This window comes from Thermobia domestica, chromosome 1 (genome assembly GCF_964235325.1).
Source record: "Thermobia domestica chromosome 1, izTheDome1.hap1.1, whole genome shotgun sequence".
Taxonomy (NCBI): Eukaryota; Metazoa; Arthropoda; class Insecta; order Zygentoma; family Lepismatidae; genus Thermobia; species Thermobia domestica.
In genome coordinates this window covers 5,315,192-5,459,370 of record NC_137454.1, presented here as the reverse complement: position 1 = coordinate 5,459,370, position 144,179 = coordinate 5,315,192, and the positions used below count along the sequence as shown (strand labels likewise).

Sequence of the window (144,179 nt, the reverse complement as noted above, 5' to 3'; positions counted from 1 at the left end):
TCGAATCGTAAGTTCTCAGTGCTGCCAACAGTGTCACATTTCCCGTTAGTCCAACTTGTCTCGTGTCTTGAGGGAAATATTTAAAAGGCACAGAGTTTAGAAAGTAAATTATATTTTATTTTTTCGTATGAAGAAGTTAAAAATCAAGAGCAAATATACTTTTTTAATTTTCTAATATGTTTAATGATAGCATAAAAAACCTAAAGTTAATTCTGGCGATATCCATTTGCTCTCCTACGTAGGAATGAAAGGGACTGATATCAAAATTATAAAACGGACCCACATTAAGGTGAAATCCACAATTTGGGGGCTCATTTAGTTAGAGTGGCACTCCAGATGCTATGTAAGTTAAGCCCCCATTAGCACCCTGAGGAGTATTTGAAATTGTGACACGTGGAAGTAATTGTAAATGGCCAATGTTAATGTTGAATCAATATCTTTCGGGCTCCCCAAGTTCATTGGGAGCAAAACTTTAATCGATGGATATCGATCGCAACTACGATCTGGGTTATAATTTCATCACCTGTCCTTTATCTCTGCTCTTCTCCCTTTATCTCAAAACTCTTCCACCTGATCACCCCGACCATTTTGTCGCTTCTGCCTATTCTTCCGATCATCTTCCCCATCATGTTTCACCCACATTTACTGTACTGTAAATCCATTATACTAACAGGGCTTCACATGTCTTCATCACTGTCCAGAGTAGCCCCTGGACAAGAAGATAACCAGCATTCGTCTTTTTAACAAATTGTTTGTGTTTGTCCTGTGAAGTGCACCTCACCATCATCTTTTCCTGCCCTTATGATTATGATCACAAGATCATAATGTCTGATGGATACTATAATAAAATGAAATAAAGTTGAAATATAATAAAGCGTTACTTAAATAAATGATGTTCCAGTTCTCCTACATCCCATAGACCAGCTCAAATCTCCTTACTACCCCAATACTTTCAGCACTCACCCCGGATAGAGAGCGTAACCTTCGCAAGGGAGCTAGCCTTCGGCTAGCAATTAAAAAAAATTGGTGTTATATAGAACTGGCCACCTGGAATCTCTAACTAAGTAAAAAAAAAATAGGGTATCCGTAATTGGCGGAGAAAAATAATCTAGTCACTTAGGCATTCCGTCCCCATTGGTTTATTTTAGTCGCGATCTACGTATATACCGTTGGATTACTTGCCTCTTTGAGACTGAGGAAACAACCGTCGAATTATATTTAATACATCCACGGAGGTTAACGCACAAAATTGATAATATCTGTTGACGACCTTGCTATTTGACTTGGCTAAACGATTTATTAAGTTACTCTCCTCTTCGGAGGGTAGCTTATATTTTTGATATATCATTTTCACTTACCATCCCTGCTCCTATGATGGCTACGTCCAACCCAGTCATCTCGAAAAAGAAGACTAAGATACCCACAAAGAAGGTAAGCAGATCTCAATACCGACCTGAGGACTTTCTTGTCCCGCTGGGGCGGCCCACCACCTCCGGCGCTACTGCCGAGCCACGACCATCTTCAACTAACTTGTCAGTGCCTGACGTTCCATCCCTTGCTCCACCGCAGGACGACAATGCTATGGACTTTACCCTGGTTACTACACCCAAGCGACGTCGCTCGTCCTTGGAGTCCACACTGAGCCAACAATATTCATCAGACTTCCCTGCTTTACCAATGAACAACAGATTTGAGCCTCTCTCTACTCTCACAGCTGATGGATCTCCTGTGATAGAGCCAAGACCCAAACCCACCAAGAGGTTAAACCACCACCTATTTACATTTACGGCATCCAAAACACTTACAACTTTACCAAAAGTCTTTGCAAGACCCTCAGAGAATCGCCTCAGGTTCGGCATAACAAAGAACGTATCCTACTTCAGGTATCTTCTAGGGACGATTTCACAACTATAAAAAAACTACTGCGAACAGACGAAAACTGAATACGCTACTGGCATCGCCAAAAGTGACCGACCCGTAAAGGTTGTCGTTTGCAAATTACCCATCGATACCGACGTCGCTGATCTTCAGTCTGCACTATTCACTTTAGTCTTTAAACCGCTCACGATTCATCAAATGACTCGTCGGGGCCCCACTGGTGGAGATAGAGTCCTCATGCCACTTTCTCTCATCTCCCTTGAGAAAACTCCAAATATATAGAAGATCTACAACATATCAGGATTGCTTCATTATAAAGTTACATTTGAGCCGTATGGGCCGCCGAGTGTTCTGCAGTGTTACCGCTGCCAACGTCTTGGTCATTCACAAGACACTTGCAAAGCTCAACCTAAGTGTGTCAAGTGTGGGCAAAGTCATTTTACGAAAGCTTGCGCCAAACCAGATGCATCCACGCCAGCAACCTTTGCAATCTGCAGAGGGGACCACCCAGCCAATTATTGCGGCTGTCCCGTCTTTCGCTCCTACTCAGATGCTCTCAAGAAATCAACTCCTTCTGGCCGCAGCTCCGGTCCTACTGTATCTACTTCACTGGACATGTAAATATTTCAGTGTCAGTGACGATAAATCAAAATATAAATGTCTTACGACATATTTCTTTTCTTTTTAAAATTCGTAGAGAGTAAAATCCAATAAATTATTAATAGTATTAAAGAGTGTAATTTTACATTTCCTTTCATAGTGAATGAAGGATGCTAAAGTTTTAAAACGTATGCAATCTAAAGTAGTATGTCACAAGGTAAGGTATTTTTAAGCAGTGAGCAGCAAACATTTACTTTCGTCTCCCACAACTCATCTGGTGTTAACCACACATGTCTGTCCCACCTTGTATTCTTTTACAGGTATTGAGCAGTATATCTTTGAGCTGACGCAACAGCGACGGTGGGCACACGGCATATGCCTCTGGTATGAGTAACACCCGAATTCTTGGACCGTGGGAGTGGGATTATTTGTTAATTGCCAGTTCCTTATTGAATTTATTAGTCTTTTATAAATGAATGATGTTTGAAAGAAGAATCCAAAAGAGATCCAAGGTTCGGATCCCGATGACATTATAAGTTGTTCTTCTCGAGCTGGCCCAAGCAAGTATCGAATCCGCTTACCATTATATCTGGCTTTCCGTCACAGGAACAGAGATAATGAAATAACCCAATAACATTATATCTGGCTAAGCCCTTCACAGGAACGGAACCCAAACTCCCATTATAGCTGTTATCGAAACAAGGACCTTATGCACTATAGGAGAGCGCTTTACCCCCAACAATTAATTAAGGGAAGATGTCACACTAAATCCTTGTAACATACTGGTTCTTGTTTGCTGAAACTCGGTCACAAAGAAAATAGAAGTTATAAAAAAGACCTATAATGAAACTAGAAAGACATGTGGATGTGTTAGTTTGCATCATAGTTGTTCGCGCTAGCTACGGTTAATAGGGTTCGTGCTTTCTTTCTACTTTCAACGACGTTTAAGCTAGCTACATTAATGGGTCTTTCTCGGGCTGAGACTTGGCAACTACAATGGGGCTTATGTTCGCTTGATATCGCGCTCAAACATGGAGCTGGAACTCTTATAAGCGTCAGTCCCAGACTCACGAGCTTCCAGAATTTGTGAGTTTCGATAACCAGAATTGTACAAAATCAATTTTCATGTAACATTCAATGATTGTGGTAATGGTTATTCAGCATAAGATACCGTCGAACTTCGAAGAAAAATAAGATTTAAGAAAAAAAGAAGAAACAATTTTAGAAGTATAGTAATAAAGTAATTTCATTTGCTTGTTTTCGTGTTATTTGATTATATAATTGTGGTAGTGGCGTACGTAAAGGAGCCTTGACTAATACATTAAATTATATATACAAACACTGCAGTTACGTGAACTTGGGTGCTTAAACACATCCTTCATGAACTTTGCTACTTCATTAAATTGTGCAGGTTTATTTCACAGAGCAACTATTTTTTAACATCCATGAGAAATATGTTTGTACTATAACCCAATTACCCTCACCCAATTATCAACTTCGTTTGTCTTATTGAGTGAGTAGATTTTGAGTTTAATGTGCCTTTCAGCAGTGAGGCTATATGAGACATGGACCTACTGACTAACGTGGAATCCGAACCACATGAACTATCACCGGGAATCGAACCCTGGTCTTCCACGCTGAAGGCGCGTACGCTAACCGATTAACCACATATGAGTCCCCCTGTTTTATTGTTTTTGGCTACGGGTCTACCTAATACTGAATTGATAGTAAGTGAGAAAAAAATATAATAAAATTAAACTTCCTCTCGTAAGCAGAGTTTAAAATGTGTTACAATTTGTTTATTGAAAAAGTAAATTTGAGTTTCAGTATACATAGATTGAAACTGATTTGCGACTAATTGTATTACAAAGTTGGTCTATTGGTAATTTCACTTGACAACATACCTGTATGGCTCATTCTTGCATTAGTCAATTACTTTTTTCCGGAAAAAATGTTAATATCCATTATATGTATTGTTATAGTAGTGAGTAAACCAAATTTATAAGGGAGATTACTTTCATTTTCTTTACATTGATACAATATTTTCATTTGTGATAATATCTCATGGTATACAATGTTATACATGACAATTCTCACTCGAATGTTTGCTTTGCGGAAATAGTATTAAAGTAAGTGTGCTTTCATAAATTCCCATAAATGAGAACATATCAATATATATTTATTCTGAATAAACCAATGATAAAAGAGTTTAGGTTAACTTTGTTGGAATAATTGTATGGAACAAACATTATCCTCAAACTGTGTTATATAAATGCAATCGTATTTCTAATGGAAAGTAAAAGTTTGATTATGTCACAACTTACGTTTTGGCCAGTTATTCATAGAATATATACGAGTGCATGAGAATTGCATGGGATTCAAAGAGAATGGTGAACTTTTTTTTCATCTATCATCTCGTTCTTCTAAAGTTAAATACTGTACGGATAATACAAGTTTTTGATCTTATCACGAAGGAAGAACGTAATATTTATGTCTATATGGTCCCAGGTTTGATTCCCGTTTTGAGAATACAAAATTGTAATTTCACAATTTTTCATTTTGATGAATTATTCGTATCCTTTAGACTAAAGAGCATAACCGGCGAGCGTTCAACTAAAATCATTAATTTCATATGTAGTAGTTTACGTCACGTGAGATTAGAGTTATATTTACTAGATACTAGAGTTGGATCTAGGTGAATTCGGTAAACTTTATATAATAATTAGGATACAGGTTGTAAGTATTCAGGTCCAAAAATAATCAAGTTTTACTGGTAGAATTGAATTACTTCAAAAGAAAAATTTCTAATTGCTAACAAGTCAATTTTGACGAGAAAGGCATGTGACAACTGCATAGTGTGTAGCCTTATCAATTATTGCTAAAGCTGACAATCAATGGAAATAGTAGTTTATACTTCTGAACCAACTCTGTATCTAATCTGCCTTCACTCTGTCCAGTTTCATAATTCTAATGGCTGTCAAAGCAATTCCTTCGGCAAGGATATCTAACAAATGTATACATTTCTAATATAATAACACGTTGGCTCAGAGGTAGAACGCTCACAGATAGTGCGAGAGGCCCATGTTTCGATCCCCAGCAAGGCATGTTTGTGCTGGACAACACTGTGTCCGTGGTTTCATCGGGGTTCTCCCCTTTCCACCAACATTCTGAGTTTAACAATTATATAATAGCCATTCATTTTCATGCCCCTTTGCCTGCCTATGATGTTGCAGAAAGAGACTTTCACATTTTAGTAATCCAGCCCTTGAAAGATTCCAGATTTCTCACTCTGTTTGATACTTTTGCTAATATTGAAGTATTAAGCCAAATTGAAATCTCAAATAATGCCATGACTTGAAATTAAACAATAATTTACATTTTACAGCACCCTGTTTTCCGTGTAGAAAATACACGGGGCCTGATCAGGAACATTAGGGCCCTCGATTGGAAAAAAAAGGAGGCTCCACCAAAACTTTTATGATGGGCCCTCTCCCAACGTGTTCAAAAGAGTCCATCAGTTATATAGAAGTGACTCATGGTATGTTTTTTTTAAAACTTTTATGGTAAAAATCATTTCAGTAAGTTTAAACATTTTTGAGGTCCCCGTTGTCGCTGTCAATCAGAGCCGTAGCTACAGATTTCGGCGCCCGAGACGAAGTTGAATTTGGCCCTCCCCTGCCCTACACTCACTTCACCAAGTTTTTTTAAATATACATATATTATTATGTGTTGTTTGAGATTGTTGTTATATTTGTATACACTTTCTTTCGTGAAATCGTATTTGAGATCACTTCTCTACTCTCCACCCAGTATGTCAAAGTTGGTTCTGAGTCCAACTCCCTTTAAGCCTCAGTATCGAGACGTCTTAGACTTTACTGGTTCGAAGGTGATGAGAAAGTGCACTAAACGTCTCAACAATGGGGGGGGAGACTCGTATTTCAGAGGTAGAGCTTGTACTGGAAATCGAAACCCAGGTAACATATGAAGACTGTGAACTGAATCCAGATTGGTAGGGATAGTGTGACTAAATTAAAGAGACCATTTCCATCGTTACGTTTTATTTATAAGAATAGAAAAAAAAGAAAAAAAATGAAAATACAAAGAATTTTACAATTCTGTTACTTGAAATTACAACTTTAGATTATCACTACATAACATGTATGGGCACAACCCCTTCATTACCAAACGGGTGCTAGAAGGTTTTTATGCTAAGCCGCGATTTATTGAAAATAGTAAGTTTGATAATTCGTACTTGCAACTTGCATTGGCCCAAAGGAGAAGTGATAATTTTCGAAGTGGAAACTTGGTCTCATTTTTTTTAAGTAGAACTTTATATTGATTCCTAACAAGTCTCAAGCTGCTTGTCCCATATCGGGGGAAACTTAGAAAAATAATCACATACCTGATCTTATAGCAAGCGTCCGGAACGAAGATCCAAGAACACTAGACGAATGCTGGAAACGATCAACAACTTAAGCTCGGCGAAAAGCCTCACGTATAAAGCGACTTCGTCCCACGCATTTCTGCTAGTTCTGACGTCGCTCGAGAGCTACGCCACGAGCCTTGACGAGCTTGGAGAAGCTTCTTCACGCGCATGCCTAATAGTGGCCAAGACTTCTAGTTTTTCTATGATTTTCCCCCATCACGCCGGGGCTGAAGTATATATTTTATATTTACTAATACATTTTTATTTCACGCATAGCTCCAAATACATAATGTTTTTATGTACTTATCGCTTGCGTGGTGTTAACTAAATTTACAGCCGCGACCCGGCGCTATGATTTAGATAAATCAAAGCCAGGGTCATACCACTATTACGTGCGTGTGGGTTGGTGTCAATGAGGCATCAGATTGCTAATACAATCAAAGCCTCACCTGACTCCGTTCTCCCTTTCTCTCTTTCTCTGTAACACACACAATTAGAAAAGCGCGGGCGTCTCGCCCCATAATTTGAGTCCGGCTTAGGACTTCGAAGCTTAACTGTGTAACAGTTATCCGCCGACCTCAGAGAAAAAAAATTAAAGAATGTCGAAAGTTATTTTCCTAATAACTATATCCAAATACGGAAACGGTTGTCCAAGGCAAGTTGCTGGGATTTAAAGGGCTAATACAGAACGGTCCTTACTTAAGGCGCTAAGGAACCAAAAGAAAAGAATTACCGAGAATCTGGAGATATGAACGAATGAATTAAATTGTAAGCGGAGAGAGCGGAATTGTAAGATTTCATGTCTTTTGACTATACTACGTTCGAATTCTACAATAGTTTCATTAACAAAGTAGTAGATTAGAGAACCATGTTTAGTATTACTTTCAGTAGAATAGGTACATAGTATATACGAAGCTCTATGATTTGAAATTTATAAAAATGAAACCTTACAATCATGGAATCCTTCTAGCTTATAATTGCTAAGAGGTTTCGTGTGAAATTATAATAGTAGATTTTTTTAAACCAATTACTAACCATAGTATTAAGCATTACTTTGAAACAATTACGAGTGCAACTTTTAGTATCATAAAGAAAATTAAGATTTTGTGAATAAACTGATTTGCTAAGTACAATCACATCTACTGGCAATTGGTGAGTGAAAAATAGTACATAATATAATTACAAATACGTGTAACCAATGTGCTTTGTGTAGATAGTCATACGTGTTAAATGTGATTGTCTCAGGCTAATAACATGATTCAGCTAAGAATTAAAAAGGTCAAAATTAAGTACACCCACGAAATAGCGTGAAGCGCTTTAAAGTTTGCCTGGGCTGAACAACAAAATTACAAGAGCAATTTTCCTTATCTATAGTATAAACCAAATGGGAAACACATAAATGATATAGAATAGTACACTCGACCGTTTTTTGCCTTATTTCTTAAAACCTTGCAGGGTTGTGCCTTACAATTAGTGAACAAATTTCATTATGTTGTTTCAATATGCCATTTATAGTTAGTAAAGCATAGGCGATACTCTACTTTCCTATAAAACAAGAATCAAGTGAATGTTGAATATTTATGGCATATAAGAAAAAATATAACTTGAAAAGTATTTGAGTACAATGTTATACAAGAATCGATTGCATGCTAAGTGCTTAAAGCGTGTATGTAATATAACTTGAATGTGGTATTGTATGTTGAATAAAGAGCAAGTAACGATTAAGAAACAATGCTTACTAAAGTTTTGAATTCGTCTATAAACCTTTGATATTAAAATTAAATCTACCATTATTGGCTATTCTATCAATAAGTATCTTACTATCAATTGCAATAAGTGTAATATATTACAATCTTACTGCATAACTCTGTTCTATACTAGTGATCAAAGTATATTATTTTTTAATTATTACACCTTGATTTGTTTTTTTCTCATCCTGTGTGGTATGCATCATGCCAGACACATTAACATTTACGTATACTGGCAATATACAGACATTACAAACTGATTAGCGCACTTCAGCGCACCTAGAGATTAAATACAAACAAATATGGATTTCTTTTCCATGAGAGGTTCTGTCAGCAAGAGGGAGACTTAATAATTGAAGAACTGACACTATGGTTAGTGTGTTAGCTTATGCCCTAATGGCCTACGGTAATAACGGATACAACTTCTAATGGTCAGGGGTTCAGTTACATTAACCATACTAGAGTACATGTTTTTTTTAAAGGGGCTGTACAAGGAAACGCTATAAAGTTTCTTCGTAATTAGGGGGGATGTTTGGGGGTCTATAGGTTAGTATTGTTAGTATTCTTATTATTATTAGTATTAGAAGTAGTATTTGCATTTTATGATATTTCTCTAAATACAAAACGAAGTGGAGAAGGAAATCTACGACGTACTGTTACAGGGATCGTGTTCCACCATGTTGGTGGTTCCTGTTGTTTTTATAGGTTAGATTTTTAACCACAAAAGTTAACCACAACAAAAGCTATGGTTGAGCTAGAGGATTTTACTTCTTCTAATATACAGGTGTCACAAGAATTACGGTGTTTAACGTAGTGGAATGAGAATGTGGAGATACGATCACCATGCTCGCATATAGGCTCCTTCAATTGTCTGAAACGAACTTGTGCTTTCACTTGACCAAATAATAGGAATATGAATTACATATCATGCAACAAATTGCAATGGTTTTGGTACATTATTATTGCGGTTATTACATTGAAATTGAGTTATTCCGGGTAACGTTTCAAAGTCCCTTTGACGTTTGCTGTTTGGTTATTATTACAATCTTCTTATGATTTTTCACAACGCTGATTTGAAAGAGTTTTTATTCCTTTTGCTTTGAGTATTATCACTTGTCCAAATTTTGTGTTTGTACTGGTACGAGAAGAGTTTTTCACCTGTAAGCAATGAACTGATGTAGGTAAATGGGAGTCTGTCTGTAGATAAAAGAGATTTCCTTGTCACTGCATAAGTTTATAAATTTTGTTGCACAGACAAAGTTCTGTATCCGGATGGAGGTTCAGATTTTAGATAACTGTTGTCCACTATCAAAAAGTGGTGGATCGAACAATAAAAATAATCGATTTCCATATCGTCCCTCTGGATCAGCCCTGGATGGGGCCGACAAGCTGTGATTTGGATCCTTGGGTATCTCTACATAATAGGACTGTGGGGCCTTACTCTAGGCATCACACTGGGAAGGTAATGGATAGAGATCTGCAATCAAAGAGACTATTAGACTACATTATCGTTAATACTTTACATAATAACCTTGGCTGCTGCGGAGTACTTGTTTATCTTAACCGTATCTTTCTCGTAATTGTTCATTATTAACGCTCAGCATAGGCATTACTTATATTATGTGTCGAGAATTAGGTCATGGGAGCATGATAAGAAAATGTTGACTTAATTCGGAAACTTATATATATATATATATATATTTATTTTAATGGGGCTGACCACACATCAGTTTAGGAAAGGTATAGTGATCGATGGAACTTACGAAGGTTACCAATAATGAAGCTATCTGAAAGTGAGAGTCGAATAAGGAAAATGTTTTTATCCAGATGTCCTGAGTGTGCTGTCCACACATCGTCAGTGTCTAGGTATAGATACCTGTTTAAATAATATATGTGATTGTATTAATATCATAATGGCATTAAGAAGCAATTTTGTACCATGAACAAATTTAAACAGGAAGCCTGGAAATAGTGTATGTGCGCTGACCGGATAAAAGATTTGTTGAAGGGGTGCACCAATAACCACAACTACATTTGATTTAAATTTTTAACCCTTTTTAGCTATTTTTGCAACGTAAACTGCAACTGGGGCCTTACCAACTCTATTAGCCTTACCAACTCGATATGATCATAACTTTAACTTCGACTAAAGATAGAAGAATTCAGAATTTTGTGGCATCGAAATATTAATGGTTATTAAGAAATTCGAAGAAAAGTATAAAGCTACTGGGCCTGGGAGGCCCCGGTTGCCCGGATAAGGGTTAAGTTTTTAAATGTTTTTATACATCTTTATGAATATCTTTGTTCAGTGAATCGTTTTCCTTCAACCTTCATAAAATCGACAAAATTACTGCAAAACTGAGCTTTGTTTTAAGAATCAAAAGGACACAAGGCAGAGGGAAGTTTCGGGAAATGTTGCTTTTTAACTGCTAGGTTCTAGGTCCTAAATCCGGCAATATATATATGTAATAAAGTGTTTGTATCTGTATGTTTGTGTTTGCCTTCTGTCTGTGTGCGGCCTGGGGAAAAGACAAATGGACCGAGAGCTACCATATTTGGATCCAGGTTAAAACAAAGCGTGTTTTTTCATTTCGAAACCGGGGGTTCTCAGTGGGGCGTTCACCGAACATGTAAAACTAGTAGAAAATGACAGCTATTAGTATCAAATTAACAGTTTCCGCGGTTACTAAGACCAATGGTGACACTTCCATTACCGATGACTTTCAAATTCAGCTACCATTGCATGTCGCCTGGAGGTCGCCATGGGGGATACCCAGACATGTTAAAATCATTCAAAATGACCCATATTAGTGACAAATAAATAGTTTAGTTAATGGTTCTATTATATATAAACAGTAATTAACTTTAATGTCATACCAATGGAAACTCATCTAAGTTGTCGGATATGCATTCAAACAAAATAGATCCTTTTTAAGAAATGTATAGTTGTCTTTCGGTGTTCAGTTTGTTTACATATATATTTTATCTGCCCTTTGTGAAGAATGGGCATAACAGCTAGTATATAATAAAGTGCCTTTTTATGTATGTGTGTGTTCCAACATAATTTTGATACGGCTAGAACAAAACTATTGATATTAGTATCGGATGCATAGTTTCGGTGTCGGTTAGGTAAATAGTTTCATTTTGAATTGCACTTAAGTCCTATTAAGCTCCTATTAACACCCATGCTAGGTACGTAGGAACGTAAAAAGTATGACTCGACTGACATTAGTGTTGAATTGTAAGGTTTCCAGCGTTCCACATTTAATTGCTAGTAGTTGTAATGATATTAAGACGAAATTTATGCACAGGGCTTTTAATAACCCTTAGCCGTCCTAGGAGAAATGGCAGAGGGTGATATCAAAATGATAAAACAATATTGATATTAGTTTCGAATCCATTATGGGGGTCACTTAGACAAAGAAAGGCACACCGTATGTCATGTAAGTTAAGTCTGCATTAGAACCCTGAAGGTGTGTGTGATATTTTGACATGTAAAAGTAATTGAAAATGACCAATGTTAGTGTCAAATCCATAGCTTTCAGGTTCCCAAGTTTTCAAATTTAATGGTAGTAGTTCTGATGATTTTTACGTTTAAGTTCAACTTCCAGTAGGAGTAAGATTCTCTAGCTCATCTACTAAGGAGACTCAAAGGGAGTAACATATAAAATGATTCAAAACGACTGATAATAGTGTATAGTCCATAGTCTCGCTACTAGCAAGATATACAACAATACTTCTGTTGTCATTTAACCATTTATCCATGTCACCTTGATTTTAAATTAACAGAGGCAGCATCGAAAGCTTTCCTCGCATAGTTCTAAATATTTTCATTTATATATATAAGTGTATATTCCAGCGTAACTCCCGAATATCTTAAGCAAATTTTACCGAACATAGTATATATATTACTATCAATTGAAAAAAAAAGTATTGCCGTAGTAAGATACACCAAGAGACGGACTAATTTAAAACTAATGTTCAATGACTGATCGTAGTGTGTTATCCACAGTTTCCTTGGGTCCTTGGAATTAATAGTGATGTACGCAATGACATTTATATCCAAATTCATCCCCATCTTCACAGGATGAGAAGCAGGGGGATCTGAAAAATAAAATATATGTCTAATTACTGAAATAGTTGTCAAATTTATAGCTTCCGGTGTCGGGAAAGAGTTTCTGATAACTTTGAAAGTTACTGGATACTTTGTATCCATTTCAAAATGTGTTGTTGAATCACATAATTACCCACCGTGAAAAGAAATGACCATCTCAGCTAGTAAATGTATGGAATCAACCTTCGCAATCAGAATATGTAGATGTATGTTTGGCCTTTCTAGCGAAGTGAAACATATTAAAATTAGAGATGGAGTAATATGTGGGTCAAATTTGTGACTGGGTCAGTTGATCGTTGGTCAACAGGAGGTGACCCACTCTAAATCATCACTAGATGTGAGTCACACTGATCCACCGACACATTACGACCCAACGAACCATTCTGCTCAGTGCATTGCAGAGAGGATCTTCTGAACATTGCTAAGTTTGTCTATGTTTTCCTTTAAAACACCTTTATTTTTCTTATTTTCATTTGTATCTAATGACAAAGGAAGTTCGGGTAATTTTGGATTTTTAGATTTGCAATTGTAATAATAGAAATTTTATTTATTTTTCTTTTGAGATGCAGCCTGAAAGTTCCAGAGAGGAGCTAACTATTGCAAAAAAATGTTACACTACAAGTATAACATCTTTAATCATGGAAGAAGATGGTATGAAACATGGGTCAGAGTTGATGATGATGGGTTTTTTTAGGGCATCGGAGTTGGTCACAATGGTTCATAGTGGTTTCTAATGGTCAGTGTGTGTCACGATGGATCAATAGGTCACATTGGGTGGTGGCTTATTGTGGGTCACGATGGTTCGTGTGTCAGTGTGCTATAAATAACGACGTCTGGTGGGTCATTGTGTAGTGCATCAAGTTCTCATTGACCCACTCCATCTCTGATTAACATTATACTAAAGAGAAGCGGTTCAGTGTTTTGAACGAGTCCGTGATTTTGCTCTAATTTTGCACATATATAGTACCCCGCCAGAAAGCAATAAAGCCGAAACTGTTCACGGTATCACTCCATAGAATTCCAGATACAGGAATTTGTCTGATTGACTAAATTAAGATCTCAATAATTAAATATAGTATTATTGTACTTTTATCTTAAATTAATTTATAATGGTGTTATTAGTATATTGGAGAGAATGATTAAAGGAATGCGGCGAAGTCGGAAGAGTGAGCAGCTAGAGAACATATGCTCGAAGGTTGGCGCCTAAATGAGAGCACTTTTTTGTGTGTGTTTCTTTAGTGTTTCGTAGACTCACCTGAACATAAACAAATCTCACTTATAGGCAATTTAACATATTTTTGGGAAGTAATTTTTGTGGTTCGTTGGGGTATCATACCATCTCTGTCGCTGGTGGTAACATTTTCATAATTGAACTTTGGCCACTGCGGATCGTTGCTGAGAGACCACCAATTTTTAACGAGAGGTCAATAGTTTACCATCTGTGTTCCACCGACGCTTATAGCTTGGGATAGTAAACGATGTCCTTGCCTTCTAGAGTTCACGGCTACCGGCGTCAACTAGCTTTTAGCATTCCGATACAAACTGTCTATCGTTCATGTTTATACATGGAGTTGTTATAATAATAATAATAATAATAATAATAGTAATAATAATAATAAAATAACTTGTAGCAGTAGTAGTCTCATTGATAATATAATAATTGTCTATGTATTGTCTACGTAGTACTACACACAGGAATTCGGTCGTTTTTGTTCGATTCAACCCTATTTCGAGTCGAGATTGAGGTATTTTTTCGGAGCTGTTCCTAGCCCATTCTCCGTAAAACGACGATAGCATATATGATTTTGAAAGATAACCATACTCTTGAAAGGACACTTCTTGAGCGATCAAAACATCACTATCTGCCTCGTAAATAAAGTCTCTCAACAGGAGAAGTAAATCGTTTAAGTTAATGGTGGCAAAACAAAAACTATACATAAACAAAAACCGAACGAAGCGAAACGGTAAACACTGGATAGTTGGCTCAAATAGAGACCACAAAATAACGATGAAGGTAATTATAAGTCGTCCCCAACGGAGGTAACAACTTTCAACTTTTTCAAAGTAGCCCGGGTTCCCCACCTAAACATTGGGCAACATCTAAACTGCGATCTCCTTTAGAATTTTTTGAAACAACATTTGCCTTTAGTTTGGAAAGCTTTAGTTTTCTCACACAAGCTACTCGTGTTGAATTTTCGTCGCACAACGATCAAAAAATCACTTGAAAAAGAAAAAAATATGCAGATACAAAACACTAAGAAAAAATTAATATCACACAAGGATATTAATACAATGCACAAACTAATTTCGTGGCGTCTTTTGTTAAAACACAAACGGTCAGCGAGCGAGAGAGGATCTTACTAGCACGAAGTCTCGCGAACATATAGGTTAACGCAAGAACTCTTGTGGACATGCTTCTAGCGATGTATAACGAACGTGCTCTCAAGACAATGACATTCATATGCACTACAAACGCTTTTTTTTTTATTTTGACTTCTATTGTAGTATTCAGGCGAGAATTATGTTCCAAGTCTTAACTTTTAGCATTCTTTTACATAGGGAAAGGTTATTATACTTATCTAAATGTTCTTTTATGATGGAGAGCTAAAAGAAGAAACAAGAATGTGCTGGCATTAATACAAGGTTTCAAAATATTGCATTATTCAGTATTTCATTCATTTTTTTCCTACGCTTGGTAACAAGTATTATTATACTTAAAAGAAGATAAACACACCTGCAAAATGTTTGTCGACTGAGAAGGTTCCCATAAACTTGGTTTACCTGTTTACGAAGATGCCTGAAGTTGGACATTATTACCTCAAAACAGCAATAAAGAGTGCGATGAAGCTTTATGAGGCAAGGTTTACATTCGGGTAATATTATTTTTTCTCAGATCTCTACGTGACACCGATGCTGCGCCGGAGGGTCACAAGTGTTCGGCGGAGGTGATTTGTTTCGAAAAATATCCGTTTTTTCCTGATTTCTTCAGTTCAGTTAAATGATACGGACATGTGAGTGCTACCGTTGGAAAGGGCTTATTATACTAAAGAAACTAACGTATTTTTTTAACATTTTCCCGCCATTTGTTTTCGATGTACAATATTGAAATTTTGACAATTATTTACATAATATCGTATTTTTTTTTTAAGAAAAAAACATTCAAATTCCTACCTCAACCGAGATCTGGGCAAGAGGAGCAAAACTTTGGTAGGATTCTAAAGAAAAGTTCTGAATTATTTCTATTTTTCCGGTTCAGGTATATGATACGGACATATGAATTTTCCCGTTAGAGAGAGGTTCTTATACCAAAGAAAGCGGCGTTCGAACCATGATTCTATGTCAAGCGAAAATCGCGCATTACATTTTTGAGATATTTTTAAACATATATGAAAAATGAGCTACCTTCAGACTTTCAAAAATTTCTCCCAACCTCAGTTTAAAGGATTCAAGAATGAATTTTTTCACACTTATTATATATGTAACAACATTTATTTTTTAAAAAAAAAAATAAAATCCCTACGTGAACCTAGGCCCAAGCCAGAGGGAATAAGAACTTCGAAAACAGTTCTTTTTTAAATCTCCTTGTTTCTTCCGATTTTCTCGTTAATGTTGAACAATATGGACAAGCCTATTGTGACGTTGGAAAGTTTGGTGTATCCTCAAAGGAACAAGGTATGAACCGCGTGTGGATAAATAGTGAAAGTCTAAAATTTACCTCAACAAGTGAAAATCCTAAACGGGTTAAAAAATTTGTATATTTTTGTCACTCTTATGTAACTTAGAAATACGGATGCCGATAATCAGTAATATAAGCTTTATTTTGAATACCGGTTAGAATTATATTTTTTATTGAAAACCTGAACTCTTTACAATACGTTTTGTCATTATTGTATATTTTAGTTACCTTTAACAAAAAGTAAGACTCTGAATAGGCTCATCCGTACAAGTTCGTAGTATTGGTGTTGGATTACATAAATTGATTAATGTTTAAATAATTATGTACGGACATAGCGTTTTTATTGAAATAGGAAAAGGTGGAGAGTAGTTAAAAAAACGGCATGTCCTGAAATGCGTAATAATATTAAATTAACATTTTTGAACTGGCAAGAATTAACTCTACCTCTGATACTATGAGCTCTTCAGAGACCTACACTTCATACAATGCATTTTCCAATTGGAAATACATTTTAGAAAGATGTTACATATATAATGTACTAAGATTAAACGTACTAATGATCTGTATCTTTTGGCACTATAACTGCAAGTATTGAATAATACATAAAATATAACTCTTCTTATTACACATTCCAAAAGAGTTATGAAACAGGAAATTGTATAGAGATTGGCATAATTTCTTGAATTGATATGACAAGGTTCAACCACCAGTAAAAGAATATTTCCCCATGACTGTTCTAATTCCATTTCATCGGGTAAAGGTAGTTTTGAATTTGTAAAACGCCTGGAGAGATGAAACGAACTTACACGTAACTTTTCTCGGCAGAAACAGCAGTTGGTTGCACTGAGTCAGGTCTTCAGGCAAAGAACATTTTGACTAGATGACTCACCAACCACGTTTCCATTGTGGAATGACTCTTTTGGTTCGGAGCATGTTGTCCATTGAACACCATATATTATTCTCAATATTGCTGTGCATGTAATGTATTATTCCGTTACATATTGTATGCTGAAAGAAATAAAAATACCGAGCATGCGTGAATCAGAAAATCCTTTAAGGTAAAAGAAAATATCAACTTTAGAACAACTATCACATCAGACTTCACCTCAGTGTCACGTCAGGCACAGTGGACCTAGTATGCTTAGGAGTGTGGAAACCTCGCGTAGAGACTTCTGACACAAGTGGCACCGATCGCTTGGCCAAGTTCGAAGTCCTTGAGTTCCACGGAGCGCCCCATTCTCCTTAATCACAGTGTCTAATAACTAGAGAGGTCACTGATAATTAATACATGGCAGTAGGTGGAAGCACAATGCACCTATTATGAAAAACATATGTTTTGGGGGTGTCCGACCATAATTATTACTTGGTCTTTATTAAAAACCGTTTATGCAAATTTAAACCTGCAAATGCAATTATCAATTATATATATATATATATATATATATATATATATATATATATATATGTAGAAGAAGCAAACCGAAAATAATGTCTTTAGTTACCATTCAAGTTCACATCTGCAAAGAAAATTTCATGATCCAAATACTCACATTCAAATGCTCTTTTCAGTAATACAATTAATTTCTTATTTTGTGATCTATTATTTAATCATAATAATATAAATTAAGTAGAACGGTCATGGTAAGATTCCTTTGTTTCAAGATATACAAAATAATAGGATTTCAACCCAAAATCTAGAACATAAATTAGTAATGTGAGAACTTATTTTTATACTTAACAAATGATAAGAAAAATACAGAGGTTTGACGTTCCGGTGTTTGTATTGTAAATCTAATTGTTACCCATAATACAAAATATTTAAGTTTAATACTAAGCGTAAAAATTATTGAGTATATGTATCAAAACGCAAAATAAATCATTAATGATTAGTAGCAGAATTTTTAAGAGAAAACATGCGTATAACAATATTTAAAATATTCCTATATTTAAACATTATACTACTAATGATTCCCCAGGTAAGTTACTTAAAGTTTCTATTCTCCACCATCATTAATCTTTTATTTTCCAGAATATTTGAACTCATAATTTACGTTTTATGAAACTTAACGACTATTTATTGTATTAAATATAGTCTTACTTACAAATGCGATTTTTTTCTTTCCAATTTTGTATTTCATATGGATTCTAGAAAGTGCATGATTATTTTGCATCCAATTGATGATTTCCATTTTATAAATGTTAATGAATATACCGAGTTTACATCATACACACACACAAGACACATATAATCACACACATGCAAGGAAAAGCGATATGATAGCAATTTTAATAAAGAATTTAGACAAAGTAGCATTTCTTTTTGCAAAATGTTGGGAGCATATTGGAGGAAAGTGTTAACATTTAGTGCGCATGCTGAAAAAGAAACTAAAGAGCGTTGAAGGCAGAATGTTATGTATAATTCTGTAGATAGATGGAGTACGTATTATGTATTAGTTGACAGTAGGTAATTTAAGCAAGGTGTAAGAAGTTTTCGTGAAGATTATAGTTTGATGGATATAAAAGTAGCAATTAGATTTTAATGTAACAATAGGTTAAGCCTGAGAAAGTAATAAAACAATACTTTGATGAATGTAGAGTTATATAAAAATACAGGTAGAATTTCTTTAGGCTAAACAAAAAGTATGTTAAGAGTGGAAAATATGTATAAATAAAAAAAACGACTTTTTCTTTATATTTCACAGTACTCTGTCGGAGTATTGTACATAAATAAAACAAAGTGACGCATCGTTCCTCACGCATAAAAGATACGTTTGCATGCAATATAGGGTGCTCCGTAAGTAGGTATACAGTCCCGTACAGATCAGCTCACTGCATTTGATATCATTTCATATTGTTACTAATCAGGTAGACTTAGTTTCTTTATTATTTGTTCTTAAAGCCTTTCAAATTACCCCTTAAGCTCCGAGCAGTAGAAACAAATAAACCCATAAAGTACAATAGTGTAGCTTGTCAATTCTGGTGTGTATACTTACGTCCGAGGCACCCTGTATTTGAGTATCATACCTCCTTACGATACTCATTTTCTAGAGTAATTTTAAAAATACATACAATTATCGAATTTCACAATTAATTAAAAACAAATTGTCCACCTACAAGACACCCCAAGTGGCGTTATAAAACCCATAGTCAGATTTTGCTAATGTCCTCTTAATTTATCAATTGATTTCTTGCTACAAAGTCAATGAATCCGGTACAAACCTTGACTATTTTTGAAAATTTATTGGCATGTTATCTTACTTATAGTTTCGAGAAAGCCTTAAGCCTGCAAGGCCGTCGAGAGTGTCATTATCAATCTCAACAATACCAAAAACAGTAGACTCGATAGAATATTAAAAGTTCCTTATTATTTTTCGAGTGACCTCTTCCTATCTGCACCCTCAGTGCTGCTAGGGATGCACTCTTGACTAAACTTGAGCGTAAATACCATTAGCATTGTGACATACTAGCATGGCAATCAACAAAACGAAAATTATTTGACTACATTCCTTCTACATTCATTCCGTTTGTATCCTACAGTAAATCAAGGTTGTCCTTGTCCTCATTTTTCAGATGCAGCAACTCATACCCATGTATGCATCATGACGCTCTTATTATTTAAAAAAAACTTTATATCACAACAGTTGAGTCTATAATTATCAAGGGCTTGCCCCTGCCCGAAGATATATAACATCATTTATAATTTTTTTTCAAAGATCTAGCCTTCTTATTTTAAACATCTATTTTAGATCTATTATAGTCTGTCTTGTCCTAAACACGCGGCATCAAACAACATGAAAGCACTTGTCGTCCAAGAAGACTGTTAGAAGATCTTTCTCAAAGTTGGCGACACTTTACTTCTTTCCTGATTGTTCAGGTGAGATACTTCGATGTCATTGTGGTTCCTTGGTATTCGTAGTAACGCCGTGCACGCAAGTATCATTTGCTGTATTGGCTCTATATAAGAAGTCACTGAACATGCGGTATTACCTGACCAGGATATTAGTGCGGTTTTTCGTGGAGGGCGCTAGTGTAGTGTTTACATCAGTTTCTAGGTGAGCGCGGTGGGACAGGGGAACGGAGAGCGTCACTCTGCAGTGTATCCAACGATTTTCAAAAGTTGCAGTTTACATGTTATAAGTAGCCTAATCTGTTTCGCTTAATAAAGAACTCCATAAATTATATAGTTGTTATTGAATGCAATAATGGTTATTCCTGCAGTAATGCAGATGTATTGTGGATAATGGCATATGCATGGAAATTAACAATTTAAGAACAAGATCGCATACAAGTGAGTTTTTACCGTGTATTAAGCAGATTATATAAAAAATTGATTACGTTTTATTTGATTTCATTATAAAACAGTAGAAACCTGTAAAACTCAGTAATAAGATGTAATGACTAGAATATTAATTATGGGTTGGTAGCTTAGATACTTGCGCAATATCTTGTAACTGTAAGTTTAAATCAAGTTAAGGCCCGCGGTGCTTGTGTTTGTTTTAATGTAGGTCTATCGATTGACAACTAAATTATTTTCTTGAGTTGTAGCCAAGAAATAATTCCGATACGTTTCCACTCGAGAACTGTGGAAGTTCTCTCCGTTGGTCTATTGGCTAGCGCATGTGTCTTTGTTGTACGTGGTTCTGTGAGAGCCCAACAATTAATTTTACAATGTTTCACTTTCATTAATCATCTGTCTCCTCTAGCATAAAGAGCATAATCATGCGACGTTAAACTAAAGAAATTTCATTTCATTGTTTCGATTAATGTGAACCCTTTGGGGGAAAAGAAAGTGAAGAAGAAATTTTCCTTAATTTTTTAAAGGGCTACGGGATTGGATAGCTTGTCTTTCGGGATTGCCTTGTAAAACCTGATTACAATGTATCTTTCTTTTAGGATTATAATCGTAATCCAGCCTTTTGGTAAATGTGAAATAAAAGCATCGATAAAACATCAGCGTATGGGTAATGTAAGCACAAATATCATTGGTTCAATAATGAATAAATTCACAACTTTTATTTATGAGTATAGAAATTCCCTTTGAACTCCCTCTGAATTTCTTTCAGACCCTAGGTCTCTTGCGACAAAGAATTAATTCTATTATCTGTTTTCATACACAATATAATTTTGAAACTTGGGAGCCTAGTGTTGTCTTTGTGTCTGTAATACGTAATCATTTGTCGATTGACTTCAGAAGACTGAGTTTAGCCCGTAAGCATAAGTTGCATATAGTTCAAACATATCAGATGTACTGACTTGTTTAACAATCCTGTATGCACATATGAAATTCAAAGACAAAGGTAATCAATCGTCTTTAAACAGCTGTATTTTTGTTTCAAGTGAAAGTACTAAAATGTGCTACGTAGATTTCCGGCCAATTGTTTCATCGCCGGTATCTTTGAGCAATGAGATAGCAGTGGAAGACAAACTTCGTTTTTCTAACTTGATATTTTGAAAAACTTACGCAAGTGGTTTTGTTACTTAAATACATATCTATTCACTCTAATCAATTTCAAAAGTACCATTAACTTTATAATAACATAATGAATGTAAGAATTACCCTGAAAATGTATTTTGTATTTCTTTTTTAATATGAAATTCATTTTTTTCTGAATTTCACGAGCTATAAGAAATCAATTGTCAGGCTCCCCACTTTAAATTTTAATCGCTTCCCTACCGCCTCATTGTAACATTGGGTTTATTTCTTTTAAATATTTTTTTTTCAAAATATGGTAGAAATATAGGATTTTTAAGTTACCAAACCATGCTAAATAATGACAGGTTAGATATCAGAGAAAGTTATCTTTATCTACCTTCTTAATTAGGAGCGGATCCAATTCTCCTTCGGAGGCGGTTAGATTATCAGTTTCTCTCTCACCAGTCTTTTGCAGCACATCCGAAAATGATCTCAATGCAAATTTGTTACTGAAGGCACTGTCAATCGATCGATCACATGGTCCAAATTGGTAGCAATTTCGAAGACGCCTTATCTGAAAACTACACAATAGAACTTGCTTTAAACAATGAAAGCGCAGTTTCCAAAGTATAACTTTGATTCTCAAAGATGAACTTCGAGGTTTCGTTAACAGATGAATTAGGAATTCCTTACACTCCAATGCTACGAAGTTCTCAGTGTTCCTTTGTACAACACTGAGGTTAGTTTATTCGCAAGTTATTGTCATATTAATATGGAGGGTGTATGTATTTTTTTTTTGCAGTCCTTTGAAATGTTCTGAAAATAACTTCCATAACTTTTGAAATTGTGTTTGTCTTAACTTGAACATATGCGTGAAGTGGTTTATTATGAACAGGGTAAAAACAACTGTGATAGATTAATTACAAGTGATCCGGTTAGAAACACTGTTGTTTGTATTTTAGTTCCAAAATCGGCCGCCCGCACTCGTTCGCTGGTGGACTAATACCATCATATTAAAGTGTTGGACTCCAGTTCCTGTTCATGCTCATTAATGATCAAAGTTGTGTTCTCGCTGTGATCTTCCTTACTCTTTCCGACATCCTCTCTTCCTTTCAATCATAAAGCAGATCCAACACAAAATGTGAATCCAACAGCATACACTATTCATTCTATTAACTTTTGCATAGCACAATTTTCTATACCCTGTAAATGTTTACTTCAGTTCTGGAAGTGGATAAACATGCAGGTAGGTCATCATCTTCCTCACTGCATACATTCACTCAACAAAAAATAAAATTTTCCAACCAGTCTGATCTAACTTGATATAATCTGAATATACTCTGTGTACACAATGTTTAACGTCTGACACAGTGTTAACACGAGCTTATATATAGCAAAAAAGGTAATGTACTTTCAAATTTGACAATATATATCCTCCATAGCTCTTGTGCTTGAATTTTAATAAGCTCAAATACATCGTTGATATAAATCGCTCTATTCTTCATTTCGCGGACGTGATTATTGCTTATCATTTCCCAATTCTTCTATCGTGTTTACGGGAAGAGTTATCGTTTCTTATAGCAATGTAACATTTCAGTTAGCAACAGAGTGTCACACTGAATATAAAAACGAAATGTGCTCCCTCATGTAATTGTTATTCTTGCTGAATAATAATATAAATCTACAGCCGAACTCTAAAATGAATACCATCAGAGAATGTTGGTTAATTTAGTTGTGGAAGGAAATACGAGAATACAGCCACACAAAATCGCATTTTCCTAGAATATCTAAAATTATTAGTTACTTTCAAATCTCCAAAACATCCATTAGTTTGTTTGTATACTCATCATTCCGTTTTCACATTTATTACTTCAACAGCGGTATAATTAAGAGAAAATAACAAACAAAGGCACCATTTTAACAATGTAACCGCAATATAACTCCTGAAATGTTAACTGGAATAAGCGACAAAAACACAAATATTATTGCGTTATTTTTTTAGAAGTATATATAAATGTTTAAACTTACTTTGTGCATAAACTTTTTCAGTGTATATTGTTTTCTAACTAAAAAAGTACACATCAGGATTATAGCTCGCAAGTACTTGACGAAAGTACAAAATGAAATAAAAATAATTATACATATGTTTTTAAGAACTTTTGAAAATTACAAAACAATTATGAAGAGATTCAAATTAAATAAAATATAGAACTTCCACTTTTTTCTTTAAAACATTGCCAGAAGAGTGTCATTATTTGATTTCAAAACTGTCAGATGTAGCAATCTTATAAGCGCATTAATCTCTACACTGTATATTTCTCGGTAGTTTGATTTTTATGATAGATCAGTCAAGACATTTCTTACTGATGCGAGCTTCTCATTAGTGGTCACAATTGCGTCATCTTTTGTATGATCAAATATCAAATCCCAGACGTTTTTCATCAGGATTATTTCCAATCCTGGCGTAATTAGTGAATCCTGGCAACCCTCCCTTAACCATGTTATGCGCCTGCATTTCAGCAAAACTGTTTCCCGTCTGCTCTTTTGTGCACCATGGATATGGTGGGCTATCCTTGTTCTTTCCCAATCGACAATAACATACTCAGTAAGGTTACTACAGAGTATCAAATATACAATCCGAAACGGAGTATCGGATAGTACAAATTTTGAACCTGAAGAGATACATAAATAAAGCTTATGCTAAAACGAAACTTCGTTCATGCGTATAACTTTAAACTAGAAAGGAATGACTGATGTACACTAGCAATCACACAGTGTTGCCAGATGTAACCGAAGGTGTAAATCATTTATTTTTTTTGTAAAATATGTAAATTGACTTATACGTATGGATGTTTTGCCGTTAATTTTCAATGTGGAGTAGTTTAGAAACTAAGGAGCAGAATAAAAATCATTTCCACTCATAACTCATCAGATGAGACCTCTGTAAGGGACAACTAGGAAACTCGTGGTTTTCATAAACTAACACTAAGAACACTATTAACACTGCTGAAGATTCAGTGCGTCGAAAGGTGTGTTAAGGACCTGTTTACATTATGCAAATTCTGAAAACAATCAAAACGAAACTGAAATTATAATGATAAAACTTTTACTTAAATGCACACGGTAACACTGCTACTATCACAAAAGAGTTATCAGCTCTACAGTTATGCTGGAAGTGGATCGGTTTGATTCTAGCACTGCCTCACACATTTCACCATATGGTCAGCATATTTACGAAGAGCTTAAGTGTTAATCTTCTCAATGGCACTGCGAATGTTCGTTTCCAAGTCTCGTATGGTTCCCGAAATGTTCTTGAATACATCTTGCTTTAACTAACCCCATAAAAATAAACAGCAGTGTTGCCGGGTGCATGTAAGTAAAACTTTCATCATGATAGTTTCAAACTTTCTTTTTCGTTGTTTTCAGAAATTGCATAATGCAGACAGATCCGTAACACATGTTTTGATGCACTAAAACATCAGCAGTGTGTTAAACCAATGCAGAATATTAATTTTAAAAAACACGATTTTTATAGTTGCTTCTTACAGAGGCCTCATCTGGTTAGTTATCGCTGGAAATGAGTTCTTTTCTTCATACCTTCTAAGCTGTTCCAACTAGTCAAATTGAAATTTAACGACAGATAATCCGTACGTAAGAGTTATGATTCAGTTTATACGTTTTACACCTTTGGTTGCATCTGTGTAGTTCGTGGTGTGCTTCAATTGTTGCTTTCTAGTTTAGAAATATGTGCATGAGCAAAGCTTCATTTTGGATTAATCATTATTTGTGAATCGCGACTGGTTCAAAAGTTCAAAAGTTCTACAAACTCCTGATTGCATTGTATATTGGACACCATTTTGTCAATAAATAGTCGAATCTTCTTTGATATCTAACATTCCATTTCATTATTTTTCATTTTCACCTACACTATCATACGCATAACTTGAATCCTCCTGTGCTTCTTCTGAAACTACATAATCCGGATCCGCATCGGGGGCATCCAAGGATCACTTATTTGACTAGCTGTCACTCAGTTCTCCATTATCTAACGACAACTTTACATGATATATAGGAACAAATCCATAGTGTCTAATTGGAACCATTTCACTTTTTGTTGTCTGTTACATGGTGTTTCCACAAAAGCATACATATAAAAAATAATAATAAACTTCACTACAATAAAACCAGTCCTAATAGCGTATATGGCGTGCAATGTAATTTAATGTATGACAAACCGGTATGAATATGGCGTTATTTGCAATATCCGGTATCTGAGTCCAGTTGTGTTTGGAAAAGCAAACTCTAACAATAGAGTCACCCTCTCAGACTGCTCAACAACAAGATTATTGACAAGAAAGGACATGGAGCAGAAGCTATTGATACGTAGAGCAAGCTAGATGAATCAGAAATACAACATGACAAAAACAAATATTGTTCAAGGTCCCACAGGCCGATATTATATTAAGATAGTATAGGTATATAAAGGATAGACCTGAATAATTTTCTTGAAAATGCTTCCTTGACATCAAAGTATGTTTTGCTGTTGCATTACGCATTTGAACAATATACAAAACCTACACACGTAGTGTAACACGAATATTCGTTGCTACTAATATATCATTCATTTTAACCATAAACTTTTTTTAAATATAATACCTTTTGCACTTAGTTTACTTAATGTATTAACTATAATATCTTACATGTGATATGTGACTGTTGTGAAAGTTTATAAAAGTACTTAATTTCGATGAACAGTTGAAAGGCAAGAAAAAGTAACACACGTAACAAGTTCACTTGTAATTGTTAAGTTTTTTTAAGTTTTCCGTCTTTCAATTGTTTTTAGAAATTAAGTAGTTTTATAAACTTTACATCAGTCATATATCACATATAAGATATTATTATATTACAAGCAAACTTATTATTGACGATTACATTGATAGAATTTAGTAACATATTTAAAATGATCTTTACTTCTATCTGGTAGGGAATTTACAATAACTAAATGAAACATGTTGTAGTATTGAATTAAATAATGCTTTACGTAAAATTTAACAAATATAGCCTTTTAGTTTCTCCTAATATTAGAATAACTCTAACTTGTTCTCTTAACAAAATTTGTATCAAACTAATGCCTGTGTTATTTACATATTGGTTATTAATATTTCCACATTAATATTATCTGTTAGTCTTTCTTCAGTTTAAGTCCGTTTATTGGAAACTGCAGAAAACACATTAAGTGCATTTTCTTCTAATCCTCAATTTGATCAATTTTCAAAAGAAGAGTATCAATTGTATAGTCAAATATTTTTTATTAAAGTGCTAACTATTGATCTGTATCGAAAAAAGTTTAGCTTTACATAAACGCCTTTAAGTTGAGAAATGTTTGAAATTCCTGCTAGTACAATTGAAGCTACTGAAAGTAATTACGTATTGCCTATAACAACGAGATGCTTTATGATTCATGTTTACGACAAGAATGGAGTATGTCTAGTTTTTTGTATAATTGTCATTGTATGCTTCTTCAGCCTTATTACACATACTACTATCATCTAATATAACTATCTTCTTAGTGAAGAAGGATAAACACATCACCAAATGCAATAAGAATTGCTATTTTTTATAACGCTCATTCCAATTATTAAATGGAGGCATGATTTATATTTTTTTTCAAAATTTCAATTCATAACTGAATATACTCACACCTATCAATACGTTGTGAGGAAAGTATTTGTTTTAGGAAGCACATCACTAAACCAATCCGATTGTCATCGACGTGTTTATATTTTATCAATTCCTTCATATTTTCACTCATTGTACGAAAAATAGAGAACAGAAACGTTTGTATTCAATTCTGATATAACTTTCATTTCTTTGTACCCATAGCCACTGCTTTTAACAAACTTCCATCCGTAATTAAATTATCCCATATTAGGGTAGCCACTGATTATTCACGAAGCGTGAGTTTTTATTATTTTTTATGAAATATTTAATTTTGCTTTCTCGGGTTTTTGCGATGCTCAAACTCACGTATTAAACATATATTCTATATTTACTTTTGCTATTTTTACATATCATTATAAATCATTTTCTGATACTTAGTTGTTTATAATTAGAGTTTTTAGTATATTATTTAATTTTAAACTCTCACATTGCCCCTCCAGAATAGCAATTTCTCTATCATCATATAAAATCGATTTCTTTACTTTCTTATTTTTTTGGTTAAGTATGTATTACCAATACTGATTTAACATATGTTTAAATCGTTGTTGTTATTGTGTAATTGAGACGGTATTTTCCTTAAATTTTGAATTTTAGTCGTCAATTTTGAAAAATTTTACAAATCATTTAGTATAAAACAAGTAAATATGATTTATTTTTCTAAAGGTATACGATGGAAGAAATTATTAAATTTGCAGTAGATGATACTTGAAACTTAGATGCAACACAACGAAGAAAATGGAAGAATTACTATTCTTGATATGTGCTTAAGATAGCGTAATCACTTTATTTATGTTATTATCTGCAATAACCACTTTTTGTCAATATAATTAATATTATTCTTGTTCAGTTGATTATGACAACCTTTTTAGCAATAGATACTACGCTAATAACAATTTTATCATCTACATTTAATAGCAATAAGAAGAAATGTTAATATAAAACTATTGTTTCTTTTTTCATAGAACAATTTTACTAAGCGGAACTTTAAAATATTCTCGATATAACGTCATTCTCTTAGAAAAGTGATGATTTACTAATTAAGCATAACTAAAAAATATTAGCTCAAGCCACAATCTTTTAATTACAAAAAATAAATAAATTGTTTTAATTGTGATGATTTTTTTATTTATGTAAGTGAAACAATAAAATTTTTGAGACAAGGAAACTGTGGTATTATGCAAATAAATTATTTGACCTGTAATTTTTTATATATATACGACTTAGAACACGTAGTTACTCCGAAATAAGTTTGAGATATGTTACATAATGACTTTCTCAAGAAGTTAAAACAAATAAATAAGACATAGAAAAAGATATAAAAATAGAAACACGTTCCAAGTATCGTAATTATGTTTGTTATTACTACAAAAGATTATATATTAAGAAACATTAAAGTAAGACCAGAATGAAAATACGCTTATAGATGAGTTTGAAAAATTGTTTTGCACTATTGAAAGCATTACAAATGTAATATGAACTTCATTATTACTAATTTCTCCTTGTATTCTTTATTGGAAAACACAATTGATATTGATTTTAAAATACTCAGAAGAATCACAATAGTTAGCAAAAAATATGCATGAACTTAGGTTGGAAAATGCTTTTGTGTTATTATGATTTACATATTTGATAAATTTTGAAGAAGACGATGTTCCATATTGTAAAATTATTAACTTAGAAGAGTTTAAAAAATCCAAAAGTTGAAAGTATTGGGCTTTGATGTGTAGACACGCTTTTAATCTGAATTATAGAAAGCATTTACTTCAATTTGCAATCATGATTTTAGAAAATAGTTTATATAGCTAAAGTAACCCATCAGGAATACGTTATAAAATTAGGGAATTGGAATTGTAAATAATATATTACTAAAAATTAGAAAGTGTTGTAAACGAATTGAAAGTCATTAAAAGACTTGCATTCAATAAACGATGAAATTTTTAAATGATGAAGAAATATACTTTTAATCTAATTTTGAAAAAAAGAGATAATAGCTATTATCGATTGAGAAGCAAAAAGGTGAAAATGCAACTTTTCTTGATATTTTATCTACCTATTCGTTACAAATATCTCTGTCATCTGAAAATAACGTTTATTCAATTTTGTTTTCATAAATATTCTCTAACATATTTTGAGCAATAATTCAATTGGAGATTTTCCTTTTCACCTTGAAAACAATTTGTAATAATGTTTGAACTATGGAAGAAGGACAACTATTAGTTTTTTTATGTTACAGCAGTACAGATACACAAAAAGTGTGGTCCGCTAGACTGAACCTTAGATACACAAATAAAACTTGTATTTTTTTCTCGTATAAATCTTTATAAATCTATTTGTAAACTAACATTATTAATAACTTTTCAGATCGAGGGTACACCGTCTTATCCAACTTATGAAATGCTGCAATTTCGAAGTGACTTCGTGTCAAGCTATTCGGACTATGATGAATCTTTGGATTCATATTTCAATGGTAAGTGAATAATACGTGTCTTTCATATGATAGCATTGAAAGTACAGTACGTTACTACATAAATTGTTGAAAATAGGAAACATTTATTTTAATTGACTTGAGGACTCAAGTTAGCGAGAATGATTTATTTACGTAGTCAATCTTCGAGCGGCTTCCGTCCTGGTGCAAAAAGGTTGCCCTGGTTGCGGTACCTTGCTATATTGTGTGCCGTGGCCCGTGATTTTAGGTCCGTGCTCACTCGTGGTCCCTACTGAAACGGAACTTCTTAATAATGCTTATCCTAGCCTGTTAACCGCAGCATCCAATCGGGTTACCTTGAATTGTTCAATTTCGTGGGTATCCCCTTCAGAATTTTTCATCATAAGTTTTAGTCGTTAATCACTGCTATAGACCAGCACTGCACTACTTGTTAGAGCAGTGCTTTCCCAGTTACTACGCTTACTTGTCCATTGCGTGACCAAGATGATCAGTTGCAGAAGCTTAAATTATGCAAGGGTTCACAAAGCCACGAATGCCAAATAAAACAGTCTACAACTAGTCAGATACCTTGAAGTAGGAATTATGTTCATGTTATTTTGCCTATACATCAACGAGAAGGTCTGGTGTGATTATGCTGAAGCTCACAAACTCATGTTGAATCGATTTCTCTATTAACTTTCGCGAAAAATTTTGTGCTTTACTTTCTTTCTGCCGAGGCATTTATCTTTAACCTGACCATCCTTTGGTTACTCTTATCATTTCTAAAGCGGCGCAGGCGTTAGCAAACCCCAAATATTTACCGATGCGAGATCTCCTCGTTCACTACCCTGGACCTCTTTTTTGGCTTCAGGCCTCCTAAGACTCGCAGAAAAGGACAACCTCGAAGAAAACAGGCTAGTAAATGTGCAGTCAAGTTCTTCTAAGCATGAGTTACTTGACATCTGGGCTCCCCAGATCAAGTAGCAGTTGATATAATTCACCACCTGAAATATTTGCTGAAACTGCATGATCTACTTGCGGATCCCACCGGTGATCTTTAGTTTAAACCGGAACACACAAAAAGGTTCACAGCGATCTTCCCCTTCGATTTTTCTTTGTCGCCGAACCAACCGAGCTCAGCCGACAAGTTAGATATTCATGACCCGTCCACTAAATTTGTATTTCTAAAACAAACTCCTCAAAACCTTTGAATGACAGCCTACTTCAACCCTAACGATGATGGACTTGACACTATAAGTGAACGACAAACATCCACCTGTTGATCCATTAGTAGTATGTTTCTTTTTACGCTCCAGTTCTTCAACGTATCATGCCAGCTGCTATTGTCAAAGAAGTTAATCCATTTTCGCCAATATATTTTCACTACTCAGTTATCTGAAATGTAATGACGATTTTAGAATAATTCATTATTATTCAGAGTTAAACCACATTGAATATCGTTTTTTCACTGTTACTTCATCAGTATGGACTAAAATTTAAAACAAAATGCTATACCTTGTGCGTTTGTGGAGACATTGACATTAAGCAGAATTATCACCACATTGCACTTCCTTCTTAAGTTTTTCGAGATTCAAGTATCCAGTAAGTTATTTCTTCGTCTTATGCTACTGCTTCTCAGTTGGTACTTAAATCCACTTTATGCAAGCTCACACCACAAACTTGCTTTTAATTTATGACGACATCCTTTACTGTGACACACAGAAAGCTGTCCCTCTTGAAGTTCAATTATTACAGCCTCTATAGATCAAATTTTGAAACGTCTAAATATATGCTCCAGTCAGTGCAACCATTCTTCTTCCTGGGTATATATGTATTAAGCTTGAGAAGAATTCCTCTAGTATTGTACAAAAATATTTGGATATTTTTCATTCATGCAATTTTGTTTTATTAAAAGTGTATAAACATACTGAAGCCATACTCGGGGGGTATATTTTGTAGAATAATCAGGTATCCACATTTACATATACTTTAGTTCATACAGTCTAAAAATATATTATATGTTTGGATTTAATGTAATTTTAAAGGCACAATCTAAAGCTAATCCATTTTGAACCAACATTTAATTTCTTATGTTTTTAGATGCTACGTCCTTCAAAATTCTGAAAACTACGGAATCTTGCATCTCGTTTCTCACTTGCTGCGCTTCCTGTGTTTCTCATGGAATATTGGGCAGTAATATTGGACATCCTCTCCCTCGTTTACGTATAGACAACCTTGTATTTGTTCGCAAAATATTGTTCTTGTTTACTATTAGAATCGACAAAAAAAGACGAGTGCCACCCTTGTATGTTACATCTAATCTTGTTAATAATCAATGTAGTTACCAAGTTTATTATGTACCCTCAAATAGAATTGAAGCAGAAGGGCTCTAGCGAGCAGGTGCTTGATACTCCAATTTGTCTCAGATAACACAAGACATTACCAACTATCATAACGAATCAAGGTTGATGAATGGGAAAATGCTTCATGTTTACTCGAGGGCTCGGGAAAAGACAATGGCATAACGCCAAATAATCCTTAATTGATTTGAAGGATTAGTGTGTCAAAAATACCTAGATTCAATTAATTTTCTCGAGAACTTGTTTTGTATAATGTATTTTTCTTCAATACATATTCTTTAACGTAACCAATGTTGTAAATGCAGAAAATATTGCTTTTAGCTGTCAGATTTAAAAATAATTATGCGGATAACAAATTGGAATGGGAAAGAGAAGTAGCAGTAGTTCCAGTAATATTTGAAATAAATTACATTGAAAACATTACGAAAATAATTGTGAAATAACCAATTGGTTTGAGGTGTGTGCATTTCGGCAGATACTACGTTTTCTTAGTATTTGAAAATATACTATATTTCGCTAAATCTAAATTACAGACAGCAGACATCTCTCTCAGAGAAGAAGTTGCTGATAGAATCAACAATTCCTTATATATAACATATTATCAGGATTTTGGAATGTCAATATTTAAATTTAGTATCTGATTAAACTAATGAATAACAGGAAGTATGGTAACTGTTCCAATAGTTGTCACTTTTTGATTCCAACTTTGCACTTTATTAAATACGTTAACTCAAAATATAATTAGATGGTTAAATCATACATGACTTTAATTCGTTATAGGTTACTGTGTAACACTGCGTTGTAACATTTGATATAAAACACACAGAGGAACGTTTATAGTAAAAAAATCTCCAATATGAGAAAGAAACACTATTAGCTTGAGCTCATTAAAGAGTGAGCTTGAACATTTACAAATCGAATCTTAGCTCCAATCATTGCACACAACTCCTTGAATAGATTACCCGTAAAACATGGACCTTTGTCTGTGACTAATTCTTTAGAAATAGCGTATTTCAAAATTACATTTTCATAAAGAAAACTACTTACAGAAGATGCTGTTATATCTGCTAATGAACCACAAATAGTATACCGAGTAGCAGCATCAACAACGACAATCAAATACTTGTGTCTCAAAATATTACTCGAGGAGTACACCCCTCCAATGTCTACGAAAATGCGATAGAAGGGCGGCACTTATGGACACGTTTGCAATGTACCATAAGCAGAACCAGGTTTATTTTTGCTGGACTGGCAAATTAAACATTCTCTGCATTTATGATAGATATATTGTTTCATATTCGGGAAATACACAGATTTCACTAAAAGATCATAGGTCTTAGAAAAGCCTCCGTGACTTGAACCAATGGCAGAAGTGTGAGTCGCATCAAAAACTTTATAGAGTAATGAAACAGGTACAGCAACTAAAAATTTCATACCACTAGATGTTTTTTGTTTTCTATACAAAATTCCTTCTTCAACCGTGAAATAAAATGCCTGTCTTTCAATTTTCGTATTTTTCTTTTCCTTGTTTTCTAACCAATCAAAAATATGCTTATAAAATGGGTTCTTCATTTGTTCATCTCTGAGAGAAGGCTCGTCACTTAACATATTGTTACACTCAGTAACAGTGGAAGAAAATACTCGAGAGTCTTCCTCATTTTGTTGCTCATCTGAAATGTCCCTGGGAGCACGAGAAAAACGTGAAAGTACATCAGTTTCTATGTTACATACCCCAGATATGTGTGTCACAGTAAAGTTATACTGTTCAATAAAACTAAGCCACCTAGCAAATTTACCTACATTTTTGTCTGCTTTAAAAACAAAAGACTTACAATCGGTTTTCAAAAACGTGACTCGTAGTAAAAAGTAACGAAAGGATCTAAACGCATATATGATACTCAAAAGTTCAAGTTCATAAGGGTGTCTAGACTTCTCGCTTTTACTTAAGCTACGGCTACAATAAGCAATGGGTGCTAACTCTTGGTCATCTGGAGAGGATATAGGTTGTTTGAGCACGGCAGCAAGACCGCGAGTTGGGCATTACATAACAAGTATACAGGGTGTTTCGGATAGTAATGCATTAAATATGGCGACCTCATGATACGGTCTTTAATTTTCTCAAAAGCATTTTGTTGTTTTTGTGTCCACTTAAACGGTACATTCTTTATGAGAAGTGAGTTCAAAGGCTACGCAATTTCAGAAAAAATAGTTAAGAATCGTCTTTCAAAGCTAGCTAGTCCTAGAAAACTTTTCACATGTTTTCTCGTCTTCGGGCGTTCATAATTACTAATGGAGTCAGTTATTTTCTTGGAAATTCGCAAGCCATCATAGGAAATATCGTGGCCCAAAACCGTTAATGAAAAATAAGCCAATTTCGTTTCTCTGGTGCAAGTTTAAGCCCACGTTCACTAATTCGTTGTAATAACTTCTCGGTGAGATTGATAACATCCTCAAAAGTGTTCTCATCCCAAAAAAATCACCAAGGTACCCGGAAACTTGTTCAGATTCTAATCCTTCCAATGTCATTTTCACTAATCTGTTTCAACCAGCGGAACTAGTGATAAGGCCCTGTGGGAGGGCTGTGAAACAAAATGAACCAACTCCCAGGATTGAAAAGGCAGTAACGTGTTGGTATTTCTCCGCGATTTTCACTTGCAAAAAACACTGAGCAATTCAGAGCAGCACAGGTAGCGACACTTACTAAGACGAAAAATAAAGTCTTCTGTCGACGGTACAGGAAAACTGTCTGGTACAATGTGTAAATTGATCCCTCTACAGTCCAAACAAAATCTGTAGAATCCAGACTTCTTTTTCACGAGAAGAATAGGTGAGTTATAACTCGAGAACACCTCCTAATAACCTCTTGTTTGAGCAAAGTATCAATCTGTTTTTTAACTTCTTCTCTTAAGTGGAAGGGTATTGCATACTTATTGGTGTGAACTGGGACGTTATCTAGCATTCTAATTTCATGCAAGTAGCCTTGGCCACTCCATAATCATCCTCTGACCAAGAAAAACAATCCTTATACTCCTCTATAACAGAATAAAACATTTGCTTCTGATCGTCCGAATGTTGAGGGTTAATGTCCACACGCCTGACATCAAAACCACCAGGAAAGTTATTGTTGTCATGTTTACTCGGTAAACCATGATTTTGAACACTATCTGTATCATTAGGATAACGTGCACCCGGCCTAATGTCAATGGCTTCACCTAAATGAAGATTTTTCTCAAAACACAATTTTTTGTTGGTTGGGTTGACTACTCTAATGACAGGATTACCAGCATCCACTATAGACTCATTGACAAAGATTTCGGCTTTAGAACAGATTTTCTCATTGGGTTGCAAAACATTTTTAACTCCCACTAAATCATTAATGTTTCGAACAGGTACTAAAACACTGGAATTTGGTAGCAAAGTAACAGATTTCGCCGTTATGAAATAGGCTAGCACGAGGTTCGCTGTTTGTTCAGAAACTGCCTATAGCACGACTTTCAGGTACCGCGTGATCAGTAGGTTTCTCAATCCTAACTATGTGAACTACGTGGATATCCTGCTTAATAGTAACATGTTGAGGAAGTAACCAATCATTCCCCAACAAAACAGAAGATGCAAATTTGTCTACAACTCTAAAAGTACGCGTAAATAAATAGCCGTCAATTTTGAACTTCAGTAGAGGTAACGTGTTAGTTTCTAGTCCTTTACCCGAGATGCCACGGATGATAGTACGTCTTTTAAAAGAGTCTAGTGTTCGGAGGAAGGAGTTCTCTAGTGCAAATTGAAATTTGACTCACAGAGTCCAACAATGCTTTATACTCTCTATTTCCAATAGTAATTTTGATACAAGGCAGAATCCTATCCCTAACAATAGGCGTAGTAATCGTGTGAGTCTTAAAAACAGGTCTCTCACAAATCCCTGGACTAATTACGCTACGTAAAACATTACAATTATTACTTCCCTTGAATTGTGCCATGTTGCACTCTAATGCTTTAGGCGGACAGTGTATTTTATTATTCACGTGAGACGTACTATGATTCAGTTTGCGCTTGTTCTGTTCGTTCTTAGCAATAACAGAAGTATTTGTTGCAGAGCCCATTCTATCATGCATATTATTATTATTATAAGCACTCTTACATTCAGAGGAAGAACAAGAAGAAAAAGAGTTACATTTGTGTTGATAAGGTGGGATAGGATCATTGACAGACTATTGATCACCGCATTCTTTCCCAGCGGATGAGATATCATAATGCAAACGTGCAAGCATTTCTTTTTTTCTTGTTGTTCTTCGAGAGGAAATGATACATGAGAATTATCGCGCAATGAAACATCAGCTATCTTGGCCATAAATTAAGGTGCTCTATACTGCAAGATTTGTTCTTTCGAATTGGCTTTAATGAGCGTCTTATAATTCACAATAAGCTCAACTGACTGTTCTTGTAATAGAAACACACATAACGCATCAACGGATGGAAACGATTTGTTGCATGTAAGATTAAAATACTGAGGCAATAACCCTTCAATAAGGAAAATAATTTGCTGTTGTATAGGCATGGCTTTATCGAAACTAAGTATGAGATCTAGCTTCTCATAAATGTATTTCATAATAGGTTCCCCCTCTTTTTGATCTCTGGAACGAATAGTATGTTCCGTCACCTTCTTAACCACAAAACCACCAAATAATGTGATCATTCGTCTCTTTATGTCTACATACGACAAGTTCACAAATTCGTCTGTCCTAGTTAAGGCTAGAAACCACGCCAAGGCTCCGTCCCGTAATAGATATGGAATCAAATGACGCTTCTTTACTGAATTGAACTCAAAATGATGCAGTAAAATTCGAAATACTCAATAAACGAGTGACGTCTTTCCCATACTTGCCGTTAAAAACGTGGGGCGCACAATAGAATCAAGAAACGTAAAACGAGCTTGTGTAATAATGCTAGTATTCACCATTTTCTCTCAATATCTCTAAATAATGTAACTAAAAAGCACATAAAACAAAGTAACACAACAAATTGAGAGGGTGGATGGAGGGTGGTAAAACAAATAGAATTTCATCAAATTCTAACGGTGGGCGGCAAACAAACTAACGCAAAATGAACAAGCGCATTCACACAACTTAAAACCACATCTCCGACATCTGCAGTCGCCCCTTGTCGGTCTGAAAGCTCAGATATTGCACTCATAAATAATGTAATCGGATATGACACAACAGAGAAGTTGCGCCCAGGATTTCGTATACGTTGAATTTAACATAATGTGAGGTACGGTATCCAACCTGGGTTGCGTTTAAATAAAATACAGGACATACAAAAAAACAGACTGTGATGTAAAAGGGGTTGAAGAGGGGTAAGAAGGGAGTAACTTTCAGGATAGGTTAATCTACTTGCACTTACTTGCGGAATTGATGGTTGCCTTCTCGACGATTCCGCAAGCGGGCTGATGTCCGTCCATCTCTCTGTTTGGCTGGCCGTTCATCCAAGTAACCAAGGTCAAGGATCGGCGAAACCTGGACTGAGAAACCAACTTTACGAGGACCGCGATTTTAGTTAAACTTACAACTTCTTCTCAAAAAGCAATACATCGTCGTGGACGGCTATCTGGCGTTAGCCGAAACGAAGGTGCTCTATAAGACAGAGCAAGGCTATCAATCGTAAATTTCAAACTGAAGCTCGCGGTCTACATTCTAACTCGTCTCTCGCTCCATGTCGACTGTCCCTTCCAAAAGTCTTTCAATCGATTTTGTATAGCGTTCCTTCCGGGTTCATATTCTCGGTTATTCACTCTGATTTAGGTCTCGATGAAAAAGTGTGTGCTCGTAGATTAACCAAGGTATGGTGATGGTAGGAATGATCTGTTATTTTATTAATTAAAAAATTACAAACGTAAGAAGTAAATGACAGACAGCAAAGGCAAATGAACTTAAGAAAAAAAGTCGAAAGGTGATTTAACTTAAAATGAATGGTAATTCTTTTCACTGTAATGTTCTTTCTAAAATAAAATGTCCCATTGTTCAAAATAAGATACTTTGCCATGTGTCCAAATACACATATCTTCACACTATTACCAGCGTAAGCGTCACCTAATTGCACTTTAAACATCTAAGTTTCGTCTCATACAAAGCCAGCTTTCACATTAAACTTAACCTAAAGGCTTCCCTGAACAGAGTAAATATTACAGATTAAAGAATGGTACTGCTGATCGCAAACTTTCTCTGTTACGAAAATTCAGAGACCGAGCCGAGCCGAGACCGGCTCTGAGACTGATATTCAACACACTTTATATAAACTTATTTTCACAGATTGCATTATCATCTCTTCATGAATCAGATATATTTTTCAATACAATGTACAAGTTGTTTCCTGAAAGTCTGAATTTAATCCGCGCAGTATGGACGTCTTTCACCACGGCATGTCGCACCTTCAATTTGCGGAACTGGAAGAAAGATACAGAAATTAGCTGCGAAATTGGATAAGAAATCGTCGAAAGACCTTAAAGGGTGGTCCTACAGCTTGGTGATTTGCCGTGACGCTAACAAACAACCGGTTACCCTGTAATAGGTAGGGAATTATTCAAAGACATTCACAAAAGCTTAGGACTAGGTATGATAACTGGGCAAAACCTCAGTAAAGAAAATATACATGCAATTTCAATAATGTAATATATGAAGGACTTTATTCGGTAAGTGCTTCAAAATATGTAAAGAGTAAGAACCACGTGATGAAATTATCAAGGATTATTTAACTTAGACAACATTGAAAAAGGAACGCCGAAGTCTGGAAATTTCGCAGTTTACGGAGAAGGAAACAAAAATCAAAATCCAGGAACATGCTTTCGTTTACCATCAGCAATCCAATTAGCGGGTTTAATTTTTCAACTATATACTGTCTTTCTTTACTCTTAAATGTTGGTAATGTGATACTATTGTTATGTGATAATATAGTATCCTTACAGTAGATACGATTAATGATAAGTGTCCAGCTCCCCCGATACCATAAGAAAATTCTATTAGGAGATTAAAACGAGAAGGTGTGACTGAATGGTATTTTCAAACTAATACTTATACTAATAGTAAAATCAAATACATAATCACATTTATGAAGTCTTAGTAAATAGAAGAAGACAGGTAAAGGGGCGTCTAACGGGAATTTTAGTGAAGGTGTAATTCATAAAAAATATTAAAAATACCACAATGGTCAAATAATAACAAGAATATATTACCATGTTGACATATGTTCAATATAAGTTGTAGCGCAAATCGACTTAGGAGCGATATTGCTTACACGAAGGATGATTACAAAAGAAAGGATTATATACTAAAAGTGACGACACGACTACAGATGACCTCTATATGTGAGTTTTTTGGATTTCCAATGTACTCAAGTACTTTGGCCGCAATCATTTTAGGAACTATATATATATATATATATATATATATATATATATATATATATATATATATATATATATGTATGTATATATATATGTATATATATATATATATGTGTATATATATATATATATATATATATATATATAGAGAGAGAGAGAGAGAGAGAGAGAGACAGAGGCCAAAAAGTAGCTATACACTCCTGCAGTGATCAAGAATAACATTCTAACGTATAGGTTTATTTGCACAGGCTGCTCCGAGCTTACGATATATATAAAAAACCTAAGAAAAAATAAGAAAGAAGCTAAGTATACCTAATGCATACTATTAAGAAATGACATAAAAACAATGAGTATGATCAGCATGTGATTGCATACTTAATTTTGGGGCACCTCTACACACACATTATATATATATATATATATATCCTGGGTGACGAACAGGTATACTCTTAACAAAGTGACTGCACTACAATAATTATTTCTATTTTGCAGATGAAAAAGTCTCTCGAATATATAATGGAACAAATTCTGCACGTGGTAAGTATTTTTGCATAGTCCTAAGGATATTTGAAATAATTACTTACATTTCATTTTGCTAAGGAAGATATATCTCTGGAATGAAGATGTTAACTATGTTATTTGCTAAAAATTGTTATCTACAGTTAGAACATATACTGTAATTTACTGTGTCAAGTTACCACAAAATTTGGGGCTCGAGATTACAAAAACTACCAAAGCAGTTATACTATGTTGCATATTCTGCGTTTCATTGAACTTCAAAAACATTGCGACGATTGTTACAAAATGAAGTTCTAGAAAATATATTAACGTAAATTAATTAAATTTGCTCTGTAAGGAGCAATGTTTTCCGGGAATTTATAGATATAAAGATAATAATATATATAATGATTTTGTTTTACACTACATGATATAATATGGAAAATCAATGGTTAAGTTTGGGTTATTCTCTCAACATTGAACGGACCATTTTCTCTCATCAAACACTTTCCAATGGTATGTATTTTAGCTATCACGCCATAAAATAGTACAAACAATGGAATTTAATGCTTTTAACTAAGTGGTGATAAAACGAGACGATACAATCATATACATTTTGAGACGATACGTATTAAAAAGTTGATTATAAATTTTCACTAAATTACTACTTTGGGGAATTATAATTTATTTGAAAACGTGCAAGAATAAAGAACAGTAATATACGTGTAAACATGGTATATTTTCTCTTCTGGTATCGCCATGAGTTAATTACATATGTTGTAATTTATCGTTCCTCACATACGAAAAAGAAGAAAAAAAACGGTACACAGGGTAAGGGTGTGTACGAGACTCGAACCGTCTTCAATCACCTTTACTGATGGATTATAGTTTCCTGCACTAACCAACCCCACTACCGAATTCTTCCATGCAACACATCTTCCCTATTAGAATATATAATTTTAGCTTATGATCATGTTCCAATTCGTCCATTGTGATGGACGAATTTCTACTACTAATTTCTACTACTAATTTATTTATATAGGGTGAGTAAATATAAATAATAATAGAAATATTTAATGAAATGTTTTATTTGTGGATATGACTAGAACTGTCACTGACTAGGCCTCAGATCTACATTGAAATACCGAATTCTATCCGTTCCTACAAAATATGGTTCGCTGCAGAGTACGTATATTTTATTTTCTTTTATTATTTGTATTCCTGCCAAATCAAGATTTTGCTCCTACTTTCTTCATTTGAAAAAAAAAACATTGAACTGAAATATTAAAAACGTATTCGCCGTTTACCTTTCCTGCTTTGGAAACTTTCGAATATGTAAGGCACAACAAATCTTCGGCAGCTGGAGAAAACGGTGAGTCTTATGTCCAGCAATCAATTGCAATTCAGTTTCTCACGTTTTACAACAGATAATCTCACAAATTTACCACCTATCTTACCTTTGAAAACACCGAAAAGTGGTTGCGTTTACAATGTATTACTTAGATTATCAGAGCAATTAATAGTTATTATTATTATTATTATTATTATTATTATTATTATTATTATTAATAATAATAATAATAATATTAATAATAATTAATATAAATACCCGAATATACTCAGAAAGCTGAAACATGCTTTTAAATAATACCGGTCTCTGTATATTTGACGTTGTAGGGAAAGGTCAATGACCGAGGGATACTTAGATCCATTTCCTCCATATTCCCGCAAATCAATCGAACTCCCAAGGGCTCCCTCCCCGACCTTGTTTCTATTAACATCTTGCTCCAACTAAGGAATCTCCACCTGTCTTCCAAGTTTGATTTTTAACCCGGTTGCCTGGTAGTAAGCTCTGATTGGATAAGGGTAGTCGTAAGATCGAGCCGAGAGCTCGTGACGCCCCATCTACTTTATTTGGATATTTAGACATATATACAAGTTGCTAATTATCTAACAAGTAAACGGTATGAGCTATTGGGAATAGGTAAAAAAAAACTCTACTTATATTTTAGGTATAACAGTATACAACAGCCATATTATCAAAATGAATGAAAACATTATTGGAGTAATACAAGGCTGTAAATACACCTACCAAAACATCGGTAAATTATATGAGTAATTCATTTAAGGTTGTCCACTGAAACAAAATAGTACCAGAGATGTACATAACTGCCACAGAAAATGGTCTGCCATCAACAAAACATTAATATGTATAAATTTTTCCACACCAAATTGCTTTGTGTTGTTAGAACCTTACAGAGAAATTGTGAAAAAAGTTATGTACAATGGCGAGTGCAATAGGTTAGGTAAGATAAGTAGCCAAACAAGAACAAACCACATACCCGGCAAACACTTGCCGTACTCGTTGAGAGCGCAAAAGCAAATAAATAAGGAATGATTTTACGATATCTAAATATCTGGAATCAATGGATTTATTACTATTTTCAAAATCAACCTAAATATTTAATGCAAACGTTTCTTAACTGGTGTCAAGATCGACTTTTGAAAACTGAATGCGAAAGTGTTTTGGGGCAAAGCATGGAAGGCCTGCTGTAAACTACCTGTCTACTTATGATTAAGCTACCAAAAGAAACTAAAGGGCAAATGTGATTTCGCAGTTATACCACGAACAATTGAGCGCGATGATTACAAACTCCATGATTAGTCAAGTAAAATGATACAATAGAATATTACGTTTTATACCAAAAAATCTCCTACTATAAACAACTACGAAAATAAGATGAAATGCTTGGCACAAATCGAGTTTCATCATATAGAGATCAGGTGTAGCAATTTGGCAATATCTTTCGCTGTAGATACTGTAACATGAGAGGTTTGTTTGTGAAAAGAACACTGTCCACTCTGAACAGTCCTAAATCACTGAACGCATTTCCATTTTAAAATAGAAAATATGAACACACTGCTGATGAGAAAAGTGTTAACCGCCAGGGAAATTCTTCAATAATTCAGAGTTTCACAAAGCACAGGCTCACAATGAGGTTTCGTAAGTCGAAAAAGGGCATGGTTCAGTTAAAGGAGAAATATGGTTTACTTCTGGCACACAATAAAGTGTTTCTGGGTTGTTAAAAGAAACATGATCGGAAAGAATGCGAGAAACTGTATAATAGGCAATATTAGATTTACTTTGAGATTCATTATTACATTCACAACTATGGAATACAGTTAAGAATTCATCAGTCATGCTGTTCATCGTGATCCTGTGGTGTGTATTGGGGTTATTGGTCGAGATATAATACTGAACTGGTTAATTAATTCTCTCCAAAAATTCCAGTTATTCGGAAGAAATAACCAAGGTTCACGTATAGCAAGATCATTGGCATCATCAATGCTATGTTCCTTTTAGATGTACAAGAAGAGAACCCGTTAGCCCTACGGAAGCCACCAAAGGAGCTATAATTGAAGATGCAAGTCTGCTATGAGATCACCAAGGGGTTGCTGTAATAACAAAGACTGATCTGGAGCATCTTCCAAATGGTTTACTGGAACGCCATCGAGAGAAAGAAGGCAAAAATTTAAAATTTCTCTTGCTTGGCTGCATTCGAAGTTTGTGTCTCCTTCTTCTCCGAATTGGACGCCGAAGAAAAGGGTGTAGAGCCATGGTGACCGTTAGGGCAGTGATGGAAACAATTGTTCAGCTGGTTGCGCCGAGACTCCAATTCTACTATAAGGCGATACAAAAGAATACGAATTCGTTCAATAAGGAAAGCTTTATCTTCTTCGAAGACCTGATGAATATATGAGAAAAGATGCTGATGAGACGGTGTGTACAAATCCAAGGAGGCGCTTGTCTTTAATGGTTTTAAAATGCCAAAAAATCAAATGTCGGAGGTTTTTAACTGACTTTATTCCCCATTAGGAACCCTATTAACTTATACGGTTTTATTGGCATATACAGATATCTGTATATTAGTGGATTGCTTTGAAAACTAGGTAGACGTGCATTTGCCCACCACTTCAATTTTGGAAATTGCAAACTTTCAAAATTTAGTGTAGTAGTATAAGGCATCAATAAATACCACTATAAATGTAATTCGTTTATCTCGTTACATTTCATGGGTAAACATTTCAAAAAAAATTAATAAGACCACGTCTTTGTCATGAAGTCGGTTATTGACCAAAATTATTCACTTTGATGAGGTCTTATGAACTTACATGGTTATGTGGCCTTCCACAGAGGCTTTTTTCTTATGATATAGGTACATTTAAGCTCGCTTTGACTATTTGAGACATGTACTTTGACCCAGCCCTTAAATTTTAGAAATTGACAAATTTTAATATTTAGTGTAGTAGTACAGGACAATAAAGATACCTCTACAAATTTGGGTGGAAAACCTTTTTCCCTTTCATGTTTAAGAAATTGCCAAAATTACTAAAAGCAAGTGTTTGCATGAGATTGGTTATTCACACAGTTTACTTTAGGGTAAAGTCTTATTACTTTATATTGTTAAGTGGGTCTGTTTTGGAATCCATTTCCTCTGGTAAGAGATAAACACATTACAACCCCATTTGAAAGTGTCGGAAGGGTACATTAACTCCATCCTTTAAATTTTATAAATTGCAATTTTTTTTTACAAAATTGGTATAATTCTGTAGGTCCCTAATGTGTACCATTGTATATTTGGGTTATCCATCTCATTCCATTTTATGGACAAAAAATTGACAGAAGTAGTACAATAAGATGTTCAAGTAGTTATTGATCGTATTTATTCCTTTTAATGTGATCTTATTACTTCTAATGTTGATATATATGTGCACAGCGGTATATTTTATTTCATAATATACACTAGGGCCTATTTCTTGATATTTGGTTGTGGTACATTGGGCCACCCCCTAAGTTTTAGTAGTTGCCCAGTTTAAAAATTTGGTAAATACCATAGGTTAGAAATAAGTGTTATTATAAATTTCTGTTGTCCATGTCGTTACAGTTTATGAGTAAAGCATTGCAAATAAATTAGTACGAAAACATCTTCAGTTATTCGCCCTACTCATTCCTTTTATTAGGTCTTATTGTATATAATATTAGATGGGTATGTACAGGGGTCCATTCTCTTTCAACAAACATATGTATATTAGCACATTTGTATTGAAATTTGGGAGTAGTACTATTGTTAGCCTATTAATATTTTGGACATATCACAATCCATAAAAGTGCTATAGTACAATTTGAAACTAATAAATGTCATTTTATGTTTGGATATTTCATATCTTTCCCTTTCACGGTTAAAAATTGCAGACGTTCAGAGTTTACTGAATCAGTTTACTCCCCTTTATGATGTCTTGGTACCTTACGTGATTTTATAGTTGTATACTTGAGTCTATTTCTGTTCATAATATATTGGTAATAATTTGTACCACTCCGATAATATAGAAGGCGTACTTAGGGTCGGCCTTTACATTTCGGAATGATCAACATATGGCACATGTTCTCTAGGAGATATTTTAAATTCGGGTGGTTCATTTAGTTTCCTTTCTAAGTGAAAATTAGTAGAACCCAACCCAATTTATCCCCTTCGATGAAGTATTGTTATTTAATATGATTATTAGAATGAGTACAGGGTCATGACCATGGGTACATTGGTGAACCTTTATTATATTTTGGCAAGAGTACATCGATTCATCATTTATAATTGGAATTGGCCAATGCAAAAGTTTGGTATAGTAATCCTTTGTAAATTTTACGTGGTTCATCTTGTTCCGATGTCAAATACTAGTATGGCCACATGTTCCGTTGTTAGTCGATTTTGTTTTAACGAGACCTTATTATCTTATATGGGTGTGTATATTGGATCATTTATATAATAATCTTATTTTCTTGATTGAGGAGTACGTAGTCCAATTCTTTTAATGTTGGAATGATTAGAACAACAATAATTCGTAAATATCTTTCGGGACAAAGATATATATCTTTTGTAGATTTCATTGCTCTTGATTATCCAGCATATTGGTAAAATATACCAAAATATAAAGGTAAGCAATATGTTGTACCACACGGAAGGTTTTCAATTCGCGATATTTACCTTGATCCGTTTCAGCACTGTTAAAAGTCTACTATGGCATACAATATCTTCACCTTATGGTAATTCTAAGACTTAGGTATATTGATGCACTTTTGAAGGAGAACCTAGGATCATTATTTAAATTTAGGAATTGTGATACACAAAATTTTAGTATGTGGCATGAAGTTAAATTGTTGTATTTAATTATCAAAAAGATAAATTCAATATTCAATTGATATGAAATAATATTTTCAACTTTAGGCATAGCTCATAGTCTAAGATTATTCGTGGAAAATTATCTTTACTAAAGTCGGATTAGTTGATTTCTTCATCGAGCTTTAAATTATGAAGTTGAAATGTGATAAGTGCCGTTAACAATTTCGCACTTTGAATCTTAGAATCTTAGAATTATTATCCATCGTCGTAGAAGTAAACATTTTTAACACATGATGATATGCAAGAACATTTAAAACTTTATTCACAACTCACTCTGTAAACATGTTCAATTTCATTGGTTATTCACTGGAAAGATTATTCATTATGCAATCTGATTGGCTGATCACTATCTTTGATGCGATCTAATTGGATGATCACTTTCAAACTTTTACAAAATACATTTTTAAAATTTTCGCTTAACAGTTTTTGGATTATAGATTTATTATTTCAAAATCTTGGGTTGGAAAGATTTAGTTCAACATTTTTGTATATTTTTTTACATTAAATGTTTCTTGTGAATAAAATTAATTTGAAAATTTTGGTTTTAAAATTTTAGTTGGGACATTTACGTTCAATAGGTTGTGCATTTACCAATAAATGGGATGAAAGCAATAACAAACCATTATTTGTTAATCAAATAGTAAACATGCAAATAACATTCGACGGTTATCCGCGAAACTTAAAGTCACGCGTAGTGAATTTTAGATTGAGAAATTTTAAGTTAATATTTTTCTATTGTAATTTTTTTGAAAACGTTTCATATTATTCATTTTATAATATTTGTTTGAAAATTAGATAATTTACAAATTCGTGCACTCATTGGTAAAGAACCGTTTAGAAAAGAACCGGAACTATTTAGGAGAGAAATATGTGGGAACACTGCTTCATCAACATTGAATAGTATATGTCAGAACAATATTTGCATTGTGTTGTACTTGAAATAGAAAACACAAATCACTTAACCCAAGGGAGCCCAACGGGTGCCTCGCAGGCACCCTGGTCAACTTTTAATGCCATTACTCTTAATAGGTATTTCGTGCCATGTCATGGGCATTAGAATTCTCCCATCTCTTTGAAATACACACTCTGGTTGTATTTCCTTACCTATTTTCTTACTTTACCTCAGAAAATATAGGGTTATTTCCTATAGTAACGTAAACGCACAATGGGTGGCTTGTAGGTACCCTTGTCAACTTTTAATGTCATTATTCTTAACAGATATTTCGTCCCGTGTTTCGCTGTCAAGAATTCTTATATATCTTTGATTTACACGCTCTGATTGCGTTTCCAAGCATCTTTTACTTTTCCCCAGAAAAAAAACAGGTTTATTTTTTATACTAACATAAATGCCCAAGGGGTGCCTCTGAGGCTCGCATTGAAGTATGTACTATTCTAATTATTTGACGCTTTTTATTTTTCATTGCGATTGACAAATGATTGCATAGCAAAGTAGTGATTAGCGAATCCTATTAATGAGGAAAAATAGAAATGGTCACGGTGGGTTCAGGTAGCTTGTATATAGAGCAGAGAGTCTGTGGGGTGTCCCTTGGATCTTTTAAGGGTAAAATAACATGGGTTTTCTCAGGTTAAAATGATAATTTTGAAATAATGTATTGTTAAACCATGTATATCCATGCCATATAAAGCATCTGAATATTTTTCATAAATATACTTTCTACGTGTTGCATCAGTTTCTCTTTAGTATATAATTGTCATTCCAATTGAAGTTTTCTGAGGTCTATTACAATAATGGTAGGTGGAAAATCAAAGCCCATATTATCACAAATAAACTCATTATTAATGCAACTATACAGGGTGGCCCAGAAGTAGGAATACACTCCCGTGCTGGTCACCTTGTTGCTTTTTATATCAATTCTTATTGTTATCCATCAGGTAGACCTATTTCCTTTATTGTTTGTTCTAATAGCCTTTTTACTTATATTTTAAGCTCGGAACAGGCGAAGTAAATAAACCTATAAGCTAGAATATTACACCTGATCAATGCAGGGGTGCGTATATCCACGAACGATGTTAGTAACTTTCACAAAACCTATATACATATTGTATAATTCGCAAAATAGTAATCTTTCCGGAATACCCATGTCTTATTGAACACTTCAACTAAATGAGTTGCACACTGGATTACATTAATGAACTTGGTACATTCCGTTTGTGTTAGGTACGAGGTACATGCAATATACCTTTTTACGTAACAGCACAAATTTCTCTCCAAGGGCTATAAGTAGCATAATTTCATGATTTGATCCTGATCACAATTAGCTCATCGTGAAAATGATCATTCAATTGGCCTATTCGTGTAAGCAAGATTTGCTGTTCTTCAAAGTCCAGTCATATTCCAAACTCTTCTACCTTGTCCAATCTAATAACATGTTTAACAAAGTAGTACTAATGCCAGTCATCATATGTTTTTAAAAGATATATTAGCAAAAAGAAATTCTTTATCATTAGCAGTACATATCTTTCCTCCTAAAATGATCTTCCCCGGATGATTTCACTACAAAACGTAAGTTTGTTGCTTATATGCTGACACGTCATTGGAATAGAATTTGCTTGCTCGAAAGATTTCACCTCGAATCATTATACTATAGCTGACGTTTTGCTGATATGGAATTTGTTGAACACCAAAACAAATTTTCTAAACATGAATACTGGAGAGTGTACTAAACTTGAATGGATGACCACAAACAACGAATCTGATGAAAGATAAAAATACAGATTCGGTGTTTAAGAATCGTAATAGTTCTTGTTTCGATGCTTCCACTGGTAAACATCTTGCTGGAAAAATAATATTCTTATCATTTTTAAGATTCACTACATTCTTAATTCATACTTTGTAGTATCATGAGAATAGATAAGGTTCTATGAGGTATATTCTGTTGTAAATCTATAATCTTGGACATTCACTTCATTACATTCCTTGTGTTTAGATATAGTAGACAAATAGAAATGATGACATAAAATGCATACTATCTCCTGCAATACTTATATATAGAGGGTGTGGGAATTCTGATGATGTTCCACCAACATTTTCTAACAAGTACTATTGCATCTTGGTGAAGCAGCGTTGCCAGATTTTTCTGTTCTAAAAAAGTTACAGTTGATTCTGGAACGAATGTTTAAAAAAGAGAATTAACCAACTGAAAAAAAATTAAACCAAAATTTACAAACTTAAAAATATTCTAAGCAAAATGTTCAAACTAAATATTGTCAAAACAATATTTTGAAATTAAAGGTTTTCAAACGTAATTTTTCAAACTACAGATTTAAAACCAGAATTTTGAAACTGAAAAAAAAATATTATTGGAATTATTAAAATTATTTTGAAACTAAAAGTCTCAAAAGTTTTCAAATTAAGAAATTTAATTGAAATTTCAAAACTTTTTTCAAATCGAAAAATGCGAACAAATTTCCTAACACAAATTTTAATAAATAAAACTAAAACGTTTTCAAACCAATTCTTAAAAGTAAAGGTTTCAAACGACAATTTTTAAAATTTATACATTTTAAAATATCAATAAAACTTTGAAGAAAATTTCCGATCTTAAAAATTTCAAACATACATTCCAGGTTTTAAATATTTGATAACAATTAAAAGATTTTCAATGTTTTTAACACTTATATGAGCGAGAAGCCAAAAGGTGTTAAACGAAGGTGTTCCAACTAGAAATTGTAAAACCTTAATTTTCGAACTAAATTTATATACAAGAGACTTCTAATATAAAGATAATGAAGCAACATTTTTGAACTAAAACTATTCCAACCAGCATTTTCATATAAAAATATGAAGAACAGTCGAAAACAATATTAAACAAAACTTTAAAAGTGTACGTTGCAAATATTTTTAAATTGATCGATCAATCACATTGCATCAAAAATAGTTATAATAAAATAATACCGCATAAAAATATTTTTTGTTGATTAATAAACAAAATTACACCACGTTACACGACGAGTTGCAACTAAATTTCAAAGTGTTATTGTATATCAGGTATATTGTATTAAAATTTTTGACCTTAGACTATGAGTCGTAAATACAATTATAATATTGAATGTGTGAAATTCTTAAGGTTATCTTTCAGATTTCAAGTCCGTAATTTTAAGCTCAAGGTACAGGTCAACCAATCTGATTTAAGTATAGACACCTTTCCACAAATAATCTTAGTCTATGAGTTATGACTAGAGTTCAAAATGATATTTCATATCAATCGGGTATTGAATTTATCTTATTGAACAATAAACACAACATCCCAAATTCGCGCCTCATACTAAAATTTTGTTTATTACAATTCCCGAAGTTAAAGTTGATAGGTACCGGTAGTTCTCCAAAATGAATCAATGAACCTAAGTCTTAGAATTCACCATGAACTTAAACATAGGATATATTATGTTGCATATAATCATGCTCATCATTATTCGTATAACAGTGTTAAAGCTCCTGAACGTCGGTAATGGGAATCAAATACATTTCATGCGAAATAACGTATTAGTTACGATTTAATTTTGGTATATTTTTACAAATATGCTGAGTAATCAAGACCAAAGAAATCTACAAATGTATATGTTTCCTTACTAATGTTTACCAATTATTGTTGTTCTAGTGTTCCCATATTAAAGGAATTGTGCTAGGTGCTCTTCGACAAAAAATTGTTATATAAATTTGCCAACATAAACATCTATATTGACACTCATTAAAAATATTTCAATAATCGAAGGCGTAACCGTACTAGTATTTGACATGGGAACGAGAAAATTTACAAACGAGTATTATCCCAAAGTTTTGCTAGTATCAAATTCCTAATTTGATTCATGACTCGTAGCACCGCTCAGAAATTACTTATATAAGATCCGCCAATGTACCAAAGTTCCGGACCCTGTACTCATCCCCGTAATCATATAAAATAATAAGACCTTATCCAGAGGATAAATTGGGTTAATAACCGAATACTTGGTTGTACTAATTTTAACCTTGAAAGACAGCAAAATTAACCACACAGATTTATAATTGCTACTTGAGGACATATACCAATTATTGTTTTGATTATTTTCAAATGTAAGTTGTGGCCTTAGATACCCCTCCAATATTTTCAAAGTGGTGCGAAACGATACCCATGACTTCTAAACAGAAATAGACACCTGTACACAAGTATATTAGCATAAGTATAAGGTAATCAGACCTCATCAGGTCAATTCAACTTATGAAAACCTCCGAAATTTACATTTTGAACATATTTGTAACCACGAAAAGGGACGCAGATGAACCATTCAAACGTACAATATTATTTAGTGGTATCCCGTTGTACTATATCAAGTTTTTAAATTGCACAGTTTCCAAAATGTAATGGGTGGACGAATGTACCTTCGTATTAGTAAAATTGTGCTAATACACGTAAGTCTCATGAAAGGAAATTGACTTTTGTACATTACCTTCAAACTATGTAAGATAATAAGTCAATAACAGAAGGTGCTGTTGTCCTAATTTATTGGAATCTTTTCTTCATAATAGTGAACGAGAGGGACCATCCGTATTTATAATGGTACTTATTAATAACCTAAGTATTATATCAAATTTTTAAATTAGGAATTTCTAAAATTTAACGGGTTGACCAATGCACACTTCCCACATTGTCAAAGGACTCCACTGAAGTATCTATGTGTTATGAAAGTTTATTTATCCCGAGACACGCCCAGATAACAATGCCCAATAATAAGACCTCATCAATAAATAAATTGAGCTTATAATGCCCTGAGGTTGAACAGGTTTTTGTACTAAATTTTGACAAAGTTTTAACCTCTTGTGTTCAGGAGATAGACCACCCATATAGTGACATACATTAGGGTCCTACACAACAATACGAAATATTTAAATTTGTCAATTTCTAAACCTTAAGACGTGTATCCAGCTACCCCTTCTAACTTTTAAAAGGCACATCGTTGTACCTCTATCCTATGAAAGCGAATGGACCACTGCACGTGCTCATATAACCATACAAGCTAAGAAGACCTCATCAAAGGGAATAACTTCAGTCACAAATCTCCAAAATTTGATTTTTTGCAATTGTTTACCTATATAAAACGAGATGGATACCCAGAACTTACAGAATTATAGAGTGGTCCTAGGCCACCATTCCAAATTATAGATTAGGCAATTTTTAAAATTTAACGGGAATGTCCTTAGTACCCCTGAAACATTAACGGAAGAAAAGGTAACCAAGCCAAAATGTAGAGAGGTTTGTTGTAGATACGTCTGTCGTTAATCCATGGCAAATGTTTACTAACTTAGCTTAGCCTAGAACCTACTAGTATTTATCTATTTTCAAATAAAAATATGAATCATAGGTTTGATGCGCTCTATGTTGTAGATTAGTGAAGGATCCTATTCTAGACCTAAATTTTAATTTCCGTAACCTCCATTAGAATGTCTGTATCACAAAGATTTGTGTTACAGTTTTTCTAGTTTTGTCTCGGACCTAAGTTATGTATATACAATTTCCATCAGCTCAAGAAGAGCGGCTGAGTACAGATGAGTGAATTGGTTTCATTCTTTTATATACCAGGTTCGTTTGGGAGTTCAAAACAAATTTCCTGGGGTTTATATTATATTATATTATATTATATTATATTATATTATATTATATTATATTTATATTATAATATATTATATTATATTATATTATATTATATTATATTATTTTATATTATATTATATTATATTATATTATATTATATTTTAAAAATGAAAATAAAATCTAATGCAATGCTGGAATTTGTTGTTTTATGATTCCGTCATTCAACCAGAAACCCCCTCAATCTCTCAAATTAACTGACTTTCTTGTTTCATATTTCGTAGCGGAATTGGTCCTTCCGTAAGTTTACTTGAAATTTAGACTATTAAAATAATGGTGTAATAAATTATTTTTTCAGGAGACTTTCCTTTCATAGCTGAGCTCAGAGTAGTTATGCCGAATGGTTCATTAGGAGAACATAACTGCGGTGGTTCCATACTAAAAATCAATTGGATTCTAACAGCAGCACACTGTTTTGATAATCCGAATTTACTACAAGTGGTAAGTGCCTTTAACAATAGAATGCATATTATTGGATAGAAGATGGCAAATCTAACATAATTGGTATCCGGTCGTTTAGAGGTTCTGATTGTGACACTGATCACTACCTAGTATTATCGATAATACCAAAGAGATTATCGTTCAATAAAGGTAATATTCAATGTCCGAAAACGGAGAGATTTTATTAAAGTAATTAGAATAGAGGAATATCATATTGAAGTTTCGAATAGATTCTCTGTTTTAGAAGATTCGAAGTGCACTAGTGTTGAGGATACTTGCTTTGAAATTATAGATAAAATTAAAGGTTCAGCAATACAAAAAATTGGGAAATGCGGAAATACGTACGAACTAACCATGGTTCGATCTGGAATGCATTAAACTAACAGAAAAGAGAAAACAGGCAAAACTATACTGGGTACAAAATCCGAACGAAATAGCTACACCAAAATTTCGCAGATGTCAGCTGGGAAACTTCCAAAACTATTATAACAAAGAAACACGATATTTTCAAAGCTAATTGACTCGAATACAATAGCAAAAAATATATATTCGGAACCTGCATAAGGGGATCAGTGGAAAAGAAAGCTGACGGAACAGTTCTCATTGATACGGATAGCATCTTAAATATATGGAAAGATTTCTTTGACGATTTGCTGAATACGCAGACAAGAATTAATGCGTGTTTAGAAAAGGAGATACAGATCTCTGAACCGTATATTCCACAACTCATCCGAATAGAAGTAGAAACCGCTATACAGAAATTAAAGAAACACAAATCTCCGGGTATAGATGACATTCCAACTGAGTTAAATTTAGCTGGAGGCGAAAACTTGTGGGACAAAATACACAAACTGATCCTCCTTATCTGGAACAAGGCAGATTTGCCGCAAGAGTGGAAAGAATTAATCATTTTTCCAATTCACAACAAAGGCGACAAAACTGACTGTAATATTTGTCGAGGTATTGCTCTTCTGTAAACATCCTATAAAATCCTTTCATTTATTCTATTAGCAACATTGACCCCATACGCAATTTATTCGAAATTATCAGTGCGGATTTAGACGAAATAGATCAGGTATCGTCCAAATATTACCATTCGTCAAATACTCGAAAAAAGGTGGGAATACGATACCCCGGTACATCAATTATTTGTTGATTTTAGAAAGGCGTACGACTCGGTTAGGAGAGAAACATTATACAACGTTCTTAAACAACTCGGAATACCGAGGAAGTTAATTAGATTAATTAAGATATGTTTAAATGAATCCCAAATAAAGTCCGGGTAGGAAAATTTTGCCCACGAACTTTGACGTCGAAAATGGCCTAAAACAAGGAGATGCGTTGTCGCCATTATTATTTAACTTTATTCTGGAATACGCTATAAGGAAAATCAAAAATAGCAACCAGGGTCTAGAGTTGAACGGCATTCACGATGTTATGGCATATGGTGATGATGTAAATTTAGTAGGGCATGACAGGAGAACAACAAAACGAAATGTACATGTCTTATTAGACGGTTACAGCGTCATCGGTTTCGAAGTAAATGCAGAGAAAACTAAATACATGGAAGTGCTTCGTGTGCGTAATACGTCAAGTTGTGGATGTAACATGAGCTTGCTTTAATCAATCGTGAAAAGTAAGGCAGGATGTCAACAGGAATTTATCCCTCGGAGTATTTTCATGGTCAAACAGGAAACATCGGGAAATTATTCACAGCTCCCGATTGGGAAAACGACAAAAAACATCAAAATTAGCTCTTACGCAAGAGATATACAGATTATTTTTTTCATTTCTATATCGTCCAAGTACTTTATATTAGTTCCGTCATCTCATCTTCCTGTAGTTTCACTGTAGTTTCCGTCACTGTAGTATCTCACTGTAGTTTCCGTCATCTCATCATTCGTGAATGTGAGAAATTTTATACACTTTATTTTCGTAGTGATTTTGCATAGGATCGCTGATTTCTGTTTTTTTTTTTTTTTGTGAAAGGCTCAGAACTCACCACGAGGAGGAGACTGCTATTCGATTTTCAGTCACAGCTTACAAAACCATCCTACCAACTAAGGTGTGCTAAATTATGATAATTTAGTCAAGGAAGTTCCATTAAATTCAGATTATTTTAAAATCAAATTTTAGCATTTTGAGCCTTGAAACAAAGTTACTGTAATGTAGCTTTCTCTATTTTCTTCTCCGCACACTTTTCCTGCAGATTGTGTTACAAATGTTACACATCTTTCAATTTTCTTGGTATGGCATGGAATGAAAGAGTCAAAATCAAGAGCAAATTTGGCATGCGTAATTGGTGAGACTTCCTCTTGTGAAGCTTTCGGGTACTGAACAAAAAACATCTTACATTTTACCCTTTCCATCAACTCACTGTAGTTTGCGGCTTCAAAATTTACTGAAGATGCTAAAAAAGCTCAAAACAGCGATTGAGACAATGCAGTGGCTATAAAGGTTCCTGGATCTCTTAGCCTGGACTCTCGATGAATCACATGTCCAAACGGGGTAGTACGTTTATCAATCAAGTCCTACTAATGAACTGAAAGTAGTTGCAAAGTACATTATGAAGAATGAAATATAAACTAATTATTTGCTGAACAAAACTATATTTTTTCTTTAAAATTGAACACGTGTTATAGTTTCGCCAACCTACTCTTTTTCTTCATCAGACACTATGTGATGCAGGATAATTGTACACTCGTATATACATACAACAGCTATGTTTTCTTTTCATCTTATGGAAAAAAATAAAGACTTATACCCTTATCTCATTCAACATAAAGAGATATCAGCCAGTGAACTTGGACGTACGGGTAATTTGAAGGTACTTTTAAACCACGAGACATTTGCCAATATTTAATGAATCATCGGTACTGTGATTCAGAGAAATGCGTTCTTCTGTAATACAGCGAATATAGTGTTAGCTATGACAGTAGATAAGATACAACACATACAAGAATTGACGTACAAAGGGCAGAAATCGATATCAGATGGGGAAATCTGTTTGAACGTTAATACAGTTTCAATAAATTTTGATGGCACAGACTACAAAGATAAAGGATTGTAGAAATGTAAACTGTCTCCCTCTGCAGTGTTCGAAAGTTTGACAACTGAAACGTTTATTCATAACAAATCTGCTGATGGGTTTCACTTCTTAAATTTTCCATGTCATGCTCCGTAAGTTGTAGGATATATCAAAGTTCTAACAGAGTCCGTAGGCAAATTGTGCGAATAAGAAAACAGAGATGGCTACATTACAGCAACTTTACTCTCAAGATTGAAAATACTAAAATTTAATTTTAGTATTTGAATTTTAGGCCACGTCCTGGACTAAATCAACTTAATTTGTCGTAACGTAATTAGTAGGATGATTGATATGTTGTGGCTGTAACTGAATTGTAGATTCTTCTTCCTGGTGCGTTCTGGACCGTTTCTCCGAAAAAACACATCAAGAAATGGGCGAACATCTGAAAAACCACTATGAAAATAACGTGTGTAAAATCACTCACATTTAACGAATTATTAACAAACATGATCTCCCACAATTAAACCAAAATATGTAGACGCTATAGAAATGATAAAGTAATATGTATATGTTTTACGCAAAGGTAAATTTTGATATTTTTTCCATTGCTTCCAACTTTTCGGCTGTTCGTGCGAATTGAAAAGAAAGTGTATTTTTTCTTTAAATAGTGTAAATTCGTACGAAATCTTGGCAGTACTGCGATAGGAATTCTAAAATAAATACATAATTGAACTATGATGTCATACGACGTGAGGTAGTCAGTGATATTGTCACTTAGCTTTTTTGCACTTACCAGATAGTAGTATTGATTCCTCATAATACTAGTAAAGCTGAAAAATGTTTATAGGTGGTAATTGTTATCACCGACATTTCTATGTGAGTTGCGAATACTACATTTTTACATGGTTTCAAATATACATAATATAATGAACCATCTTTCAAAAGGAGAGGTAATGAGTTAAATAAAATTTGCATGTCAAACTAACGAAATAGATAATTTTTCAAATAACGTAGATATGTAGAACAAAGTTAGCAATTATAGGAATATTGTTTTACAGGTTGTTGTAGGGGAGTACAACTTAGAAGTTTTTGATGGATCAGAACAAATTTTAAATATTCAAGACGTTAAAATACATCCCGGATATTATCAGTAAGTACGAATGAAGGCATTATTTGAATATTGACTATTAAATAAAGTGGGTATAATCTAATTTTGTCATAACTCAGACTATTTTAGCACAGCTAAACACTAATAAGGTATTATTTTTATAAGAACACCCTTAATTGTTTTTTTTAATCTAGCCAACTTTACAGATTGCGTTATGTAAGATATTTAAATAATTTAAATTCACTTATCCGATTCCTTGAATTTTTTTAGTGGAACGTTGCTATAATTTGGGTTTGTTAAATTTAAATATGTTGTATTGTTCAACTAAGTTTTCTTGTATCAAATTAGTTTTCTTCTGACGTAAGTATTCGACGTGTATTTTTTAGATTGTTCTTGCTACGAACCCATTTGCAGCTACAGCAGTTATAAATTATTGTCACTTAGTCCCATATCATTTTTCACATCTCAACTTCAGAAATAGCAGAAACATTTTGAATGCGTTTAGGATGGAAGTGCTTTAGACGGTATAAAATAGAATTTGAGAATTAATGACTGATAGTTGTTGTATTTCATTTGGGAATTTTCCGCATAAACTTAGGTATTAATGTTATTAAACAAACTATTTTTTTCACTGGTGAAATCAAAATATAAATTTTAATACTAGGATTCACTACTGAAGTGAAGGAAAATAACAATGCATGTATACTGATTGAAATTTATTTGAAATCTCTGAGAAGATACGACTAAACGCATTATTTTATAGTGCATCAAGAAGAGAGAACATAGGAACTGCTAACTTTATGTCTACTTTCAGATACTCTAGAGATCGTAATTTTTACTTCCGGATTGAGTGCTCCATATGATAAAAACAACAGCAAAATCCTCCTTTACAATTGGGGAGTTTGATGTAGTAAGGGAGAAAGCGAGGTTCCGTCCGTTTTGCACAAAACGTTTAAATGGGATTTACTATTCTTGTCTAGCATCACGTCAAAATTTAAACGCAATATCGAAGTTAAATGCTACACGATACATTGTTATATGTAAGAAAATCTTACATTTTAAACATGTTTTTTCTCCTTTATTGTGTCAAATTTTATTTGTTAATTTTCCCGTAAGCACTAACAAAAGAATGATAATCGATTTGGATTCTATGTTGTGTACTTTTAGCAAGCCCCATTCATATATTCATCCTTTCGTTATTAACTTCGCGTTTTAATATATTTGCAAAGTTTATCAATATGTACATCACAACGCAGTATTGTTATATTCATTTATAATTATTCAGATCATTTCATTTGATTTTTATATGTATTTATTTATTTATTTATTTATTTATTTATTAAACAAACTTCCAGATACAGCAGAAGTTTGCCATTCTACTCAATCAAATGTTAACAAAAGAAATAAACAAGACAACAATAAGAATAACAACATAGAACAGTGTCAAAAAAGAGTATGAAAGTAACATTATTCCGTCGAAGCTCGTTTAATTGCTCTACCAAACACTGGGTAGCTGGACGAAATGTCTACATCAGTTGATACTTGATTATAACAGTTTGCATTCTGTAAAAAATAGACCTCTGCAATCTAGGACTTGCAAGATGGAATAGGTGGGTATTTCGGGCGATGCGGGAGGGGACACGTAAGGATAGTTCCTGAAGCAATATTTTCGATTTTAATCTCCATTCACTATTTTATGAAGATATTTCAGGTCAGAGAGAATTCTACGTACTTTCTAAGTGTGGATACCCAGATGTCGCAAGGGTTCCTTCTGAGATAATATTCGAAGTGCAGGAAAACGGAAATGGACAATAGCGATAAGGAAAATAAGATTTGAATTCTAGAGAGATGTACAGGTGCTGACATGGTCCATATGGGAGAGCAGTATTCGATCTTGGGCGCTTTTAGAGTTTTATAAAAAGTTGCTAATGACGAAACAGTACGTAGATGTGTGAATCGATAAAGAAGTCCCAACATGCGCATTGCATTCTTAAGTATTGAGGAGAATTGTGAATAAAATATGACACCAAGATCACAGTAGAATAGAAGGGGTTCATAAGCGTGGGAAAATTTTGGCCGTGGGAACGTTCCCACGGGGCTTAAACCGGTGTAAACCAGTATGTTCCTATGCTAGAATAAAGAAGTATACTCTTGGACGCCTACCAGATGTAAAAAACAAGATAAAAAATGACTTTTTCGTGTTCTTGTCGTGAATTGGCTAATAATTTTAATCCCCAAACCCCCCACCCCTCCTGCGAAGAGCGTAAACGGAACGTATGTGCTTGTGTAGATCATTCTGTAGGCAGCTGTTGCACAGGAAGAAACGTCAAAATTTAAAGATGTCATCGTCAATGAGTTTATTTGATAAGCTTAATAAGGCATCAATGGTACCCTTTACAAAAATGCGAGATTTGGAGATTGGAGTACCATTTCGTATTGTAAACTGTGAGATAACTACAACGGTATATGGTAGGAAGGCATGTGTGACATTTGAAGGAGGCGAAAAAATGATTTTACCTGGACGTTGTACTGAAAAATTGGAAGCAGATAATGGTGCATTATTAACGTATTTACAAAGTGGGAATGTCTGTTTAATAAATAAAGGAATGAATATTAATGTATCTGGACTAACATGCACGATCTTGAATTTACTGAATTGGTTTACTCATCGTAAGTATATGGTATCATGTACAAACAAGATGAAACATGAATTTTCCTCTTCGTCCCCTTCCTCTTCATGCATGCGCAGTCATCTGTATGCATAGTGTCTTTATTCTGTGCTGGGCAGCGACTGGAGTAACATGTCTTTGAGTGCTTGTGCATCAACTATGGACACAAAGAAGGAGTACTTGTTAAATGTTGAGTATGGACTTAATTCAATGAAAACGAAATTAATTTGTATTGGACTGGATAGTGATACATTCGAACCAGTGATTCGTGTTGGCAAAGGACTTGTGTTTGGAGTGGAGTTAAATTTGGCAGAGTGGGAGAAACTTGTACATTTGACCCCATTTGTTACGGACTATTTAAATTCTCAAGTGGAAATTACATTTATAAAATCTCTTGGTCGAAAAAACGAACTGGTGGTGCGAAAACTAATGGATGAAAAATTAGTGATGTTAGAGAAGAAAGGAATACTTCATGCTCCTCGAAACACTGTGTACTTAACTTCAAGTGATTGGCTTTATTTCTTGGAAATATGCTGTGAAAGACAGTAAAGTTTGTAGTGTTGTGCTACGTGAATATTTTTACTTGTGTACAGATACTATTCGTAATCATGTACAATTCCAGTGTCTTACATGCAGAGGACTTGCCGGAATCCATACCTGTGTAGATGAACAGCGTATTACTAATGGTATGAACATCAGTTTTCCAAGTGTCTCTCTTGATAAGAACAGTGATGTGAACATTGATGGTGAACGATTAAAATTGGAAATGAAAGTATTTTGCAAACAAAAACTCATAGATTCAATTATGGCTGATTTATTTGATAGTGTATCGACACAGCCATGGTGGGGAGAAACCGATACACTGCCTTTGGAGGGTATCAATGAAGTGAACGTCTCTTCATAAAGAAGAAAAAAATTGATTTGTTTTTTCATGTATACTAAACAACGTAATATCAAATGTAATAAAAATATATATAGTGAAAGTGAAATGTTTTATTTGTGTGTGTGTGTTTTGTGTTCGTTTCATACACTTCAATATGATAGGATTTTCAATTAGTATACTAATTATTATAAGAAAAAATCCTAACATTTTTTCCTCGTATATTGTAAGTGATACGTATAATAATAATAATAATAATAATAATGAATTCAAATTCTTGAAATGAATGTTAAAATAAAAATTAGAATTTGCAATTATTATTATTATTATTATTATTATTATTATTATTATTATTATTATACAACTTTGTCTTAAGTACGATATGACTTTTTTATTTTTTTAAAAAAAGGAACTAAAATAATTAATATTAAAATTTTAGAAACAAAAGTCCTATCATAATAATATTGAATTCACATACTTGATTTAATTTTCGAAAGAATAACTGATTAAGTATTTGAATTCATTATTATTATGTAGTTATGTGATTACATCATTGAACTAAAAATCAGTTTTAGAATTTTTTAAAAAAAACACTATGAAATTCTTTAATTCAATGATTTAAAAATATGTTTTGTGATATGTGTATTTAATTGCATAATTGATCATAAAACATATTTATTTATTAGGAAACGGAGAAAATAAGAAATAACACATTTGTTGCAAAGAGAAGAAAGAATACATAGTGTTTATTGCTGATGAATCTTTTTACACAATTAAAACGACACTAAGTATAGTACATTTTTAAAAGAACGTTAGATTTTTTTTCATTGTTCAGGTGATGATAACTTCACAACTGGCATATACTGTTCACTGATGCTGTCTATACACAGTTCAATTAATGATATTAACTTTGCAGATGATACTACTGCTGTTGATGATGGTGATGAAACGTAGATAGAAGTAATACTGTACAATGATAATGTCCTTACACACGATCACGATCTTTTACTCTCTGAAATTAAAAAAAAATTGAAAAAGAAACTTAAAATGTATTTTATCTATAATCATGAACAAATAAAACAACAAATGATAATATATACAAACACATTATAATAAAGAAGAAGAAGAAAAAGAAGAAATGGCTACCTGCAATAATATGAAAAAAAGTAGTCAAAACAAACGAAGAAGAAGAATGAAGACATGATTACCTGTAAAAGTAAATACAGCAAGCGACGACAATTTTTTTCTGCAGTTGATGAGAAAGTGTAATGAAATTCATTTAAGGGCTTTCCTTTAGCTTTGAAGCATAGGAAAAGATATGAATAATGCCAACATAGGGACGATTTCACACTTTGAATTTGTTTATTATTAAATATATAAGAAGTGGAATTTCTACGTAGAAATTGAATATGTTGCATTACATATGGAGGAAATCCAAATGTATCGAAGTAGGGGGCACGTCCATCAGTATGAATATATACGGAAATCCAGTGTGTGCCAAGTTTGTTCGAGGGATCTGTATTTATGATGATAGCTGCAGGTAGTGGAACATGTGTTGGTAATTGGTTGGCTGCATATACGCCAACGAAATAATTGTGAAATAAAAAATTTGTTTGCAAAGCATTCAATAAATCTAGTGTAGAGGACATCATGTATAAAATGCAGACATGTGCATATATGATATGATATTTAAATAACGTACCTTTAAAAATCCATAATGATGTTCCTCTGATGATGCACTTCTAAGAGAGATTGGAATTCTCCATACGTAATGCATGAGACAGGAGCTGGTAGAGGCTTCGTAAAATGAACTTCCAGACGAACACAGCCGTGATGTATAAGGTTCCAATGCTGCACAGCGCTGGCTTCTCCATCTTTAGTAATGTCGAAAACAAAGATAGTGTATCCTTGAGGAAAGGTAAGACGAGGAATATTGTTGCCATGATTGGAAAAGTGAATACCTGATCCACAGAATAAGGTATGATATGAGGAAACATAGAGCTTGTTTTTAAAATTTGACTGTAATGGTTTTGAAGGTACAGGTTTTCCATCAATGTATAGAGAGAAGAAATTGATGTCAAAATGTTTGCAATAAAATGGATTTGAAGTTATTGTTCCTGTATAGGCATCATTTTGTGTAAACGCCACTATCACTCGAGTTGGTAATACTCCCATAAATAAATTATCAATTGTATTCGATCGAAGGTCCTTTCGAATGACGAATGACTTCATTTGCACTCTTGTGAGAGGATATTTGGCTGTTGTTAACTGCAGAAGCTTGTTATGTGCTAGTTTTATTGTAGGACTAACATCAATCTTTTTAATATGTAAAGCAGCGTCTAAAATATTCACTTTAGCCTCAACAGACGAATCACTAGCGATGAGACAAAAGTTTGGCTTTGCAGGAATTAACTTGAGACGTAATTCTACTCCTTGGATTAAAAATTTATCTTGATTAAAAATATCACAATGAAGATGTCCAAGCATGTCGAATTTTGCACTTTTTTTGTTAATTCATAACGTTGTTGAAATCCTCTATTGCCACTAGATGTTGCGTCCATATGGCCAACAGTATCTTGAAACCAGAAAGCAGATTGAAGGTGAGTATTTTTAGCAGAATCATCATAATTTAACAGTTTTTCAATGTATGAGCGATATGGATGATTATGAGATGGAAATGAAATCAATTTGTTATTCAAATACACTTCCACTTCACTGAACATAGAATTTAAAAAGTCATTAATAGGAGCCAGAGCTTTATCACTTTCGACAAATGCTGATCCATCAGGCTTAACGATTTGAGCTTCGACGAAAAGAAGAGTATGTGGTAGATCTATGTATTCAACACTTGTCCCTGGGATAACAAACTCTATAGGAGCATTATCAGCTAGTGAACTGATTGGTTGGTATGGACAACATGATTATCCAATATACTGGTTTTCGTTGGTTTTGGAGAAAAAAATATCTAGTTCACTTTTTACACACTCGCAGGATTCATGATGTAAGAAAGCCATGATGGTGATGATTTAATCAAAGATATCGTGTGATAACTTCCTCTTCTTATAAGACGGATTTCTCTTTGTTTTCTGTGTACGTTTCTTCTTGCCCTTCTTCTTCTTGCGCTTGATGATGTGTGATGATGAAGGGTTAAAGATGGAATGATGTGTAATTCTTCTTTTCCTTCCTTGATATCCAGATCCTAGCATATATTTCAGTTTATTTTTTGCTTTGTCTTGCAAGACGGATCTCGCTTCACCTATTCGTTGATGAAAGGATTCGTTAATTGGTTGATTATCGATGATGACATCAGTAATAACGTTTGCTCCAGATTTTAATAATTGCTTTCCTACTGTTTTAGCTCCTTGTTTTACTAGTGGCATGACAGAAGGAAATAATCCTCCAAGGAAACTTCCAATACCATGTCCAACTTGATAAAGGGGTTCAACATAAACGTTTCCAGTTCTAGAAAGAGCTTGTTTTTGATAATATTGTAAATATGGATTATTCATATTTATCGATGTTGACGCACTGGTCGAAAATGTAGTTTAGCGCATACAGTTCCGAAAGTGAATGCCAGTGGAGAGCCTGTACTATCTCTTATATCTATTTTGATGTGTTCAAAATGCATCTTCTCTATAGGCACATAATGTGGAGTATTAAAAATTTCTATAACACTACTTCCGAATGTATGATTCACAGGATTCATATTTATGATACGTAATAATGGTGCTACTGTATCTCCAACAAATACAGATTGAGTTATATCACAATACACATACATTGTAGATGGAAGTCCTAAACGTAAATTTGGAATGCTTTGGCCTTGTTGCGTATCCTTTAAATCAACGCTTGGATCAAACCCCAACATCGCACTAACACTTGGTGATAACGCAACGTCTACATCTATGTCTTTATGAAGACGTCGTATAAAACAGGTATTACTCTCACGAGTATAAGAAATATGTAAATTTGTGAATCTGTTGTATGTATTTATTATCTTTATCATTCTGATATGTCAGTGTAATAACGTACAGGAATAGTTATAAATTTCCATTCATCCCTTTTTGCCGGTTTGTAAAAAAAATTATTATTTTCTTCATTAATATTTAATATTGAATGAGGATAATGAATTTCAACAATAGCCACTTCCCACTTTTCATGGAATTCCATTGTTTGATGAAGTTTCTTAGTGTATGATGTTAAGGTGTTGTCAGGAACATTTTCCATAGAACTATAACTGGGAAGCGTAACATAAAAATCTCCACCAGGTTCCATTGTACTTCTCGATCTTCTTTACGAATTATGCAGGTATCCAGGAATCGAAAGAAGAAGGATATCCTTTCCAATGAACAAGATATTCTTTTCTGCTGCCTTTTCTTCTTGTACATATGATTTTATCTATGTAAAATGTCTTTCATAACATCACAGGTTGTAATTCCTCTCTATAAAATAATCCACCCAGTGGTTCCTTGTTTAAATCTTCAATTTCATAAACAGGTGGATCTCTTGGTATTATCTTCTTCACTTTAAAAATTTCCCAAGTCCAATTTTACATATATCCTTTATCAAATGCACGTTTAGTTTTACTAATTCGTACTGTATCACCAGTCTTAAGATGTTTTGAGAAATTTGGATTCTTCTTCTTCTTTATTTTATTATCATACTGATTATGCCATACTTGTAACAGGTTATTTTGAGAAACATTTGCAGGTGACATCTTTATGCTTGAATGATAACCTTAATTGTATGATTTCACAAGAAGATGTAATACATTTAAATAATTATACGTTTGATACTTTGTAAAATACTTCCACATTTTTTCTTTTAGAGTTATGTTAAAACGTTCTACAATACTAGTTTTTATATCAGAATTTTTAAATGTAATATATTTTATTTTGTTCCTCTAAGTACTTCTGTATTGTTTTATTAGTAAACTCACTTCCTTTATCTGTTCGGAATGTAATTGGTTTTCTGTCTTTGAACACAAGTTTCAATTCTTTTAAGACATCATTTGTACTTTTAGATTTTAATGGCACATCCCATGCATATCGACTGAACACATCTATCACTGTAAGAATATAACGATATCCATCATTAAATTTATGAAGAGATTGAAGATTATTAATATCACTTTCCCACTCATCATCAATGTTATTGACTACATAGAAATCTCTTTTAAAACGACGACGTACAGGTTTGTGTAACGCATATGTTGTTTGTTGCAGTAGCCATCTTCTTATACAATGAATAGGAATTTTCTTCTTTGTAGTTATCCACAATTTTTTAACAGCTGTAAACGATGCAGGATGTGAAGGGTTGTAGTAAATCTTGCTTAACTGTTTGTTTACGGTTTCCACCTTGACCATACTGGACGCTTACAGGTACATTACCTTTTCCTTATAGGAGATACTACTTTTTCCTTTTCTTCTTCTTCTTCTTCTGCTTCTTCTTCGTCGTCTTCTGGAAAAGACTTCAGAGTCATTTTTCCCCTTGACGATGATTCTGTTGGTGATGCTTTAGTTCGTCGTAAAATATATGACAAACGTTTTGGATTTCCAATAAGTTCTTGAGGTGTGTTATTAGAAGATAAATAATTACAAAATTTCTCCCATCCCGGTGGATTTGTGTGTTTCCGGGGTCGCGACACATCAGAAATTAACTGTACAATGTGAAATCCTTCTAGTTTATCACCTCCGATGTAAACAGTGCCTTTATTAACATACGTGATATTATCATCATGTTTCATTCTATGTAGTAGTAATTCAGCTCTTTTACGAAACATTTTGGGTATAGATAATAATATTTCTTCTTCTACTTAAGGCTTCTCTGATTTAGTTGACGTAATTGAAAGTGTCACAGGTTCTTCTTGTTTTCGTGTTAAATGTAAATATTTTTGAAGAACATTGTTATATTGATTCCAGTTTTCTTTATCACTAAGCGATGATAACTGTAAAATATCTTGCATTTCTTGATCCAAATTAGATTAACGTTTCTCCAGGGCTGATGATGATGATCATGCTGGTGTTTGTATACGATTAAGCACTTCAGGTGGAACTAAAATCATCTTCTTTGCGTCTTCCATTGCACTAACGGAATAGTAAACTTGATAATGCACCAGTTAAAATAGGAGCTACTAATGCCGGTAGGAATCCATCCTGCTGTTGCACTAATAAATGCTTCTTCTTTTGGATGTAATTTCCCTTCTTCACAAGATATCGAAGCGTCCTCTTGTATCGCTTTAATCTTGCTTTCTGTCTCTTTATAAGAGGTACATTCCCTTTTAATACATTATAACAACATTCGCAAATACTTCAAATCACTGAAGAGTCTGCATTGGCCAGTATAGCTTTACGTAATTTAGGATTTGCTTTGCTCAGCTTACGAAGAAGATCTCCATGTTTTTCTCTTGGAGACATATTGTCAGAATGAAGAAACACAGTTTAAAACAAACATTATAAACTCATCTTCTTCTATTTCGTTGGAACATAAACGTAATGATAGATATCATCAGGAAAAATATTTGTTTGAAAACGATGCTCATCTGGCGTATCCTGTTTTAAATCAATAAACAAATATCCATATGGTAACTTTGTTGCGTCGTTGAAACTTTCTTGAAGAAATTTTGGATTCTCAGGAGTTAGTTGATAACTCAAATCTTTAATTTGTGATTTATCTCTTCGATTTTTAAATAATACGAGATAAGAACAATTTAAGCTCATATCTCTGCTTCCTTTTCCCTGATGAAATATGTTTTATGTAATAAATAGTACAGTAAGATTTCTATGATGAGAACCCTTTGTAAAGAAATCAACTATATTGCGGTTCACTTCACATATTTGATCATCAGTAATAATAAGATGTGGTCCAGTTTCAGATAAAAAGTCTTTTGTTCGAGGTAATCCTTCAATAATTGTACTTTTGTCAAAATTCCTCTGTATGCATTTTGCCATTCTGCATAGTACCAATAAATATGACGAAACGATGTATTAACCATACGTGATAAATTGGACAGGAATCGTATTACAAAGGAAGTTTTTCCACATTCACTTGGTCCGGCAACAATACATAAAAAGGGATGTTTCCATGTCGTGTTAATGTTAAAGAGTATGATAAATCTTTCTTCATACGTATATTTATAAAGGGCCTTATTACATTTCTCTTCTTCTTTTGTTGGATGTAATGTAGCCATATGGAAGAGTATCATATGAATTTGGTATTCTACGTCGTTTAATATAATTTATCTTATAAATTTTGGTTTCGGGCATGCTGACGATAGTACAGTCTTTCCTACGGCATTTTTTTTCTCATTGGTAATTTTGACTTCAGTGGTACGAGATTCTTCTTCTTCTTCTTCTTCCGCATCATCTTCATTAGCTACTATCATTTTCTTCATTACATCAAAATTTAGGTGTTTTGAAGATTCATAGTTTAATGAAAAGCCCCGTATCTTGCATACTTGAAACTCCTTCTTCGTACTGGGATCAAAAATACGTAATCCATAGTTCTTGGGTCCAGCCGAGAGGTATTCTGAAATACAGGCCTCTTTACCATACTCGAGTACTTTATTTGTTAAATCGCCTAAAAAGTCACCAGTTGGAATTGTAGTTTCACAAGGTTTTTTCGTATAAATGACTGAATCTGTATCAGAATACAATACTCTTTCTTGCAGTTGATCTAAATACTTGTTCAATTCTAATCTTGCTTGAGCTGTTGTATATGACGACGTTTACTCTTGGTAGTGAAACACGACCTTCATCTGTGTATTGGCAATATACATATCATCATTTACTGGAAATATTTGATGAACGTCTATATCATGAGTAGTTTATTTCTCATATAATTCTTTTGGATCATTAATAATGCTTACATGACCCATGTTCTCACGTTGTCCAAATTTTCCCAAAAATGAATTTAGCATTAATTTAGCTAAACTTCTAAGTGCTGGATTATGTTGAATTTTATTTTCATCGAGACGTATTCCTTCCTGTTCATAAAATTGCTGAATGTACTTCTGCTTTAGATAATCTGTTTCACACCATGATGGCCATCCACTAGCTTTCGTTTTTGCTTTCAGGAAGGTGTTTATGTACTCTGCAAATAAGCCGCAACTTTTTGTTTCTTTATCATATTGAATAACATCATATGCCCAAATTTCATGAATATCTATTATTTTGTATCCTTTTTCTAATGCTTTTCTTACTTCATCTGCTACCCATATACCATGTAGAACTCGGTCTTCATCGTTGTGATTACAAGATGACTGGTTTAATTCATCACAAAATGTACGACAAAATGGAAACATCAATTTATCATTTGACTTGTAAGGAAGTACTGCGTGTAAGAGATTTTTTGGAGGTAGGATACTTAGTTTAACTAATCCTTCAACTTCTTCAATGGTGGGAATAAATTAATCTCCAGGCAGATAGATAGTAGGATGCCGAATTGGAAACTTCTTAGTCTTAGAGATAAATGGGTACAACGAAATAACATCTTTATACTCAATGGTTTGTCCTTCAGATTCTTGTGCTTTATGATACAAACGTATGGCATTCACACGTCCTCCATAAAAAGCGTCACAAGGATTTAATGGTGATTTCTTTGTATATGGGTGATTACTAACATACATCTTCATCTCTTCATTTCCTGCGAATTGTTTTTTTTTAATTCACAGACCATATTTCATGCACTTCACAGCCAAACTCTCTTAATTTTTGGATTTTCTTCTTTGTTGCTTCATATCGAAATTCCATGGTATCTGTAGCATTGTAATAAATGGATTTATCTCTGTCGTTAGGGTAACAATAGATACGCCCATGTGTGAAATCGCCTTCATATTCCCACACGTGCATTCTTCCGGTATTGGGATCTGTCCATACACCATCTACTTTCATTGATGCAATTCGTTTTTCCTTACTACGTGCAGCATTGGTAATTTGTATGTTTCTTGTTTTTTCTTCCCAAGCTATCCATTGTACTGCTTCAATTGACTGGACATCTCTCCATCGATACTAGTTCTTTGGTATGATACCAATCGTATTTTCCTTTAAGAAATTTCTACGATACATAAAATTACATGAACTGGCGATTGTAATGCATTCAAGTAAGGGATTTACATTTGTTTCAGATTCAAATGTATTCATAAAGGAAATACATGCTTGACGTAATACTTCAACATCCTGTACATAATATTTGATGAGTTCTTCTTTCATTTTAAAGGTATCGTTTTGATGTTCAGTATACCATTGGAGAAACTTGCGGCTTTCGTCTACTTTCATGGTATCTGCTCCATAATATCTAATGTCTGGAAGTGTACCTTCATATGTTTGGTTCTCACGTCGATTGAAAAAGTGTGGGAAATATCCTTTGCACGATTGAAGACCAAATGCACCACTTAATTTACTTAAGGGCATAGGAAGAAAGCTTAATGTATCAATGAATGTTACGTTCCCTATTTTAAGAGATAGAATTTTCGCTCCATTCATGATTACTTCTGGAGTCCAATTCATCTTCTCAACCATGGCCTTAATGATGAAATGTGCATCATAGCCCTTAGAATTATGGTCTACACATGTTATTAATTTAATGTTTGGACGTCGCTGTTGAAGGTGTTTTAGAAAGTCTACTATTACATTTTCTTCGTCAAATATATTTTCTCGTTTTCCACACACGATACAATTGTTTTTGATGTCATTCCCTTCATAACATCTGTAACATGTATGCTGACTAACCAAGACATTAGGTATATGCTCATATATGTTTGCATCCTCATCTTCTATTTTCGTGTCTTGAGTACATTCAATATCATAAAACACAATCATATCTTTCTTCTCTATGATACTATTTTCATTGGCTTTTTTGATTTTCTTCTTTCATTCACTTTCATGTAACATTATTGATTGGGTGGTACTATAGCATAGCAAATGTTGCAATAAGTTTCTCCACATACTTGAGAACCTTTTTCTTTTACTACCTAAATTTTCAAACACTGGACACAACATTTCACAATGGAACATAAAGGCTTTCCATTTTGATACGGCGCTGACTTGTGATAGTCATAGCATGACTGGCATAAAATTCTCGATTACAATCATTGCAAGTAATATGGCTTTCTCTAAAGTCGCATGGTGGCTTCTGATGACAACGATAACATACAGCTCTACAATGTTTCAAATGTGCATGCTTGTTTTCATATTTCTTATGACAACTTTCGCAATAATAACTACAGCTAAAACATGCTGTCAAGCTTTCAATGACGTTGTAATGGTTATCTATGAAGAGTAAGTTTAAAGGTGTTCTTTCATTATCACTTTGTGGTGCTTCAAACATAACATCACTTTCTGAAAAGCCCCTATACACTGTAATTTTATAATCCTTTAAATATTCCTGAAATTTTCGAATTTCAGGAATTCCACCACCAAGACTGAGATCTACATCAGCAGATTCACCCAGTTATTCTGCTTCTTTTTCAATTATATATTTATATTGATTTACACATCTTCTGTATTCGGCTTAATATATTCTATTGTATTTTTTTAATCGAATGGCAACGACGATTGCATGTGCTAAACACCTTGTACCTTTCTTCTTAATTGTAACAATACCACGTTTTGCCTTTACGTATTCGTCGGTATTCATAATATGTTGTTTCAATATACCTTGTCCTCTCGGCATGAGTACATGATGAAAATTTACGATGCAATCTTTATTTATAAGAAAAACTGCATTACTTTGCAGTACTTTCTCATAACTTGTCCATAGAATTTCTGCTGAGAGATTTCTTGCTTCTCTGAACGATAATGAAAAAGCGCGATGTCCTTCTCTTTCATTTGTGATTGTTATTCCTACGTAATCATGTTGGTCCACATTACGTAGCAGATAATCTATTAAAGCCCGTAGACTTGTTTCAATTGCAGTAAAAGGATCTTCACCTGCACGCACGGGGGCTAGGCGGGATCTTAACATTGTACCCTCCATATTGTATCTTCTGTATTGTCTTCTGCGTTCTTCTATTATATGAAATCTATTGTTTTCATCATTACGTCTGTTATTTCCAAATCCTGCTTGCACATTTGAGTTTCGTTCTGATGCAAATACGGATAGCGACTCGTCCATTCTTTTTTCTATTTCGTCTAAATCGATTTCTATTTCTGTATGTTCTGTATTAGCCTCAGCTAATATTTCCATAATTGATGGATATATTACTTCTTGCTGATCTTCTTCTTCTTTTTCAGGATTGGGAAATAAATTGGTAATCCATTTTTCTAGCTCAGTTTCGTAGAACTCATCTTCTTCTGTCTTCTTCTTCTCTTCCTCATTGTAAGTCTCTCCTATTATTTGGGAGAACGTTAGATTTAGCAATTCTGCTTCTTCTTCTTTTCTTCTTTCTTCGACGTTTTCTTCTTCTTTTGCTCCTTCTTTTGTAACCATTTTTTAATTTGGACAATACGTTCGGAAGCTTCCTCTTCTTCTTCTTCTGTTATCATTCTATTACCTGCACTTTCCAATATTTCTAATAGTTGTTCTTCATATACTTCTTTTTCTTCTGCAATTTGAATTTCACTAGCTGCATCCCTTTCTTCTTCTATTTCTTCGGTATTGATGATCATCTCTTCTTTTTTTCTTCTTCTTCTTCTATGAGTTCTTCCTCCTTTTGTGTACCTTTCTTCATTTCTTAGTCTTCTTCCTTCCTTTCATGATGATCCTATTCTTCTTCTATTGCGATTACGCCATCTATTTCTCTTAGAAGAACTTGCCTCTCTAAATTTACTTCGATCACCTCTTCTTCTTCTTCTATGTCTTTAATAAATGCGGTAATCTCTTTTAATAACTATTGCGTACACTTGTTTTCCATTTTTACTCCCCGGATGTATATACGTAATGCAAAACAAAAATTTTCCAATATGTATATGTAAATAGTGGATATATAAGTATTATTTCAAATAGAATATAAATAAAAGCGCTCTAAGAGAATATATGAATAAATAAAAAGGGCTATATATAAGTTATTAACTATGGAATAATAATATCGGTAAGGATAAGGAAAGTCTGATACACTTATCTTTATTTGTATTCAACCTAAAGTAAAAAAAAAAAAGAAATGAACTGGTTACTTATAACCATATTCCAAGAGAAATGTAAAAACTGTATATACACATAAATTTCAATTCATTATACGGAAAAAGCAGATATTTCAAGGGAAAAAATAGCATACTTTTAAGTAGTTAAAATGAATTGTAACTTTTTTTCGTATTCCACGGGAGTGAAACAAATGTATGTTCACAGCTTGCTTCAAGTGTATTGTCTAGTGTATAAACGTTCTGTACGTGAATTTTATAATTATTCTTTCAGCGACCACGAAAACTATGTATTTGACACTAATATCGACCGTTTTACAACGTAAGGAGCATACATGTGGGACGTTAAACTGAAATATCTCTCTCTCTCTCTCTCTCTTTTAACATGGTATTATGTCTGAATGATTACGACACTAGTATCGATCATTTTAAATTATTTTTACGTGTCTCGATATCAACCCTGGAGACCCCCCAACTTCAACCCCTTCTTAGATGGTGTACTAACGAGTTCAAGGTATCATCATTGAACACAGAGGCCCCGAAAATTATGTATTTGACACTAATAACGTTCATTTTAAATTATTTTATGTGTCTCGATATCAACCCTGGAGACCCTCCAACTTTAACCCCTTAGATGATGTGTTATCAGTTCAGAGTATCATCATTCAACCCAGCGACCCCGAAAACTATGTACTTGACACTAATAAAGTTCATTTTAAATTATTTTTACGTGTGTCGATATCAACCCAGGAGACCCCCCAACTTTTACCCCCTTAGATGATGTGTTATTGACTTCAGAGTATCATCATTGAACACAGCAACCCCAAAAACTATGTATTTGACACTAATATTGTTCATTTTAAATTATTTTTACGTGTCTCGATATCAACCCTGGAGACCCCCCAAACTTTAACCCCCTTAGATGTTGTGTTATTCAGTTCAGAGTATCGTCATTGTACACAGCGACCCCGAAAACTATGTGTTTGACACTAATAACGTTCATTTTGAATTTTTTTACGTGTCTCGATATCAACCCTGGAGACCCCCAACTTTAATCCCCCTTAGATGATGTGTTATTGAGTTCAAAGTATCATCATTGAACACAACGACCCCGAAAACTATCTATTTGACTTTAATAACGTTCATTTTATATTTTTACGTGTCTCGATATCAACCCTGGAGACCCCCAATTTAACCCCCCTTAGATGATGTATTATTGAGTTCAGAGTATCATCATTGAACAAAGCGACCCCGAAAACTATGTATTTGACACTAATATCGTTCATTTTAAATTATTTTTACGTGTCCCGATATCAACCCTGGAGACCCCCCAAATTTAATCCCCGTAGATGATGTGTTATTGAGTTCAGAGTATCATCATTAAACACAGCGACCCTGCATGAGTGTTGTGGTTTGACCTCTCTCTCTCTCTCTCTCTCTCTCTCTCTCTCTCTCGTTTTTAGGATTTCGGTTGTTTGGTTAGCATGGGTCCCGGGTTGAACTCCCAAAAACGCCATGTTTTTGTCTAATACCATGACCAAATTTTGATGGCTCCCTTTTTTTTGGCTCCCTTGTCTGACTCTCCATTGCATGGGTGTCCCAGGTTCAAAATCCTGTTTCCGACAAGTGAACTTTGTTGTGGACAAACGCCGTGTACGTTGAAGGTCATAGGATCAAAATCCTGTTCCAATCAATTTAACTCTGTGGGGGGAACAAACACCGTGTACGTGAATTTTCTCCCACTATCTCCTTTCCAACATTTCATTCATTTCTCATTATCACCGTCTCCATTAGCATAACCGACATAACTGTGGGACGCATAACTCAAAGATTTCCAACCGTGGAACGTCAAACTTAAAGATTTCTAATTAACTTTGTTGGCATAATCGTAGGACGTAAAACTCAAAGATTTCATTTCATTGTTCAAAGGTTTCATTTACAGACACAAAGACAGACAGGTATGCATGATATTATCAAAATTAAAACACCAAGTCTACAGACATTTCTTGCGTCAGCTGATAAGAGTGGGACTTAAAACTCAGATTTAATTTCATTGTTTCTCTCGATCGATCTTAGCTCGGGGGTTTGGGGGTGACGGTAGTTCACTGATAAAGCGTTCACCTATGATGTATGGGGTCACAGGTTCAAAATCCTGTTCCCATCAAGTGAACTTTGTGGTGCACAAACACCGTATACATGAAAGGTCGCAGGTTCAAAATCCTGTTCCAATTAAATGAACTTTCTGGTGGACAAACACCGTGTACGTGAATTTCCTTCCACTTTCTCCGTTCCAACATTTCATTCATTTCTCATCATCACCGTCTCCATTAGCATAACCGACATAACTGTGGGACGTATAACTCAAAGATTTCCAACCGTGGAACGTCAAACTCAAAGATTTCTCATTAACTTTGTTGGCATAATCGTAGGACGTAAAACTCAAAGATTTCATTTCATTGTTCAAAGGTTTCATTTACAGACACAAAGACAGACAGGTATGCATGATATTATCAAAATTAAAACACCAAGTCTACAGACATTTCTTGCGTCAGCTGATATCTAATTGCAATGCGAGTCAGAAAACATTCAAGAATTCCATCTTATTATTTTCTCAGAAATCAACGTACAGCGAAAAGAAGCATCATACAAACTCGCTTATATGTATGTGTTGACCTAACATATTGTTTATTCTTTCAGGAATAATCATAGACCGTAATATTTTTAATAATATATTTTTTTACTTACCTATTTTAATAAAAAACGTCTTATGATAACACTTATTCAGAGCTCTAGTCATCCAACGGATCTACCACGCACAAAGACACACACACACTCACTATTACAAATATGAAGTGAAGAGAATCTACACACACACGTTTACACTGAATCACAAATGTTCTCTGTATACAAACTCTCACACACACACACGTGTTTGCTTTACAAAAAACATGTCATAACAAGTTCGATCATGCCTACCATAATCGAAGACATATCTCGTTACGATTTCAATACATAAGATAATATCTTTGACATCAAGACTTGGGAAAGTCATGCTACATTTTGTTTATACAGGTATCTATATGGGAGTGTATTTCAATTCTAAATTTCGTTGACGTAGTTTTTGTGCAATTTCAGGTCACGGCTTTAACATAAGCAGCATATTTATTTGGCATAAACTGATCTTTAATTTCTCTACATAAGTGATTTTAATTACTTGTCATAACATACATCATCATGTGAATATCCATATAACACATTTCACATCCTACGTTTTAAAACAGTATGATATGCTATGAGAAGCTTCCGCTATTAGAATATGCTCAATGAGTGGAATCCATTCGCAGGAGGTCTGGGGGGAGGAGTGTAAGGGTATGTGTTTCGTTATGAGACTCATATATTGTTTCTTATCCCACGTTTAAAAAAATCGTGAAATACAATATTTACCTTAGCAACTAAGTCCATTTCTTGAGAAGCTTTGATCATTTGAATATCACGTCTTCGGTTCATAATCTACAGACACTTTGTGGGAATAGGACCAAGGGGCTAAGCAACACGATTTTGCATGGGTATGTGTTTCGTTATGAGACTCATATATTGTTTCTAATCCCACGTTTTTTTTAAAAAAATCATGAAATATGATATTTACCTTAGCAACTAAGACCAATTTCATACAATCTGCTGAGAAGCTTCGATCATTTGAATATCATGCTTTCAGTTCATAACCTACAGACATTTCGGGGGGAATAGGATTAAGCGGCTAAATCGCTTATGCTCTTTGGCTTTCCATGAGGTGTAGGGGGTGACGGGGGTATTGATCCCTGCTCCCTACCGACGCTAAAATCAATACGTGAATTTTTTTATGCAAGGATTAATTCAACTCTAAACAACAGCGGGTTCTAACAAACCAACACAAAATTTCCCACGGGCTTCTGTGGTAGCCGTAAAAGGCTATGAACATAACAACTAAAGGCTTGTCGAAACTTGACTCCGACATATTCGGCTTTCCAGGAGGAGCAGGGGGTGGCGGAGTTCAAATAACTAAACAATATAAGATGAGGAGACGAAAAAGGGCATGTTTTATCTTGTTTTTACATCTGGTAGGCGTCCAAGAGTATACTTCCTTATTCTAGCATAGCAACATACTGGTTTAGGCCAGTTTAGGGCCAAAATTAAGCCAAAATTTTCCCACGCTTATGAACCCCCTATGTAGTATGACTAGCAGAATGAATGACAGGGAAATCGTTGATATGGTACATGGAGGGAACAGAAGACGTTTTCAAAGTAATAGTAATACTGTCACGTTTATTATTGTTCATTTTCGAGTTATATATTTCACACCAGCCTATAAAGTAATTTAAGTTTTCCTTTAAAGAAATTCTGTCAGGGAGACACGATATTTTCCTATATATATTACAATCGTCAGCGAAAAGCAGAAGGCCACTAGGTTGGGCTGATAATTGCGTGTAGAGATCATCCATCAACAAGACAAATAGCAGAGACATCGCTAAGGCAACCCTGAGATCACAGTTTAAGGGTTAGATGTCGCCCCTGAAAGAACAACTCTCCGTTTACGGTCCTTCAAGTAGCTGGTTATTAAAGAGATGTACATTCAAACTATTGAAGCGTTTATGAAGAAGACGAATGTAACTGACATAATGAAATACCTCGGAGAGAACATAGTAGATAACATGTAATTGAGTATTGTTATTCACACATTTGACTGCAATAGGAAAGAAATGTACTTAAGTTTGTGAGACTTGAGCTACTCGGTAGAAAACTGTGCTGAGAATTGAGGATGTAAGGTGAGGTGAAATTAGGTAGCCTCTCTTTGATTAGTTTTTCGCAGGTAATTGACATTACAGAAAGAAGAGATATTGGCCTATAGGAGGATACATTATATTTAAGTCCTGTTTATAAAATGGAATCTGTTGAATAAGATAGATATACCAACCGTAATAACTGAAGTGATGTATGTGGAGATAACGATTGCAAGAGAGCCCGGTTTGGTAGAGAGGATGGATAAGGTGTCCAAACAGATGGGGCGAAGAGGAAAAAATGGATTGTAGAGGGAAGGGAAGTAAATGTTTTGCAGAAGTAATTATTGAAGAGTGTTCTGGATAATCTGTGTTATGTATAATCAGTGCATATGCTTTGGTTCCTTGAATAATTAAGAGTATTTAGAATGTGTCAGTAGATAACGGTATCATTAAATTTATGTTAAATATAATTTACTATGTTCTCGTTTCTCTAATAAGTTTGTCTCCATATACAGAAACGAGGTACGTCACTTCTGGGGAAATAAAGAATAACGTTATAATTAATAAAATATCAAAATCGTGAAAAGCTCTTTTAGCAATGCACCAATATAGTAGTAGGGGCCGCGTATATTTCTCCGATTTAGCAAATACTCTGTGACGCTATAGGTCAAAGATGAATGCATGCGAAACGGGGTCAATTGTTTAGGAGTACACTGAAACACCCCTCTACGTTTGGAAGGCATATCTTGGTGCACCTCCTATTTTTGCAACGGGTATATATTTACACTCCTTTAGATTTTCAAAATTGCAAAATCTACAAATTTGGTATGATAGTTCCACTGTAACTTTTGAGGTCAATCTCGTTTCCTTTGATGAGTAAGACGTTGCCAAAATTAGGAAGACTACGTGTTCTGTTGTTCAACTAATTCATGCCTTCTGTAAGTCTGTAACGGTTAGAGATATAATCTCTATTTCCGTAGTTTAAAAAAATATTTTGAGAGTCTTGATAATTTAGTTTAGTGTCCTACCCTGTAGTGTTTTATCAACTGTGGAGAGGAAGCTGAGTGTCGTCACTCCGTATGCTTAGCAGTCAGCGCCAACTGTAATTTTTGGAATTACTCGTTCTACGTTTGAAAGCTCGGGGTTGGTCTGAATATAATAGTTCGGAATGGGATAGGTGCAAAATCGCTTAAAAGTGAAGTCAACATCGGCAGAAAATTGTCTTTTTAATTTTCGATGTTTGAGATTTCCAAGTATAACTAATCGTGAAGTTATTTCAAGAATTGTTATATAGAGCAATTCATTGTATGAAAGATAATATATATATATATATATATATATATATATATATATATATATATATATATATATATATATAATTGATATTGTAGTTATATCTATATATCTTCTTATTGTGAAGTGTGTTTGAGTAAAAAAGGAAAAGGATATCTACTTAAATTACATGATTCTTGATCATTTTGATTGTGATCAACATGTGATACTCGGTCATTTAAGGTGGTTAATTTCATGGTTGATTTTTGGAAGATCTCCAATTATAAAATTTATACAGTAAATTGGTAAGTTCTTTATATATATATATATCCTAGTTAATGTTAATATTTTTATCTAATTTGAAGTTTGTTGTAATTCAATTTCTAGTAGTTGTATCGAAAATTCACTTGCTTACATTTTGTACTCAACTCTATTTGACCATATATAAAGTATATAGTATGAATCACTTACTTTTTATTACATAATTAATTCCTATTTAGACCTTACTTAGCGCATTTGTATTTGGCATTTTAACTTTAGATGAGAAATTATTTACTTTTTGGATATGATATAAATTCACGTCATTTATGGAATAATAATAATAAAAACAATTATTCTTCTCGATTTAGTTGAACTAGATTCATATTCTGAACAATTATCATTGTTCCCCCTTCTTTTTCCCCCTGGATAACTTGCCTCACCTCCTAAATTTGAGAGCAGTACATTCGCCCAGCCTGTTAAATTAAATAAAGCAGTATTGGATCCTCGTTTCTAATCTGGAATTTTACGTGGTCTATATTGCTCCCTTACATGGCTAAAAATTGCTGAAATAAAAGCGTATTAGTTACCAGTCTTCCCCATTAAGTGTTATAATTCCATTACTTAGGGTCCAGATCATTTTCACTTGTGAAACCGCCTGGACAGATGTAACGCGGCTTACCCGTAACTTTTCTCGCCACTGGCAGCAGTTGTTAGAACTGGTTCAGGCCTTTATACACGAAATTGTGAGTAAATGATTCACTAAACAGTTCTCTATTCTAAGATGAATCTGTAAGATGAATCAATATTGCTGTGTACGTAACGTATTATTTCATATATACTGTATGTTTACAGAAATAAAAGCAATGGACACCCTTGAGTCAGGAGATGCTTGAAAGGAGCTGAAAATATCAGATCTAGAACAACTGTTGGAAATAAGTATGTAAGTCATTAGAGACCTTCTGCAATTAGAGACCTTCTCATTTCAACATTTTTTTTCTCTATGGGCAGAAGAAGATCTTGCTTGTCTCACTAACTATGAATAGGAAATGAAATTGAAATATTTGAAAAAGTTTAAACCTGGAGGACATTTGAACTCAGGTTACCTAAATAGCAGCTAAATACACTAACCACTTTCGTACAACATCAGTTCATCTTCCACCATAACTTTTAGCTAGCTATAATAGTTCCATTTAAGACTATAGAGACGATACTAATCCTCGTACGAGAAGACGTTCCTTGTTAGTGTTAAATGATTTACTCCAAATTTCCTTCTTTATCTCAAAAACAAATTATATATCTCATGAAATGATCACCAACTTGAAGCAATTTCATCGTTTCTAACAATGGAGGGACTCGGGTTGCAGAGACTGTTGCAGAAACTCGGGTTCGAATCCCGTCGTGGATGTTATTGCTTTAGGAAGATACTGCTTACGTAATATGGATTGTAGTTATTATCGTATTATTATTATTATTATTATTATTATTATTATTATTATTATTATTATTATTATTATTATTGAAAAGTTCAGATTGGTTACACATTTTATATTTGACTACGATTCTAATTGGATTTCCAGTCTTTTTGTTGAAGAATGAATGCACCTCATTGTAAGGGTTAAAAGAAGGGAAATGTAATGTTGCTGTTTAGTCCCTTATTAGTTGCAAACCTCATCTAGCGTGGATATTACTTTTCGCCTTTGTATATCTGCGTAAAATATTTCCCGTTCCAGGAAATAATAACACGGACAACACATGAATCAGAAAATCCATCAAAGTAGATGAGAATATCAAATCCAGAATAGCTGTACAGAAGACATTGCCTAAGTTGCCTACATTGATAACTTCCCGAATTCTCCAATTTCCAACATATTTTTTTTTCTCTTGGAAGGAGACGATGATGATTGTCACAATGAGCATGCATTGAAATTGAATTTCAAACATTTGTAAAAGTTTGAGCCTCGTGAGATTTGAAACCGAATCCGCCGAATAGAATTTCAATGTGCTGACCACTTACTTACCACGCAACCTTCCTCCGGAACAATTATCTGCTTATAAGCGTTGCATACAGGGAGTTTGGAAACAACACCAACAATTTTTGGGAGGTGAATCTGGAAAACAAAATAGACCAAAAAGTTTAGACCAGCCTGGAAACACAAACTACTCTTATAGGCTCCTGAAAACATGAAAAATTGAATTTTCTAAATTTTATATCTCCAAAATAATGGGCCCTACTGCAGTCGGGTCAGGAATTTACATGTATGTGCCGTATCAAAATATTAATATTTCAGAATCCGGCGGCACTTCTGCAACATTTTACAGAGATAGCTTGCGAGTACTTCAAATTATATGTTCGTAGCCAAATTCCTAATATAAAAATAGTTGCATGAGTACCTAAGGATTCTGAAACATCCTAATTGATGTATTTTGGATAGCGTACATATAACTTCCTAAGTGAAGTCTTGACACGACTACGATTGGTCCCTTACTTTTGGAGCTATGAACCTTCAATAATCATTCTTTTCATGTTTTCGACAGCCTATAACTCCAAAAAGAAACATTTTTCACCCAGGCTGGTTTATTCTTATTGTCTTATTTTGGTGTGAGGAATCACTTCCCAAACGTTTCGCTGTTTAATACCATACACAAGATATTAATGCTCTAAAAAGGAGACGTTATTTATGTAAGTATGATTGATTTGCTAATTTACTCTAGATTTCGTTCTTACGAGGGAACCTATCCAAGTGCAACTCTGACTTCGAATCGAGACTATGACCGTTGGATACCTTGTCCCAAAGGAACATACCACTAAAAGGGATACATCCTCGATCGCAACCGTTTAGAAGATATAAGCGTGAAAAGTTAGAAATTGAACTCCATATTATACATTACAAAGTAAGATTCCGGGTCAGATTTTTCGGAAACGGTCGGGTAAGGAAACATAGCGAATACATATCAAATTCGTGTGGTGAGCCTAGCACCTTTTGAAAGAAATATTTGGGTCCCCGGGGCTCTTGCAGGGTCCCAGGAAGGGTCGAACTCAAAATTTGCAAATGGAACCGGGTGTCGAGTAGCATATTGTATGAAAGCTATTGTTGAGTAAAAGAAAAAAGAACAAATCTCAACTCTCTACGACAACCCAAGTTGTACAATAATATGTAATTTTTTTTCTGTGAAAATCTTCTAAGTTGATCAAAAGTGTATCCAATCAAAACGTTTGTGATATCTAAATTGTTTACTCTTTTAAGTTGTATCATCTCTGCGCAGTCATTTGTTACTCTCTTACAGAAGTCCATGGACAACAACCTCAAAATTCACTGAAATTTCTCAATCGACTTGAAACAAAATGCTCAAAACAAATATAGTAATAGCTGTAGACTGAAGTGAATACATCAGAAAAACAAACGAATCAAGATTTTTTGGGGTGGAGTTACATTTCGTAATGTTCTTAGAAATGTTAATTTCAAATATCAGTAAAATAAAGGTTTCAGTTGTTTAATCCTCAGCTATACATTATTGTTCATCATTAACATTATTTGAAGCTCTTTACTAATTAAAAACAATCAATATAAATAGATTAGAATGCAATAATATACGTATTATATCCTTAATTATTATTAAAACATTTCTTTATATTAAATTGAAATTTTGACAATGTTTAGTACGAATTTATTTCTGTTAGCTCTCTAAAATCCATATGCATTGTTTGGAAAATTATTACATGTTTATTAACCCACTTATCCTCAAACTATAATACGTTATTCAAAATGAAGAAGTATTTGCGATACTCGTGATGCTTTGGAGGTGAAATCATGTTGATAGACTCAATAGTCCCTTACTTTAGTAGTTTAACTGCGTACTCAATATCATTTATTGGAGCTCAAAATTAGGAAATATATTCCAATTTAAATAATACTTGAAATATTCTAACTTAATCTACATATTTTGTTCCACTCATTTCGTAATACTATGTCTATCACAAGGTGAAGGCGAAGTATGTTAATAAAGAAGTTTCACTTCTCATAATCTAGATTATAATAACCAAAGACGGTAATTGCTGACAAAGAATAGAAAGTTCACCTTAAGTTGGATCACCCTGTTGATAATTTTGAAGTGCATGAATAAGTGTAATTTTCTTGATTATACAACAGGAAGAAAAGGCCAAATGTGGTCTAATATCTTATAGTATTCGCTATTTGCTAGTTTGCACATACGTTTGGAAAATAAATTTACAAATGGGTATCTTAATATCAGAAGCAAACAGAAAATTAAAACCAACAACTAGCAACAAACGTTGTATACAAATTTATTCTATACTGCTGACCACTAAAATTGCAACACAGTGACAGAAAAGAGGTAGATATGCGAAACTTGGCAAATAGAGTTTTACTAATAAAAGAATACTAAGACTGTCCATGGCTTTGTATTGATTATTTTAACAAAAGAAACACAGACCAAAGCTTAAAACCAGCTTTATTCAAATTATAATTTGGAATGGTTTCGAATATCTAACATATCCTCATTCAGACACTAACGAAAATAAGTGAAAATCTTTATATTTATAAATACAAATTATAGTTTAAAATAATGTGGGTTTTAACCTTTGGTCAGTGTTTCTTTGGTTATAAGAGAAGAAAATGATTACACTTACAGGCCGATACTATGGCATTTGAAATGCATATCACGGTTGCCGATCATCCTGAAACTAATAGTGTTCAAAGAAGTCCAGAACCATAACAACATGGCGAGGGATGGAGAGAATGAGCACATCAATGTTTGTTGAGGTATGACATTCCAAATGGCCTCCACACATTACGTTGAGAAATCCTGTGTTGAACCACCGTGGCACACCAGACATACTCAATCGGAGAGAGACCAGCCGAACGTGCCGACTACGGAAGCAGCGGTACGTGGTTAGTTTTTAGATATCCGAGGACATTAGTTCCATCATGCTATCGCTCGATAACCTGTTGAAAAGTGACGTTTGCAGATCATGGATTATGGGGCAGCAGCAGTCGTAATCACCTTTGTGATGTACCCTTGGCTGTTCAATGTTCCTCAAATGCGTACAAGACGCGAACGAACTCCTAAGCCGACGGCACACCATACCATGATACCCAATGAGGAACATGTGTGATGATGCATGATGCAGGTGTCCTGAACCCTAGTGTCACAGTCCCGTCAGAAACTAATACGTTCATCGTGATGTAGACAGAAACATGTTTCATCGGAGAAAAGTACGGTATTCCATTCTTCACGCCATCCATCACTAAGTTCGCACCACGCCTGGCGCGATCGCCTATATTGTAGCAACAGAAGAATCCATATCAATGTATTGCAAGAAAAGATCCCGCTTCACCAAACAACGCAGCATGGTTCTGGGAGACACTGGACATTGAAAATCACCTCTAGTTTCTACAGCCGCCGACTTGCTGTGCCCTTACGGTCTGTTAGTAGCATGCATACCAGGCATCTCTCCTAGCGGCACGTCCTAGCTTGCGAACGTAAGGAACCTATACGTCGTTCTACTGTGCCTTTCTGTACCAACTGGTTTCAGACACGTATCACTGTAGATGCATTCCGTTCTACTGTAGCAACGATCTCTAGGTACGATAAACCACAACGGTATGCAAACATTAGGTCCCCATCAAACTGAGAAACATGTTGAAAGCACTGCCCTATTCAGCCAAGAGCAGTGCTCACTGCTTTTTATACACTAACAACACAATCTAATTGTTTCCTTCTACAATCATCCTGCTACACATGGTCTTCGGATAACTAATTCTGGGTGTTGCAATTTTAATGGCGAGTAGTTTAATTAGAGTAATTGGTTAATGCAATGCTAGCAATTAGTTTTTAAAAAAACTGGTTAAAATAACACAAAAAATACAATTTCAAAACTAAGGATACAATATAACAAAAATGTCCATCACAATATTAAGAAATGATTATTATGAACAATACTGATAATCTTAATATATTATTGATAATATGATTTTCTTCAATTTTCAGTTGTTATTTTAATATATTTACATGTTCATATTATATGTTAATGAATTACATTTTAATTCTAGCAAAGCAAACGTAAAACTAATATATGATATGGCACTGGTGAAAGTGTACCCACTAATTAAATATAATCAGTTTGTGAGTCCTGTGGAAATGGTGAATATAGTAAGACCTACTCCGGGTATGTATGATGATTTTCTGTATTCATTTTATACTGTGTCGATGAAAACTATTAAAATTGAATTCACTGATTTTGCATAAACACCAATCATTTGTCATGAAAACGACTGATGGCCCATCTTAAAATTGTGAATTGTATTACCCGTGACTTAAAATTATTCCGCAATAGCCTGTATATTAAGCAAACGACTTGAAAAAATATTAGAATACATTGTGTTAAGATTATTAAATGCAATAATGGAGAACATTAAAAAAGCAACGCTGCGAGGGAAATCTTTCGTTAATAAGGTATAATTACATCTAAATTCTCTTATTCGGTGGCCAAACTAGAGGCCGCGGTGGTTCAGTGGTAGAGCGTTCACCTCTGATGCTTGTGGTTCCGGGTTCAATCCCTGCTCCCGCCAAGTAAACTTTGTGGTGGACAAACAGCGTGTGCGTGAGTTTTCTCGGGTTTCTTCAATTTTCTTCATTCCACTATTTTATTTATCTCTCATAATCACCATCTCCTTTAGCCTAGCCAGCTTAACCGTGGAACGTAAAACTCAAAGATTTCATTTCATTTCATTTTTCGGTGGCCAAACTATGTGAAGCAAGTACTTATACAGTTCACCCAACAATTTGACATTTTGTGTCTAGCACGTTTATAACATTTTACCCTACTGATGGCAATAATGTTATTTTTTTTTTTTGGAACGAACCAGTTTATTCGTTTATGAATTGTGCTGGCCGTCGTAAGAGAGCCGACGACCTGCTTAAGGGATTTTGGTGGTGGTACACGGAAAATAATCACTAATACACATAACTAGAACTTCGTGTAAGGTGGGAGTTTGCTAAGAATTACCGCGGTTCAGAATCTTCTACCTGTCTAATAGTTGGGAGAATTTGATTATTAGCTGTGTTATAGTATCTGTAGTCGTATATGTCTTAGATATAACGTTCAAGATTGAAACAGGGGAATGTGACACACACTTGCATGTCTGTATCTTACAGATGTTAGATTTGACTTTGCCTTTGTAGTATTTCATTCTATTCAGAATATATTACATTTGATTGTATTTATACCTCAACTTTCCGTGTTTGTATAAGAGGTAATCCATTTATTTAATTTCAAATATTTAACCCGTAGATACACTTCTTAAAAAATCACCATTATTACATTTCCAGGGTCATTTTGACCCACATATATTTAACAAGGAAACAGACTGAAAGCATATATTTTTTTACGTTTTCTTTTGTAGTAGTGGTGTGCAGTGTAGTATTTTTGCGATTGATTACTGTTTATGCATGCCACTAATCAGTCTCAATGGTTAGGTTGCCTTAAGGTAGCTCGCACACAATCAGTAGTTTAAAGTTTGTGTTTCAGTCGGACAAAGTGGTTCGAATTGCATGTGAAGCTACATGTCTTATAAATTATTACATGCAATTGTACAAAACTAATCGAGTAAATATTGCATGGAATATAATGCAAAGAACGTTTGCTTTACCTTTCTGAAAAAAAAAACAATGTGCTTATATATTATACTAAAGTCAGAGTTTTATTGCTTTGAATTTAAACATAATTTTTATAACAATTGTGCTGGCTAATGTTGTCCAAATCTCAACTAAAAATATGTACTAAATTTGTTCTTTCTTTGAATACACTTGTACTATGTTCCTTGTACTTCGTTCAAAATGTTCCTTGTACTTTCTTTGATACAATGTTACACACAGTCTTCGCACAAGGAAATGGTATGTGATGAGCAAATATAGGTTTACTTGTGGCAACGATAGCAACATGCTGAATCTTTTCTGTCCGTAGAATATGAGCAAACGGAACATCTTTTTCTCTTTGGCTCTCCAACAGTCGTTCGTTGTTGTTTTTGACACATGTTGATTCCACACTTTATCAATGCGTCTGCTACAGTTCTTCACAAATTCAGAATACAAGCTCGCCTTTCCATAAGAGGTTTCATCATTTCCTCTGCAAGTTCCTTCAGAATCAGCCTGCGACGATCCGTGAGACTCGGTTTAAAATCTGGACATGTAGATGTCTACAAAATGTAAGCATTTACAACGCCTACATCCAACATATTGAAAAATAATTGCAATGGCCAACATTTTGTTTGTCTTTTGGCTGTGTACGTTCTCCCTAGCTCGTCCAGTAAGTCAACACCACCTTTTGTATCATTATAAAATGTAATTGTTTCAGGTTCTCTCTTATTCCTTTTCTGGTCAATACTAGCGTCGTGGTGCATTGAAAAAGGAAGAACTCTTTTATTCTTCTTTGGAACTAAGCTCACCATTGTCACTTCAGAGAGAAACACAAATGTAGCCGAATGTTAACACGAGACTTGCCAGCAATCATAGTGGGAGGAACTTCCCTTCTGTGTTTACGTATCGTTCCAATTAATGTAATATTTTTATCCAACAATTGTTTAGCGAGATGTAAGCTTGCAAAATATTTATCGATGGTTATATTTCGACCAGGATGTCCATTCAAAATAGCACTTATTTCATGACAATACTTGCGGGCAGATTAGTGTTTGTAGGCCACCCAGGTGCCTTACCAGTATACACTATGCCCTTGTACGCATAACCAGATTCCGAGTCACAAATCCAAAATACTTTTATCCCATATTTCTTTGGTTTTGCGGCATATATTGAATAAAACCGCACCTACCTTTGTAAGATACTACCTGTTCATCGACGATAAGAAATATGCTCGGCACCATAACTCTTGTACAGTTTTATACAAATATATTCCATACATAACTAATAGGTGCAAGACGATCAATCTTACTTCTCACAGCCCTTGTACGTTTGTCATCAAATCGAATCATTCGGAGAATGTTCAGGAAACGGCTTATACTCATAGTGGCTCTAAAACTGGAATTTGATAGAGAATCTAAAAATAGTTCTTTCACAGGTACATCCCAACTCTTTTGAACACCAGCAGGTAATAATACATCTAAAAAGCGGCCAGTTCTGTGGTATCTACTTCTTTCCAAGCTATGAACTTTTATTATGCAACCCGTTTACCTTCTAAATTAGTACAAAGGCGAAATTCTTCCAGAAGGTTAAGGCTAAGGAAATAGTCAAGTGCACTTTCCGGTGCAGTCACAGTAACATGGTTAGCAGGACTGGGATTATTTCTTACAACATTATAGGCACGAGTCTTGGAACATTTAGGGGGAAACTTGCTCCAAACAGTATCGTCCTTACAAATATAATGTATATCCGATTGAGATGGCATACGGTTTACAAGGCGATTGGCAAGCGGAATGTCTTCTTTGCTATCACTTCCATTATGATATTCATCACTCGAGTCTGCCGTGAAAGAATCCGAAGGAGACATTGTCATAGTTTCAAGTTCAGATTCGTCATCTTCACTTGCTTCTACAAGCAGCTCATCCAATATTTCTTCTTCTGTCAAAGCATTCATTATGGATTTATGTATGAAATTCGAGCAGTGAACCACAAGAAACTCTACATCTAAAACAAATATGGAAGCACAGTGTAAAAAGCAATATCATTTTCTTCTTCTTCTTCTTCGTTTTCTTTTTCTTTTATAAAGATTCGATTACTTATTTTCACTTCAGTGGAACCATGATAATCAATTTTCATTTATCAATGACTTTTTTGTTTTCCATAGTAAGGAGAAAGACTTCAAAAAGTGTAAGGGTCAATGTAACCCACAAAGTGTAAGAAAGTGGTGTTTGTTAAATATCACGTAACAGAGAAACATTTGTAACACAAAAATATTATTTCATACCAGCAATTATAAGCACAAATAATGATATGAGAACCCATAAAAGAACAAATGTAGAAAAGGTGTATAAGGCACAGAAAAAATCAATTGAATTACTCGCAGGGTCAATTTGATCCTAGAAGTGTGTCTAAGGTTTAAATTCAAACACGACTTCGGATAATAATTTATTATGAATTCTCGTACATGAACCTATAACACATAATCTTGAGTTATCTGGTTTCAATCTGGTTAACTTAGCTCTCTTTCTTATGTGAAGAACGTAAGAAGTTATATTATTTAAAATGTTGCGCGATCGTTAAATAATTTCAACTCTTTGTCTAATTATACAGTAAGTTCAAGTTATTCTGTAATACTTCGAAATGGTGTGACGAACTAGATTATTCATTTGTTAAAAAGAAAAGAAGACATATTAAAATAGTGATAATCTAAGTAGAATACTTATTTATTTTTTTGTGATGAAAGTTATCAGGATATTCATGTTCATTAACTAGCTGGTTTTGTTAAAACAACATCACCTAATTACCTTTATATTCATGTGTTATAACTCTGGAGCTTTTGTCGTACTTAAGAGAAAGGATTTTAATGCACACGCCAAGCAGGTGATGTTACACTTTAATATTGTTTGAATTTCTATGCATTATTACATTTCTTATGTCCGAGTGATAAATGTTATTCATGCTATCCAATACCGGTTTGATGATATTCGTTGGGAACAAATATAAGGTTTCTCCGACAATTAATTCATATACATCATTTTATGACGCAAGTATCCATTGCATAAATTCCTTCTGTGGATACACAGTGCACCAAGTCGACGTTGATTGTTAGCTTCTGAAAAGTCAGGACGCGCAATAGAGTGACTTCTATAAGGAAGCGCCGTTCTTGATGCGACGGAGTAATTCTTGGAACAGAGATATTGTATCAAATTTTCCTCAAACTTGACAATGCAGGAGACTACCTTTCTGGATAATCAAAGAAATGTTCAGTTAATACATTAAGAATAACAATAGGTTCGTCAGTACAAGATGTTCAGATAAGAGCAAGAAACTGGATTCAAAAGCCCGTTTTGTTGAATCATTATCGCCAAAAGCCTGCAATTTCGCGTGGTAAAAACACTATTCAACAAATGCGTGAGTTACTGAACTACGAACAAAATGAAAGTGTTTGGTTGTATTGTCCCACACTAAACATTTTGAATAGATTATATTCAAAGGATTACGACCAAAACGTTTACGAAGAACGTCTTACTTTAGTTCTTGCTTACGATCAGAAAACCAATTGAGTACTTACATGCGAAGAATTTCTACAGCATTTCAAAAATTTTCTATTTCTTGACAATGAAATATGTATCTCGGAATATTTAACTCTGCTATGTATATAAGAACGTAGGACCATGAGGCAAATGGCGCAGACATCTCACCAAACTAAACACGAGTAAACAACTCAAGAATCAAAGAAATGTTCATTATCCCTTTTTAGAAAAACGTGATTCATTTCTAATTTCTACTGGCGGGGAGGAAAATGTTTTATGTTGATGATATTTAAGAACTTAAAACATCAATTAAGTGTGTCATGACCGAATTCGTGTAAACTTCAAGGTGACAACGCTTGAAGACTTTGCCGTGCATGACTACCTGGCCCATGGCCGAGTTACATCACCTCTGCATACAGCTGTATTACATGTCTTGGCTCTGTGAGAGTTGTTCCTTTCTACGAGGGTAAAAAGAAGGCTAATTATAACCTCATTTTGACTCCATTGACAATATCAAAACAAACTCGGCGATGCCTTTAAATCACATTTTCGTTGAGTACTTCCAGGGTACAGACAACGAATACATTGATAACACAAAGTACATTGATACAGAAGAGTAATGAAGAAGTTCGTGTACTAATCTGATTGAAGACACCAGAAAAAGCATTCTGATGCATTCTGTATGTAATACCCTTCATATTCTTAAAGACAAACAAACCATTTGCTGAGTAAAATACTATATTTACATCCAAAAACTACATACGAGTGATAGTTTCTTAATGTAAATATTTTATTTTGGTAAGCAAATAGATGGTTTTAGTTTCATTGTATACAAAGGAAGCCTCTACTTATGGAAAATATTCTCTGTATATTGAAAAATGTATACTTCGTTTAACCACAATTTTAAGATCTCTGCTAGATTAGAGTGATTTCATAAATGCATGACTAAGTAGCCTTTGCCTTTTGAGAATATATTTATAAATTTAGGGTAGTCAGAATCATACACTTTACTGTTTAAAATATTTCAGTGAAACCGTATGCTAGGCTGAAATTAATAAATGATTATCTGTTGGGGTATTAAGTTAACATTTCTTTTCAAGTATTTGACGAATAGTAATATCAATACTTGAAAGACTTCGTCTGAATTCGCAGCGACAGCGCCAATTAATTCGACTTGAATATAGAGTCTGTCTTGGGAACAGCATATTTGAGAGGATTTTGTAGAACGTTCACGATATATATATATATATATATATATATATATATATATATATATATATATATATATATATATATATATGTTGAAATCTGTTTGATCTAATTTATTTTGAATATGAATAACATTTAGTGTGTGTATTTAACTATTGCTTAAGGGCAACAAAATAGTGTTAGTGGCCAGTTACAGTGTTGTGTACATAATTATCTAACATACTTAAATATATGTCCCTTAATTATGAAGAAGACACCACACAGCATACTTATGCAAAATGTTAGTTATTGCTTTCCTACAATAGAATATAGCACTCTTTCCTGTTTTAGTGTAGATGTTGGAGCACGTAAAAAGACTTCCGTAACAAATTCTGGTCAATCAATTGCACCGTAATTTATATAGGAACAAATCGAAAATTTATCTGTTTCTTCGAATGTTAGGAACCTGAAATTCCTTACTAAGTTTTCATAGGGCATACGTTTCGTACAAATTTATTTTCTTGTTTGCATGCATTTCTTTTAAATACGTTAAACTGTATATGGAATCAGAGTATTTAGTGACATTTGGTGTCCAAACAGAATATTATTATTCTAATATTAACTTCGCCTACAAGAATAAAACCTTATTAGTGCTAATTATTTGTGGAGATCATATCCTATCGTATAACTTAAATCTATGTTTTATATACCAAATACTCGTTCTTGTGTCAATGCTTTCAGCAAAAGTTATTTTGATATCAAAAATAACTCCTGGGTCTTTGATACGATTTTGTGTAGATAAGAAAGTAAAACGTACTCTATAGGTAAAGTTAATTTGATTGCATTAATTGGATTGGATCCTATGAAAGATACTGATTTACATCTGGACACATTAAGCACTAATTTATAATAGTTATACCAAAATTAAACTCTCTGTACATCCTGTTGAAATTTTACGCAATCATCCTTGGAACATATTTCGGAATATATTTTGAAACTTCGGCAAAGAAAGAAATTAAAAATTTTTAGTACACAAAGCAATAGCATCAATAACAAGAAAGGACAACATGGGACCAAGATTAGATCTTTTAGGGCACCCGATAAATTATTGAACCTTTCAGTAAAAAAATTGTTGTATGAAACATTATTTTAGGTCATGCCAGCATGTTACAAGATACTCATTGCTTGTTTCGAAAAAATTCAGAGAGGCTATTTCAGGAAGACATGATGACTAACTACGTCAAATGCCTCAATAAAATCTGAATAAATAATATATACTTGACCCCCCATATCTAATTGCGTAGCTATAAAATTGGCTTCAATTGATAGGTGTGTCGAGATAGATCTATTGCACAAGGAACCATGCCCATAAGTGAGAGAACAAGTTTTATATTATTGAAAACTTCGCGCATATAATATTCTTTCAAGAATTTGGCAAAGTGCAACAGAATAACTATTGGCCTGTAGTTTCCCTCTCTCTATTTTTCTCTTTCGTACAGATGCTTGTAATGGAGAAACTAAGATTTATTTTCACTTTTTGTGAAAGTATTCGATGTAGCAGAAAGATAAAATATAGTTTGCAGATGGTATTTAAACATATAAAGCTGCCTAGATCTACGAGTGGCGGGATTCGGTATTTTCCACGGAACGCTGCTGGTTGATAGAATGTGGGGGCGCCATTTTAAGGTAAGATTAATTACCACAAGCTTGGCTCAGGTCGTATGGACGATGATGGGATGGTTAGTGAAATTAAGAAAATTGGTGGAAACCGGAGAACTCCGAGATTACCAACGCAGGAGAGTCAAATAAGATTAATATAGTCATATTTCCAACATTTCCTAATTTGTATTCACTGGATTTAGTTCAATAAATTTGCACTTTATCAGGCCAAAGCTATTTTTTTGCATTATTTCCTTCGATTATACCTTTTGCCAGTTCGATAATATTTGCACCTAGCCTCGATGGTGGGCTTGCGTCTATCAAGGATACCAGGGGCTATACGGGAGATAACTTTGCTATCAAAAGGCTTCAGATTTCGAACAGGTCTTTAGGGGAGCAGCCAGACGAAGTGGTAGAGGCCAGATTATTGACAACGGCAAAGCTAAGATGTGGAAAAAAACAAGCAGAGACAGGACTGTTTTGCTGCAAGGTGGAAGAACGTGAGAAACCATCACGCTTAGTCAGTTTCTAGAAAATAAAATGGAAAGAAAAATTAAGATAATATAACATTAGGGAATACGACACTACTGATTCACAGAGGGTCGTCCGAGAGAGTGTAGGGAAACAAAGCAGGGCCTCCTTGGTCGTCATCAAACAAAACCACTGCAGAATAGTAACCTGGCATGTCCGATAATTGTTACAGTGCGGAAAACTAGAAAACCTGAAGATAGAAATGTCACGTATGAAGACCTTGAGAATCACAGCAAAATTATATGGCCTGATGTAGTAGAGATATGGGCAGAGACTTCAGAATGATTTACTGAGGAGCTAGAAACAGTAGAGTAGGGGTCAGTTTTGTCTTGAGTAAGAAGGTAGGAGAAAAAGGTATAGGCAGGTGGAATTCGAGGGTCATTAAGAAAGGAATGGCTCATTTCTTTTAATGGAAAGATTTTGAGGTACATAAATAAAAAAAACATAGCTAAACAGAGCAATATTTCAGCTACAGACTGTTTTCCACATTGTTACCACAATTCGTTATGCACTTTTTCGAACAATGAACCAGAGCCTGCATGCCGAGCTTGTCAAAATCGGTACCATGTGAGACTAACAACTCCCTTATAGCTTTTATAACAGCTTCCGAGTCTTGAAAATGTTCGCCATGTAGGCCACCTTTCAGAAGCCCAAATGTATGGACATTTGAAGAAGCCAAATTCGGACTGTACGGGGGATGTAATAAGACAGTCCAACCAAATTCTAGAATGAGTTGCGTGGTCGCTAAAGTGGTATAGACCTTTCATTATCATGTTGCAAGTAAACGTTGGTCTTCTTCTCTGGTCTTACCTCGAAATTCGAGATTTTAGCTTAGTCAGTGTCGTCTTCTAGCGTCCTGAATTCATAGTTTCCCCAGGCTCCAGGACATCCATAATATTCACATCCTGGATATCCCAGAATATTGTGCACATCAATTTGCAGCTCTGTGACTTGAATTTCGTCTTTGAGCAAGAATTCACATGTCGCCATTACGTGGATTGTCTTTTGGATTCTGTCTTTTCGATTAGTGATGACATTACGTCCCATCCCCAATGAGTCCAAAAAATGGCCACGTTCAGGTTCATATTGGTCCATCAGGTCCTGACAAATTCCTATTCGTTGAGCTTTGTGATATTGTGTAAGCATCTCGGCACTCATGTCGAACAGACTTTCAAACAACCATTATATTGAGCATTCTTTCCAAGGCATTGCATCCGACATTCAGGTTTGTACACAATCCTCTGTTCGTTATTCGCGATCAAGAGGGATGAGTTGAACTTGGCGCTGTTCACTGTGAAGAATGACAGCTGTGCAGGGTCGACCGGGCCGTGGCCTGTCATGTACACCCTTTTCACTACCTTGAAAATGCCGTACCCATCGCTTTCCATTGTTCGCGTCTTTTGTATCATCTCCATAATCATTTATCTAACTCCGATAGATTTCAATCGGAGCAGTTCCTTCCGCATTCGATTACACATCGTTGTTTAACATACGTCCACATCAGGCTCCAATTTGTAAGATTCCTATGCTGGCGTCAACTACCGCTGAACAAGGGGATCAGCTGCAAATAAAAGAGGAAGACTCAAGCATTAGCACTTCAACAATGAAATATTTCACGTACATACAAAGTCGACACAAAAAAAAGCAGGCAAAATATAATGCAAAGACCCTCGTATATTTTGGTTTGATTTAGTTTAACGTCCAGTGATTATGCCTGATACGTTAAAGAAGACTTGGAATTAATGATTATAGTTGAATTTGAACCACTTTTTTCAACTGTACCCCCAACGGGAATCAAACTAGGGACAACACAAAACGAATTCAAGCATGCAAGTAACCAGACCAACCGGGGTTCTAGCTGGAGATACAATGCAAAGATATTAATGTTGAAAATAGTAACAGCTCCGAAGAATATGGCGATGCTCCAAGTATAAATGCCTAAATTAAGCTACACAAATGATAAAGTAAAAGAAACCTGAGTAAATAGGAGAAGTATTGATGAAAGCTAAAGACCAGGGCAATCTAATCATCATGGGAGACTAGAACGCAGTAGTTGGCGAAGGTAACGAAGAGATTATAACTGAAAATTTTAGCCTAGGAGAAAGAAATGCAGTTGAGAACAGTAAGAGGTACCCAGGTGCAGACGTTGACTCAAACTATAATTTATTTTTACTGAAGAGCGAACTCCGACTAACGAAGAAAAGAGTGGTAGCACCAAAGAAAAGATGGAATAACATCTAGCTAAGGAGAGATCAAACCATGAAAAGGGAATTTCCAAATGCGACAGACAAAGAGACTTCTACTGTAGCCTTAGTAGGTGATGACATCGACTCGAGATGGGAAGCCATGAAAAGAGGGATTATATGAGCTGCCGGCGAGCACACACGAAAGGAAACGAACAAGAATTCAGTATAAGCCCTGGATAACAGCAGAAATATTGGAAATAATGGAGTAAAGAAGACAGTTCAAGATAACAAACAAAGAAGAAACAAAAATACAAAGGGCAGATATAAATCAACAAGGAAGTATAGAAGGCCAGAGAAAACTTCAGAAACAAGTTCTGCAAAAAAATTGAAGAAAATGTAGTCAAAGGAAACAGAGAAATGGCCAATAGGAAAGTTAGAAAACAGTTCAGTGGCAAAATGAAACGTACAGACATCATTATAAATAAGGACGGGACAACGCCAATAGAAGAGTAGCAGATAACAAGAAAATGTGAGGAATATATTGAAAATATCTACAAAGGAGACAGAGTAAACGAGAAAGAGGTGGAGAAGGAAAAAGACGTAGATGAAATGAATTAGGAGATTCAATTTTGTAGTGCGAATTTAAAATTTTTTTGTAGAAAATCCAAATGGTAAAGCCTTAGGAACAGTTCAAATACCAGCGAAAGTGATTAACAATCTCTGAATAGCAACAAAGCAGAAACTATTTAATATTACTAATGAAATGAACATCTTGGGAGAAATATCAAGGTACTTCGAGAATAGCATATTGGTTCATATTCCGAAGAAAAAGGGTGCACGAAGATGCGAAGCACAGAGAAAGTTAAATTTACTTGCCCTACATCAAAATTACTGTGCAAATTATCGCAATGCGAATGGTAAAGGAATCCAAAGAACGGCTATCGGATGACCCGTTGTGATTCAGGACAGAGACGAGGACAAGGGAAATAATACTGAGTCTAAGATTCATCATGGAACAGCACATCAGAATATACAAACCAATTTTAATAGCATTTGTAAACACAGGAAAAGATTTTGACAACATACCTCGTAATATCATGTTCATAGCTTTGTAGACAATAGATTACAGAGACAGAAGAATAGTATACCAACTTCATAGGAACCAAAGAGCTGTTATAGGAAGAGATCAGATGAAAGCAAGAATAAGTAAAGCTATAGGTCAAGGATGTGAACTTTCACCTCTCCTGTTCATCGTATATACAGACAACGCTACCAACAAATTCTTTGATAAAAACGACAAAGGTGTAAAAGTAAATGATCAGAATTTCAGCATAATAAGGTTTGCAGATGACAGACCACTGGTAGCAGAAAACGAAAAGAACTTGTAGGAATCACTTTCGAACGACAAACTGGAGAAAACATGCAAATAAGTATAAATAAAAAGAAAACTAAAGTAGTAAAGTGTAAAAGAGCAGGACAAGGACAAAAGTATTGCAAGATAGAGATAGAAAAAATCGAAAACATTAAGGCGTTCCCCTATTTATGAAGTCCAATAAACGAGGACGGAAGAAGTGAGAAAAAAGTAAGTTCAGTAATAGTGCAGACGAAGCAAGCATTCAATTCGGAAAGAGGTCTGCTAGCGTCAAGCAATGTATCGTTGGACGTTCGAGAAAGCGATTTAATAAGGCTCTGGTATGGAGCATGGCGCATTACGCATCAGAGACGTGGACATAAAAAAATGAAATATCCCAGCTGGAAGCATTTGAAATGTGGTGTTGGTGAAAAATTTAGTGCATATCATAGGCTGAAAGGAAAAGAAAGGAAGACGTACTAAAGGAAGGTGATGAAGGACGAGAAAATATAATAAAATAATAAGATGAAGGCAATAAGAAAAAGAAGAAACAGCATGCTTAGCCATCATTTCGGTACCCCCAATGGATGACCATGTAAATGGAGGGGAATATCGAGGGAAAACCAGGAAGACAATACAAAGGATATAATATCTAGATGTAGTTACGATGAAGAGACCATACGAAAGTATGGAACAGCTCTCCCAAAAGGGAGAAAAGTTTTAACAATTCCATATTGCCCACCAAGCTATGGTTGAGGTGAGAAAGATGTCTTTTGTCGATTTCTTTCGAGGAAAAACTTGACAATTTGGTTTTCAGTATAACGAATATTTTATTTTCTAAACAAACTAGTTTTAATAGGAGAACCGAGGATTCTGAATTAAAGTTCTAATGAATAACATAAATAGTTAATATGAGTAAAACATAAATTTTGCATAATCTATCGGTATGTGTTTCAAGCAAACGAAAACAATAACTTCTACACTGTACTTTTAATACTTCTCACTTTGTAACTTTTGGATACGCTTCATGTGAAAACAAATTTCAGTAAAAGTTATAACTAACTAACAAACTAACTAACTCTATGGCCTATGGAACCCGTAGGTTCAGTGCCGCGTTCACAAAAGCTCTCCACTGACTTCTATCCTTAGCTAATTGCATCCAGTTTCTACTTTGTATTCCTATCTCTGTGAGATCCATCTTAATATTATCCTCCCATCTGCGCCTAAGTCGTCCTAATGGTCGTTTTCCTATGGGTCTTCCAGTCAAGACTTTGAAAGCGTTTCTACTTTCTCCCATTCTAGCTACATGACCTGCCCATCTAAGCCTCCTAGACTTGACGACTCTAACAATGTTGGGTAAACCGTATAAACTATGTAGTTCCTCGTTATGAAGTTTCCGCCATTCCCCATTCTCGTTCCTCTTGGATCCGAATATTCTTCTCAGGATCCTGTTCTCAAATACTTTCAGTCTATGTTCTTCCCTCAGAGTAAGCGACCATGTTTCACAACTATACAGAGCAACAGGCATGATTATCGTTTTATATATTTTAAGCTTCAAATTCTTCGACAGAATTCGCGACGACAAGAGATTTTGAACCGAATAGTAACACGAATTCCCTGCTTTTAGTCGACATTTAATTTCTTCGTGAATATGATTTTCGTCTGTTAATATTGATCCTAAATATTTGAAAGTATCCACTTTATCAAAAGTATTATTTAATATTTTAACGCCCCCACAATTTGCCGTATTACGGTCCCGACGCATTTCCATGTATTTAGTTTTCTCTGCATTTACTTCTAAACCCATGTCCCTGCAAGCATTTAATAAGATCTCTGCATTTATTTCCACTGTTCTCCTATCATCCCCTATTAAATTTACATTATCAGCATATGCCATAACCTGGTGAATACCTTTCAACTCTAGGTCCTGGTTGCTATCTTTGATTTTCCTTATGGCGTATTCTAGCACAAAGTTAAATAATAATGGCGAGAACGCATCTCCTTGTTTTAGGCCATTTTCGACGTGAAAGCTCGTGGACAAAAATTTTCCTACCCGGACTTTACTTTGGGATTCACCTAAACATATCTTAATTAATCTAATTAGCTTTCTCGGTATTCCAAGTTCTGTAAGAACGTTGTATAATGTTTCTCTCCTAACCGAGCCGTAAGCCTTTCTAAAATCAATAAATAGTTGATGTACCGGTGTATTGTATTCCCACTTGTTTTCGAGTATTTGGCGAATGGTAAATATTTGGTCGATAGTTGATCGATTTTGTCTAAATCCGAATTGATAACCTACAATAATTTCATCTGCGTATGGGGTCAATCTTGCTAATAGAATATTTAAAAGGAGTTTATAGGATTTTGACAGAAGAGAAATGCCTCGATAATTATTACAATCAGTTTTGTCGCCTTTCTTCTGAATTGGAACAATAATTGATTCTTTCCACTCTTGTGGCAATTCTTCCTTATTCCAGATAAGGAGAATGAGTTTGTGTATCTCGCTCCACAATTTTTCGCCTCCAGGTAAAATTAACTCAGCCGCAATTTCATCCACAGCCGGAGATTTGTGTTTCTTTTATTTCTTTATAGCGGCTTCTACTTCTATTCGATTGGGTTCTGGAATATACGGTTCTGCGGTGTGTATCTCCTTTTCTCGACGCACGTTAGTTTTTGGCTGCGTGTTCAGCAAATGGTCAAAGAAATCTTTCCATCTATTTAAGAGGCTATCCGTATCAGTGAGAACTGTTCCGTCAGCTTACTTTAATATATAAGCACAAGGTTGATAGCCTTTTTTAAATTCGCTGATCCCCTTATACGTGTCCCGAATGTTTTTATTTTTACTATTATCTTCAAGTTCCTTAATTTTAGCTTTCAAAAAATCGCGTTTCTTTGTTCTAAAAGTTTTGGAAGTTTCCCGCCTGATATCTGCGAAATTTTGTAAAGTTATTTCATTCGGATTTTGTAGCCACCGTAATTTTGCCTGTTTTCTCTTCTCTGCTAGTTTAATGCATTCTTGGTCGAACGATGGTTTGTTCCTACGTATTTCCGCATGTCCCAATTTCCCTATTGCTGAACTTTTAATGCTATCTCTAATTTCAATCCTAGTATCCTCAACACTAGAACACTCCGAGTCTTCTAAAACCGAGAATCTACTTTAAACTTCGATCTGGTATTCCTCTCTTACCTGACTCTCTTCTAATTTCTTTAAATTAAATATCTCCGTTTTTGGACATTGAATATTGCCTTTATTGAACGATAATCTCTCCCGTATTATCGCTACTACCAGGTAGTGATCAGTGTCACAATCAGCCCCTCTAAACGCCCGGACGTCAATTATGCTAGATTGCCTTCTTCTATCTACTAAAACGTGATCAATTTGATTATGTGTTTTTCCGTCTGGTTATGTCCAAGTGTATTTATGAACGTCGCGATGTGGGAATTTTGTACTCTTTACGATTATTTTTTTGGATGTTGCAAAGTTCACGAGTCTAACACCGTTATCATTACTTTCGTTATGCAAACTTTCGTTCCCTATAATCGGTTTGAAAATATCCTCTCGTCCTACCTTCGCATTGAAATCCCGTCATAGAATCTTCATGTGGTATCGCGGGTGTTGGTCAAGTATCCGTTCCACTTCTTCGTAAAATCTATCTTTTATATCGTCACACTTATCTTCAGTTGGAGCATGTACATTTAAAACAATAATATCACACCACCGTCCCTTAAGAGTAATAAACGAAAGTCTGTCAGTAACAAATTCAACCCGTTTAATTGCTGGTAATATACGTTTATGAACGAAAAACCCTGTTCCTAACTGGTGATTTTTATTTCCTTCCCTGTAAAAGAACGTAAAATTTCCGGAATTCTCAGATCCATTTCCTTCCCACCTAACTTCCTGAACTCCTACTAGGTCCATCCTGTATTTCTCTAACTCACTCATAACAGATTTTAACGCGCCTGCCCTATAAAGACTTCTAATATTCCATGTTCCATAGCTCATGTCCGTTTTCTTTTGCTGAGGTCGTGCCAAGTTATCCTTCCTTGTCCGAGGCTTTTGTGAATGTTTCTGAACACATACCTTTTTTTACAGGATGAGGGTGTTAGCCTTACCCAAACCTCCAAGCTGGAGGACCACTCCTAGTCGTCTGTCCGCGACTGTTTATTCAGTGTATTCGCAGCAAACCTCTATATCTAGAGGCCTTCTCCTCGATCCGCAACCTGAGGACGCGCCTGCCGTGGTGACAGGAACCCACGTTACACAGTAAAAGTTATAAAAGGGAGAAAGAGGTCAAATAATTTAAATTTTTTAATACATACATTTAACTTTAGATCTTTCCCAATCCCTAAGGGAGACTTAGGAGGACAGGCGCGCAGAAATAAGAGTTTGTCCTGCACCCAATATATTGCATATCCGCCACTAATATCAGTACAACTTACTTCTTTACAACATAGAAGGGTACTGTTAGGGTCACAAAATGCTTTTCGTTTCATCGTTCATATATCGTTTTCTGTTTCGTCCAATTTTAATGTACGTAATTGAATGCAGTCCAATATATTACATTCGTTGCGACTAGTAATAAAAGAGACAACGTTGTATGCGGCTGGCTAAACTGAATGAAAATAATGCATTAATGCCTGCTCTATTTCATTCGTAATTTGGATTGCATGGCCATTCAATGTAAAGCAACCTCATAACAAATGCTAAACTTTTATTTTAATAAAGCTCCAGATCTGGCTTGTGCATTTTCCTATAGAGTATTCTGAGTTTAAAATAAATGTTTCCTGTGCTATTTTATGACAGAGTTTATTCCTTTGCGCATTCTTTCAGATTGTTTGCGATTATTAAGTGCATTGATTGATCCATTGTTTCACTTCTTATAGTGGTATGAATCGAATATAGCAATTAGGGTATAGTGTTAAACTGTGTTCACCAGGACATGGCATATGCTGATGATGTAAATTTAATAGCGGATGATAGGAGAACAATAGAAACGCAGCGGTTTTGTTAAACTTTTGCCATTACATGGGTTTAGAAGTAAATGCAGAGTAAACTAAATACATGGTATTTCGGCGGGATCATAGTACTTCAAATTATGGGTCCCTTAGAATATAATATAATGCTTCTTATGAAGTGGATAGTTTCAAATATCTAAGATCAATATTGACAAACGAAAATTATATTCAGGAACAAATTAAATGTCGATTAAAAGCAATGAATTCGTGTTATTATTCAATTCAATATCTCTTGTAGTTGCGAATTCTGTTAAGGAATTTAAAGCTTAAAGTATATAAAAGGATAATCTTTCCTGTTGTTGTGTATGGTTCCGAAATATGGTCGCTTACTTGAGGGAAGGACATAGATAGAAAGTATTTGAGAACTAGATTCTGAGACGAATTTTCGGACCCAAGCGAACGGGAACGGGGAGTTGCGGTAACTTCATAATGTGGAACTACATAATTCATACGTCTTACCAAACATTGTTAGGGTCATGAAGGAGGCTTAGGTAGGCAGGACATCTAGCTAGGACGGAAGAAAGTATAAAAGCTTTCAAAGACCAATCGGTAAACGACCATTAGGAAGACTTAGATTAGAAACAGATTAGAGGACAGTATTAAGATGGATATCGCAGAAATAGGAATACAAAGTAGAAACTGAATACAGTTAACTAAAGTTATAAGTCCGTGGAGAGCTTTTGTGTACGAATCATTGAATCCCTTGGTTCCAAAGACCATACAGTTAGTTTTATGGTAGTATGTCTGGGATTTGATTTCCTTAATTATATTATAATAAATCAAATGGATAATTTCGGTTGATACGTCTTTTAGGTCGAGCACACACATAAAATATGTAGTTAATCATTTTATAGTTGATTGTTTATGCAATATTTACATCATTTGATTACAAAAGCAATCCCACTTTACTTTAGATAGTCCTATCTACGTGTTTATTTGAAATATCCTTTAAAAAAGCGAATATCTTAACTTCCTTCTTATGCTTATGCAGTTCGTTAAACGGGAAAGACATAAGTAAAGCTGGGTGAGGCCTGGCTTCGTTAGTAACAAGATAACACTCTCTTATTACTGAAACATCATTAAGAGTTGAGAGTAATAAATATTAGTTTCGACCTTTACTATGTTGTATGACATTATGGAGCATGTATTTGTTGTAATTGAATGTTAAAATTAGAACATGTTATTTGATTTGTATCAAAGATTTCTATACAAATATCAGAGGAAGCTATTACAACATTACTCTCCAAAAAATATGTAAAATGTTCATACGTCGTTCAAATTGCAGAAATAGAAAAATATACTGCAAAATAAATATTTTTATGAAGTGATTGGAGATTGACAACTTCGCATCAAACATTTATGTCACTATTGTCTATATATGAGATATTTAATTTTGCTGTACTTTTATTATTACACCCTCCCTTACAATTATTTCAAAATTCAATGCTAATGTCTTGACGAAACACTTTATATCTTTTATTAAAGAAGTCCTCTTAAGTATGGCAGTATGTTGATGCATCTTCAGCGATGTAATTGTATATTTAAAAGACATTAGGATCGAATTCTAAGGCTTTGGATCGTAAGCCAAAGGTATGCTGATAAGAAACGAAAACAATTAAAAATTATGGTTTTGAAGCATGGCTTCAGGTGAACAGAAGTCTCATTACCTTGGTAATTCAGTAAAACCTGAAGATAAAATTCTGCTTTTAACACATATTCAATTTACTAATTTTTTTCACTTGCAGATTGATGCAGGTTCTGAGCCCACAATTTTCATCCCTGACAGTTAGATTTTCACTTCGCTGATTTTTTGTTGGGTAGTTGGTTCCTGAGCAATAGGGTTGGAACGAGAGGAGGATTACAATTCATCAGAGCATTAACAATTTCACTTTGAACAGTTTTAGACTGACTTAGAGACAGGGATCAGAGGCTGTAAGCTGCAATTTTGAGTATCTTGTTCTGTTTTTATGCTACCTGGTTCTATCTTAATTGCACTTAAAGTGAATTTTCCCATTAATATAAAAATCATGAGACTTCAGTTAGCATAACTACCGCGTTGGATTGTCTAGTATATGTACATTTGTAGATTTTTGCATTCATTTCTCATTTTGTTAGAATAATCTCTTTCGATGTTACTACCACGAAGTTTGCGTTTGGTAGTAAGAACTACTTCTTTTGTTTTATCTCTTAAAAACTTAGACACGGTAGGTCGATTTTCTAAACGTTATTTTCCGTACTATGTGAGTCTGCACTATCTCATTGGATCTCAATTGAATTTTTAATACATAGTCTACGTATTTGTCAATTGTTGGTTTTACGTAAGGAGAAGAATAACAAAAATTAGTTATTCTATCTTGTCTCTCTGTTCATTTCGCTGATATAGATTTAGCGTGACTTTGTTTAAACCCAGTAAAATGTGTTTCAATATTTGTAGAACAATTTTATATTTCTATTTATTAAAAACCTTTGAAATAAGTCGTCTTGCTATGCGACTTTCATTTCCTCAAGAAAACCATTTTAAGTTGCTTCTTAAACAAATTCCAAAGAAATATTGTCATCTAATCTAAATGGTATTTGTAGGAATGAGACTTGTCTCGAAACCGTCCTTAAATATATATGCTACGTAGATAGCATTTTCTACTGTCTATGCGTTCCTTATATATATCGTAGATATTAACTTGTTTTTATAATTGCATGTATTTTTAATATTTGTATGTATATTGTATATTTACTAGTTTTAATTTTCAAAAGGTTTTATGTATTCGTAGGAGAGTTTCTTGGGTTTCTTGGGTTATTCCAAGTAACGTTTTTAGTTATTGCATTCTTCTTGCACCACGGTTTGCTTCTGCGTGTTTCCGTGTACCTCACCTTTTTGTATTCCGTGTACCTCACCTTTTAGCCTCAACGTTTTGTACTTTCAATTGTTAACCTCAGCAGGCTTCAAATATGTTCGTATTCAACCATGAAAGCCCTAGTCAATGCACTCTAGCATTCAGCCACATACATAGAACATTACTGCTTATCCTTACACATTAGCTTGATGCTGTAAGACGTTCTACGTTTATAATATGAATTCAAACTTTGAGTCACTTTCATGAAATTTATATCGCCAACTCCTTAAGGGAATTTTTTCGACATCCCAGGAACGCACCACGCAGGGACTGACAGTTCTTTTTTATAATTATCGTATTATACGTGAAATTGTATTTCAAAAGTATTAGTTATACATTCCAAAATACATAGTAATTGGTTTGCTGGACATTAGAGATCCAGTCCAATACTAAAAAAGTTTAAACAAATGAAAACCAAAAGGAAATATTACTTGCTTGAACAAGGTACAGAATCATTAGTTTCATTAGAAGAAAGAATATATTTTTCACCTCCTAGTAATTGCATTGGAATAACCTCATGTAAGTTTGGAATATAAAATTAATGTAATTACTGGTCATCTTTTAATAAATTTTAACTTTGTTTTTCTATAATATTTACATTGCCATTGTATATTATATTGTAATTGAACTTATATTTTGTATGATATTCAGGAGACGTATGTACAATTGTTGGATGGGGAAATGTAAAAGAAGGGCTAAAAAATCGTTCGGATCCAAACTCGTACAAGGTACCAGATGTACTTCAGAAAGCAAATGTTATTGTACAGAATATTGACGACTGCGCTTTAAGAAGTAATCTCCCTGTTTTTGATTATCATATTTGCTTAGGGGAACCTGCCAAACAAACAGGAATTTGTGGGGTAAGTTTTCTATTTTATAAGTTTGATATCCCTATGTAGATTACAAACTATATATCTCTACAAGCATACATACATTACACTATGTTTGTTTTAACAAAGTTATAAATCTTAAAGATTAAAGAATTCTGCAATTTCTAATATGAAATGTCTCAGAGAAACGAAGAACGACTTTTAGGACTTTTGTTGCAGTCATAAGAGTTTATTTGAAAGGCAGCAATGCATTTTGCTTATGCGTTGCACATATTGAGATAATGATAACGAATACAGGTATAGGCAAACTTAGAAGCTAGAGTTTACGTGGAATCTAAAATAGAATATGATTTATCTGAGTAACACTAGGTATCATAAATATCTCATATCTTCAATTTATTAATCTATTACTTTTAGGATTGTAAGAAGTTTAAAAGTGTAACTATGTTTCTATTTTTAAAGAAGTCCCTAATAAGCAACAAAATTGGACCATTCTGGTGAAATATATTAATAACAAATTACAGTTTTTTTGCAAAATATCTATTGACTTCCGATAAATCATGAATACTTTTGGATAACAGCAGAAATTAATGTGTAAGATGTTATTATTATTTATTTTATGTTTGTTTTTCTTTATTCTTAGTTATCATTATACCTATATTTAATTAGAATTCCAATTAAATCTGTAAAGTTTAATAGGGATCCATAGATCGTTCTTCAACGTTTAGACAAACATAAAACGATTTATTGATTCTGATTTTGGACAATTTTCCGCATGTCACTGAATTTTTTGTACAGGAATGTCCAATCTAAGATTACATGAAACAGAAATAAACGAAATTTGATTTTCTAAAAATTTACATAAGCTACCTGAATACGAAATTTATAATGAACTTTATAATCCGTGATTGTTTTCTACGTGATTGATAAATATGTTGGTCGCCTAATTATAAAGGCTTATGAACTGAACTTACAGAAAAACACACTAGAAAGAAATACTTAAACAAATCCAGGTATACGCACAATTTCATCTCCCACATTTGATGCATTTATTGCTTCATTTTTTAAGCAATTGTGTACTAGAAGCAACACACGCATCAAATTTATTAGATGGAAACTGTCGCCGATCATTTGAAAGTGAATATGACAGAACTATAAAATAAAGTAAATAGATAGTCATCATTTTGTTATAAAATTATATGGTGAGCAGATTTTATCTTATTCTGAAAGGTTATCGTCGAATATACTCGGCTTAAAGGAGTACTCTGATTAGCCAAATCCAATAGACCTCAACACTTTATCTCTCTACAAGCGACGTTTTTTTCATCGCCTCAATGGCGAAATCGGAAGAGCACTCGGCTAGTAATAAAAAGTTGGTGTTTCGTGCCCTCCACCCGCCACGGCAGTAATTTTTTTGTTTAAAGTGTTTTTTTCTAGATTTGGCATAATGTAAGCACATTACGCATATACGTAGGCGATTTAACATATTTTGAGGGAGTAATTGTGTGGTTCATTAACGCTTACGGCACTTCTCAACACCGGTTTGTGTTAAAGACGTAACACACCCCCTGTGTTAAACGCCAACACCGCGGGGTATGAGTTGAACTAACACCGCATAGTGCTAGTCACGCTGGAACCACTGCCCTGTGTTAAAATTGAGTTGAATTAACACAACCATTTTTTCCTTTGTATATGTTTCAGAAAAATTGTGTCAGATCTCGTTTGATGAAATGAACATTCTCCAAAAATTTGTTATGACAAACGGACTGATACTGTATATGGACCTTCTAAACAGGTGTTAGTGGTGATGGTTCGAGAATTAGTGGGTAAATGGAAACAACCAATATATTTTGATTTCGATATTAGTTTTACAAAAACATTGACTCAATTGTCCAAGCTCAAGAAGAAATAGGGTATCCTGTGGTTGTTGCAGTATCAAATCTTGGAGGACCAGATAGACGTCTTTGGAAAGAGGAATAACAATGAGTAACACGTCATATCGTAATCCTTTCGACACCTGAGAAATATATTCCTTTTCACCGATATTCCTCACATGATTAAGTTATTAAGGAACCATTTCTTAGATGAAGGCTATGTATCACAATCAGGGGAGAAAATTCCAAAAATCCTATTAGTAGCTCTTTCGAAATATGACTGTAATGAAATGAAAACATGTACAAGCTTCGTGACATTCAAACTAACGTTCATGGAACGAACACTCAGTGCGTGAAATATGCAACAGAAATTTTTTCGGAAAGTATTGCAAAGGCATTGTATGAGTATCCAAAGGAAGAAGCATTATCGAACTTCCTTTCGGCTGTAGATAATTTTTTGATGTTTTTAATTCACGCATACCTTTCGATTTCAGGAAGCCCTTAAGAAGTGCTTTTGGGAATTCTATTCAATCCTAATTAAGTATTTTGTCACAAATGCTAAATCTTATGTTAGGTATAAGGAAAGTAGGAAGCAATAATATTTTGCGATTTCAGGAAGGCATTCCTATATCTAGTAAATTTTTAATATCTTTATTCGAAAAGTCAAAAGTAAATATGGTATACAACGAATAAAGTTAACCAGGGCTGCTTAGTGAATCTATGTTCGCAGATGCACTTTGCTGGTGGACAGTATGATCATCTTACACTAGTTGAAGTTATGTATCGATTAAGAAAACGAATTTTAAGTCGCAATGTTTCCGCTGTAAGTTCAAATTTGAATGTGAGTGAAGACAGTGACGAGCCGCATGTTTCCTCCGAGTTTTATGTATCACTATTGAAAGAATCACAGAGTATAGTTGAGAACCTCGAACATAAATCTGGTGAATGTTCAAGTAGTAATTATGCAATTGAACATGAAGGGCTTCATCGGAACTCTGTACACGGAACGCTGGAGGAAAATAGTGATAAGAACATAAACACGTCAAATGAAGGTTTGTTGTATATAGCTATATATATAGATTTCAAAGTAGGTAAAAAATATCCAGAATTATGCATAGAGAACAAGAAAATAAACGACGATAAAGTTTCATGGTTGTCGTTTCTCTCTAGAGGTAGTCTTGTGCGCCCATCGAAGAAATTTTATGAAGATGCAATGTTCGTGAAAAGAGACATTTTGAAGTTTCATGGTTCAACATCATTTCGACAAAGGGCAAAAGTTGCGGGAACCCTATACGAATTGATATCGCGCAAGATGCCACATGTGCCACTTAGTGTAATCGAAAGATTTATAAGATTAATAAACAATGTTAGTTCACCAAGTCACGCTCAACAACAGAAAATGAAAAAGGTAATGAAGTAGTCGCACAATGAAGCTTAACGTATCGACATAACATCGAAAGAGAGGGTACGTTCTTCATTTAATATTTCTTGCAAAAAAAAAACATTTAGTAGAATATTTTTCAACCTTAAGCATTTTTTGTAAATATAACAAGTCAATTCAAATTTCTTACGCAAATCTTTTTTTTAGAAATTTGTTAATTACTTCTCATTTACTCATTTGACATTCATTCAAGGGCGCCGATTTCTCTGTAAATTTGTGGGGGGCATTCGGATGCAGAAGGTATATATATGAAGATTTTAAGACAAACTGCACTCAAACTATGCAAAATATTGTATACTCATAAATATAATAGGAGACCCACATGAGTTTTCTATAAGTAGCATTTTTCCGTTACATCTTAATTTTCGGGGAAATCTACCCCCATGGACTATCACCTGGCTACGTCCCTGTCACCAAGATACAAATAGAATTGCTTAGATAGCTGAAGGATGGAAGTGATCCGCATCCTCAGTATTTTGCATCTTATTTTTAATAATAAAAACGTAACTAAATGTGGTGATCTGGGCGAATATTGTAAAGTTAACATTATCCAAAGTCCAAACTAGGAAATTATTTACATTTGTTCCTATTTCGTTTCTTTCATCCGAAATTTTTGAGCTATTATCCTCTTTCCATAGAATTTCCAAGGTGGTAAAATCTCCGCATTTCAATAGGCGCGAGAAATGTCTTCCGCAAGCTTTCCGTGCCCCTTAGCTTGCTTCTTGTTGCCACTTGACGTCACGAACACATCACACATCACGTGACAGGGTACGACCCCAGCCTTGTATAAAGCAGTCTTGGAATAGACTACTTACTTAAACAGGTCTTTGAAAAAACACTGGTCTTCACCGTGCTTGCAATACTGGAATGTCCCTTGGTTCGTCCCTGAGTTAATTCCCTGTGTGACTTGCGACAAACGTTCGGATGTAGCTCACCCAAAGATGTTTCCCTCAAAAACAATTTTGTTGAAATTTGCGATGGTTCTCTACAAAATAAATCAACAGCACAAATATCTTCACGTTAAGAAGGTGGGGGTCCCTTAATGAAATGTTCATGGGAACCGAGTAGTTCTCTAAAGGAAGATATAATATGTTGGCCACTAAATCAATCCTTGCCTTTAAATGTTTAAGTTCATTAATTCTCATAATAAATACAAGCTCTAGATTTTCCACCCCAAAAAATTTAATCGATACACTCGATTTTTTAATTTAATGGGAATCCTCACACCTTGTTCTAACGTTAACTTTTGTTTATCTATCCCTACAACAGTAAACTTTTCATTAAACACTTGCACAGGGTATTTTAAATTTTGATTCCCTCTCAAACTTTTGTTTATCAATAAGCGAAGCTAATGAACACGTGTCTAGTCCACCTCACCTACGAGTTCCAAGCACAAAAGCATCGACAAAAGCTGCAATTAGTTTTCCTGAAGCCTTATTTTCATTTGTTTTAATATCCGCTGTATTTCTATCAACAGATTTTCGGGGTGTTATTCTTCCCTCTCCATGAACTTGTCTCAAAATACGAGAGTTCTTACTACTTTCATTATAAGAAGGTGACGAACTAAAAACATTTAAGATCCCATTTTCTACACCATTCCGAGACTGATACTTGATTCCCTTTAAAATCACCACTGTGCTTTAAATTACTCAATGGTCTAGATGTATAATTTTTGTTTTTATATTGTCAGTTTGAGAAACGTGATTATAAACACCGTCACTCACATTTGAGTGTTCATGTTCAATATTAACTACCGAGGTGCGAACGTCTTACCTCTCCATAGGAAATGCATACTGCTGCTGATCACTGATATACCAGTACTTATAGTAGTAGTATGAGTTAGTTACTCTAGCTCCTTTCCTCCACCCAGTACTTTTGGTAAATATTATTTAACAGAGGTTAGTGCAAATACAATTCTAAAATAAGTTTGGGCAGGGTGCGTTGCGCATAAGCTTTTATGACATTTAAAATCATAAAAACTATCTCTAATTACCTGCAATATAATCCTATACAAAATACAGTTACCGCGTGTTAATTTCCAGCTGATAAGCTTTCATTTGACACATGAATCATTAAAATCGGTTAAAAATTAACTTTAAAAACTCAACGAGAAGGAATGTATAGAATTTAGTTTGGATATTCTATCTACATAAATTTTAGAAAAATACTGTAGTTGAAACTTTTCCTTTAGACTTTAAAAATGGTGATGTCATTACGTTTCAAGCAGATAAAAATTCAGGTTTCCAAGAAGGACAATTACTATATGTGTGTACGTAGAAAGATAACTTAAATGATTTTCTACATAATAAACAGGATGTATTCTGTTAAGTGTAAGGAATCAACAGATAAGAAGAAAAATACCATTAGAATAGAACAAACAAAGAATGGAAGAGTTATTATAAAATATTTGTTCTGTATGTGATGTTACTAAATATCAATGCGTTAAAAAGAAAGATTGACTAGAAGAAGGTAAAGGTATTAGAGAAGACATTATAGAAGAAATGTCTATATTCACAAACCTTCCAGAAAGATTTACCCTAAATTAAGTGTTACTGTTAAAGGCATAGATGATGTATAGCAAGCAGATCTTGTAGAAAGGGATAGTGGAGTATTAAAAGGTGTTTCCAAGTTAAACAAAGGCTACAAGTATTTGCTAACGATTATATATATATTCTCAAAATATGTGTTTGCTGTTCCTGTTAAAGATAAGAGCGGTAAGAATGTTACAGAAGCGTTTGAATCAATATTAAAAATTAGAAAACCTAGTAAGTTAAAAACTGATCAAGGCAAAGAGTTTTACAATAAAGATTTTAAGAAGTTGATGGAGGAAAATAAGATTAATCATTACTCAACCTGTAGTGGTAAGAAAGCTTTTGTTGTTGAGAGATTTATTAGAACACTTAAAAAAATATGTGGAAGAAGTTTACAATACAAGGGAATTATAAATGAATAGAGATATTACCAACACTAGTTAGCGAATATAATAATCAAATTCATACAACAAATAGTTTGAAGCCTATAGAAGTTAACAAGAAGAATGAGCGAACAATATTGGAGAAAGTTTATCAAAAGAATATAAGCGTGTTAAACCCAAATACAAATTAGTCGATCATGTTCGTATAAGCAAATCGAAAGGGTTATTTGAGAAAGGATATACACCTAATTGGTCAACAGAAGTATTTGTTATTAGCGAAGTTATTCCACCTAATCCACCTACGTATAGAATTAGAGATTTAGAAGAAGATGATATGCAAAGTAGATTTTACGAACCAGAACTATTAAAGATTAAACTTAAAGATGAATACTTGGTGAACAAGGTCCTAAGAAAGAAAGATGACAAAGTATACGTTAAATGGTTAGGATTTGATGATTCACATAATAGCTGGATAGATAAAAGTAATGTTGTAATGTAAATATAAATGTTGTCTTTTATGGTTATAAAAGGCTAGTATGAATAAAAGTTTGAATGAGATATGTTAGGAAATAATTATTGGTATGGTTTATTTGGAGATTTTAAACCGATTACAAATAAGAACACAGGCTACTTCAACGCTTCTAAGTTGTGTCAAAGAGGCGGTAAAAGGATTGATTACTGGTTAGAAAATAAATATTCAAAATAGTTATTAGATTACTACAAGAAACATCGAAGTTCCCAGGATTCCGTCCACTTCAGGAACTCAGTTTACACAGTAAAACTAGCTGGTAACGAAATAAAGTTAAAAAATTAGTTTTTATACAATAAATACGAGTACTATGAGTAGTTCTCTTCGTTCAAACGCTATTTGTTACGAACAGATAAAAAACAATAATTGGAATGGTATTTTTGAAGATTTTAAACTGATTGTGGATAGAATTACATGATACTTCAATGCTAGTAAGTTGTTTCTAGGTGGTGGTAAGAGGTTCGATCACTGGTTAGAAAATAAACAATCAAAAGAACTAATACGGTACTCTGATGAGAAATCCGACTCCCGGAATTCAAGGAGTCGCTCTAAGTATCTACCAAAGGGTGCAGGAGATACAAAAACAAATGTTATTATCTCCGGAACATAAATTTACAAAAAGATATTTCTCGTATCGCCTTATGGATATCACAAGAATTATATAACAAATTCTATGATATCATTGAAGACTATTGCGTTTCTAGTTTTGAACACATTCAAGAAGGCCAAGAAGAATTGCAATTAAGAATAGGAGAGATAGAACAAACAACACAGAGATTGAAAATTCAAAACGAAGAACTCAAGTCAATAGCTGCAGCACATACGAAAGATCTACGAAAAGTATACAAGCTGGTTATTATTCAAAAAATCTCTCTCCTATTCAACTACAAAAGATAGAAAAGTACGACATAGACAAAAGAGAATGAGTACAGAGCTATGAGAGTTACAGGTATTGCTTTGGAAGAATTCAAGTGTGTAATATAAATACAAGATTGCAATGTCTCCAAGAAAAATATGCCGACCTGACTATCTTGTCTAAAACCAAAGGCCGAAATTCGATTAACCTTCTGAATAAAGCAAAAGAAAAATGTGATTGTGTTATTTCGCATGGTTGGCATGTAGACTTAGCCCTTTCACAGAGGAAGTTGACTTTTGTCGACAGAAACAAAATTTCCTTAACATGCGAATGTCGACTACAGTCGACGTGTTAAAATTTGTTTGTCCGTATCTTTGCTTTGTCGAGAGTAGTCGCCAAAGTTGTACCGTTCATTTTTGTTTGTGTTCTATTGTCTTCGATAAACAATAGAAATCACACAGAAAACCTTTGGCGACTACAATCGACAAAACCAAGATACAGACAAATTTTAACACGTCGACTATAATCGACATTCGCAGGTTAGGGAAATTTTTTTCCGTCGCTTTCCACAGTGAAAGGATTAAAGAATGTGCATGGAGAAGAAGATGATGAGTTTGTTATTGATTTGTTTTTAAGTATAAGAGACAATTAACAATGAGTTTTGTGTTTACATATTTGTAAGGGTATGGGTACTGAGTTTTGGATGTCCATACGAAAAGAAGATTGTTTATATGAATCGGTTAATATCTAATACAATATACAACTTTTATGATTATTATTTTCATAAAAACTTAACAAATTTAAAACTAAAATATGTTACTCAACATCAATCTTCTCTGTTGTTAGTTCCATTCTTCCTCAGAAAAAAACGGATTATCAAAATCTGGATTTCCTTCAGGTTCCTCTTCAGGATATTTATTATTATTGTTGTTATTGTTAAGTATAATAACTGTTCTACACAAAGGACTAGTGTTATTATCTTTTAACCAGGTAAGCATACACTGAACACAGAACATATGTTTACACATAGTTTTACACAATTGAGTTCTTTACAAATTGGACATTCTTCTCAGTTCTCTATTAAACGTAAACCTGTTAAGAGTAGCATTAGTTTGTTTCTGAGGTAATCGTGAATCTGCTTATTTGCTCTTAAGAATTTAAACATATCGATCTTGCCACTGATTTTTATCAGAAGGTCTTCAGAGAATCTTTTTTATCGTAACAAGTGTATATTATCTTGTTTAATTCTAAACCTTTGCTTTCAAACTCAAGAATGATGTTTTCGCATTTATCGTGTGAACTAACATTTGGCCAATAAACTTTTTTTTGATATCTTCTCACGTGTGTTTCACCTAGCTGTGATGTAATAACTTGCCAATCAATAAGAGAATCAAATTCACTTAAGAAGGTGTTAGTTCTTTTCCTGTGATGCATCAACTATTAAAAACTATATTCCAACTGAGTTTGTCTTTAAAGGTTTTTAGGAAGTTTGAGCAAGTCTGTTTTTCAAGAGAGTGTACCCCAATGTAATTATTCTCTGAATTGTGTACAAACGTCAATAGCTTGCTTCTGTGAATACTTACTCCAGTTAATTTTTTCACTGAATAAGAACCAATCAACCTCTTCTTTAAACTCATTAAGAACATCTTCAGTCATTTGTCGAGCATATTCATACGTGTATTAATCCCAATGAATAAGTTGTCTTGTATGTTCTTTATGGTTTAATACGAATTTTGGTTTTAAATGAGGATAACACCGTAAACCATACCTTGGTTAACAGCATTTCTCTCAGGAAAGTTTATCACTATACTTATTAATAATGTTTTCGTGCTTAAGCAAGTCTTTTATTTTTAATAATCTGGCCCAATCGATATGTTCTTCATAATGTTCAATAAAAGAAAGTGATAGTTTATAGGTTGATGTAACTGAAAACCCATGTATCTTGTTTTTGAAGATATGTAGAAAGTCATCGGGTAAGTTCTTTATTTCTGAAATTATTTTCCATTCTCCGAATTTTCGACTATTGAGTACATCTATAACTATATTTCTACAAAGCGGATTTTGAAAGTAGTTTACAATATGTACAGGATTTAATTTTTGGATCATTCCTTTTATAAGTTAATCTTGTTCACTTCCTTGTTGTGAATTTGTAGTAGTTGTTGTTAAAGTCTTATTTTTGTGGTCGTTGATTAAGGTTATTATTTCTGCTTTCCTAAGCGTTGAATAACCATGTATTCAGTTCTCTCTAAAGTATTGCTTAAGTTGGGGGATTGTTTTCCTTTCCATAACCTCGTTTATTGTATGAATTAAATAATAATAGTCATTTTTGCTAAATTTCTATATAATAAATATGGATAAGCAATGTGATTTGATACAAAATAAACTTAACCTTATTCATCAAGAGCATAATCTCATAACAGCACTACTAGAAAAATAAATATTAAAAGAAAAGGAATTGTTATTAAAAGAAAAAGAGAATGGAGTACTAGAAAGATATACACCAGAATCAAATTGGGATAGTGACAAAGAACTTCAGCCTAAAAATGATAGTGATGGACATGATGAGGTAGATTTGAAAAAAAGAATAATAAAAAAGAATTAGTTTTCATTAGATCAATTAGTAACTTTGACGGTTATTTCCATGAAACCCATGTTCTAATACAATATGCGAATAGAAATCGAGATTTTCTACGTCAAATGAATATTAGCTGTTGTATTAGATAACGAAAATGATTAAATTGTGTTTCTGTATAATAAAAACGAGAAAGAAATTATGGATTCAATTAAGCATACTATAGTTGAATTAAAAAACTTATGTAAAGGAAAGGGTATAAAAGGTTATTCTCGATTAAGAAAAGCCGAACTGGTAGACCATGTTAGGCAACATGAAGATGAACAAAACAAATTAAACTTTAGGCAAACATTTCCATTTCAAGAAGACATCTTTGAGAAATCAAAACCTAAGAGATGAGGTATGAAAAGAGGTTTAAAACTGTTTCCATTTAAAGAAGAGATATTTGAAAAAACAAGAGTGAAACCTGAACCAGTACCAATTGATGTAAAGCTCCGATAAACTGCAATTAAATCAAGATTAGAAACATGGAGATTCAAAACAGATTACAAAGAACATGATCCCCTAGAACAATATATCACTTCAATATATCACTTCAACATCAAAGGCTTTAATAAATAGACTAAACGTCAGCTTACAATAACATGGTTCGTTAAAGGTTAATCTCTTGATAAACTGTCAATATAAGAAAGGTAAAGAAATTCAAAAAATTTACTTCAACACTAGCAACAAAGAGGTATTCCAATCAACCAATCTAAAAAAGTTCATAAGTGATGCTAAAAAAATATTGCGAGCAAGAATGGATAAGTTCCAAACTAGAGCTTCTGGATGGGCTCTCAGAAATATAAACTACATAGAGTAAGCTCTTAATAAATATGCACCGTATAGAGGATCATCATACATAGAACTACCAAATGAAATTAAAAGGGAAAAGGCTGTTATCAATGTAAAGAACGAAGATGAAAAATGTTTCTTGTATTCAATTGCTTCAGCATTACAACCTGTTGAAAAACATCCACAACGACCATCAAAGTAGAAGCCTGTTCTTAAAGACCTGGAAGAAAAACTAAATGGTATCGATTACCCTGTAAAACTAAGTGGCATCCCAAAAATTGAAAGACGACTTGATATATCGTGTAACGTTTATACATACAACGAAAAATATGTGGTGTACGTTTTATATCATACTAAAAATCAAAAAGACACTCATGTGCATTTATTGTATGTACAAAAGGAAAATAAGACACACTATTGTTGAATTAAAAACCTAAGTAGATAAATTAGCACACAATAACAAAAAACAGAGCTCGAAAATATTTGGATGATCGATATTTATTATACTTTTACTCGCAAACTGCATTAGATAAACACGAAAAAAATTGTTCTACTCAAGAAGCGGTTAAGATAGAAATGCCACCAGATGATACATACCTTGAATTTCATTACTATCAATATACGATGAAGATACCATTTGTGATTTATGCTGATTTCGAATGTCTATTGCATAAGGTTATTAGTAACGAAGAATGTTATCCAGAAGATGAATCATATAGCAAAAATATCAGCAGCATAAACCATCTGGATTCTGTTACTAAATTGTAAAAAGTGATGTAAGTAAAATAGATCCTGTTGTGTATAGAGGTAAAGATGCAGCTAAGAAGTTCATAAGAATGTTAAAGAAAGAAGCCAGACAAATATCGAACATATATAGAGAAAACAACGAATTACCTTTAACACGTAAACAGTTAAAAGAGTTCAACAAAACTAATTCTTGCACTTACTGTAAAGTAAAATATACTCCAAAACCAAAAACTTAAACATCATGATCATATAAAAGGAGAGTTTGTAGCTGCATTATATAACAACTGTAACTTAAAAGTTAGAATACCTAAGTTTGTACCTGTGCTTATACATAACTTATCAGGATATGACTCATACTTGTTTATAAAAGAACTAGAATGTAATAGAGAGCAAATGGAACTAATCTAGTAACGAACAACGTTATATATATATCATTCAGTAAAAAAGTTGGAACTATCAAATTAAAATTCGTAGATTCATTTAGATTTATGGCATGTAGTTTAGACAAATTATCATCAAACCTAACGAGAGAACAAATGACTCACATACAACACTTCTATCCTATTGAAGGGGAAATTTAACGGTGTAAGAAGAAAAGGTGTTACCCATACAATTATGTAGCTCGAATAAGTTTAGACAGAGACAATTACTACCAAAGTTAAAGTTAATAATCTCGGACAGTACCATGACCTATATCTGAATACTGATATGCTGTTATTAGCAGATGTGTTCATGAACTTTAGAGAAACACGTCTTAAAGCTTATTGAAACATTACCAATCTTCGGATAGAAGAAAGGGTAATGTTATCCTTATTTAGTTGAAATTTTATAACAGACAGACTCTAATCTTAAGTTGTAATACTTATAAATTACTATTTTCTTCATAACTATGAGATGTAGCTTGTATTTGCTAATTGTAGAAATAAAATGCAATTTGAATTGATTTTTTAATATTTGTCACGGCAAACGTTAAGGAAATGGTTGAGGCAAGATTTGACTTTAACAAACTTAGATAGACTTCTTGTGTATACGTTCATGATTGTTTCTGCGGTGATTTACCTTTTGAACTTGATGAGGTAAATCACCATGATGCGAAAGGTAGAAAGGATCCTTGAGCTTGCGTTGTCTCCTTCAAGCACTGATCGCCCAAAAGACCTCGATCGTTCCTCATCCTCCCAATTTTGTTCATCTTTCATTTCCGAGGTTTTGTTGAAACTCCACCTCTATCCTCCTCCTCATCCGAACATGAAACGATCGTGTCCAAACTGGCACCTCCCACATACGTCATGAAGTCCAACGTCAGCTTGATCTTTTCCAAAACGTGTCCGGGGATTGACCATACAAGCGGGCACCAAACCCGGTAGAAATTCTAACATTTAAGCCAGAAAAACCTAGATGCAGCATCAACACATAAATACGAAAGACACACAGTTCAGCAAGTTATGTCTTCCTGGAAGACAACCAAAACAGGAACTTGACATCAATACTTCAGCATTCCTTAGGAATGCAGACCTACAGGGAAGTTAGACAGGAAAAGGATGAAGGAATCCAGAAGTGTAATATTAACTAGCTTTGCGGAAGCTTGGGTAGGAAAGGACATTTGCCTTGTGGCATCATTTATTATTAACAGAGAGAAAAAAGAGAGAAATTACAGCGCGCTCTTCGAGCCTTGAGACCACAAAAATTATTGAAAGAAACAAATAAAGTCTTCCTTGTGTACATCGTGGGGAATCGTGGGGTTACGGAACATTATGGTCTTGATCCAGCTTGACAGAACCAGGTTGAGCTTGGGATGCAATGTTAAAGACGACAAATATAATACTAGAGTTACTAACAGATTACAATACGGTAATGATGATAGAGAAAGGCATAAGAGGTGGAATTTCACAATGTAGTAAAATATATGTAAAAGAAATCAATAAGTATATGGAAGGTTACGATGGAAATAAAGAAGATTCTTACTTAATGTACTTGGATGCTAACAACTTGTATGGATGGGCAATAAGTCAACACGAGGGAAGACGAGATAAGAGTTACAGATTTCATAAATTTACCTGATGATCCTGATACTGGTTACATTTTAGAAGTTGATCTTGAATATCCTAAAGCACTACATGACTATCAGAAAGGCTACCCATTAGCACCTCGAAACATGTGTCCACCTAGTTCAAAACAATCAAAACTGTTAACAACTTTATACGATAAGGAAGAATATGTAATTCACTATCGAAACTTAAAAAAAGTTTATCACATGGAATAAAACTTAAGAAAATCCATCGAGTAATAGAGTTTGAACAATCAGCTTGGTTAAAGAATTACATAGATGTAAACACACAGTTGAGAACTAGAGCAACAAATGACTTTGAGAGGGATTTTTACAAGGTAATGAACAATTCAGTTTTTGGGAAGACTATGGGAAAATATTAAAAAGAGATGTAAACCTATAAAAATAGAATGTGATCCAGCAAGAGTAGAAACACTAACTGCTAAATAAAATTTTAAAGATAGAATTATTTATTCAGAGAATCTATGTGCAATCATAATGAATAAAACAGAATTAACTTTCAATAAACCAATATACGTTGGAATGAGTATCTTAGATCTATCAAAATACTTAATGTACGACTTCCATTATAATGTGATGAAGCCAAAATACCAAGACAAATTAGAAGTACATTATACAGATACCGATAGCTATACATACCATATTCAAACAGAAGATGTGTACGAGAACATGAAAAAATATATTGATTACTTCGACACGAGTGATTACTCCAAAGAAATAGGTGTAAAATAACTCAGATCAATAAGAAAATACTTGGAAGATGAAAGATGACTTAAAGGAACAATCATATAAGAATTTGTTTGGTTTAAGATCAAAAATGTATTCAATCAAATTCGAAAAGGATAAATCTTGTAAAAAGCAAAAGCATTTAAGTAAAAAGTTATAAGAAAAGAACTCACATTTAACGATTATAAAGACGAATGCAATCAGAAGTTATATGCACGATTTGTACAGTATAGAAGTATATAAGTTAGCTTTAAGATGTGTAGATAATAAGAGATATGTTCTAAAAGATGGAATACATACCCTACCATGGGGAAATTATAAGATAGAACAGTTGTAATTTTAGATGTAAGTTTTTAGATGTAAGTATTTTATGCTTTTAAATGTCCTAAAAGCCTATGCTGTCCAATCTCACTTTAGAGTTGCATTTGCACTAACCTTCTGTGTTAAATAAGATTTACCAAAAGTACTGGGAGTCTAAAGTAGACTAGAAGTAACCAACTTATACTACTTATACCTTCTCTCACTTTTCATCAACTGATTATTGAAAGAATTAGAAACATCCGCACCCGTAGAACATTGAACACCGGACTCAAGTTCCCGATTCACAGCCCCTGACCCGTTTCTGTTCCCTGCAAAGCGTCTTTCCATAATCATCCCGATGTTCACTTTTAACAACATTTTATTCAGCGAATACTGTTTATTAGCAGGACAATTCGCTGCTCGATACAGTAAACCACAACAATAACAGGAAATATGTTTCCGATCCTCACCTCCTATACTTGAAACCTTCGTTAATACATGGTATATCTCCAAATTCCTTTGTTGTAGGTCATATTGTTTTATATCACTCAACAAATCATCTAATGACGTAGGGAAACGATACTTAAATATGTCATGTTTTAATTGTGGACTCAATCCTTCCATAATAATTTGTATAAATTATTTATTATTACCATGATTTAGGGATCCATAAAAAACAACATATAAGTCTATTATTTTGTTTACATAATCTAATAAATTCTCTTCAGGCTTTTGCATTACCTTAATATAACTATTTATGAGTGCTCTCTTGAATAACGGCGTAATGGATTTTAAAAAAAATGACTTGAAATTTATGACCATTCTGCAGTCATTTCATATAGGGAAATGAATTCCTGATTTAATCTACCTTGAGCTTTTCCTAACGCAGCGATCAGAACGGTTTCTACAGGAAATAATTTTAACTTATTAATACCATAGACTATGCACATAAATTGGAAAAGCTTTACATCATTTGATCCATCTACTACAGGAATTCTACGTACGTGATCATTAAACAAATTACATGAATCATTAACCGTTAATTTCTCCATATTAAAATTAAAAGGCACAAATCTATTCAGTAACAATACGTTCTGAGGTTCATTACGCATAGTTTCAAATTTATTTTTTATCGCAAAATGGATTTGTACTTTTCCTTTTTTTCGCAATCCTCTCCTCAGCTAATTGATCAAGGCCAATAAAGGGATCCAGGGAGCTAGGATTACTAGTTGTAGACACACACGAAGGTTCCAACTCCTCCCTCAACATTCCGCTGCTATCAGTGAAGTCAGAACACACCATTGAAGGACGATAAATGTTGCCTACTTGCTTCTGCTTCCCCTTTCAAATACGACAAATCCCATTCTTCACCTATATTAAGCGGAATAAATACTCATATTTCTCCTCCATATATATGTGTGTGTGTGTTTTATGCAGTATTTTCCCTCCTATAGTCTAAAAAATCAGATTTTACTCCGGCACTTTACCCTTTCAAGTATGTAAGGCATGAACCGTAACTAATTTAGACTACTCTCTTAAAGTTTTTTATTGAAAATTCGATTGTGTGTGACCTGCCTTAGGTATGGCTCCGTCGTGGGCCACTCGCCGTTAATGACCAGGACAAATATATATAGAGTAAAGAATGCCTTAAAATAATAATGGTTTAATGAGCGAAATAAAGGGAGTTCCTTCTATTGCAAATTTTAACTATATTTTCTATACTAATGCTCATCTATAGGAGATCTGCGTATATCAGCTTAGCAAAAAGAAAATATTTAAATAATCAAAAAGATGCTCTCAGCATAGTGAAATAAAAGCTTATATGTGCGAATTAAAAACTTTTATAACCATAATGCAATCAAACATATACTTTCATTGGAATCGAACAAGAATAGAATTTCTAAATATGTAAATTGATATCATGTATATACTAGAAAAGACTGTTTTTACAGTAAGTATACTTGAGAAGTCTAACAGAGTAGCAAAATCTACATTACCACAATTCCATAACGTCAATATTCAAAAACAAATTTCAGAATTGTTCTAAATAATTTAAATAAATAATTTATATAATTTAATAATTTAAATAGACATTTTGTGTATTTACTCCTAATTAACGGAACACCTTAAATCAGAGAATTTAACAATTTAGTTTAACAAATCACCTAGTTACAAGACTAGTATATAATTATATGCACTCCCGATTTAATTAATTTGTGTCACACCACAGGAAATTTCATCCACAATATATCACTAGACATAATTAGCACTTTTCGGAACTTAGGTACCCGCACTGGAGAAAATATCTGAATATAGATTTCTTTCTCATGAATAAACGGTAAAATTCACTAATTCTGATACGCGAGATATATAATTACATTATACGCAGTTTACTATAACAGAACTGATAGTGCCCACTTGCACAGTAGCAATCGAATGGCTAAGCTATCCTCTTCAAGCACCGTTGTAGGTGTGTAATGCACATCTTTCCGCCAGAGGCGCTAATAAAAAACATCTTTATTCCTGGTTGCATATTTCTCAGGCAATACATTCCAAGATATTTTTAATAAAGTGTGGATAAAATTTCCACACGTAGCAAGTTGTAACTTACGAGCAATGGTACAATTTATAACAACACTTAAAACTGTATATGTCCATATTTGCAAAATATCAAAAGATAATAATTACAAAAATACCATAAGCGTCCTTTTATTTTTTAACCTTATGATGTATTTTCCAAGATCATTCTATTAAAAAGTTTCAAAAGTTTCATCCTTGTAACTTTCGAGCAATAACACGATTTGTTACAACACTTAACACTATATAATTACGTACATAAAAAACTAATAATTACACAAATACAAAAAAGCTTCTTTATTTTTAACCATACCATGTAAGTGTTAAGATGAATGTACAAAAATGTTTCAAAAGTTTTATACCTGTAACTTTTGAGTAACGGCAAATTTCTAAAAAAAAGAAAAAAATGTTATTTATGCTCATTAATTTTTGGCAGTATAACTTTTTGCTAGGTTAGAAAAGATCTATTGAAGACCAACAACTATTCTTTCATTTGACACCTGGATGAGCCTAATAATTTTAAAAAATGAGGAAGGTATGATAATTTAAGTTCCATGATGCTGGGTGCCAAAAAGTGAAACTGATGCAAAATTCTCCCCGGCCCATTTCTCATCCAAATATTGAAAAAAATAATTTAGCATAATTTAATTGATATTAATGTATGAAAAAAATTTAAAGAGAATCTGAGACATTGAAGCACGGTCCTGTTTTAAAATTAGGTGATTTGACATGGAATGACCCATTATCATATTTTCTGAGTTAGGTGTTTCTTTCGATTGTGCTGATCCATATATAATATATCATTGACACTGTGTGTGGACATTCAAGTAAGGCGGTCATAATTCGTTTTGGTGCAGTTGGTGCTTGGAGTGACGCAACTCAACAAATGGACACAACCACTCGCAAATTTCACATTGGTAGTATTTTCAATACTACATGATTTAAAACTCTGTTTTATATCCTACTTTTCAAAAAGTAGGAGAAATTACGAAACATGAAGTTTTACTGCTGTAATCGTTACAGACTTTAATATAGAACGTGAACAGCTACAAAACGTTCAAACGAATTACATTAAGAATCGACGTCTGCTCATTTTACATAAAAGTATATACAATAGGCACTAGAATATATTGAGGAAAACACTTGACTGTGTGGACACTAGTAGAAGTATTCCATCATTTCAAGGCATACTAAAAAGTATTACAACAAAATAAAGCTTTTTATACTTTATGCAAGGATACATTTTTATGTAAACCCGAAATCACCGCTATTATATAAACTACGTGAAACTATTCCCAGGACATATTGCAAGGCTATTGCGCCTTTGGCGCGGAATTGATCCAAAGTATGATCAAATGTTGTGTACTAGCACATTAGAGAGTACGTCCACTGTTCATATCGGATAGTTGCAGAAAGGGACACTAAAATTCAAACAGGAGCTTGTAAATATCTTTTCCACAACACAAGAGCTGACGAGAGAAGGTTGTATCAGTCAGATGTAATTACACCAAAATTGGGATAGGAATAGGTAATGGGAATGCAAAGGAACGTTTCGAAGCATTCATTTGTAAGCCTTAGCAATCAGAAATAATGTGTCCTAGATTTCAAGAGAAGTGTGCTCTGATATTAATGGGATAGAAGCCAATGTGGAAATTATTAAATAAGGTAGAATGAAAACAGGAAAGATGTTCTGAAAAATTAGCTAATGTCTGCCCTCAGTCCCACCAGGAGGATATGGAGATATTAAATATATCACCTGTCCTTGCCATTAGACATCTTAGGTTAATTAAATTATATTAGGACAATAAACAAACATATACAGAAATTAATCATGCGCATTACCAAACGTTTTTCAGTTAAGGGATAGAAATGAAGTTGCTGTATTTTTCTCACTATAAAATATTGTTAACATGTAAGTATTAAATGTTCGAATACACTAATGTTAACATATTTCATTTGTACGATATTTAGATATCTACGATACGTCAACGAAAATTAAAGTATTTTTAGTTTGTCAGAAATTTTAAATGTATATTTCTGAATTACTGATGTTTAAAATTGGTAAAACTGTGAACTAGATGACAGAAAGAACCGTTTTGATACATAAAAGACTGTGAATGAATTGCATTTTGTCTACTAACCTCTATAGAGTAGCAAAATATATTGAACAGAAACAGTCATCGACATCCTAAAACTCTACGCTTCCGTCCTTATTTTCTACAGCAGTTGATATAAGCCGGTGTCGCATGTCCAGCCCTTGCACACACCTATGCACTTGAACGTCAATACCATTGGAAGCTGAACGTAACAAACTGTGCAGAAGTCTGTTCTTCCAGATCTGTTTATGACTCCTTAGCATATATCGATTAGCACCTTGATGGTTCCATATGCTTCAGTCTTCCACTAACCAGTTCTCACATTCGAGCTTCACATTCGACATTGATTTATTTTTGTGTATGTGTTTTTGGTTATTTTCTTAATCTTACTTAATCTTTTTTAATCTTACTTAATTCAGCTAACTAGCTATGTATACCGAATGGATAATGACAAGCGCAGTTGATAAATTTGGTATTCCAGCTTTCGCCTTTTGGGTCTGACGGCGGACGGTGACTAATTTTCAGTTTAGCTCATCTTTTCTGTTTTCATTTTACTTTATTTAACGTCATCTGCATTTTTTGGAACGGCAAGCAAATGATTTGTCCCCACAATATCTGATTGAAAGCCCATACTTCTCCACAACTGTAGAGCCCATTATTTCTCATTATCTATTCCTGCGAGACGACTGCTTCCACACGTTCATTTCTATTCCCATTACCTATTACTACACCTAGTTTCGGCCAATTATTTCTCAGAAATATCACACTTTCCTTTCTTAGTAACGTTTTGTTCGACTCCAAACAATGAATGATTGCTTAAAAATTCTGTAAATCTTCAGTGAATTTCACAGCCCGAAGTCCGGTTTTTAAAGGACTGAAATAATTGTATCTGGTTACAGTTGAGAAAAGGTCATTTTTTAACTTTAAAAAGAACCATGATTCCCGTATAAACAAAATTAATAGTTTCTTCCTTTTACCTCTTTCTGTATTAGTAGTTTCAAATGTCATTTCCGAGTGTCTAGCTTTAATCAAACAGACTTATTCAATAAAAATTGCTCAATACATATCAAATAATACATGATCTTTCTTCCTCAGCGGATCACAATTTGTCATACATGCTAAGAAGGAAGGTGATGATGATAATGAATAAATTTTTTGGAATGAAGAAGGTACGAGAAAAAAATGGCAACCCTGAGTTAACCCACATATATGATATTTGCTTTCAACAACGCCTCAACCTCCTCCAAGAAATATAAAATTAAAACATGCGCAATTTCACTTAATCTGTTCTTACTCTTTAGTCTGCAACCTGAGAATGTTTAAAATAATTAATTTTGTACATAAACAACTTTTCCAGCTATCTTGGAGGTCTGATGCACCTCAATAATTTAAAATGTTTTTTGCTGCATAGTAATAAGGTTTCTTTGGAATTGGCATTGTCCTCCTCCACAGATTCAAGTTGAACATGTTTAAAACTTTTAATTTACAACTAACACGTAGGGACTGAACAAGAACCACAAAAAAAGGAAAAGAAAGAAATCTACGGTTTTCATTTCGTAATTTTAAAATACTCATTCTACTACAATTCATTTCTTCATTTCTACAGCGAAAACAACTTTTTTTGTTTTAATGTCTTGCTTCTGTGTTTCGGCGTTTCCATTTAATACCTGTTTCAAGTAGTTCCCCGAAAAGTTTACAACACTGATCTTGCTTTGCCATGCCTTTTGACTTATTTTTATTTATGCTTCCAATGTTGATAAACAATTTATACCATTGGATTTATAAAAGCACTCCCTTCTCTCGGGTTGGCAACACTGTTAATCTGATGAGGTTCGTAAATACACCGGCAGGTGTCCTCTTTCTCTAGTTGCTTCGTGCAAGGTTTCGTTTCCTGTCACTTTTAGTTTCTCCGTTATGACGGCTGGACATTCAAAATTATATTATAATGTGGAAACGTAATTTCCTGACTTTCTCGTCAATTCGAGTTGGGTACAAATCTCACGTAGTCATGTTACACTAAAGGTATATTTTCCTGGAATAGGCAGTATATTAAGCTAATGCTAACACTTGAATGTTATTGGTCCTGCTATTTTGCTTTCTGCTTTAGAACAACATATTGTGCCATATGATATATTATGTTGTCCCTTATTTAGGGTAATTTCGTGTTGCGATACGCACACCGCCTAATTTATTCTATGTGACCGTAAACACGCATTAGTGAAATAGCAGCTACCCACGAGAACGTTAACCCAGCCAACGTTAACCAAAGTCATAAAATGATATTTGCACATTATAATATAATTTAAGATGTCGAACCGTTGTAACGGAGAAACTCAAAGTGACAGATAAACGAAACTTTGCACGAAGCAACTAGAGAAAGAACGACCTCTAGCCGTGTGCTGACGAACATCACTGGATGAACAGTGTTACCAACCCAAGAGGAAGGTGTGCTTTTTGAAATCGGATGACTTAAATTGGGTATCATCTTTGGAAGCAACAATGAATATAACAACAAAAGGGATGGTAAACGCAGATCAGTGTGGCCAACGTTTCAAGAAATAACATGAAACATATCTTCATGCTGCGGCCACTACAATGTCGTTTACTTCAAGAACAGGAAGAGTAGAATGCGGCAAGAAAATATCAGCTTGTTGCTCGCTACAATCGTTATTTACGATAACTCATACGATGTGCACGCCAACTTTCGGTGGAGAATAAACTACCCACAACTTTGAATTTAAAAATGTCGAATGTTTTTGGGAGTCTTCGCAAATGGCAATAATTCAGTTTTCAGAAAAAAAGTCACGTATCAGGTTCTTCCATACACACCCAGATTTGAATTTATAAATAAGCATTAGGTGTCATAATAACGTAGGTGCCACATTCCCCAAATATTGAACAGGTCCTAGTAATATGGGTGCTTCATATCACACTCCGTTATTGTACGCATATATATTAGGGTGATCGCTATACATGTGGGGAAAAATAAATTTATGGATTTCCTTGGACTCACCCCCTAAAATGGTTCCATATGGGACCAAATTAAGCCAGGAGAAAAATTAGAACCATTGAATCATTTTAAATGATGCCCCAAACGACATACATTTTTGAATGGGTTTACAATAAATAGTATATGAGGAAAGGCTGGAAGAAACTCTTGTAATTTAGAAACGGCTTAAGGGAATGGAAAGTCATTTTGGATAATGGAACTAGAGAAAGGGACAAACCTTATCTTTTATAGCATTATCATGGCGGCCATCTTGAAGTCCGCCATCTTGGATTCCGGTTAAAATTTTTAAATAGAAAGAGAGTCATGTGACATATCTTTTTGAGGTACAATTTCACCAGAAGAACAAATCGGGTATTACTTTTAACTTACCTATATCCATGTAAGAGTTATTGAGCGTGAAAAACAAAATGCTTCTATGTAATGCAACAAAATGATTCGATTTTATTGTAGTTATGGAACACAGATTGTAAGAATTTTCGAAGTCTTTCACACAAACTGAAACAAAATCCTTGTTTCGCTTTCAACTACAAATAAGTTTTGCCATCAAGATAATTCGTAGACCATTATGAGGAAAAAGAAAAATTCTGAGTTGGAAGAATTGAAATATCCCTTATTTATGTAGTAGCTTTTTGGTAAGTTATGAATCTTATTTGCCACATACTTCACTTTTGTCGCATCTAGGAAAATATTGTATGTGGGCCTTCACTATCTGCAAAAGAAACTGTTTCTGTTTCTCATTTTTTTGTAAGAACGTTGTTTTAATCCTCTATTAGTTACACTCCCCTTTCTGTTGCACCGTTTGTTACGTGGATGAATTTAGCTATTGCCTTTCTTTGAAGATAGTCATTGTTATTTGACAATAAAATCGGATCACACTCAAGAAACCCTTTGGGGATTTTAAATTTATGAAAGAAAATTAGTGTGTTTGTTGTAACAAAATCACCATTTTTTCTTTCACAAGAATTTTCATGGTATCACCTCTTGCGGCAAGCCTCTTTACTGCTTCACGGTTTCTCCTTATAGTTTTAATTCTTTCAACCTTTTTTCGTTTTTTCCATTATGGTAACTATCATCAAAATCCCCAATGCTACCTGTTTCTCCGTCAAGCACCAGAGTTGGCGTGAAAATTTAGAAAGAGCCACTTCAGATAACTTAACATCTATTTGTATATAACTGTACAAACCTTTCAAAAATTGGAGCCCTTGTAATGCTGAATAGGATGCCTGATCACATTTAATTCAAGCTTGAACATATAGTCGTATCAGAAAATGCATTATCTCCGAAGACCCGTTTCTATTTACTTCGTTAAATGAAATTCTTGGCAAAAGAGAAATATTTTAAATAGTAGGTTGCTTTTCCCATCCACCTTACATGGTGAATTGATCCGGGCAAACGAAAAAAAAAATCCTCAAGGAGGTATGCATCCCAAGAATATGATGGTCAGTTCTAAAAATTCAATGCAATTAATCGTCTCTGTGGTGTCCTGCTTCTACAAGTTTGATAGCAAAATTAACACTTGATTTCTTAAATCGGAAATATTGTTCCTTTCATCATCATCATCAATTCCTGGGATATAGTGCAATCTATATTAGGCCACTCATTCTGAAAATACTTCAAAAGGAGAACGTCCGGTCCAGATGCAAACGAAACACAACACATATCAAATACACATTTTAAAACTAATTCATAAATGTAATGTCTGCAAGGAAGGTATAGGTTATTTTTGACCTACTGTTGTAGCTGAATGCAAGCACCGTTGGCATGGTCCATATTGCAGGGAGTAGTGTCACAATAAACTGCATGAGCGAAATTTACCAAGTTCCATTCTTCAACCGAATGTACTATAGTAGAAGCAACATGTTCACTTGATGATGACAAAATGGGAACACTAATTAGCTTCTCGTGACTATCCTCATGTATTAATTATTAATATTCTGTCGGCAGTCTCTCTACCAGTCAAATTCGGCATAGTTTTCCGTTCCAATGCAAAACTAACGCACTTGATGCACTCTAAAATTCTTTTCTGTGGTTCTGTACAACTTCGCTACGAACTTTCTCTCAGCATCGGTGAACGGAAGACCGACTTATTACTAGTTCCTCTACATTATGGCCTAATGCTTCTTCCGTCGCTGTAAGAATATGTATTGCTGCTCTATCAGTGACCTTTTATTGATCAAGAGCAACAAATTAATAAAGTTAGTCTTTAAGTAATAAAATTCGTTTTTCCCCTTTCACATCTCTTGGATGGTCCGGGCATACAAGCATCCACTTTTACAGTTTCTCTAACATTCTCAACTGGGATTTTCTCCTCATTACTTGAGCTGCTCAATGTCTTTTGGTGTATAAAGTTCAAACAAATCATTTTCAGAAGTGCACTTTCTCTCGTGTTCCTCTTCCTTTTAAAGACTCGCATATCCCTTTCGTTCCTTTCGCGCCAAACTCATGTCTTTACTTTCAGTAGTGTAAGGATTATTACCTCTGAAAAGGAGAAATCTTTTCACAGGTAATAATTCTTACACGACTAAAGCTATCTTTAAAATAGTGCCAGATTTGTGCTTCTGGTAAACCGCTACCTCAAAGCGATATCTAATATCACCCTCTTCATATTTGAAAAGTTTGACCTGAATCCAAGATGGCGGATTTCAAGATGGCCGCTATGAGAGTACTTTACAAAATTGGGTACGTTTCTTCCTCTATTTGTATTATCCAGGGTATCTTTGCATTCGCTTTAGCCGTTTCTAATTTACATGAGTTTATTCCAGATTTTTTCCCATATACTATGTTCTGTAATCGGATTTAAAATTTTAGGTAGCTTGGGGTATCATTTAACATTATTCAATGAAGCTAATTTTCCTCCTGGCTTAATTTAGTCCCGTATGGAACCATTTTAGGGGATGAGTCGAAAGAAATTCGGAAATGAAAAATTATGGACCACCCTAATATATATATAAGTTAGTCCAGGATAATTTTGATAAATTTTAAGAGGAGTACATCCCACGCTGAAAAAATATAAATAGAAGTATTGCTTTTTTCATGGATCTTATCCGCAAGGAAGCCGTAAATACCTATTGTCTCTATGTATGTCATAGATAATCTTGCAATCAACCTGATAAATAAATGCAAAAATGATTTTTTCGCTGTCTTCGGTCAAAACACAGAAAGGGTTTGATGTAAATGACACTTTTTGCTACGAGCACTCTACAAATAATATACTATGCAAAGACTGGTCAAAAAGTTTTAAAAAAATGATATAATTTTACTTGTCTTTTAACTGAAAACATTTCTGCTTTTTATCGTCATTGAATCATTATTTGTATGTACGAAAATGTATTTTATTTTACGTCATATTATACATTGGCTTCCATATATTTAATTTAACGAAAATTATTACCATTCAATTTTTAAACACATTGACTACGCAATACATTTTTTAACATTCATATTATACATAACTACTTACTTTATTTTAGAAAGTAATTTTGGATTGAATTGCACATACAGGTTCTTCAGCAAATATTTTTAATAATTCAAGATATAGAAAAGAACATGTATTAAGTGATCCTATCCCAATTCTATTAAATTTGGAAGGTAGATACTTCACACAAACTAGCCTTGGTTAGAAAGTCATGAACAAGAAAGTATACTACTTGGCGTCATTGACTCATAAAAAATTGACCGAAGGCAATTGGCGTGGTTTCCCAAACTTTTTCGTCGAGACCTTACCCGACTACAATATTTCTTCATATTCCGTACAATCCTTAATGAACTTTAGGTATTTAAAAATTACCTTCATCGTAATTTTTATATTTCCTGGTAATAAGTTCGGAGAGTCTTCTCGTTTTTACTATTTTATATGTAGGAATATGTGCGACATTTAGTTCGCTTTGGGCTATTTGTTTAAATACGCTTGGGTTCGATTTCCAAAACTTGTGCTTGGACTTTTATATCCAAGCAGTAGTTTTCTACAGAAAGTATAACACATGTATTCACTTACATTATACGTAGCAACTCTCAACGAAATTTCACAACGATCATGAACCTTTCTAATGTCTTTTTTGCTACCTCCCTCATTAATTGTTGGATTTTTGGAAATAATTTAAGGCCGCTGCTTCATTCAAATGTTTTCTTGGAGAGAAATGTGAAACACGTATTTCCCATTTACGATTACTGACCAAATTTATTCATTTATGTATATGAGTTACTGCGCTCCTGTCGTTTCGCAATTAAACACATTTTTGATGGTTGCTTTTTGCAAAGTGCCCATTTCGCAGAAAATAAAGATAACATAAATACATTGGTCTTATATGTAGCAACTACTTGTCAAACTATATCGGACGCGGATTGGATCAATAATTTCAGTCATTGTCACTAAACGAAGACCATAGAAAAGTTGCATGTACCTCTTTCCTTCTTTTACCTTGGCTTGGGACAATATTTGCCACTATTGTAAGTTATGAACCATACAATTAAAACCTAAGAAAATATAAAACATTAGCAACTTGTCTATTAGCCATTTAAGAAGGTTTGTTTATCTTTTCAACTTTCTTCAGTGCTTCAGAACGCCATATTTTCATCCTAATTGTATCATCATATAGCTCATACAGATAGAATGTTGTGCTTACTATTGTTCTATATCTACTTTTTCGTGTTTTTGTTTGTGTATTTGCATGCTTTTTTTTTGGATTGAGTAATTTTCATATCTATAACACTATTATCAGTTCTTAAAGTATTGTTTTAAAACAACTTTGTAAACGTTTACCTGAGTAACTCAAGATATTTTCCTTTCTTAAATGATATCTTATATATTTAAATAAAGTTGTCAAATACACCAATATGAAATGTAACAGAAACAGTAAAAATAGGGTCATCCGTTTTTTTTTTGTTTTTTTTTTTTTGGTTTTGTTTTGGAAAGAACAAGATTTTATATCAAGTATTAAAACTAATTCAACTCACCTCACTACAACTCCTAATGTGCCACTTTTTATCTCAAATTGTAGGCAATACTTAAGCTCTATGACGTGTTGCGTTTGAAGTGTCAGACCACAATAAGAATCCATAATCGTCTTCGATCATCCAACGGTTAAACTTACGTCTAATACGCAAACGTTTTCACATGCTCCTAAAGAATAAAGTCCTAGAACAATTCGGGTGAAGTAAGGAACCAACTAATGGGACTTCCATGACAATCTATTTTTTTTCTGAAACTGTTTCCCGTAAGGTCTCCTGAACAATGATATAATGGGGAGATGAGTCGTCTTGTAGGAACATGTTACATTTTCGTACTGTAGGTAGAGAATAGTCTTACAACTTTTCCCGATACGTTGCTCCTCTAATCATATCTTACACAAAGAAGAATGGAACTATAACCAAAAATTATTCAAACAGCACCATACCTTTAACTTTGAACTCTAGCATTAATGTTCCAGTACGTGATGTGCATTTTCTTCACATCATATCTTGCTGTTGTCTATACATCTTATCAGATATACGAAAGGTGTGATACGTCCAACGAGCCTACCCTTACGATTAACTCTTTGTTCTAGTCAATATCTGATATCAATTCAACAGTATAGTCATATCTATAATTCTTATCATGAAGTTAAGTTTTCGAATAAGCTGTATCTGGTTAGTTCCTCGATACATATAATGCAAGATATCATGAAAGTAAAACGTGGTGTTCGCAGTTGCGTACTAACACATCTTGACGGTTTTCCTTAGTTTACACAGTATCAACATTATTACAACAAAAACGTTTAAATATGACATAATTGATTGCGTTTTGTATATAACTTAGTGTATTAATAGTTGAATACTCAATTAACTTCCTTATTAAAGGACATTTTACAAATAACATGTAATTTCCTCGTTTGTCCAATTTGCGTGATTTTTGGATAGTTTGTAGCTAAGGACTTCCAGGTCAATAGTTTATATGAGTCCCACTCCTTGTGACCAACGATTGATCTCCAGAAGTTACAAAATTCCCATAATGGGTTTTGTCGGTACCGTCGAAAATCTCACATACAAAATACAGTATTGATATAATGGAAGATGACCAATCGAGACATATTGTGGGAAGTGTCGACCGGTATATAATTCAAACCGTTGGCTGGAGCATGGATTTGGACCCCGCTACGTGCGCTACTCCAGTACTTTCCACACTCCGGCTCCTGAGTCAACAGCACCTTTCTTCCTCCGGTACGTGTGTGTAAAGCAAGAAAGGATGACTCTATCCTATCGGGAAATTTGTTGACTAGGGCTACCGGTTGCTCCGCTTTGCTTCATGATTTCCTACGTTGTTGATGCCGTACAACTAATCATGAAGTTCAAACTCTATACATTCAAAACCTGAAATTTCAACCTTCCCTCTTTTGCAAATAAGAGGCAAGTCGCTTTCTTTAGCATCACGAAACGTAGACAAAAGTATGTTGCTGGGAGAGCGAATACTTGATATATAAATAGGTAATTTATGTACCACAACACACCAGGAACATGTGATTAGCAACCAATATTTCAGGGTCTCCTTTTGCATGTGCAGTACGAACCAACTATTGGGTACTCAATAATTACTCATGTCGTCTTCGGGATGCATGTAGCTGAGTTATTTAAATGGAATTCAAAGTTATTGTTTGACTGAACATGTAAACTGGGAGAACATTCGCGCACGTGTGATACCAGCCTCGTGTAATTGAATCTCAAATGGATATTGGTCACTTCCTCCTTGGTGACCTCAGTAGTAATACTGTTAGTCATATGAGCAACCTCACTTGACGTAGCCCAGTACAACACAAGATACTTTTTGTATGGCAAGTTTGAATTATTTTTGCCTAACACCCGTTGTGTGACATTTAATGACCTCTGAATGTCAGACGGTTGATCATAGGTAGTTGGCCCCATATAACAATTGTACCGTGTCCTGCGAAAACGAACTAAGCGCCAATTTCATACTTTTAAGAAAATTATGTATAAAGGTTGATGTGAAATTATGTGTCTTTTTTTGAAAATGTGTTCGTTTTCCTCTCTTTTCGATTGTGCAAAACGTTCTAATGCTTATCAGGAACCTATCGTTGTATTTACGTGGATTTTCAAAGTTTGGCGCTTAGTTCATTTTTGCATAACACGGTACAATTGTCCTGAGTTCTCAGCTACAAAATACTAAAACACCACCCAAATCGAACAGACGAGGAAATGAAGTGCTTTTTGTACGGTGTTCTTCGAAACAATGAAATATATTGTCAGTCCATTTGATATAGTTTACTGCTACATAGATCTATTAATTTGTAATAAAAGTTATATATTATTTTGGGTTTAAATATCATTAAAACATTTTAAATAATATTAAGACATTTTTGAGGATAATAAATTCGGTTTACAGTTCCACACAAAAAAACGAGATTTTACTTACGGAGTTAAAATATTGGGATCCTTGTTATAATTGTTTAAAAATTAGTTATTTCCTATGCTTTTCATTAGAAAGGTTATTTAAGCTTTCCTAATGAATATACAGTTTCTCTAAATGCATATCTGTTAATACTGGTTGTATCTTATCACTATACTAATGTGATAATATAACTTTGTTATTAAATTTAATTAATAATAAGTTACTAATTTAGTTGTATGGATGAGTGTTTTTAAGATAATTTCACGCGTTTATACAAGAATTCTTAGGATTTATATACTCGTATAACTTTTCTGTTTAATAATGATTTTCTTTTATCTATTATATCCATTATACATTCTTGGCTTCTTTATAATTATTTCAGATTAATAAATGTTATGGCTTAATCTTGTGATAAAAATTCAATATGTTTTCTTATGATTCATTATTTAGGAATTCCTCATTTACGTGTTTCTTAAAATTTTACTATAAAAGTAAATACGTAACACATTACACAATAGTTGAACTTGTTAGATCACTGTCTTACTTTCCAATCATAAGTATTGGTCTTTCCTCTGACTAAAATATCTCATACATTATATTATCAGCTATTGCTTGTTCAACATTTAAAGAATTTTTCACTTGTTTATATGGTTGATATAGCTATGCGATTTTTTCTACTAGACGACACATTTCGGTATATATTTAATGTGCTTATTTTTATAACAATACATTTCTGTCAACCTACGTCTTGTAATAATTATTGTGATGCGAAAGTACATTTTTCCTTTAGTAACCTTCTCTTTAAGGCTGGTTTTGAAATATATATATATATATATATATATATATATATATATATATATATATATATATATATAATTATATTTTCTACTATCTGTGGGGAAAATTTCAATTAAAAAATGAGTCATATTAAATTATCAGAAGTTAAAAATAATATTTAATAATATCAAACACTCAGTATGAATCGGTTAGTGTTTTTCAAACATACTATTAAATAATTATTGTTACTTTTATAGTTCTCTTTCAATAGAATTAACTTATTTTTCTCATAATCAGTCTCTCTTATATTCAACTTTCGGAATTCTTATTTTCTACTGATTATTCTTATTTTTCTATTACTTTAAATAATGCAATCTATTTCCACAACATATAGGGCCACTTGTCACTGTTATTTATACTCTCGTTTCGTCTTTACATTGAAAAAACAATTTCCGTCTCAGCAGAATTAGTACATGTCTTTTTCAGTTTTAACTTACAAGTCTAACAAAGCCGCTTAGTTTGAAATATTATACTTCAAGGTTAGAAGATTTTAAAGTGTTAATTACACATGAAATTATTACAGGGAACTGAGTTTTGTATATATGTCTTAAAGATTACAAATTTATTTATGTCACAAGGAAAATTGGTATAAATTATATATAAGCTAGAAGGTATCATGTGCACCAAATATTTTCTTATCAGTCCGGTCACTGATAAATTTAAATTCCGTATAAAAATATGCTTCTTGATGATGAATATTACTTCACAAACTTTCATGTTGTATTAAAATACTTTATTATTTTCGTAGTAATTATATTTATTGCTCTGCATTGTGTATAATTTGACATTCATAACTAAATAGTTTCATTTCTATCAACTTATAATTTAACTTATTATTTATTCTTTGTTTTCCAAAGCACGATTTGTTCTACAATATGAATCAAATGATCATGTTTCTCTTTCATTCCAATACCAAATAACCTATATCGTTTGTTGTTACAGAAAAATAAAAAATAATGCGCTACGATTCTTACACTCACCTTCCCAGATATGCGGCGTCATACTACTTTGGGAGCTGCTGTTTCGGTTAATATAACATTCACACACCGTGGTAATTTCACTTCAAAGGAAAAGGCTAGTGAATATTTACCAAAGTTCGGAAAGGAAGATCTACCTAGCTGAAGCAGGATCTATCAAGTGAATTACAAGACCAAAATAGATTTAGAGTAAACAATCAAAATTTCGAATTCAATATCTGAATAATATTTCGAATTAGGTTAACATGGAATGTATAGGCATTCGTTACATTACCAATCTAAGAACTTACCATGTAAAATAGTAACACAACAAATTTTACAGCAATTACTTTGCAGTAGGAAGTATAAATGAGTTTTTATATAATTCATTTGGAGAGCATATACTATTTCCCTAGGACCTATACAAGATCTCAAATATCCCATTATCAATAATCACGTGACAAATTATAAAGATGCAGCTTTCGGATAAACGTATGGAGGCAACGTATTATCTAAGCGATAAGAAATGCTGAATGTAGCATAAATAACATATTTTTATAGCAAGGACTCTTATATGTGATAGATGTATATATGTATCTCATGTATACACTTGAATTAAATAAACGATACATACGAAACATCAGGAGGCATTATTTTACATCATGCAATCTACTAATAACTTTATAAAAATATTTTCTTGGAGTGAAATGTGTATATACTAGAATGTACACTGCAAGTTTCTGAACTTAGCTCCTACTACATAAATATCTTAATCGCAACGTATACTAGGAGTGGTACTAAATATGCGTTAAGCCGTTCAGATTTCATGTATCATTTTTGATGCTCACTAATTACTTTCTTAGCGTTATATGTGTACAATTTCACTTATATTTACAATGACTTACGTGTCGATTAAGTATGTCTGAAATATGCTTTAGAGGAAATTTTGGTCTCAAGTGAATACTTTGTTTTTATGAGCAAGGTCAGCTCGAAATATCAACTTGGCGCTGGAGCTAAGATTTTCAAGCTCATTCAAATAAATATGATAGTTGGTGAATAATGCCTTGTGTCACTAATTTAAACAAATGAAAGATAATCTCTAATCCACACATACCTACGTAGAGACTGTGAAGTATATTTGTATAGAGAGAGACAGAGAGAGAGAGAGAGAGAGAGACAGGCAGACAGAGACATAAAGCATGTTAATGGAAATGAAATGGAGAACCCAATTTACACTTAGGATACTTCAGAAATATATGTCGTCCAAAAACATTTGAGAGGTAATTCTAAGTTTAGCACTACATTTGACTAATGTTGTTTTCTATAGTTCGTAAAACTGTAACCTGCAACGCGGTTATTGCTTGTTTTTTCCTTAACGTTTTACACACAACTTGATAGCACGTACCACTGTGAACTACCTTTAGAATATTGGCATTTATTTCCTTACTTGAAGATTACTACTATTTCCAAATTAGATATTCAATAAAGGTTGGTTTCAAAACACACATTGTTGCTTTGCATGTTTTGTTGACTTCTAGCATGTATTATTATTTGTAGTTTGTAATTAATTCAAGATAATTTGAAATCATATTTCAGAAGTTACAGCAGTTTTTATTTTATTTTATTTATTTATTTATTTTTGTAATGCGAGGTTGATATTTTAAGACACATACCACAGTTTGTAGTTGCTCTTAACATATGAAACTTTTATGTTGGGGTAGGTATCTTACATCATGTATGAGCCAATGAAATTATTCGACAGAAATGCAAACTGAAATACATGATAACACTCAAATTAAAACAATATAACTAAAACCGTAAAAGCATTGTTTAGCAGACAATGAGAACACAAATGATAAATATTAATAGTTTTGTTACAAGTAAATTGTTTCAAGAATAAGAGTTCTCCCAGAAACCTACATGTGAAATTTACTTTTACAACATGATAAGTCAAAGACAGCTGCACGGAAGAGTTGATAACTGAATCTGAGATTATGCTCTGCGTTCACAATGTATTCCTTTCAATATGATATATAAAATTCGAAGCTAAGACCAAGAGTGTTATGTTCATCTTGTTCCGTTAGTTTGCTAATATATGTTTTTCTTTAATATTTCCCTTCAAATTGAAATATTAAGAGAAAAAAGTTTCCTTATCATCTACTCTCCTTGTTGCGTGGTGAAACATTATAAGTTATAATTAATTAATTAATCATCACGCATAATTAACCATCAGAAACTATCGTGCTATATGGAAACTGAATTTGAAAATGCACAGACCGATACTAGAATGCTTGTTGCATATAATACGACACAGCTTATGTAAAATTTATATCCATTTTCCTCCGCACATATTTAAATTTGAAACCAAGAAGAATGCAAAATATTTCAACACGTTCTTGAAACTTTTTAAGGTATATTTTTCCATTATAGGGAGACTCAGGTGGACCACTAATATGCCCAGCAGGCAGTGAAAAAGTAGTTGGTGTGCTATCTTTCGGCACGTCATATTGTGGCCCACATTATCCATATACTGCGTACACTGATATTATTCGTTTCTCCGGTTGGATATCAGCAGTTATTAATCCATAGTTTGTTGACTGAATACTAATGTGAAGAGGTAAGCCAATATGAATGCCAGTTGTATTCTGTATATTGTGTATTTTTTCCTTTCTTAGCACCTGTGGTGAGATTTTGAAATTTAATGTAACACAAGTATCTACATACGTGTATATTGCTCTTAATAAATATGTAAGCAGCTTAATGCTGTTAATAAATATGTAAGTAGTAAATATTTCATCGTGTATTATGTTCAGATCTTCAGAACCTCAGAATCCACAGCAAGCGCTGAAATATAGATTTTATGGATAATTTACAGGTGTACCGATAAACTGCAGGAGATGATTGATCACTTCAAAATAAGAAAACAATAACATTCGGGCTTCTAAAGCAAAAACGCAATTCCAAACCTAATGCATTCCAAACGAGTGAAACAGTACAATGGAACATCTTTTTCTCCGAGGCGTTAAATTATAGAATAGAATATAGTTATGAAAGTTACAGAATCGCAATGTTCCAACGTTGTGCATGTGTGTAAAAAAGTTACCGGCATAATTTACATGTGTAGCCCTAACTTTATTAGTATATATTCTCTCATTTTAAGGTTAATCGCACGAAGACAAAAGCTGAAGCTTCGCAGCAGAAAGCATTCATTTCTATAGTAATAAGGGGAACGTTTCCGAGACACAAATAGTATAATTCCTCGTATGCTGAACAATGCGTGCTACGATGCATTTTTCACGCTTATATAAAAAAACGTTCAACATAGCATTAAGCAAACCAATTCTGACTGATTGTTTTCAAAAAACAGGAACCGTTGAGAACTAGATGCCACCACCTCCGAGACAGCCTGATAAGGAATTGGTTCAGTGATGACAAATCTAACATTGTACTTATTGAACACTCATCTTAACCCTTTCACAGAGGAATTCGACTTTTGTCGACAGAACCGAATTTCCTTAACATGCGAATGTCGACTATAGTCGACGTGTTAAAATTTGTTTGTCCGTATCTTGGCTTTGTCGAGAGTAGTCGCCAAAGTTGTACCGTTCATTTTTATTTGTGTTCTATTGTTTTCGATAAACAATAGAAATCACACAGAAAATCTTTGGCAACTACGATCCACAAAACCAAGGTACAGACAAATTTTAACACGTCGACTATAATCGACATTCGCAGGTTAGATATTTTTTTCCGTCGCCTTCCACAGTGAAAGGGTTAAATTCAGATCATTTTTGAGAATTATTTTCTTACCATGTTTGTAAATGATGTAGTGTTGGAAATCTAATGCGAGAATTGCGTATGTATGAAATATAGTTAAATCATCGCTATTAAATTTTTCGTATTCGAATTAGAATGTGTTGTAATACAGTTTTTCTTTACAGTTTCGAACGGCCATTGTTATGAAACTGTAGGAAATGTACTAAGAAAAGTGTACACATTTGAGTTCACGACTCTAAATACAACATACACAATAAGATGCTTGAATTGAATAGAACATACACAATAAAATGAGAAAATCAGCCCACGATGGAGAACTATGAGGAACTCCCATACATACTAGCTGTTAACCGGCGCCCAATAAATTTAATTATTTTAATGCTGCAAATTGTACCTGAAGTTTGACACTCAAACACATTTAAGTATAGACGAAATCAAATAATAAGGAAAATATCAACCTTTATGAGGTTTCAAAAGTCAACAATCTGAACTTCACATATCTTTGAATTAGCCAAATGAAGCAGAAAATAATTTTTAATCAAATGGTAGCAATATTTAAATCTTTATTTGGACAATTAATTCTCACGTCAGTATAAGCTTTAAGGTCGTCTTTATTCTATTGATTTTATTTTTCACCAGACAAAATGCAACTAATTTTAACCTATTTATTATAATTTACAAGTTGCACAATCAAAAGCTTCAATTCAACGTCTATGCAAATATGAGGGACTTTAAATATCCAGAGAATGAACCGAAACAGCAGAAAACTGAACAACCTTGACTCCAATCAACTGCCAAAATTGGATTTCAAAATTCAACTGCACAGTCACACATAAGAACAAAAGATACGGGATTTAACTACAGGTTCTGCTTAATTTCACTTACCATAAACAGCTCCCAAGGACTTCTTTTCCTCGCTTCTTGCTTTTATAGTAACACTTAACAAACGGGAACTTCCAATGGACCAACGACAAAAAACGAAGAAAAAAACAACACATACAAAACGAAAGAATGTTCAGTCTTTTTTAACAACCACTTATAGATGATAATATTATGATCCAAATTTAAGTTCGTATTCCTCTCTTTCCTTTTCCTTTCTCTGAAGCTTAAGGTTACGGAAACAGAAGTCCAATAAGTACTGATGAACTCAAACATTCGCGTCACGCTAAGAGGCTCTTTATGACACCCATACTATCCTTTGTAATTCTGGCTTGCAACTGGAAACTCCACACAACGTCCTTCAGCCACAAGGCAGAAGCGCAAGGATACTTCATTGAGTGCTGATGTAACACATACACAACAGCTCTTTTCTTTCTTTTTGCTTTCTTGCCCTCAAAACAAAGCTAACCAATTGTGCATTCAACGCTATTCATTTTACAGAAATACCTATTCGTTATTTTCCATTATTTTCTTTCTTTCTTTTTTAAAAAGCAATTCACAAGTAATGATTATTTTTAAGGTCCATATCATTAATAAAAAAAACGATTTCTTTCTTCTTACTGTCTCTTTCAAACTTCACCCGAAATCATGGGTACCACCAGGTTTTCTAAATATCTTTCGTAAGACAGTATTTTCCCTTATAAACCTCTTTCATACTTATTTCCCCTTCTTGTGGCCACCAAGCACGCCAGAAATGCAAAGGGTCCTTCCATTTCTGCCTGTGTTGTATCAATTGTCAATTTCCAACAAACTATTTACCTTTACCATGGTGCTAAGGATCTGTAGTTGGGTCCATGGGGACATCTTTCTCCACATATTTACGTTGTATTGCCTTATACTTTACACATCTATGGATCAATCCGTTAATACCATGATACTACTATGGGACTCTCACTTTTAAAAATTTCATACATGGTCACTTATCTGTTTACCAAATCATCCTTGTGGTATGAGTCGATAATGCTTTGGGAACATTGCACAAAGCGCAATTGTAAAAGTGTTAACCAGTGGTGTAGGCATGGAAAATATTCAAAAATATTCATAATATTAAGATATATGAGTACCAACACTTTGAGTTATATGGACTAGGGAACTTGAAGATCTGCTTACGCCACTAAGTTCAAAAATTAGGGAACCCCCCTTTCTGTCACATTCCTCACGTGCAAAGTCTCATTCAATATGGTGTGAACGGACAGCTACTGACCTTCACCTCTCTAGCTAAACAGTTAGTAGTCATACTTCTATCTTCAAGCATTAAGCTGCTAATTTGGTTGCCGTACTTAGGTCTGTAGAC

At 33.9% G+C, this 144,179-nt stretch overlaps 1 protein-coding gene across 1 annotated transcript; it reads left to right on the top strand.

The window, feature by feature from the left end:
• The first annotated feature begins 29,940 nt into the window (after positions 1-29,940).
• On the top strand, positions 29,941-140,871 carry LOC145665842 (fibrinolytic enzyme, isozyme C-like). Its single transcript, XM_081732960.1, has 7 exons — positions 29,941-30,043; positions 40,247-40,291; positions 53,428-53,570; positions 57,657-57,748; positions 85,691-85,806; positions 106,279-106,487; positions 140,600-140,871. Exons 1-7 carry the CDS (start codon positions 29,971-29,973, stop codon positions 140,756-140,758), a joined length of 837 nt encoding a protein of 278 aa, XP_081589086.1. The 5' UTR covers positions 29,941-29,970; the 3' UTR covers positions 140,759-140,871.
• Positions 140,872-144,179: the final 3,308 nt, after the last annotated feature.

Excerpts from the sequence above, each read along its gene's own strand:
- LOC145665842 (XM_081732960.1), top strand. The coding sequence starts at position 29,971 with ATGCTGCAATTTCGAAGTGACTTCGTGTCAAGCTATTCGGACTATGAT. Across the intron at positions 53,571-57,656 it reads ATCCGAATTTACTACAAGTG|GTTGTTGTAGGGGAGTACAA; the intron begins GTAAGTGCCTTT and ends ATTGTTTTACAG. Across the intron at positions 85,807-106,278 it reads TATAGTAAGACCTACTCCGG|GAGACGTATGTACAATTGTT; the intron begins GTATGTATGATG and ends TATGATATTCAG.